The sequence below is a fragment of the Coturnix japonica genome, chromosome 12 (genome assembly GCF_001577835.2).
Source record: "Coturnix japonica isolate 7356 chromosome 12, Coturnix japonica 2.1, whole genome shotgun sequence".
NCBI classification, from domain to species: Eukaryota; Metazoa; Chordata; class Aves; order Galliformes; family Phasianidae; genus Coturnix; species Coturnix japonica.
Window position 1 is genome coordinate 7,701,808 of NC_029527.1, and position 134,206 is coordinate 7,836,013.

The 134,206-nt window shown below is 43.8% G+C and overlaps 1 protein-coding gene and 3 long non-coding RNA genes across 6 annotated transcripts; 3 read left to right on the forward strand and 1 right to left on the reverse strand.

Annotated features, from left to right (window-relative positions):
• The first annotated feature begins 3,655 nt into the window (after positions 1-3,655).
• LOC116654028 lies at positions 3,656-8,309 on the forward strand. The gene is made up of 2 exons (XR_004308842.1): positions 3,656-5,638; positions 7,900-8,309. It is a non-coding gene; the product is annotated as an uncharacterized LOC116654028 (long non-coding RNA).
• A 91-nt stretch (positions 8,310-8,400) lies between these two features.
• LOC116654013 lies at positions 8,401-17,492 on the forward strand. Its single transcript, XR_004308783.1, has 3 exons — positions 8,401-13,646; positions 16,439-16,600; positions 16,822-17,492. It is a non-coding gene; the product is annotated as an uncharacterized LOC116654013 (long non-coding RNA).
• Positions 17,493-20,500: 3,008 nt separating this feature from the next.
• LOC107320007 lies at positions 20,501-43,915 on the forward strand. Of its 3 annotated transcripts, XR_001558080.2 has the most exons (6): positions 20,501-20,651; positions 21,406-21,573; positions 26,796-27,025; positions 32,978-33,122; positions 33,238-33,449; positions 36,396-43,915. It is a non-coding gene; the product is annotated as an uncharacterized LOC107320007 (long non-coding RNA). The 3 variants fall into 3 exon arrangements; XR_001558079.2 differs by lacking the exon at positions 32,978-33,122 and having other exon boundaries at positions 20,504-20,651; XR_001558081.2 differs by lacking the exon at positions 32,978-33,122 and having other exon boundaries at positions 20,504-20,651; positions 40,084-43,913.
• Positions 43,916-52,970: 9,055 nt separating this feature from the next.
• LOC107320009 lies at positions 52,971-77,098 on the reverse strand. Its single transcript, XM_032447273.1, has 4 exons — positions 76,751-77,098; positions 76,267-76,385; positions 53,669-53,809; positions 52,971-53,554 (listed from the first exon to the last, which is right to left on the reverse strand). The coding sequence occupies exons 1-4, from the start codon at positions 76,996-76,998 to the stop codon at positions 53,367-53,369; spliced, it is 696 nt and encodes a 231-aa protein (XP_032303164.1). The 5' UTR covers positions 76,999-77,098; the 3' UTR covers positions 52,971-53,366.
• Between the last annotated feature and the right edge of the window lie 57,108 nt (positions 77,099-134,206).

Below are 134,206 nucleotides of genomic sequence, written 5' to 3' on the forward strand. Positions count from 1 at the left end.
TGGCTATGCCCAAGCCCCCAGGTGATGACCCTGTAGCTCTGGCCCCAAGTTCACCTGCAGGGATGGGACCACAAGCCTCACATCACTTGTGGTATTTAGAGGGAGTTGTTTATTCCTTGCGTAGTTTTGCATGGAATCATAGGAACAGTAAGATTGGAAAAGACCATAAGGACAATCTAGTCCAACTATCAACCCATCCCTGCCTTACCACTAAACCATGAACTAGGAACCATAGTATCAGGAGAGGACACAGAATTTATCTCTTTCTCCCTACCAATTCCCAACAAAAATGGGCCACCTAATGTAGTTAGCTCTCAGCCAGGTTAGACACCATCACCTAGAAGCAGAAGATGGCTTCCCTTAATGGTATGGTTCCCTCCAGCCTGCCTGAGTCTACAAAGGCTGGGATGGTGCAGCACAGTCATGCTTTCCTTATGTGCCCTTATTGCTGGATGTGGTTGAGGTACAGTTTTCCTGGATCTTGATTTCTGATTGCTGAGACTCCTGATGCTCTCAGCAGTGCAGTTTATTTGCCTTGGGGTGGATGGGGAAGGCTCCTTCTGAGCTGTGAAATCTATCTTCTGTTGTCCCTGGTGAGGTCAGACCTTGAAATACACATGGGGAAGGCAAGGAAATGGTGGTGTGGAAACTGAATGTAAATTTACTGAATCAGTAAATGTTGGGACAGGAACCAAGAGGGGTCACATTCTGCTACCCTACATGCTTGTAGTACTAAGCACTAATTTTATAATGAGCAGAAAGAAGAGAGTGTGGGGGGGAACTACAACTAGCAAGTGACCTAATCAGCTATTAAAATATTTCCAAGCAGTGAAATTAATACAATTCCCAACTCATAACTTATTTGTCTCTGTACAAAATTAACATAGATAAATAAATTAAAAAAAAATAACCTCACCCAAACTGCTTCATAATAAAATGTGATCATAGCAATAATAAGATGCTTCAGTGCATGAATTTAGTTGCATTAATTCACCCCTGGTGTAATTGACAGCTCTCAGCCTTCAGCTTTCTGCTGAACAGCCTACTGCGGCTGAATTATTATACCTGGCACTTCAGACTCTTCCACATCTCATTGCCTAATTGTCTTCTCTTCTAGTCGGTGAGTGTTAAACTCAGACATTAAAGGATCTCTGCCAATTACCTGAAGCTCAACATTTGATCTGCCTGAAAATCTCAGCAATCCAGGGGGGACTGCTGCTCCGCCTGCATCCTGAACACTGCTCTGTCCTTGCTTGGGGTGGTGTAAAGCAAGAGTAACCCTACTCCCTGTTGTAAGGGCATAAACAGGGGGGAAAATTGAAGGAATTTGGGGAATAAATTTGTTCCCCCTATCCTTTCAACGTTAGTGCTAGCACTAACATAGGATTATAGTTTATAGGATTTATAGAAAAATGTATTGCTCTCTTTGTTTTCTCTCTGCTGGTTTTACAAATGCCATTTGACCGTCACTTCTGTGCAATACCTTGTAAAAGCAGCAGCTTTTCTGGGATTACCTCCCCATTGCGTTGCTTTGCGTGCCTGCAGCTCACTGATGTGTTGCAGTCTGCGGTCACTGCAAAGCCCGCCTAGTGCAGTGGTGCTTTGGAGACTCTTGTTTGCAAACCAATCAGTTAAATTAAGAAGCTTGATTCTCAGTGCTGTGTGATGACATCTCCAATTTAGCTGGTGCCCCAGTGAGGAAGTAAACAAACAATAAAAGTGTCACTATTCCTTCTAGTTCCATTAGACAAACAAGAAGTTTATTCAGCGTTTTGGCAAATGAAAATTTAAGCAAACTGTCAAGGGAGACATTTTCCACATCAAATGTTTTCTGAGAGGGGATTATAACAAGAAAGAGCTATCACCCACCATGTCATTATAAACAAAGGCTCCCGTGAACCCCTTTTATTAAAGATTAGTGGCACTGATTACAGACTTGCCAGGCTGAGCCAAAGGCAAATTAGAATATCTTTTGCCATGGGATAACTTATGCTACCTTCTTGGGTACTGAGATGATTGTAAACTCCTGAGAACAGAAAAGCTTCACCTATGGCCATTCATTCTCTGCTGTTTAGAAGCAGCCTGGTGATCTGTCTATACCTATTTGCTGCCGGAGACCAACACTTCATTCCGCCTCCTGCTGTACAGTTCCAGGTGAGATCAGTCAGTCATGCAATTGGGAATCCCAGATTTTGGGCATTTCTCATGGATAGCCCTTAAGGCTACTTCAGAAAGCTTTTCCAAGCCAAGCGTTAATGAGCTCTGTTCCAGCAGGGACAGAATGGGAAGCTAATATGATGCTTAGCAAGCCACATAAATTCAGCCTTTAGTTCCATGTGGTATCCATGGGTTTGATGCAGACTTGGAGACCCAAGAGGCTGTTTGCAAAGGCTGGTAATCATCCAATTCCTACTCTCACCTGTAATTCCTATGACTCCCTTGCAGTCCTGCTGGACTACTTTCCAACCCCTGCCCATCTCATCTGCTGACTCTTCCAGCCTCAGAGCCCATCGGACCTCCAGCTTCAGACCTATGTGCATTCCTACAAGCAGGCAGACACTGCCAAGTTGGACTCCAGTTCCTTGGACACATCCTGATCCCAGGACACTGCACTAACAGGCCAGTACTTCTGTCCCACCTTGGCACGCAGGAAGCCATTCTCCCAGACATTGTGTTTGGAGTGAGCTTTTCTTTTTTTAGCTAAAAAAAAGCTCACCAGGGAATGAGCCCTGCCACTTGCACAGTCACAGCATCAGTCTTTGTTTATGTACTGAACTGATGAGCAATTAACTTGGAGAAGATACATTATATGCGGAGCACAAGCCTCTTAATGTGCTTTCTATTAAGGCTGCCTAACACTTCCTATTATTAGACCCCACTTTCTGTCACTTACAACTTTTCCAAATTCTAACCAGTTACGCTGAAATCTTCCCTCCTGAGTGTTGCCTCAGGCTGGCCTGATCATATTTAGTGAGGAAAGTTTATATGTGCCTTAGGGAAATCCCTAGGATGGCTGTGCAATCTGTGCTAATGGCTCTGAATGACACTCAGTGAGAAGGGACATAGGAGAGCCCATAGACAAAACTAATGCAAACAAGGCCATGTAATTAGGCTGAGATGGAGCTAAGCTGAAGGCAGAGAGGTCTTGTAGAGAGGCTTCTATGATTTCCCACTGCATGCTCTTTGTTCGTAATAACTGGAAGAGTGATCCTTCATTGCCTGGTCATGCCTAGTTACATTTTCCTGGACGCAAATTACAATACAGCTTGTCTGACCTCGGTGTCATCATCCCCAGCAAATTGCAGCTGGTTCTCACGTTGTTATTATGGAACACACAGCCATCCAGGGAAGTTATTCTCCCTCCACTTTCCATCACGTGCACTTTCTCCTGCTCCTGAAATGGCCAAATGCTTTCATAATTGTGTGACTGGGAAAGTGCCATGGGTTAAAGCAACAAAAGGTGTGAGCCTTGTAGGAAAAGGGCAAAGGATGGGCCTCTGAGTCTCAGACTTAAGGGCCATGGATAATGCTGAGCAGCAGAAAAATTTGGTAGTGATTTTGTTCATACTTAGTGAGAGCAGAAGTGAGGTAAGAGGTTATAGTGAGCTCCCAGCCACCACAGCTTGAATACTTGCTGCAAAATGTAGAGCAAAATGATCCCCACTGAGCTGCTTTGTCTCCATGTCTTGCCCTTCTGGAGATATCTGGAGGAAGGGACTTCTTCCTTCAGACAGCAGACCTCTGGACAGCAGTCTCTGTATTGTCTCTGGTGGCTTAGTTTCATCAGGTTTCCATTGTGCTCCAGCACAGATGCTCTCACAAGCTGTGACCCCATTCCTGTTGGTCTCCCCACAGTCTTACTATCTGAGGTCCCAGTACTGAAAATGGACAAGCTTATAAAGGAGCAAATCCCAGGGCCTCCCCTGTCACTGTGGGAAGAGCTCCCTGCAGGGAGGGTGAGGATAGGGAAAACCATGTTGTTGCTCTGAACAAATAAGAAGTCAGATGGGGGGGTGGGAGGGGGGCGCTAAGAAAAAAGCTAAACTATGCCTGCAGAGAATTTGTACAGCAGCATCTCTGTTCCCTATGTATGGCACAGCTTGTTAATGCCTCCCATATTGGTCTTATCCCTCCCCCAAACTAGACTAGAAGCAAACCCATTATCTGAAGGGCATTTGTCTAAAACTCTCCTTTTGTGCCTTGGCTATCTAGGGCCTGCAGCTGTCACTTCCCATTCTTCCTGTAATTGCTCCCACTACAGCTAATAATGCATTTATCAAGAGGGCTTTATTTATTTATTTATTTTTCTATCTCCCTTTATTATTATTATTATTATATGTAGGTATAAAATAGGTCTTTCCCCCCTGCTCCTGCAGAAAAATAGTATAATGAAAAGCAGTGGCTGCCCTGTTCTCCTGCCTCAGAGTATTGGTTTCTCAATATATTGATCCCCCAGGGTAGCCTCTGCGATGTCAGGTTTTCACCTAACTGTTTCACCCCTTTCCATGATAGCTCCTAAAATGATGCTCTCACAATTGGACAAAAAGCAATCCAAAAAGAAATTTGCTTTGCCAATAATTTGGTTTCTCCAAAGACATGTGGTAGAAGGCATTTGTGCATTGCAAGGAGTCAGCCTTCCCCAGGGGTTTTTTGCAGTGGAGCTGGGATCAAAGAGATTTGACCCCAGCCCAGGGCTATCATGGCAGCTGTAGGTTCATGGTGTGGCTTTCCAGGGCAAAAGGAACTTGGACATGTTAAAGAGAGCAGCTGTTGAGATGTGGCTCTGCAGGCTCAACTTGGCCAACATTCATCATTTCTACCTGTCTTTCCCCTTCTATCTACCAGGCCTTTCTGGATGACAAGCTTTGGAAATACTTCTTCCTGATGGTACACCAAGTCCATGTGCACCTTATGGAAGAGCTGTTGAGATTTTCACTTCATCAATCAAGCATGCTGTTGTATTTAATTGGCTTCTTTCCTAGTCAATTTGTGGCTATCTTTTACTGCTTGTTGAAGGAGTGATGGGAAAGGGGTTAAGTCACTCACTGAACCTACACTTTCTCTATTGCTCTGTTTATCTCCCTCATTTAAATCAACAGAACCTGTTCCTCAAAAGAAGAAACTTAGCTGTCTCCCATTTCTGTCTGTGGTTGGACTCCTTGAAAACCATGGCGGTATTTCTTATATTCCTCAGCTTTTGCCTGCTACTTGTGAATTAATGGGGTGAAGTCGTTTCCCTGAACGTATCAGAAAATCTTTGTAAGACAGCAAAGAAGAACAGGACCTGGTCCATCGGGTTTACAGATATGGGGCTTGCTGGGACACTTTCTGATCTCATGGCTGCCCAGGGAGTTGGGGGAGTTACCATCCCTGGAGTTGCTCAAGAAATGTGGGGAGTGGTATGTAAGGGCATGGTTTAGTAGGAAATACTGGTAGTCAGTGTATGGTTAGATGGGATGATCTTAGAGGTCTTTTCCAACCTTAACGGTTCTCTTATTCTATGAATTCAGGTGCTGACGGGATCAAGCAAGTAGTCCAGACCCTGAACGCTTTAAAATCCATCTCTTAAGAAAGAGATCTTCTCCCCATCCTCCCATAAGGCACTGATCATTGCTCAAAAATTCAGCCTTTCATCCTGGTGAGTTCCATCCATGTTGTTCAGCAGAGATGCCGCTTGCTTGTCCTATGTTTGTGTAATGCAGCGTCTCATCTGTCCTAGGGGAAAACAAAAAGCAGAGACACAAGCTAAAGTTCTGTATTTGCTGTATGGCTAAATGGCTGTGGAGTGTACAAGCTGTAATGGCTGGAAAGCATGTTCTTACTGATGTAACAGCGAGCACCTGGCTCACTAAAAGGGAAAGATGATGGTTTCCCTGTGCACTGTGTTGTTTGATTATATCTTCCCCAAGCGTAGACAATGTTGTTGTATTTGTTGGTGTTGATTTGAGCCAGTTTAATTCGTCTGCTCTCCCTGCAGCTGCCACAATCTTGTAAGGCTGACTCTTGGATAATTTTTAAAGAAAAATAATTTTGGGGGGACTATTCTAAGTTTTGTAAAATCACAATGGAAAGAGAAATTTAATGTGAAACTTATTTCCCTTTCATAGTAAAAATCAAGGGTTTCACTGTAAGTATTTTCTGTTGAATTGCAGGAATGGATATAAATAATTTTACAGCTTTGTGCACGTTGGTGAATGGGTTCAACTCTAAGATACTTGAAGAGTTTCCCTTAAAGTAGAAAAAAATTACCTAAGTTTAGAAATACATCCAGGTGCTTTAGAGGGGAGTAATAAGCTCCTCAAAATGTTTTGCTTCTGATTGAGCAGAATGTTACATTTAAACCAGAATGAATTGTGGATAGAATTCCAATAAATTCAAAGCAATAATTTGCCCTGACAGTCCTTGTTTTATGAAAACAATGGGTGATATCTTTAATTTAGAGTCTGTGACTGAGAGTCTTAAGAGGCAAAAAGTTTACACAGGTGAAGTGTTAAGCAAAGACTTTTGCCACACACACCCAGCATTTCATATCATCATCATAGTATCATAGTCTCGTGCGGGTTGGAAGGGACCTTAGAGATTTCTGGTGCATGGTGATGCTTTATGTACCATAGACTGTGTGTTTAAAAAAAGGAGCTAAATCCAGGCTCTCTCTGGGTGAATATTGCTGTCCCGGGATGGTCCGTAAGCAGAAACCATAGTTTAAGCAGACAAAAGGGGGGAAATATTTATGCCCTGTTTTGCCCTGATGCTTCTCACTCTGTGTTGGAAAGGGAACCTGTCTAAGAAGGATGAGCTCTTGAGGCTTCCATGGATGCACAACGGAGGCAGGATTTTATGAGTCCCAGTATTCAGATAGTGAGTGGAGAACAGTGAGAGAGGATGTGTTCAGAGTGGTTTGTGGAATGCTGAAGTTGACAGAACCATTGTGGACCTGATGCTGAAGAACCTCCTGCATGAGGAGTTTGCAATCAGACAGCTCTCCTTCTCATCTTTATTCAGTTACTTTATTTTCAGGAGCACCAGTTTCACTCTGAAGTGTAACAAAGCAAAAGAAGTGCTTAATCAGAAGCCTTTTGTCACAGGCCATTTAGGTCCTAAAAGACAGATTACAGGGAGAGCAATCCTTAAAACCAGAACAGAGCAGAGATCTCTAATTGCCCACGATCCATTTGTGCAGTTGGTGATGTGCTGCTGAGCTGCCTTTCTCAATCAGGATGGGTCTATTGCCTTCCTTTTGCCTCATTTTCTACAGCTGTAAAGCAGATAATCTCTCACTTGCCTTTGCATCTCCCCTAACTCTGGGCTGTGTCTCTTTCACACACTGGGTGAAGTGTGATCACAGCTAAGCGAAGGCCATTAAACCCTATAAAATTAGGATTAGCAAGGATGACTTCCCACATTAGATCAATTTAAGTTATTGGCTGGTAGAAGGAAAGTGTGATTCTTTCCTCTGTTAGCTGGAGCGTGGCTTTCTTGTGACAGCATGGGGTATGATTGTAGTTCTCCCCTTAAAGTCATCAATTCTGCTTTCTACCTCTATTGCACCCGCTGCCTTCAAGACTGAGCTTTTCCTTTCAGCCTAGGCTGGGATCATCTGGCTGAGTTAACTCACGGAGGGGCAGCAGAGATGTCTTGGAGAAGGCAGTTCTTCGACAAAAAGTTGTACAAATAACAGAGCAGACTCGGGTAGGGTTTGTTGTGAAGTGTTATGGCAGCAGCCCAAAGGTTTTCTGCATTTATGTTTAGAGAAAACTGAGCACTGATAAGTCCCAGTGGTGTGTGGCTGAGCACAAAGAAAAGAATCACATCTCTTTTACATGCTGTTGCCCCTTTGGTCCTGGGATAGCCTTCTCCTGCCCAAAACCAAATTCACTCCTATTTTTCTTGGATTCACAGGATCCTCAAAGATAACCACCACCCTACGTGTGACCCTCTTCTGGTCCAAAGGAAATCATGTCCCCACCAAAGCTGGTGCAGACATCACATTCCAGGTTAGGCATTTAAACACCTTGTCTTCTGCAATCTATTATTCTATGAAAAGTTGAAAAAAAAGTATGAAAAACCGTGCAACCTGGATTTGATCCTCCCAGGTCTCCAGTCCTTCACATCAACTTCAGTTTAGAACATTTAATAGGCTGTGGAAGGGGCAGCAGCACTGGATTTAACTCCAAATGGCACTACTGGTAACTGTTTGGGGAGAAGGGTAGCATACAGCATCCAGTACTGGAGAATGAGGTGTATTTTCCCATCCATGGCTGCTACTTAATACAAATCTAATTAAATAGTAATTGCATGCTGAGCAAAAAGAATGGCGCTCTTTTTTCTTTTTCCCCCTCAGATTTAAAAAAAAAAAAAAAAAAAAAAAAGAAAAAAAACCCCAAACCAAAATACCTGTATAAGATTAAGGAGATATTCACTGAACTTTCCTAGCCAGGCCACAGCTTCTACATACCTATTACAAGGCTGTTAAACCTCACTAAATGTGTTTGCAATAACTACTCGCTATTTCATTATGGAGCAATAACTCTCCTTATTGAGTCTAAATTAAATCCTTATTTGAGACACTTCATTTAAGGTGTTATTGGGAAACCCACCTTGGAAGAAGCAGAACCAACCTTTGCTTTATAGCTTACAAGATTATATTATACACATATGTATAAATGTCTAATTTCAGGGCATTACACCTCAATGGCTGCAGCTCACAGCTGTAGTCTCCAGAGTCAGACTTAAGACATAGACTGGAGCTTTGCATCACACCAAGACCTCCAGAATGTCTGTGGCTCTCTCCTTTCCCAGTGATACCTCTTTTCTTTGCAGCTGTTGCTGTGTGGGGAACCAGCATCCCTCTTAAACTTCCTTTTACAAAGGCTTCCTGCCCTGAACTATGGAGGCCTCCCCAGGTGTGTTCGGTTGCCATGTTTAGCCTGAGATGAGTTAATAACTTTCTGAAAGCTGGCATGAAATTGGTCCAAGCACCTTGTTCCATTGTGAATGGGTAGAGGGAAAGCATAAGAGTTAATTTGCAGATTTGAATGTGATCATGCAGGACCCTTCTGGTAGCCCATGATGATGTGACTGGTTCAGCTATGATGCAAAAGACCAGCTTTGTACTTCATGACCAATAGAAGTAATGGCAAAGGTCTTTGCTCAGGGAGCTGTAGTGCTGCCTCACATATGTCATGCCCCTATAAAAGTCAAGACTGTGATTCAGGATTTAAAAAATATCAATAATATTGATCAGCACTGACTGGGAGCATTTACTGGTAGAACTCAGAGAGCTTTCTAGAATGGTAGCTCTCTCCTACTTTACAGCTGAGGCAATTGAAATGCCATTTCTAAGCTGCAATAGAGTGAGCGGTGAAGGGGTGATGATAGCCTACCTCTGCTAAATCCTAGCTCAGTCCTCTTTGCTTGTTAAAGAAAAAGAGGCACCTTGTAGTGAATGTTTTCAACAACAATCCTTCAAAAACTCAGCATCCAGCAATGAGACTGTGTATATAGAAATCACAATGGAAAGGGATGGGCTGGCTCAAAAAATAACAGAATATTTTTAGATCCTCCTGCTTTTAGATCACTGATCAAGGCTGGTGATGGCCTGTTCAGCTGCCCCTTGAAACAACACTGGTTTGTTTCATCTGTCATCATTGCCAAGGGCACTACTTTCTCCCATGGTTTAACTCTCTGGTTCTTTGAGGCAAAACAACTCAGGAGTTGAGGAACAACAGAAACCAGTCTCTGTTCTTCCCTAGAAATGCTCTGGTGGAGAAACACATGGGAAACTCAGCAGGTCTGGGGCTTCAGCAAGCTCATAATGCAGGGTGCATGCCTTTTGATAAGGAAATTGTATTTCTAAAACAAAGTGTTTCAAGAAGGAAGGGGTGAAATCTCTTCCATTCTCTGCTCCTTCCTCCCACTGAGGTGATCTATACTGCTAAGAGACCACCCTAATAAACACAACCCATCTGGATCATTTAGAGCTGGAGACATTCACATCCTTGCCAGGCTCTAGACTCAGCATCTTGGGTCTATTTCTAACACAAAGTGGAGAATTTTGCCTAAAAGCTATTGCTGGTTCTTGGAGAGGAAACACATTTTGAATCTTGACAGTCCTGGGGCTGGGCTAACATCATTATACCAGTGTTTTCTCCTCCCAGAGTCCTTTTAAACTCAAGAGTCTGTGTTTATACAGTTCTTAGCCCAAAGGGGGGCTCATTCTGTGTTAGCCCTTTGGCACTGCAGCAATAAACAGGATTAATAACTGGAGTCAGCAGGGCTCAGTACCCGTTAGAATTTCCCATGGACTATCCAGAAGGTGCTGTTCCTACAAGCATCTTGGCAGTGAATTATTTATGGGCAGCATAAGGATCGTGGTGCTTGCCAGTTTATTAGATTTATAACTAGCTGTGTTAGGTCCATTGTGTGTGTGTCAGTGCATGTACGAGCATGTACTTGTTCAGCTGTTTCTCTCCAGTCCTCTGCTAGTTAGGGAAGATCTGCTCACACACATTTGCAATATAAACACATCACTTTGTGACTCAGATGTGAGAAAATCCAGGAGAGGAATATGATTGTTACACAGGAGGGAAAAGTTTGTTTAGGTGCCTTAACTACAGATGCAAACGTTCATCCAAGCACAGGTTGAAAAACTGAGATGTGAGATTATTTGAAGGGTGAGAAAGTTTGCTTTTCTTCTGAGTTTTACAGCTTCTTAGAGCTCTGCTTATGTGGGTTTTATAGGGAGACATGAACTTGAACCTCCTTTTATGACAGATGTGTTGTTTCGATGCCCAAGGAACTCCAGATGGGCAGTCTTCTGGTTGGGTATCATGAAGGAATTTAAACACAATTCTCTCTTCAAACTCATGGAGAGGAGCACTTGCCTTCCAGCTAGTATCTGCTATTCCAGTTCCAACAGAACTCAGAGTAGATGTTATTAACGGCTCATCTTTTCCTGTTCTCTCTGATACATCTGTGCTATGATGTTGCCAATAGAGTCATCACTGTGTCTGAAGGTGCTGGCCTAGAGCCATGAAACTCTACAACACCTCCTTCTGAAGAGGCACAGGTGACTGTATTGCTATCAAGAGAGGTGACAGGAGCAAAGACCTTTCTTCATGCAAATGATCCAAGCAAGGAAGCAAAACCTCTTACAGCCAGAGAAGAACTGGCTGAAAGCAGAATGTTTTGCAAAGTTTTCTGTGAGTCCTCATAAACTCTGCTGTAGAGAGAACCCCTTTGAGCTGTTCAGTAAATTGGATGGTTTAAATAATATATGGACTGTCTTTCTGGATTCATGAGTACTGCTGTGAGAAGCATTGACTTGTTCAGCCTGCAACAGTCTGCTTTCTTTTGCTTTAAAAAGTTAACTTCACTAGGCATCAAAATCTCACATCTGACTTTGGAATCTGCTTCTGGTGAGACCTGAGCTGGCTGGTGTGCATTGCACAGCTCTGTTTTTGTGCTGTCTTGCTTGAGTTCCCAGGTGCACTTTTTCTAAAGGTTATTTAAAAAGTCTGACAGCAGAAAAAGGAAAAAGGCATTTTCCCTGCGAAAATGACCTGGTCCACCAATTTCTTATTCCTGACCAAGTTCAGATACCTACCTCCAGCCTCCGGACTCCTATGTTTATTGCTATTTGGACTAAGGTTGCATATAAAGTCTGAAGATCAACAGCTCACTGGATCATATTCTTATGGCTTCGTTCCATGACTCCATCCATCTCCAACTGTCAAAAGACGCTTTCAGATGATTGATCCAAAGTACCATCCTAAAGTCTAGTGGGATGCATCCAAAATCAGGTTAAAAATGTTATTAGGGGTGCTGTCTTCTTCATTTTTTACTCCCCAAGATTACCTGAGTGAGATCTATGCCTTTAAGCCCTATCTCCATAGTTGAACCAGGGGCAAATAACGACAGTGAAACTACAGAGTAAGAGACATCATTGAAGAAGAGCTGCCCATGCAAGGATTCAAAGGTAGGGGCCTTGAGCCAGTCAGCGTTGCTTTCAGTATCTAAAAACAGTTTAGTCATGCTAGGATCCTTCTGCAATCAATGGGGAGAAATATGCTCTTGGGTTGTGATTCGTGTGATCTGCTTTAGGCATCTACTTCGAAATTGGCTGAATTGCACCTCTGGTACCATTGACTGTATATTGATATCTGTCTACTGTAAGAAAGGAGCTTTGGGTGACTAGCTTTGACTTAGAGGTTGGAATTTAATCAGATTAATCCACCTTGTAACTCTATATGTACACCAGTTCTCTCTTGTTGCCATATAGACGTGGCAGACATTACAAGCAGTGCCATTTTTTCTTTTCTTTGGGACACTGCAAATAAATCAGAATCAGAAAGTATTCAAAAAGAGCAGCAATATTAGGTAGGGATAACTTGTACCTGAAGCTGGGTAGAGAATAGTATTTGATTCTCCTCAGCACATTTGCAGGAATCAAGGGCACCAAGGGTGATTTTGTGCCTAAAAATAAATATATATTGGTGAAGTGAGCTTTCCTGGAGTCTTCTGGCAATTTGTCACAGAAAGGAAAAAGGTCCTCCCTCCCCTACTGAGATATTCTTCCTTGAAAGCTTTGGACAATTACTACATTTTACCTTTTCCACCGCAGCATGGATGCTTTCTTCTTTTTAACAGTTTGTCTATGAGCATTTTAGCTTCAGCTTAATAAGAGAGGATTGATGCTTGCACTCTATAGAGAGGTTGTACAGGGCAACGTTTCTGCTTGTCGCAGTAAGAATGTTATTGAAAAAGACACCTCAGGCATGTGGATGGGGGAATAATAATAACAAGCAACATGTTTTGTTTCTCTACTATGAAACAAAACTAAAAAAGAAACAATGATTCCCCATTCGCCCCCCCAAAAACAAACAAACAAAAAGGCAGTCCATGTTCCAAAACCAAAAGCAGGTGCAAAGAGAGGTTAACAGATCTCGATGATGTAAAATGATTGTCACTATGAAAATAGAAATCCTACCAAAACAAAATGATAACACATTATGTTCAACCCTCCCACTGGGAATAAAAAGAAAATCTCACCTATTTGCCTCATGGCTCTGGCAAAAGTGACTTGGCTTCAACCAAGATCTACAAAGAAGTGCCTTCATTCTCTTACTTATTTCAATTACCCACCTTCCCAGAAGATGCTTTGAGAAAGGCTGTACAGTAATCAAGAAATAATGAAGTAAATTTCAAAGAATGCCGACACAGAACTATTTCTAATTAGAACTATAGTTTTATATAGTTCTATATATAGTTCTTTTTCTGTATAGAACTATCATAGCATGGCTGCATTGCAACTGCACACCAAAGACCACTTTGGGAGCCTAACATCAAGACAGTATTCCCTTACTGAACCATGTTTATGCCTCCCATATTCGGTGGTTTTTCTTCCCCACAGTTTGAACTTGCACTGATGCTTCTTTGGACCCATAGTCCCATTTCCTTCCTTTCAAATAGAACCTCTAATAATGTCTTTCTTATTGTTCTCTATAGATGTCTTTATGTAGTGAAAACTGTTATCAACAACCTGTCCATTGTTTCACTACATATCAGTGGTGGGAAATCCAGGACAGAACATGAGAGCTTATCTCCATGGAGTGGATGGACTTGGGCCTGGCTTTGCTTCCTCAGAGGTCAGTAGCAGTTATCATGCTATGGATGGAAAGAGCAATAGCTTCAGGCCATGTCAACACAGATAGTCTTTCTGGAGCTCTGAACAGCATCCCAAGCCTCTGTGTGTCAACATAGAAGAGCCTCAAAGCTGAAGATTGTTGATTGTGTCCCTGGAAATTGGGATTCTGTACTCAGTTGTTTCTCTCTCTGGTACTTTTGAGACAGAATAAGTAGTCAGGTTCCATATCAGGAACATAAGAGTCCCTCTATCATCCTTCTCTCAGAAACAAGTCACTTCTGGATGAAATCCACCTGTTTTTCTTCTCCCTGTTGCTATATTCACCTGGCTCTCCTCAAGTTGGCCTCAGTGGGCAAGGCCATGAAAGGCAGGGAGTCAAAATGTGCTCAACAGCAGTTTTATACCAGAAGAATCCCGTGTTGTGCCACAGAAGTGTAGGACCTGCTTTTTAGTGACTTGCTTCTTTGCATCTATTTTTTGCATTTGATCTCTTCTACTTTGAAAAATGCCAGCAGCAAAATACACCAGGTCCGTCTGCATAGTGAAATGAGTGGATGGCTGCAGATGTGGTTTGCTAGTGCTAGAAAATTGCCTGATAACATGGGTAACTACCAGATAAGATGGAAGGCTTGGACACAGATCTGTGGATCTCAGATGCAGAAGTTCAGCTCTTTCATTTCAAGGCATGCCTGTGTAGATGAACCCAGTCAAAAAGAGGTTGTATTTCCAAGAGGACCTTTGCGAGTATGACGACTTCTGCCTACACGAATTACTTTGCATCAGTCAGCTTTGATCTTCTAAACCACTCCTCAAGGCAATGGACAACTCCCTTTAAGGTTTTTCTGCGGATTATTAAATGTAATGTACCTATAATTTCAATATCACATCCTGCTCAGAACTCATTAGAGCTCAAAACTGGCATAAGTAGCAGTGAAATCCTTGTTCTCATCTTAAAACAGCCAGAAGAATTAAATGATGTAGATGTAAGCTTAGCTTCTAGCAAAGCAAAAGTAAACTGGAGAACAGGTTTCTGGAAGGGGAAAAGGGACCACAGAGATGTGGAAAGGCACTCATCCATATTTTCTGAAGGACGAGTTGATGTCCAAGGACAGCCTCCCAAGCTTGTTATTCCATTGCCAATCCTCAATGGCTCCATTGTCTTCATGGCATTTTTCCTGATTGATACCTCTTGTCATTGTCATGAGAATCTGCTCCCTTTACACTTTATGAGAAGCCAGGTAAAATAATTCCACCATGCCTTCCTTTTTATGAAAATGGAGCAAAGCATGGCACACAGACATTCAATCTCCCACCGGAGATAAAGCGCCTTCATTTACTAGCTCAGAAAATCAATACCTGTGATTTGATATGAGCATTTATTTTCACTTAACTCCTTTCTATCACTGAGCCATTGGGGGAGGGCAGGAGAGCTTCATTTATTGCAGCGGGATTTGCAGTGAATGCTACCCAGTCAATTGCATTTCACTGCGTGCACACTTTCATCTGTCTTGCTGATATCCGTCTTATGTTTCTTGGCCTTTCCCAGTGCGATCAAGGAAGGGTTGTGTCCAGAGACATTGCAAACTATGGTCCAGGGTCTAATAACTTGGATGGTAGCATTGGTGCCCTGCGGCTTTTTTATTATAAGCCTATGTGCGTGACTAGAAGGCAGCTCTCTAAGCTGGTGGAGGGCAGGATAGCTCTTGGGAGCTAGAGGGTTGATTCTGGAGCTGTTGAGTGTGGTGTCCAGATGAGACTCAAACATTTAATTTAAGGGGAAAGACAGGAAATTCTACATGGGTTCTTCACTGGAGAAAGGGAATAGAGAGAAGAGATTCTGAATGAAACTACTTCCTTGCAATGACAGGTTTGACTGTCAATAAAATGCTGGGTGCAGAAGCACTTGGCCCCATGGAGACAGCCCTCTTCAAAATATTCATGGGACTCCAAGAGGTTTTACAAGCTGTCTGGGGTCAACTTAGGTATTAAGAAAAATTTCTTCTCAGAAAGAGCAGTGATGCATTGGCACAGGCTGCGTGGGTAAGTTGCAGAGTCACGGTCCCTGGAGGTGTTTAAGAAGATGTCACACTGAATGACATGGTCTGTAGAAGTCACAGGCATGGAATGATGGTTTGACTCAATGATCTTATTTGTCTTTCCAGCCTTAATAATTCTATGATTCTATGTTCAAATACTGGAAGAGTTCTCCCAGGGGTGTAGTCACATTGCTATGGAGGGATGATAACTAATGTTGGCTGCTGCTCCCAGTGATGGTGTGGAGGCCTGTGGGTGGGTGAAGAAATAAATAATAAACAAAAAGTCAGCTTGTCAGTGAGTGAGGATGGAAATGAAGAGCACTGACCAGTGATGACCTTTTGTTTACATTTCCCTCCGAAAGGGAGAAATAATTGCAGTTTCTATGTGATGTTGCCTTCAAATTACACCCTCTCTCCCTGCTCTATTCAAGACTAGCCAGTGATGACATTAGAGTCTTGAATCAAACTAAATGGTTACTATGGTGTCAGGCTGAAATTATGAATCTCAGAGCCCGCCAGCTTGGAGAGGGAGCAGTGGCGGACACATAATTAAAACTGGAGGAGAGAATAGAAGCCACACTGTATCTGAATAGCAGCAAGATTGCACTTCCGAGGAGCAGTTACCAATAAAAAAAAATAAAAAAAAAATAGTGCTTAGCAATGCAGCTAAATGCATAATCAAGGACCAGGAACAATACACTCTGCTGGTATTTCACTGCTGGCTCTAGCTCTGACGGTTTTCCTTTGGTATCTTCAGATCAGAGCCCCCTCCGGCTTCACCTTCACAGCGAAAAAGACATAAACCCTACAGCTCCACACTTGCAAGGCAGAGCAATGCTGCAGCCTCGTGTGCCCTTCGACTCACTCCTTTTCCCTTGGCCAGGGCCTCAAGCAGAGCAGTGACTGAAGAGAGGTGGAGGTAAGAGCGGGGTGCTGGGAAGCAGGACAGATCTGGTAATTTCAGCGGTCATTAGTGGAGCTCATTGTGAGTTTGATAGATCTGTGCTGCTTTGTTACAGTTAAGTGGACTGATTGTGGAACACAGAAACGTTTTTAGTGACATGACAGCTAATTTAGTAAGGGGGGAGTGGTGGGAAAAGAACAAGCATTATTCCATAATTATATCTTGCTCTGTTCCAGCCCCATGACTGACTCCCCTGAGAACATAACTCTGGTTTCTCTGACACCCCAAGCAAGAGCGAGATGTCAGGATCCTTCCTTTGGGTTGCTGCATGGTGAATCCCAGCCTGCCTATGGTCTTTTATGTGTCTACCCCACTCCTGTACCCGCTGAATGCCAGTGCCAGTGATGTTCTGCCAGCCATCTCACAGCCTAGGCAGCAGGAAGAAGAATCCTTAACACAGTGCAGTACATTTTGTTCTCATGTCTGTTTCATGGACACTGGTAATTCCTCCACCCTTTTGGGGGAGATGGATTGCCCAAAGTGGGTTAGAGGAAGATTTGGGAAGGGAGAGAAATGAGCTGTGTCATTTATACCTGGAGCATTCTTGCCAGAGTCCTTCACCTCCAAGGAATACTTCGAGTTGTTACCAAGGGGCAGAAGTACAATAAATATGTGACAAAAAGTCAGACTGGGAGGCGTCATTAACTATAGTCCAAAGTACCCCAGCACAAGTTGGTACTGAAGGTTATCATCCATGTAATTTACAGATGATGTGGATATTTACAATCTCACCTCTTAGATAGGATGTTGGCCAAGCTGGGAGCCTTGTTTAGCAAAATATTTACATATATTTTTGGTATTTAGGTCCAGTGGAAGTCAAGACATCAGAACCTTAATGATGTTACAATAGAGAAAAAACACGCAGAAATTGGTTATTTCTCTTTTATTTTTTTATCACGAGGCTCAAAATGCCTGAGCTGATTGCTGTCAGGGACAGATCAGCTGAAAGAACAGACAGTGTTCCACCCTCTCCCAGTCCTGGCTCCACCTATGCAGATAATTAAATGCTTGCAGAGCTGGATCCCAATACTGTAGAAGAAAAATATCACATCTTTTTAATTGACCGCCTGTAATATAAAGAGATCTAGGCATGGTTGGTGGGCAGTACAAGAGTTGCCTTCCATCTTTCTTCTTTCAGATCTTTCAGTCTGCATTTCAGGAGAGAGAAGGAAAAATAATTGAAATGCAAAGCAGAGGGGTTGGGAGCTGGCAGGAAAGCCAGAGAGGCGGTCCTGTGAGCTCTGCATTGGGAAAAGTCCTCTAATGCAGCTGCTATAGTGGGCTATTTTTAATGTGCTCTGGCTGTATTTGCACTTTCAATTGCTGTCATTAGGAAAGCAATACCAACTCTTGTAATTATTACGTCAACATGGTTCATTGGAGGTAGCCACCTCCCTGTTTTGAACACCTGCTAGATGCCTTGCCATGTTGTGGAGGTCAGGTGGATCTGCTCCGATGACTAGTCTGGTAGTGCCACTGGGGCGTGCACATCCCTCATGTAACTCCAACTTTGGATGGAGATGTTTATGGCCCAAGGACCACAGCAATTGAACAAGCCAGACTGAAAGCCTCTCCAGGTAAGAGCTGAGGGATGTTTCTTGATCACATGGAACTTCTTTTTGCAAATCTGACATTCATGTCAACCTGTACCTGGCACAGATAATCTCTCCCAAGAGGAATGCTGAACTGAAGGAGATGGGCCTCAGTGTCCTGTGGGAGTCTCCATAAAGAGGAAACTAAGAGAGCTCTGTCTCTGGAAACATGCGGGGATCTGTGGTAAGAGTCCCCACTTTTGTGGACCCTTGGATAGAAGCAGACCATGGAATGCTGTTTCACCTTCCTTTTTTGATGGATGCAAATCTTCAGAAAGGAAGCATCAAACTAGGGGTCGTCAAGGGTTAACAGCCAACATGAAGACTCCTCGGCAGACTTAGGAGGTACAATTTCTTGCAGTTATGGATTTCATGAGAATTTTAGATTTTTAAAGAAAGAACACCTCTCTAGGAAGACATAGGTGAATCCCAACTTGAAGTGGAGGAGATTTAAACTAGTTCTTACCTATTTCTTCTTCAGATTAGAAAAAAAAAATTAATGAATTCACTTCTTCTCAATGGTAGCCTATCTAGTTCTTTTCCATCTTCATGGTCAGATAAAAAGGTTTCAGGCCTCAGTTGCTTCCTTATACAGCAGAGTATGAATTATATTATTAAGAAAAATACTCAGAAAATAGAAATATTTGGCCAACTCTGTTAAACTTTAATTAAAATTAATATTATACCCTACTGGAGCAGGAAATCTGAAGCATCACATGTAACTGAATATATTTAACCAATTAACTAAGTCAAACAAGGCTGTCTAAACTTAATCACAGATCTCTCCATTCCCCTATTACGTCAAGTGCTGCTAATGCTGTTATACTTTTGACAAGTGGCCCCTGGTCACTGAGCAAATCAATAATGTATTTGAGCTAGAGAAGAAAGGAGGAAGGAGCTGAGCACATTTGCATTCCTGTAGTGCCTTTAGTTGATGATCTCAAAGAGCTATGTGAACTTCCAATCTGTTAAACTTCCAGCAGTGTGGAAGGACAGAACCAGGTATTTGAATTCTTCACCTCTTCAGCTGGACCCATCAGGATGTAAGGAATAAGTAAGTTCTAGAATGGGGCTTCAGGTACAGGTCACCAGGCCCTCCTATGCAAGAGCACTGGCTTATGGCAGACCTATTGCTGCCTGTGCTCTCCTTAAGACGTGCCTCTCCTAGTTCCTACCTTACTGGTGACTCCCATGGGACACTGAGCTCCATTTCCTTCCATGGAGTTATGTTTTCCAATGTGAGGTGCTGAAGTCTGTCTCCAAGGTAGCCTGGACCAAACTTTGTCTGCTTTGGACTCATCTACATGATCATCCTGTTATTGTCTATGATTCCACAGTCTTCTTGTACTTGTGACCCTCTCCTGAACACTTTCACAGAATTACTTTCCAGAACACAGAACACTTTCCAACTTCTCTGTTGTGCAGGATGTGTTATGGTCCACTCAGACTGATATGAAGATGCACTACAACTCAGTTGTATTGGTCTCTCTTGGAAGAGAATAAAGCCTTCCAAAATTTTGGGATTAGTGAAGTTTCAAATCTTTGAAAGAATTAACATTTAATTTTAGAGTGTTTTGCAGTAACAGTTAATCTCTTTGGTGGTTGCCTACTATTGATATTCATCCTGAATTTTCTGATTATTAGAACAGAAGTGTAGGGATATATTTATAATATCCCTTGTACAATAAATAGAATAAGTATTTATACAGTGACAAGACTTGACTGTTTATCCTGAAATTTGAAAGACCTTTCCAAACACTAAAGCAATAACTCAGGTGTGCAGAGCAAACATTTTAGACCCACTGTAAAGAAGGAAATTGAGACCATGAGAAATCCATGCGTGATTTGCCTGATGTGACATATTGGATTTGGGGCTGAACTGAGCAAAGAGCTTGTAGGATTCTTTCCCTAAGTCCTAGATATTTTTCCTGTATATTTAAAAAATTTTTACTCCTCCTCCTCATGGGAGAAATACATCTACAATAATGGGCTGCTTGGTTTCATCACACCCTGACTAACAGATCTTTACTTCTCCAGAGAGGAATGGACCAGTGACACTGATGCTACGTCACCTCTTCTGAACACAGGAGCTCAGTTCCACATTTGGCAGCTCTAGGATGAACCAGATGAGTTTCCTTCACTCCAGCAGAGTTTGATTCCATTTGGAGCCTGTAGCAACTGATGTCCAGGGGAGTCCAAGTCCCACCCATCACATGGCAACAGGAAGGTAAAGAGTGATGACTGTGCTCAAAGTGAACAGATACTTAGAGGAATGAAAAGCAAAGATGACTCATTTCCCAGAAAGCAGTATAGTCAAAGGAAGAAAGTTACTATAATGGCAGATGAAACCGTTATACATGAAAGGAAACTTCTGACTACGCTGACACTGTGAAGTTGTGTTTAGCGGCTTGAAGGTATGGGAAGGGGGGTAGAAATTACTAATAAGAAAAGAAAGATGAGGGGATTTCTTTTATTAAAAAGGAAAGAGGCTCTGAGCGGAGATGGAAAGACTGGCAAAGGGAAACACTCCATGAGTTCCTGAATTTTTGGGGTAGGGAGTTGGAATAACTTTGTCACAGCACCGAAAATCCCAGAGTCCCTTGGGCAACACCTTTTGTGCTCTGCCTCTGCAGGGAGATGGGTTTATGAGATAACGATGTTATTTCAGCACAAACTCTTTCATTCTTGCAGAGAATTAAAAGAAGAAAAAGAAAAAAGGGGAGGGGACAGGCTGTGGGAGAGAAACCAATGTTATTTACTCCTCTGCAGCTGACATTAAAGGCTCCTTTAAGGGCCAGTGGGTTATTAACTTCCTGTCGCCTGCCACAATGATATGCTGTGACATATTGTCACCGCATTCCAGCGAAGCCTTAAACATTAATTGGGAAGTAAGATGAGTGAAGCGGCTTTAATGAGATACCTTGTTGTAACTTCTAACTTTACACATTATTTACAGTGATTCTGCTAATGGTTCCATCCATCAGAGAGAAGGAGAGGGATTGGGGAGGAGAGCCAGGGAAGCAGGGGGTGAAAAAAAAAAGATAGGTATCAGAAGTGGAATGAGAAAGGCAGAGAGCAAGGTGGGAGGTGTGGAACAGGGGGAGAAGCACCATCCCTGGGGTTTTTATCCTCCAGCTTTACATTCCTTCTGTCATTTTTCATCTACAGCCATTTCTGCAGCAAGAAGACAGGGAGGTTATTCCCGAGCACAGTCCCACCAATCAGCCTGGTTTTGAGCCCTCAGCATTGCTCGCTAAGCCTATTACTAGTGCTGAAGCAACCTGTCACAACCTGTTGAGCTGCCCCAGGTTCCATCCCATGACATGGACGTACCAGGTGAGTCCGGACCAATGGGACATCCCTCCTCCCCCTCACAGAAGAAAAGAGGCACAAGAGGTGTGCAAAGCAGATACACTGTCCACCTGCCCAGGTGGCAGGTAAAACTACCACACAGTAGAGACTGTGGCAGATACCGATTTAGAAGGGAAGATGTGGGTATTCTATCTGCAGGTTCTGCCTCGTATGATACCTAAATTTGCAGTTGGTAGAACAGAAGTTATATGGCAGCACAGCCCACCCCATCAGCTCTGCCCACCTCCATTAAGACCAGCATGGTCCTGAGACCAATAGGGCAGCAGTGATTGCCACGGTCTGTGCTCTAAATTGTAGCCCTAAGCCTACAGCAGGAAGGATGCTGGGCTTGCAGCCCCAGAGCTGAAGTCCTCTGGGAAAGGCAGTGAAGCTAGGTTAGATCCTATTACTGTGATGTTTGCCCTCCTCTCAGCGCCGGGGTCAAAGCCGATCATATGAACCCAATTTCCATGTTCCCTTTATCCCTTAAAAGAGCCATCTGGGCTTGTGAGTTGGATGGGGCTGTGCAGAAGGGAGGAGGATTTGGCCCTGTTTGAATTAGGAGCAAAATAAAAAATCCTGGAGCAAGAGAAGATCATGATTATAATAATATGGCCTGGCAGGAAAGTGCCCAGAGCACCAGGCATGTCATTCCTAGCTGGAAGGCATTTGCCCTGGATTACAGTCTACATGGCTTCAGGATGCTCCGTGTGCTGGCAGGTTTATGCTCCCTGTTCTGTTTTCCATTAAATCATTTCTATCCTTGTTAACAGCAAAGCCCTACAGAAGCACATGCAATCACAGCTAATGGATTCCAGTTTTATTTCTAGATTTAAAGTATATTCCTTTTTTGCAGCACTGGGCTGAAATGGAGCTGGCGAAGAGACAATTAATTGCAAGTATGGGTGTATAAAAAGCACCTGGGGATAGATCAGCTGGGGGAAACACACGGAGCTCAACTGCACATGCGTGTGATGACAGCCCCCTTTCCTATGAAAATTTGAAATTCTGAACTCCACTCCTCGCTACCTGTCAGGGTTGGCGTGCCTTTAATTATAATGTCTGCATGCTTCTTTAGGCACCATTTAATTCTCTCTGACAGCCACCCATTTAAAAAGAAAGGCAAACACTCAGAACTTAGTGGCAGATCGGAGCCAGGCGAGGGATGTGCTAATTGCCAGATGTTGTTCATTTGACTCTGATCCATTACCAAAATTAAAGAAGAAAGAAATGGAAGTAGGAAAAAGAAAAAGAAAAAGAAATCCTACCCCGCCTCTTTACATAGCTGTCTGTAGGTTGGAGTCACTGCTGTTAGCTGACTTCCCCCAGCAGAGCACATCGGGGTGTTTCTGCGTTATCAGCCTCACAGGCCAACTCACTTTATGCAATGGACTGTGGAGCATCTCTCCTGGGGTCTGGTGTTCAGCAGCTTCCAGGCTAGCAAGGAAATATTTCCCCACAGTGCAGCCATCTGTAGCCTCTCTCTGACATTTCCAGTAGCTAATCTGCTTTATCAGAGATGAAAAATTTCCATAGCTGGTGGCTCAGGAGAGCAGAAGTTGGAAACTCAGCTGAGATTTAAAGTAACTCTTGTCTTGGACTGTTGCTAGTACCCAGGGCTGGCGTCTCTTGTGCTACTTACTTGGGGAAAGAGGATTGCTTTGTGCCAAGGGAAGGGAAACAAGGTCAAGAATGAAGATTAGAAAGGTTGTGGATGCCCATCCCTGGCAGGTTGGATGGGCCCCTTGGTAACCTATTTGGTGCCTGATTTAGTAATTGACAATGCTACTCAAAGCTGGGGGGTGAAAATTGGCGATCTTTGAGGTCCTTTCCAACCCAAGCCATTATATGCTTTTAAGACTGCTCCTAATGCCCATCTGATATGGATTTAGGCATAGCCTAGTAAGTTCCCCAAGATTTTGCCTCTGCTAATACCAACGGGAGTTTCATTTATTCACCAGTGATTCCTAGCAACCCAGAAACAAACCAGAAAGGGGTCCCTGCGGGATAGACTGTGGCCTAATGCAGGAAAGAGTGTATGACTTTATTTCGAGCCACCTCTGAGGCAAGGTTTTCCTGATACATTTGAAGAATTACATATGTGCCTAAAATATGCAATTAAGCTCATGGCTCACATATATTCATTGAGCCCAAAAGAGACCAGAGCATCTATAAATACTGAAGCTTTCTTTTTTTTTTCTTTTCTTTTTTTTTTTTTTTTCTGGAATTACTCATTCCTTTATAAGTAAAAAGTAGGACAGATGAACTGTGAAGGAGGTAACAAGGCAAAATTAGTATTCTGTCATTTGTGGCTGCTATAATCCACGTGAAAAAAGTTCTGAAGAGTGGTGTTTGGGTCCTCCTCCCTCAGTGGGGTAAATGCTGGGAACTCATTAAACAGGCAACCTGGCTGTGCCTAAATCCTTCATCTGTCACAGGGATTTGTTTTAGAAAGCTCTTCTCTTGCATGAGATATATTTGGATTTGGAACACAAAGAGTATCTTCATTTAATAGCTCTCCATTCTTATCAGGTTGGCCTTCCTTGGGGCTGTACTTTTAGTTCTCTGGGAGTTTATTCTCATAACAGGCTCATCTACCCCTTTGTCAGATATTCTTTTAAAATTGCCCCTGTGTAATAAATTGGCTTAGTTCAGGAAAATTCCTTCCCTTAACTGGTCCGTGTGGACAAGCAAAACCCACTATTAACTGCATAGCAATAATGTTTTACAAGGACATTTCTGGCTTTCTACCCGCTAAACATACAGTTTAATTTTGACAATATTTTTAAACAGGCTGTAGGGTGTCTTGTCCACACTTTGCTGAAGAGGTCAGCTACCTTGTACATGGCTCCATTTGCAGCCCTCTCATATTTTTGATCTCCAAATGTGATGATTGAACAATCTGGAGGAGGAAGGAGGAGTTCTCCATAGTGGGCAGTACCTTGATGACAAGAAATCATGCTGCCAAGCTGCAGTGCCTACATGGGGTAGAGCTCACCATCATGGCACCACTCTGTTTTGGGGCCCAGCAATTTGGGAATGTTTGGTTAGAGGACTTCCCAAAGGGAAACTGTAGTGCCGTGTTGCAAATACTGCCTGGAGAGGCAGTGCTTATACATGAGACAGCTGATAAATTGCTGCTTGCATGGTGCAGAATCGACTCCAGCAGAGTTGTTTCTTTAACATCAATGCATCAGTGGCAGGTCTTTCCACCATCTTGCTCTGCAGATGTGATACCACTTGTTTCCCTTTTCACCAAAAGTCCAGAGTTAACTTAAGGGCTTTGGGATGTGCATCATTTGGCAAGCAGGCTGCAGTAGTCAGCTGAAATGTTCCCTACATGAGCTGTAGATGAAATGCAGGGTGAGCAGAGGGGAGAGGGGGAACTGTATTATCTTTTCTCCCTAATAAGGAGTGATACAGGCAAAGAATACAGTATACAGTTCACTTAACTAATTTTCTAACCAGCAGTCACTGCAATGTTCTCTCTAGGATTAGAGAAGACAAGGGAAGAAGCAGAATAATAAATCCAGACTGGCTTTTTGCAAGCTGCAATCATATCATTATAGGACGGAGTTTAAGGACATCCACCATGGGGAGAAAAAATTAAGAACAGAGGCCATTTCAGCTCACCCTTGGCAGCACAATTAATTAAAATTAAATTCAAGGAAAAATAAGTTTAGTATGCCATCTGAATAAAATCTCCTATCTAAACTGTTCTCATGCTATCTGCACCAGTTAGGTGATTTGGATGGGAAGACTCCTCATCTTGGGTTGTAATGGATCCATCTCCCAGCTGCTACTGCTGCCCAGCACATCAGCCCACTTCTGCAGCCAGTACTCTTCTCCTATCTTAATAGGTGGGCTCTGAGGAAATGTAATTGAAGGTGAAGAGCAGTGGTGGGGAGGAGGCTGGCACTGCTGCACCCAACATGGCTATTGAGACAGCTGTTGGATTTGACCAGCTCTGCCTGTTGCTGCCCACAAAGGGGCATGAGCCCTTCTGAGGTGGGTCTGTGGTCACCAGGCATCACCCACTCCTTGGGAAGCTGTGAATCCCTGTTCAAATGAAGGGAGTTTCAATTCTTTTCTGCACTCCTTATTCCAGTAAGGCTCCCAAAGGATAGAGGAGAGCTCAAATGAATCAGCTTGCAACGTATCCTTATTAAATTAGATGGCACTTACTGCCCAGGCCACAGCCTTAAGGACAGAGAATTACATGAGTTTTCCATCTCTCCCATCTCATTATAATCGATGGACAAAAAATAAAATGCCAATAGGGGAAGAAGGTTAAGTCCCTTGAGGCAAATCCCCATCCTGCAGCGCTGGGTTGCCATTGGTTGCTTAGAGCAGCTCCAGCTTTTATCTCTGTTCCAGTCCCTGGCAGACAAGTGGTGTCAACTCTTTGAAAATAAACCCAAGTAAGTAAGTCTCTATCTCCCACAAATCAGCATTACTGTCCATATCAGGTCCATATCAGGTCCAGTTTCTCCTTGCTTCAGCTTTTAGGCATCTGAGAGAGGTTTGCTGCCGCTGCTCACAATAGGCAGGACTGCTGTTTTTAATCACCAGCACAGAACTGTGCCACTTGCATATCTCCCACCACCAGTTTACTCTGTAATTGCATAATTATTTAGCAGTGTCAAAAGTGCATCTAGATTGCAGGAGACGAAGCTGTAAGTGTCTTTGAAGAGATGCTTACGAAGGGCTTGCTATGATACAGATACACCTGCAGGCATGGAGAAGAGGAGATGGGAAAGCTTTTCTTTCAGTCTGGGTCTCCAGAGCTCTTTATAGCCAAGAAAATGCAGTGGCATTATTAAAAATGATAATTGTGTCATGCAGAATGAAATGGCAGGTGGCAAGCAGGGTTTGGGGTGGGACAGAAGAGATATGGATTGTTTTACTGCAGCTTATGGATATTACAGCAGCACCTGCAGAGACTGATCCCAAAATTAGTTGGCATCTTCTCACTGATTCAGAAGAAGCTCGATCAGGCCTCTTAAAGTCAGGAAGATGCTGAGTTCACCGCATTGGGGCTGAACCCAATTTACAGTAATGTGCAGGAGGTCAGACTGAGATCTGCCACCTGGGAGTGCCCAGGCATTTCTGTCTGTATGATCCTTCCAGACACAGAAAACAAAACCTTGACATTAATGTTGCTCTATCTGTATTTGAGGTGATCAGATGTATTTCTCGGTTTTCAGCTTTGCACAATGCCTGGTGGCACATCCCTCCAAAAGGAAGTGGGAAGATTAAAGAAAGATACTGAGGACCTGGAATGTGCCCAGAGGGGGGCAATGAAGCTGTGAATGGTTTGGAGCACAAGTCTTGTGGAGAGCGGCAGAGGGAACTGGTGTTGAACACTCTGGAAAAGAGGAGGCTCAAGGGAGACCTTATTGCTCTCTACAGTGCCCTGAAAGGAGGCTGTGGTGAGGTGAGTGTCAGCCTTTTCTCCTGAGAAACAGTGGAAGGATGAGAGGTGATGGTCTCAGCTTGCAGCAGAGGTTCAGGTTGGGTACTAGGAAAAAGTTCTTCTCAGAAAGAGTTGTGAAGCTCTGGTACTGCTGCACAGAGAGTGGTGGAGTCACCATCCCTGGAGGTGTTCAGGAGCTGTGGTGATGTGGCACTGAGGGATGTGGTTATGGGCACGGTGGGGGTGGGCTGGGGCTGGACTAGATGATCCTAGAGGTCTTTTCCAGCCTTTATGATTCTATGACTCTACAATCCCCCGTGCCTTCCAGCTCCCCTCAAGCACTCTGGGCTTGGTGTTGTTCCTGAGGTATAAGGCAGGGCAGTGGTGCTGCGAGCCAGAGCAGCTCAACTGCTTTTAAAGCCACTTAATAAAGCTAAGCAGAAAATCTAAAAGGAGTTAGAGGAAACTAATGTGAATCTCAATTTTTAAAATTCATAACATTTATCAGTGTCTGCGTGAGGCAGCACAACAGAAGTAAACATCGAATCCCATTGACTCTGCTGGCACTGCTGACAGCAGAATCAGTCCCTCTCCCTGTCACTGCACTGCTGTCTCCGGGCATGTTAGATGGATGTCTGTGCTACCTCAGCCAGGAGCTTTTCTCTTGTAAGGGGCAAAGATCCCCAGTAGTCTGAATGAGCAGGACAGAGGCACGTCCTGGCGCTCTATGAGGGAGCATTTGCTGGAGCTCTTTTACATGCTGTTCATCTCTGACATTCCCTGCTAGCTGTTTGAGTCCTGAACCTGCCAGAAGGGGAGGGATAATCACCTCTGTGCTGAGTCCTTCCTCCAAAGCAAAATGTTTCTAAAATCAGCAGCGCTAAGGTGCCATTTCTATCTGAGATGTGTTTTGGAATGGTGGTAAGGGTCAAAGAAATGGTGCTAGAAATGACACCTTATTATTGTACTAGTTGGGTATGCAGGCAAATTTCCTTTTGATTTGTATCTGGTGGGGTGTCTGACAAAAATACAGCAGCCCTAAGCATCCAGTGGGCAAGGGCCTGCCAGGAGCTCACACTGGTGGGGTGCCTTGTTGCTCGGTCCTGGACACCCTTCTGGGGTTCTTAGGTATCTGATCCCATGGGAGGGCCACCAGAGGATGAAGGTGGGTTGGGAGATGACCCAGCACAGGGATGGAGGACCTGATAAAAGGATCCCCCTTCCAACCTGCTGGCTTATTCCCAGGGGTGTGAAACACAGTGACCTCTCAGTCTTGAGAAAAGACCTTGTGCTTTGCCTCCGATCACCCCCTAAAAATACTCAGCTGAATATTTGTTTTCTGAGCCCTTTTCCTCTGTAACATCCATCAGACCGCTGTCTTTTCATTCCTTCCTTCTCTTTTACAAAGTCTTCACTCCAATTCGCTCCTCCAGATGAGACCAAAAGCTGCTAGCATTTATCACTGTCACCACAGTATCCCTTTCTTCTGTTTGCTGACACTTCACCCACCGATCCCAATTACTGTCTGTCTTTCCTTCCATTCATACAAATCCCCCATGTAACTTTGGATCATCAATTTCCAGCAAATGGGCTGTTTGCAAGTGCCGTCCCTGCCTCACCCCTGGCTGAATGGTTGCCTCTGACACACAGCACCCCGACTGCTCCCAGGGCAGATGAATGAAACTTTGTCAGAGAGCACTGAATGAAGAAGAAAGAGCTCATTTCCCTTCCCAGATTCCTCCTGAATTCACGGGAGCTGAACGAATAGTATCAGAAAGTGTATCAGATGAGTCACAGATCTAGCACAAATTAAGCACTGTCTATAAGTGTAGACCACTCCTAGCAAAGCCCAGATTGCCAGAGGAAATGTGATCCTTGAGAAAGGATGCATGACACACAGTTATGTGACTATGTTTATCAGGATATCCACAGGCTGAAGAGAGTCTCCAGTGCAATCACCAAATCATAGAATCATAGACCAGTAAGATCACCAAGTCCAGTCATCAGCCCATGCCCACTAGCCATGTCCTTCACATCCTTCTTGTGCTTAAAGTTGTGCTCTTATTTTACTACTTGGAACCCCAGGGTGGTCCTTCCCCCACCAGCTCTGCACCCCTAGCTTATGGGACTGATGAAAAGTGAGGAGGTAGAAATTTGGCCAGGATCCCTTCCTTACAACCCTGACAGTAGGCACATTAGGATGCTACTAATAATCTGTCAGCTTCTTAGCATATGATAACTGCCTCCTAAAATATTAATCAAATCATAACATGTGATCCTAAAAATAGGCTTTCCGATTCCACTCTACTCTCTCCTTAAGGTTCCTTGGGTGGTTTAAAGTTGTTGTGCTTTAACCTTTTCTGGCATTTCACTGATTGTAACAACTACTTTTCCAGAGAACTGCAAAACCCAATGCCCTTTGCCAGTACACACACACACACACACGTGTACACCTACACACAGCACTTTGCTTTCTCATTGCTTTGGTACAGGGATCTCTTTGCCAGTATGCAGATACATTAATCCACCCCAGGAGATCAGAGGAATTTATTCTCAAATACAGTGCTGCATAATGCCAGCACCCTTTTAGCTCTTCCTACTGCCTTGCCTTCCCCTATGCCCACCAGGACAAGAGAGAAGACAGAAGCACATGGGCAGATTTGGGGGAAGCTGATGAGCACCTTGCTCCCATCACAGGTCTGTGAACACCCTGACTTCATTGCCTCCTTCTGCTGCTGCAATGCTAATGGATGAAGTTCTATAAATATTTGATTGACCTGTCACTGCCATGCTGCTCTCATTTATCACTTGCTCAAGTCGGATTTGAATTACTTTGGAATATTTTGTGCTGTCTTTACAGACTGTTCAATTCTTTCCCTGTCTCCCCCACCAGCCCCAGCCCAGGAGTGAGCAACTCCTGAAAATGCTGAGGAAATGGAGCTGAAAGCCTGGGGCAATGGGGCAGAGAAGGTGAATCTAAAGGGATACAGAAATGAACCAGACAGGGCAGGGAAATGTATGGAGAACCCACCCTAGCCGGTATGTGAGGGAGTGCATACCACAGCGTATGAGATCAACAGCCCCTTTCTGCGATTTCCATAGTGCTGAGTCCCAGAAGAGGGTTACAGATTTACAAGGAATTCAGGTAATTTTCTCGTCATGTTACCCATAGGAAGTGAGTAATTGTCCCGCACTCACTGCTCTAATCAGAGCCTGGGTATTTTAGTAGCGAGGGCTCTGGAATATATTAGGAGGTACAGTCCATACAATCAAATTCTATTGTGTTCATTTTCACTCCTGTCTTCTCTAGATTTTTACATTCAGGATGAAATCAGCAGATTTTAGAGCTTGCCGAGATTGAAACGACTGTGTTTAGCGATGCAGCCCCGAGCATGCGGAGCCCAGCACTGCTTTGCTCCCAGTAATGAGTCCCCCCGGGGGGCCACAGCCCCCACTGCATGGGGCTGCCCAAACCCCTTTGCCCTGTGTTAAGTCTGCTAACTCTGCTCTGATTCCTGCTGAAAACCACCTCCAGCTGCCTCCATGGATACTTGCACAGCCAGTCCAGCCCCATCATCTTCCCCATGAATGCTGCATGGCCTTTCACTGTACACCTATCCTGCAAAACCCCAGGCTGAACCAGCTCTTGTGGTGTCCTTTGCATCCAAATCCCATGGGATGGGCTGCCTTCTGCACAGATAAATCCTTTTCTCAGTCCTCAAAAAACAAAAGCCTGACACATCCAGCAACTTCTATCATTCCAATGACCCCTCTCATTAGCTCTCCCCTCCTGCTTCCACCCTTCCTCGCGTCAGCAATATGCCGATCCATCCTGCTTATACCAGCTCTTACCTATACTCCAATTACTTTTTCATCTCCCCCACCGGCTGTTTTCAATACTATTATCTGCTGCACTTGCTGGATCTGGCTTTCAAGCATTTGACTGATGCCTGATTCCTGTAACCAGAACATGTCTGTTGATTGGACTGTCAATGGATTTCTTGGCAGAAAGGGCACTGGGCCTTGCAAATGTGAAACTGTATTTCAATCTCATTTAGAAGGAAAGAGAAAGAAGAAAGAAAAATATCCTAAAGCCACATTTTCCCCTTGCTCTCTTTGAGCAAGTGCTTTAAGTAAACAAGTGTTTTTACCTTTTTTAATAAGGTCATCCGTGACATCACTTTCTTATCAGAAAAGGAACATTTTGTTTTGTGTATTTCCAGCACTGGAATACCCATCTGGACTTTACAGCAAACAGTTTCTACTGATTCATCTCTGGGGAGGAAAAGGAAGCAGGAGGGAGACTCACATCCATCCCTGTCTCCTGGCTGCCTGCAGTGACACCTTGCTGTAACAGAGAGCGCCAAGCCACCTCCTGGCCAGCCCTCTCCATGCCTGCTAGCAGCCAGAGCCTCTCTGCAAGAATGCACCTTTGACTTTCCTAAATAACAATGCAATTACCTTCAAAAGCTGGCAGCCAAAGTACGTGCTGAGAAATGGCTACCATTAAGAAGAAATTATCCGCTCTCAGGGAACGGCCGATTTGTTAACTCGTAAAGGAGGAGAAAGAGCCCAGCTCCAGACTACGTAGGCGTTGAGGTTGAGAATGAGGTGGGAGAGCTGCTGTTTTCAACCAGTCTGGGCACAAGGCTGGAGAAAGCCCATGGGGTTTGAAGGAAGAGCCCTGGATAAATCGGATCAAATGCATTTTGCCACTGTCTTGTACGGGTGCAGATCAACAGGTACATGCTGGGCAATCCTTCTTCATGCATGGGGCAGGTGTCTCAGGATCATGCCCTATATGTTTCTTCAGGAGTTGGACTCAATGACCCTTATGGCTCCCTTCCAACTCAAGACATTCTATGATTCTACATGAGGGCATTTCATGGGGAACCTCCAAACTAGTTCCATTATTGTACTTGCCTGTGATTAAAAGAAGGTGCCAGAATTATTTTTATCAGCTGATCTTGCAAAAGCCCCTGATGTCTGGGGCTGAGTTTGCAAAGCAAAGTAAAAGCAGGAGAAGGCAATTTTTGTAACAGGAAGAACTGAGGCATAAATAGATTTTTTGAGGTTAGCTTCCATCAGTCTGTACCCTTAGGGCTGGACAGGTGACTTCTCACACACTATATGTATATTCCTACTCAATTCTCAAGGGCTTTTCAGTGCAGAAAGACAAGATAACTGTGATATATGCAGAAAGATTTAGATTCTCTTTAACATCAGAGGCAATCTTTGATATTGCACCAAGCTACAGAGCAAACTATTCCTATCTGAATGCAACCCCCAGAAGCCCACCAGGGAGTTATCTGGGAACACAGCTGAAATCACTGGTGCTGACTTGACTATGTCTGAAAATATTAGCATGTTCAAACTCGGAGGCTTGCTTGAGACATTTCTGGAAGACAAAAACAACCCTCAACGACTTGGAAACAGATCTGGTGGGCTTGCAGTGCTAAATAAATAGCAACAGAACTGGGAAACTTTGAAGATGACAAGATTTTCTAGGTCACGTTGTCTATTTTCCCCCTTGGCCAATGCAGGGTGTTTTGTAGAGTGTAGCCTTGAGACCTCCTTCCAAACCAGCCTTTAATGTTACAAGCAATGCATTCTGACAACTGCTCAGCTGATATGCACAGGCATTGTCTTTGTAGGTGCTGAAGCTGTTAGTGCATAGCTGTTAATCTAAGCAAGTACATTTTGAATATTTATTACCTTTTAAAGAGGAATGAGCTTGGGAAAAAAAGAGTCTGGAAGCAGACTGGGCAGAAAACCCTACGTGAAAAGGGACAGACAATTACTTTCTTCCCCCTGAACAGCCCTGACTACACATTGCCACTGTCCTTCCTCTCATGTCCCCCTGGTTATGGTGAGACAGTCCAGATGTGTGATGTGGCACTGAGTGACGTAGGTTAATGTGCATGTTGGTGATGGGTTAACAGTCAGACTTGATGACCTTATGGTCTTTTCCAGCCTTTATGATTCTATGTGGAAGATGGCATGGAAATAGTGCCTCATCAATGTTTCCTGGGGGAAAAACTGGAATAGCACTGGAAAAATGGGCTATGCTGGGCTTTGCTGCCTAAAAACCAGAGCAGAGACAGGCCTTCTGAGAGAGGTAGGGGAAGGAAAGTATTGAGAATGGGGTTCAGAACATGGTGGTGGAATCTATGGACAGTCGTGTTCTTTTGTCCTTGTGGGGAGAATAAAGCTTGTTTCCTATCTCTCCCCAGATTATTCCAGCAAAAATACTGCATGATCAGAGGCAGTTCCACTGAGTAAAATATAAATGCAATAGAAAATACAGACTTCGAGGAGCATCCATTGTCCCCTCCAGGTCAAGCAGTGATCTTGAAAGATGAACCAGCATGGAGAGAGCTCAGAAGGAGCGATGTGAGCACATCTACTGGTGGAATATCTGCTCCTGCAGTGGCACACAAGTCAGGTGAGATGGTCTTTCAGCTCAAAATCATACTCTGGGCTCTTGCATTTTACAGATGTTTACATCCAAAGCCAAAACTGTATTTCCTATGGTCCCATCCAAAAAGCTCCAGCTGCAGACAAATCCAGGAGAGCATCAGGTCCTTCTGCAGCAGTAACTGTTGGTACCACCTCACTGTGCTGCCGATGTCCACCATGCAATGTGCCCACCCACTGCATGGTGACAGAGATAAGCATGATTAAGGGAAGGCTGGCAGAAAGGGGAGAGAATGTATAGCATAGAAGCCTGGAAAACAGCAGCATCAGCAGGCCAAGAGGAGGTTATTCCCGTGATACATCTCTGTTCCACCCTCCCCATCATGTCAGCAGCCTCTTTAGCTTCACACAGAGGTTGTGAGGATTCATTAGTTAATGTTTGTAAAGCACTATATAGATGGAGAGAGCTATGTAAGTGCTAAGTATTATTATTATTACAGAGAGTCGCTGTTAAGGCAATGGATATGCTCTTAAGTGTCATTTCATATTTAATTAACGTGCAATAATTGTCTTCCAAAACCTGGAGGTAAATCTTTATTCTTGACACTTCCTTTAAAGAGACATTGCAGCAGAGCTACTGCTAATGGGCCTCCTATCTGGCGTAGGAGGAACAGGATGAGCTGGGAGCTGGAAGGAAAGGGAGGTCAATGAGGGACTTTTTTCTTCTTCACAATTCCACAAACATGCCACGGATCCATGGTGAGTTTGGGTTTTGATCACTGAGCTGCCCCAAAAGATGCTGACCTGGTGAGGGGTCTGCAGCCTTCCCCTTGGACTTTCCCTGTGCCAGGCATCGACTGAGCACTGTCTGTGGCTTCTGAGTAACTGAACCCAGCCATAGCTGTGAACCTTGCCTCTGTGAGCAGAATAAAAGAACGAAAAAAGGAGGATGGAGAAGCATGAAATCACAGTACTGGGAATTTCCCTGCTATTTTTCAGGAACATCTTTGCCAAGAAGTGGTATTCTCAGAGCTAGGTTACGTATCTTTTACTGACAGAGGGAAGCAAGGAGAAATCAGCTGTGGGGCCATCTGCTCCTTGAGCAAATGGGAAGGGGAAGCCACCTCTCCCACCTCCCCACGATGTTTGCATTTCCGAGAGAGACCAGAGAAGTAAAAAAAGAAGCAGTCCATCATTAACTCAGAAATAACCCGCCTACAGGAGCTGCAGGAGGATGCTGGGCCCTTCGTGCCTGCCTTTTTTTACCCAAATGTGTAATTTCTCACTGCTTTGTTGACAAATCAGTGCCCTCTATGGGCCCTTGGCTGGCATCTCTGAGGAGCCCAAAGGGTGGGGTTGGGAGGAGCAGGATGGTCCAAGTGACCTGTGGTGGTGCCAGTCCCCTTCTACTCACCATCTTAAAGATGCAGCCCCCCTACCCACATTACTCCTACACACTTGTCTGCCCTTCCTGCCCCCCTCTGATCACTGAGATGCTCCTCATCAGTGCTAAGTGCTCTGAAGGTCACAGGGTACACAGCTCTTGACATCACTGAGGATCAGGCTTTGGCCTTGCTGCCACCCCCCTGCTCCCCCTGGGACCCCTGAAAGTTACAGAACCTGGCAGTTCTCTCCTCGCCTCCCCCTCCTGCTTCCCCCTTCCTTCTCTCACTCTCATTTATTTCAATTTGCTATGCTTTCTTTCCTGGCTCTCAGCATTAACTGGGGAGGGGGAGAGGAGGGTGGAGGGATGGTTTCATGGTGGAGAGGTGGGGAAAACCTTGTATGATGGTGGGTCAGGGTCTGCAGATCAGATTGGAGATTATGGGGAGAGGTGTAACCTCACATGTTTCAAAACATAATAGAGGTCAGTGCATTGGCGAAGTGCTGTCAGGAACTCAGGATGCCCTCATAGCAACTTGGGCTGCTCTATTTCAGTGCCAGTTCAAGGGAGCCAGGGTAGTGTGTGCTCAGGTAGAGGTGGCAGTGAGACATGGGCTGCACTGCTGGGTGAAAGGTATCTGTGAAATTCATCCTCAGTGCAGACAGCATATTTCTGTGATTTGTGGCTAAAGGGGATGTGTGTCTGCTCCAGCACTGCTCAGCCTCTCTGCTCCTTTTGCCCTTATCCTTGGGGCCCCAAAAGGCTCCATTTGCCAGGAATGCCCTCCACTCACTGCAGCCACCTGAGCAAACATGGGGTCTGCACTCATCACCTCCTGCTCTCCTCCTTTTGACTGTGCTGTCACACATTGCCACACAGCAGCTTTTTTTTGTTCCAGGCACTACGGTGCTGCACATAATCCAGGTGACTTCCAGAGCGATTCAGCTCTCTAGTCTTTCACAAACCCAAATCAGTGTACAAGCCCTACCCATTAAGACTGAAATTCCCACACAGCTCATGGCATATATAGCACTCCCTTCTCTGAACCAGACTGATGTGCCATGTTACTGCCATGTTAAGCAAAAGCCCATTTCAGTGACTTCTTGTCCTGTAAGTGTTCTCTGCAGATCCTCAGGGAGATGGTTTGCAGGGTCTGTTCTCTTTTATTCCCTACAAATCCCTCTACAATGGCTGTAAGAAATTCCCAGGTTAGCCAGCTCCTTGTGGGTTTTGTTTGTTCTTTGTACTTATTCAAGCTGAAGTCTAGAGAGGAGAAGCAGGGCAGATGCACTTGAAGGGCAGAGCTAAAAAGAGGACACTTCATGTTAGCATACAAAATCAAATTGTGAAACCATTAAAAAACATGGCAAACGGGTGACAAAAAATGTATATACTTACTGCCAACATGAGCTCCTATCTGACATGCTGAATTATAGCATGCATTTTTAATCCATCTTTGGAGCAGAGATTCTACCAACCTCTCTCTCTAGAAATACATCACATGCTTTTTTGATATTGCTGCTGGTTGATATTATCAATACCCTCTTTTCCCCAAGAGCTTTCTTCAACAGCCATCACCCTGCATTGCAGGTTGTCCGACAGAAAATTGGAATGGTAATGAGGAATAAGAGAAGAGAGAAAGCAAAAAGGAATACTTCGTACTCACATCATAACAAGTCTTAAGAGAAGGGGATGGGAGATAATGTCACTGCCAGTTCAAAAGGTGGATACAAAAATATAATGAAGGTGCCTGTATTTCAACACGTTGTCCAGAAAGTGCACTAGCATCTGAAAGTACAAAAATACTCAGAACAATCTAGCATTTTCAGGATGTAAGTGTGTTTCTACCTGTTAAAAGGAAAGGCGAGAGAGAGAATCCAGTTGCTATGGAAATCAGGCCATCTCCATGGGAATTCAGAAAGTAGAGTATCCTCTTGGCCAGTAAATCAGACACTGAGCAGCCATTTCTGGACCATGGCACTGAGCAAATCTAAGCTGCTCACAGGACAGTTTGTTTCCTCAGCACTGCTGCCCTATCTCAGTATCAATGAAATGGGTGGAAAAAAAAAAGGGTTATTGGTGAAATTAAGAATTTGCTTTGTAGAATGTAAGGAAGGTTCAGGGGAGAACTGCTAGCAGCCTTTCAGTATCTAAAGGGGGAGTCAATAAGAAAGGGACAGATTCTTTAGCAGGGTCTGCTGTGACAGGACAAGGGGATATGGGATGTGGTTTTATTTCCCCTAAACTGAAAGAGGGGAGATTTACACTGGATATAAGGAAAAAGTTTTGTACATTAAGACCAGTGAGGCTCTGGCACGGGCTGCCCTGGGAGGTGGTGGGTGCCCCATCCCTGGAGACAGCTGAGGTCAGCCTGGATGGGCTCTGAGCACCTGACGGAGCTGTGGGTGTCCATGTTCAGTGCAAGGGCAGTTGGACCAGATGGCTTTTAAAGGATCCTTCCAACTCAAACAATTCCATGATTCTCTGATTCTCCTGCATGTTTCTGTGGAGATGTGTTTTGTGCCTTTGCTTTAGCTACAGTTATTGGGATTTACGTGGCTGGAAAAATAATAATGGACCTCTTGATTTTGCTTCTCAGCAAATATTTTTTTATTCACATTAGTTGCTGTGGAAAAACAAAGGATCAGATAGGTGTATATGCAGGAAATAAAAGGAAACAAAGGCCACATTAAAGAATATAAAAGGAGGAGCTGATGTACAAACCCACACCTCGTCCAGGACTCCCCTCTTCGCGTTAATGGACAAATATTCGTGGTGCCACTGGAGGATCCAATTCCCTTGCCATAGGCAGCAGCCTCCAGCTCTGCTGCTCCTGATTGCTTAGAGGTTGGGGCCCCACAGAGGCCCCCAAGCACAGCTCTTCCAGTCAGCGCCCCACAGCAAGGTTCACTCTGCTGTCACCTGATGTATGAGATTGAGAAGCTTTGAGACTTTTGAGATTTTGATGCTTTGCTACAGAGCTTTCTTCTGTTTCATCATTGCATTTAATCACTGGTGGGCAGCTGGTCCCTAGAGCCCGGGAGGTTGGGTACTGCTGGAGTTGAAAGCTTTGGCATGAGCGCCAGTGTGCAGACGATGGAAAGCAGGTGATGGATTTACAGTGCTGAAATCCTTGCTATGACTGCTATGCAAACACCATATATTATAGCTGTAAGTCCTGCATAAGCCAAGAAGATTAAAAAACACCTTGTAGAAAAGAGCTCCGGTCGGATATGCCTTTGTTCACGAGGACAACTATGCAGTGGTACTAATGCATGGATGTCATTTAGTGCTGGGGGAGTTAATGGGGCTTTATTTGAATATATTTCAGCTGCATGAGTAAGGCTCACAGGCAGAAGTGTCTGTCTGGTGAACGTGTGTTGGAGGACACTGTCTGACATTGATGGAAAGCTGCTTGATAGAGTTTCATCTTTCAATTCATTTAGATTTTTAAAGCTCAGGTTAAGTTGCCCAACTTAATTTGCAATCATTTAAAGTAGGAGTTAAGTGAAGGTCACAGGCTGCTCTAAATTAGAGGGAAACCACTGTAGCACTTGCATGCTTTGACCTTTTCAGTGTTTTCTGACTCTGCTGACCAGCTGAGCTCTTTATAGCACTGTTAACCTGTGAGAAATGTGTGAAGTGGTCATTTCCCACAGTAAAGCAGGAAATTTTGAAAGGTTAAAGTAGCAGTGAATATTCCTGGCAAGAGCGAGTACGGAATCCCTTGGAACTGATGATTTGTGTGTACGTGCATCTTCCTGCTTTGCAGTGTTTGTGTTAGAAGGAAAGAGAAGAGGATGCAAAGCAGGGCTGTAGGCAGCCCACCCGAGCTCTCTCTGCAGGTTATCCCAGAAATCAGCTTGGTGCATAGGGTGCTCTAATACCCACAGGAATCCACGCTGTCTCAGAGCTCTAAAAAATGATACTACAAAAATCCCAGAAGTAACATCAAACTCAGGACATGGGTCTTTCCTAGATTCCATATGCAGAACTTGGGGAAAAGACAGATCTCCGTGTTCCCCCATCCCTGGTGATGGTCAAGGCCAGGTTGGATTTGGCTCTGGGCAGCCTCATCTGGTGGGTGGCAGCCAGCCCACAGCACGGATTGGTCCTTTCCAATCTAAGCCATTCTATGAATCTGTGATGTACCTGATGTTAACAGCAGTGAGCCCAGGCAGTGCAGTAGATGGGATGTGCTATTGCAGTGCTCAAAGAGTAAAATCCCTATGCTCCGTGCCTCATCTTTTTTATGTACTTGTTTTCTTCCTTCCTGGTGTTTACGATCCAGCTGCACGTTCTGCAGCTCTCTTCTACCTTTAATGAGGCAAAATGGAAAAGCTGTAAAACAGGGCCACCATCAGTGTAGCGTCCTGGGGCTGCCATAATGAGAAGTTTCTGGTCCTCATGATACAATATCTTGGTGGCAGTGTCTAGTCCCACTTTCTTTGTGCATAGGGCCAACATAGGACAGCCCCTTTCTTCCATTTCCTCCTGATCACGGGGGTACAAGGCAGCTGTCAGATGCTCATTTGGATTTTGTGGATGTCACAGATACCCAGAGAGTGGAAAGAAAAAGGCAGTTTGCTCTGAGAAACAAGAAGGGCTTTATTTTGTTGCAATACATTCTAAATATACAGTAAGGGTCAAAAGTCTCTTCTGTTGCCCTAGGACTCCTGATTGCTGCAGGCTAAGCCACCAACTCTGAGGGTCTGTGTAAGAGGGCAGAAATGAGTAGCTCATCGTTAAGCATCCTGTTTGTCCAATGCATTGGTCAGGGGCTGACAGTTTCCATTCTGGAGCTCTCAGACAATAAAGCAGCTCCTGAGCATCCCTGCAAGGTGGTGCGGGTCACACCAGCCTCCTCCATCCCCATGAAGCTTAGAAAAGCACAGAAATGCCAGTTGCCTTTCCAGACCACCTTCCAGCATGGCAGGGAAAGGGCTGGCGTTACACATGCTGATAGCGATAGTACATGATATGCAGTCAGCAGTTTGTTGCAATCAGAGCTTCTGCTGAGCACGTCGAAAGCCTGCCCCTTTCCTGTTAATTGAATGTAAGCCCTTCGGTACTTCTCTCCCTTTGATCTCTCTCGGAATGAGACTTAAGGCTATTAAGGCAGAGGAACCAGCGAGCACAATGCTGGCAGTAATCTGTGTCAGGATGAAGGGATGTTACGCAAGAGACCAGGAATGAGATGCAGTGTGATTTTTTTCTCTCTCTCTCCCCTCCCCACCCCACCAATACACACACACACATTTTCTCATCTAATCCCAAGGGGTTCTTTGTAATATTTGCTGGATGGCAACTACAAACACCGGTGGACGCAAGGAGAAAAAACGTCATGCAACAAACATGTAGAAAAGCTCGTTTGCCCTGAAACACTGCATCTCTCCAGCAAAACCTGCCTGCTTACAGGGGATACAAATGACTCTTTGAAGCAAATGCACGTTACTGTGTTCAGCGTGCAGCATTACTGCAGGATTTAAACATAGCAAAGCAGAGGGAATTGCTGATCACATTGGAACCAAAATGAGAATAAATGCATGATAAGAAAAAATAGATTAGAAGATAATTACTTCAATTCATTTTGTACCTGGAGCAATTACTGTTTGGATTAGAGATGACTTGTAGGTGAAATAGTTAGGTCTGCAATAGAAACTGTAGACACAATGTTAATAGTTAAAATGTCAGTGCAAAGCTTCATTAAAGGAGAAACCCAGCTCCAAACTTGGTTTGGTATTTTCTTCCATGATTACCACAGTGAGCACTTATGTAACACGCTGCATATTTCAAAGCAAGTTATAAAATTAGCTAGGAAGAGCACGTAATGCCTCTTTGCAGAGCTGGAGGTGAGCATGCAGCACCTTTCAGATGGTGCTCAGAATACCGTAACATCCCTAGCTTCTAATTTAGGGATCTAAAATTACGAAGCCAAGGAATCTGATTCTGGGACCTATAAAAATGCCTATTTTTAATCTGTCAGGACACACATAGGAGAGAGAGACGCAAAGAGAGGACATAGTTATTATTTCATTGCTGAAGTTCGTTGGGATTTTTCTGAACACTGTTCCTATGAACCTGGAAGGAGAAAGGCTGAAGGAGAAGAAAACCTGAAACATTTCAGCCTGCTTTTATTTTCTGGTTAAAAATTAAAGAAGAAAGAAGTTATGTAGAGCAGGCGAAATAAACACCTGAATCTTAAAAGACTGAAAAGGCATTTTGTAGCCACTGACCAGAGCTGAAGACATACAGAATAAAGCTGGCAATTGATATGTGTTGCAAAACCTCATGCCAAGTAAAAACCTGACCTGTATTTCAGCAGCTGCAGGCACCTTTCTGGTATCTTCCCAGCAGTGCTGGGAGGTGTTCAGCCGAACAGCAAAGCCATGTGTGCTGCAAGTCCCCAGCCTCCCTTTAGGGGACAGAGCTTCCCGATGGCTGCTTTGATTGTCTGTTTTCAAAATACAATCACATGTGGATATTAAAAATAGCATCATGCTGAGTTGCTTCCTGTGAAAACAGGTTCCAGTGCTAGGAAACTAAACACAATTTTAAACGTTATCATCCAACTAATCGTGTTGTTATTCCATTTCAGTCCATATAATTTCTCTGGTATGAACCTGGGTCACTTTTGCATATGTCCAATCTATTTTATATATATATGTTGACTCTATTTGCACACTCAGATGGGAGACATATGCCTCTTCTCATTTGGGCAGGCCATAGCGTTATTAAAATGGAAATGTGCAGGCTTTGGGATCCAACTGCAACATATGTTTAAAAATGAAAGATAATTCTTTAGTTGTAACTACCAGAAGAACTTGGAGCTTTTGACTCCGTGTATAATTACCACAAGACCTTAGCAGCTTAATTCACCAGGTAATTACATGGTTATTTTTTGTTCTATAAAAGGTAAAGAGGTAACATTTAATTTACAGGGTGCTGCATAATCCTGTAATTACTTGGTAATTTCCGTGTCGTCACACAATAAAAGCAGGGGCCTTCCCATGGCCCAGATATGACATGATGGAAACTCAAATTCTGCTCAGCACCATCAGGAAAACAGAGGGATTTCTTTGCCTCCTTGAGATGTGAAGCTCAGGGAACGAGAAGTTGAGAAACTGAAGGATGTGGACCAGTTTGCAAACAAGAGATTCTCCGCCCCCTCCCCGTCATGGCACCATTCACCTCCAGCTCTTCAGAACAGCAGCCCCTGGGATCAGACCACAGTGCCTCTTCCTTGCTCCTTGCCATTGCAGCTCATGTGTTAGCAGTATTCTCCCCTCCCAACAGAAGGAAAAACACCTGTGATGTGGTTTTGGGTTCTGCTATTGGATGATTATGGCTTTTATTGCCCAACATTTTGATTACACAGATAATTCCTCCAGGTCTCATCATAGAGGAGCAGTAGCAACTATAAAAGGATGGCAACTCTTGCCGGAAGCAAACCCCTTTACATTCATTGCATAACTGCAGCTGAGCTGCCCATCACTCAATACGCCAATGTCCTGTCCTGGATGCAAATGTCAGCCTGGACATTTCTGACCACACTTGTGTGTTCTCTCCTCTGTCCTTCTGCTGCTCCTTTCACAGAGCCTTAGCACATTATACTTCTTCACCTGCAGCTTTCAACACCATATTCTGTCAAATAAGGCTTTGCAAATATATGTCGATTGCTCCAAAAGTACTGCCTCCTGTTTATTTCCATTAAAAATCACAGCAGATAGAGCACAATAACATTATTACTTTTGGAACAGTTCTCATACATGCTCTATGTACCAAGAAAAGACCATCCAGAGAGTGTGGTTGCAACCTCTTACACCCAGGCATCACTCTCCTCTGCAAATCATGCTGTGTTCAAAAAGACCCTTTAAAATAGCAGGTTCCATCCCTTGAGCACCTGCAATTTCCATCATATTCAAAAGGACTCGCATTCAAACGCAGTGTGACATTGGCTTTGGGCAGGAACGGTGTGAGAAAGTTCCTCTCCCCAAAGTCCTATGGGAGGGCTCGTTCTGGGCTGAGCCCGCAGCCAAGTGAGCAGAGCACATTTATATAAATAAAAGCAGCACCTGCACTTCCTAACAATAAAATAAAGAGCCTATTAGTCTTCATGCTGCAGGGTATCAGGAAATAATCTCCCCCAGCCTGGGACAGCAATGCACAACCACCTCATTACAGTGTGAGCTCTCTTCCTTTCCCGGGAGTGCTTTTTCAGCCCCTTTTCCTCATTGGTGTCACTGTTTCCATGCTGGGAGCAGGTACAGCACAGAAGCAAATGGGACTTCTAAGGTTTAGCACACAGCTGTGCTATGTACACAGCTCTGATTAAGAAATATCTTTATTCTGCCCATATACTGCAGGCATCCACTCCTACCACTCTTGACACGATAACCCATAAAAGCTATGGACTAATGCATTAATAATCCACGAGTAAAGGTCCCAAAGTGCCCATTGACATTATAGCCATTAAGGTGCAGTGTGTCAATAACAATACATAGCACGAGAGCAGACATGCTGCCTGCATGAACGCGAGTGCGCATACCCACTGCTGTTTAATCCTACGCAGTCACATCAGCTCCTCTCTGATCTTAGGGGACTAACGTGACAAAAATCCCTTACGACTGCTACCGTGTGCGTTTAACGAGGAAGAACGAGCTGCTTCAGCCTGGGAAGGACAGAGAGGCTCTCAGCCTGATGCCTCTCACACGTGTGACCATTTATTGGGATGACACTGCCTGGCCACACTGTTAATTTCAATGGCATGTTCTGTTAACAGTGCCCTGCTCTGGGATGCCAGCTATGCACAGTCCTAGACATCTTCCTTGGAGGTGGAGATATTCCACGTAGGCCTATAAAAAAGGAAAATTAATTGTGTCTACACACCCACACATTTTCTTAAAATACCACTAATATTTTACATTCCTCCAATGGCTTTTAACTGAGAAGTTTATAAAGCAGTTTGAAACCCCAACATCGACCCTGCTCCCTAGAAGAGAGCCCTTCCTGCACTGCAGTGTCCAGCAGCGTGTCAGAACAGGGGACTTGGTACAAGGATGAGTCTGGCCATCTCTTCACCAACAGCTGATGAGCAGCAGGTGGTTTAAAAGAGCTGATGTGAAGGACCAGCTTCTATCACGTGGCCTTTAAAACTAATGTCATTTTGGAGAGGAGTAGCTCTCTGCAGCATTTTCTGTGCTCTGAAGGGAGGCGTTGCCCCATTGTGTGCAAACACCATGGGGCAGCTGGGCTCCACACTGTGCCAGCAGCTCGGCAGCACATGCAGGGGCTTTGTCATGAGCCCTGTAGGCCATTACAGCATCGGGATGCCAAAATTCAGCAGCGCTGTTATTCCTCCTCCTGTTTTTTCTTCCCTCTAACATACTCCCTGCTTAAAACTGTGTTCACTCATTCTCCCAGTGGAGCACACTGGCTCACATATAGCTTTAAGACATGGCAGGGGATCCTCCCTTCCTGCATGGAGCATCCTCCCCAAGGCTGGGTGAAGGCACGGGCAGGGTGAACAGGAATGAGGGGAAGCAGAAGTCAGAACAGTTCAGGTATAAGGAAAAACTGGGAAGGCAGTAATGGGATTTTAAAGGGTAGTTGAGCAATAGGGGATGCTCCATCAGATTTAGTCTTTAACTGGATTTTTCAGGGTACATTACTGGGCCAGAAGCACTAGGAAATCTCTGGCTACAGTTTCCTACTTCAGTGATCACTTCAATGATTTTAAACTAAAAGAGTGGATATTCAGACTGGATATAAGGAAATTTTTATATGAAGGGCAGTGAGGCTCTGGCACAGGTCAGTGTAAGGTAACTGTTGAGTCATGGCCTGAACCACTGATTGAGCACCTGGGGAAAGGACCAGGTCAGCCCTGGGAGCACAGGTGAAGGCAATTCATCTGTGTACTGGAAGGGTGGAGCCTGGCTGCACCTCTCCTAGACCTCATTTAAGGGCTGACTGCCACTGAGGGAGGTTGTCTGGTTGGAGATCCCTCCCTTGTGGAGTTTCTCTTATGAGTGGAGCTGACAAGCTACAGTGAGTGCAGAGTGTTCTGAATCTTGCTGATTGGCCTCCCCTGACTCACCACTGGAGCAGAAGGAAAGTTGAGCCAACTTTCTGAAAAGGTAAGAGTGAAATGCATGTCTACTGTGGCCTGAAGTTGCAAGGAAGGAGAAGCATATCTTGTGATAGAGAGATCTGTTTGGCTGCCCTGTGACAATAAATTTTAATAAGAAAGATTGCTTGGTCCAACCAAGTGAGAAATCTTCTGCATTTTCCCAGAATTTTTTTTTTTTTTTTTCATGACTTGGTTAGCCCTACAATTAACCCTAGGCCAAGCATCACAAGCTCTGCTCACCAGTGGAGGAGCAATGTGGGTTACTGCTTATTTGATTCTCAGAGAGAGAAAAGGCTGAGTGGCAGATGTGCTGAAATGAGCATCCTGCTTTTAGTTTTAAGGGGATGATGGTGCAATGGGGTAGGCCTGAACCAGACCATCAGAAGTTGCAGGGACACCACAATGAAAAGAAGTTAGCAGAAAATATATTGTTTTCATTCACAGAGGATGTCAGGAAGAGAAGAGGAAGACAAAGGGTAAGTTTTGATGCTGAAGTAGTTCTGTGTTGGAAGCAGGAACTACCAGGCGCAGCTTGCAGCATCTGGTCCGTGTCTGTACTTTAATTGCAGCCAATGGTATTTTAAGCAGGTTGATATAGATATAATCAAGACTGTGATCTGGCAGTGTGCATGTTTGCTGTATGGAAAGCAATCCAACTCTTGTGCTGCGTCTCAGGGGAATAACTGGCTCCAACAAGTAGAACATCCTCCAAGAATCATTGCTGCTTCGACCTTCATGGGTCGTTGCTCATCACTTACGACTTAGCAAGGTTTAAAGAATGAAAGAATTCTTAAAGTATCCTGCTCCTAAAAAGGCAGTAGCAACAAAAAAGCTGAAGATGTGCGATTCTCTCTACAGAGCTGGAAACACAGATTTCGGCTGGGTCAGCCTCTGGCATGAGATACGCTAAACAGGGCCAAGATGAAGAATGAGGAACTGGTCATGCTGTGTGGAAGGAAACACACACAGTAGAAGCAATGTACACTGCATTTGCTTTTGAGTATTTCTAGGCCAGAAAGCTAAGGGATGAGTAGCAATCCAATGCAGGCCTAAAATGGTGCTTTATGGCTGTGGCAATCTTTCCAACACCAAGCAAGCTCATTGTGATGCTTGCTGAAACTCATTGCTGAGAGCTGGTATCCCTCTGTGGGGCTTCTTGTTTACTCCTCACACAGATGCTGAAGTCAGTACAATGCTTACTTCAAGGTCGCACCAAGGGTAAATCTCTCAAGCTTTCTGATATTATGCATAGGGTTCTTTGGGGAGACATTGGTCAAAATCCTTCAGAGCAGCACAGATTGAGGGGAAAAAAAAAGGTGAAAACCTCAATTGACTCATGCCTTCCACCCTGTTTCTGTGAATCAACCTCATCTGAGCACTGAGTTAATTAAGCAGACACAGCTGGTCTGGCTTATAGTGCCACTGGTGGGTACTTCAAATGGCAGTAATTTCTATAGGGGAAAAAAGGATACTGAATTTTGCTGAACACACACCATTTCTGCCAGCCCACCTGATCTCAACATCATCATCTATCTCTAAGAAGTTTGGCTAGAGGCTGTTGCAAATGGATACTCAGTTGTATGCTGTGCTAAAGTATCTTGGACCTGTGGTCATTGAAATCCTCTTTAGGGACAATTTCTCACTGCTCCAAGGTCTGTGGCTGTTCACCCACAGAGAGGATGCAATGGCTTCAGTTGCACTTGATTACTGACACACAAGGGGCGCTACTGTGGTTTGCTCCACGTATTTCAAAGTCTGGTAAATGTTTCTCCTTTACCTGCTTTATAGATCCTAGAAAGAACAAGGAGATCTAAGCTAGGATGCATCTATTCTGTCTTAGGAAACCCAGTGGGTGTGCTTTGGTCTGAGATCTGAATGTCTGTTCACATGTAGTTTGAGCTGAATGCTCTCCTTGATGTCCACACTGCAGATGGCAAAGGTTATGTGTGCAACCCTGTCATCAGAAATGCACAGAGCAACATTGGAGGCAGAACCTTTGGATGCCTTAATCATCACCTTTATGCTCCGTCTACTGCTATGTGTGTCCTTGATGTGAAGAGATTCTTCGTTGTCTTCGCTTCATCTCTCTACCTCCAGACATTCAGTTCTGGGTGCAAATTGTGAATCAAAATCATAGACTCCTTAAGGTTGGAAAAGGCTTTTAAGATCATCTAGTCTTTTCCTATCTCACTTAAATGCTTTCTTATTATTTACTTTCATGTCAACTTTGCTGCCTAATTACGAATGATGCAATAAAGGCTGCTTGCACTTATGTGTATTTTAATAACAGAGGTTGCAGGTCAGATCCCTTGGGGACCCTGACCTCTGATCACCCATCCTAATCTCTGTGACCTGAGCTGATGCACTGCAATCATGCCTCTCTGCAGATCCAGCCAAGAGATGCAGCTCTGCTACCTCTCCCTGGAGAAATGCTTTGGGGAGGCACAAAGGACAGCAGAAGGAGCTGAGATGGGAGCATACCAAACAGGATTTCCCAAGCTGACAGTCCAGAAGAGGGAAGCCATTCATTGGAAAGTGTTCCCAGCCCCCAGGGATGCTATTCACAAAGTCAGGCTCAAATGGCTAACTTCCTTTCAAAGGAGAGCTAGCAAGCTGCTTACTGCTATGATTTGCTATTCTTTCTGGATGGCACAGGGCTGGTCACGTGGAACCCTTTACCTCTGTGGCCACCTGACAGAACAGCAGAGTAAACTGAACAATCACCCAACCAACAAAGCAAGAAAGAAAATACTTCCCCGAATGAATAGGAAAAACTCTGTGGGTATTTTTTTGTGAATGCCAACAGGCCCCTTGATGTTCAGCAAACCAAATTGGGGCTGTTGGATGGCATTTGTGCTGCTACAGGGACCTGGGTTCCATGTGTGAAAAGGCTGAGTAGTGCTGGATGCATCCCCAGCTGCCTGGCCTGGTTGTGCAAGATATATCAGTTGCTAACACATTTTGGTTAGATGCATTGATGTGGAGACACTAAGTTGCTTGGGTATGCTGCAAGACAGGAAGGGGAATGCTGGTATAGAGGGTGACCTTGAGAAAGATGCTCAAGTAGGTGTTTAGAAGCACATGGAAAATGAAGGAGGATGGCACACTGTGATGTAGAAGGTGATACAGAATCCCACCTGCAGCTGGGTGGCTGGGCCACAGAGCTCAAAATGCCAGCAAACAAATTAGTGTTGTAATAGGAAGGGAATTTTATAGAAATCTGATTGGATCCAAACAGAGATTTATCTGTGAAGATCTGGAATTCAAAACAAAATGCAACAGCTTTTTCATTACCCATCTAGCTCCCAGCAGTGACTCATAGCCCTGCAGCTTGGAACTCTTTCATCAACCCCTGCGAATTAATGCAAGCTGACAAAGGTCAGTGGCACACAAGCCAGATGGCTTAATGCAGACAGAGAGAGCAGGAGACCTTAAACCTGAGCAGGACTTAATCCTCTGACTGTGGAAAGAATGCTTTTGGTAAAGTAGTGGTAGGGATCCAGACAACTGCCCTCCAGTCCAAAGAATGGTCATATCCAGAGACCAGGTCAGGCAGTCTCTGGGGTATTGGGGTTTGGTCCTGTGATTCCTTGGGATTTTACTGGGCTTAGGCATTATATTTTTGAGGTGCCCTGGCAAAGGAGTTGGAAAGCATATACAAGTAGAGGGCAACCTATTCTCTCAGGTATACTCCCATACTCACCTAAAAAACAGCCAGCCCCCGAGCAAACAACTTGACACTGCTGAATGTTCAGTCTTGAGCCCAAAGTCAGGGCCCTGGTATAACATCATTACAAGTGTTGAGCTCAGCAGGCAGTGAAGGGTTTCACTTGAGCACTCAAGCCCTGTCAGAACTCCTGCAGCAACTCCAGACCAGCTGCCTCCCTGCCTGGATCCACACTCATCCTCCAACAGGGTAACAGTGGGCACCTTTGGCTGCTGCAGCAAGTTTGCTCAGTAAATAGGAGGCTGAGAAATCTTGTGTTTTCCAACACAAGTCTCCACCTGAGCAATCAACCCTTAGAGGGAGTCACATGGGGCTACACACTTTGTTTAAAAGCAAAAACAACCAAACAACCAACAACCAGACAACCAAACAACTGTGATTTGCTCTGAAGGGAATGGCTGATAACTCCTTGCAAAGCAGAAGCATTAACTCTCCCCTTGCTCTATCTTTACACCTGCTCATGTATTTTACAAGCTGGCACCTTGCCTCTCCCAGCAGCCTACAGACCTGTACAATTGCATCAAAGTACAAACTAATGAAGTGAGCATGCACCCATGTCCCTGTTAAAATGCATTAGCATTGCCCAAGGAAGCAAGAGGACTACAGGCTTCGAGGAGGAGTCCTGATGGAGAAGGAAGATTGCATCTTATTTGGAACTGAGTAGGTGTGGCCAGTCAATGAAAAGAGCTTAATTTCAGGCAAGCATTATCATCACTACCAACACCAAACATCAGGATTTTCTGAGCAAAGAAATGACAGAGCTCATTTGGTATCAATAAATCCAGCTTCTGAGTGGGGAAAAAAAAAAAACAAAAACCAAAACAACAAACCCAAACCAACCAAAAAAACAAAAACCAAGCTTAAATATTTCAGCACTTTGGAACTGACTCATGCTGAGCTTGAAATCCTGAGGTTTGCAGCAAAAACTCCAGCTATGCTTGAGCTTAATGAAAAAGTACACAGACTGTATTTAAGAGCTAAATTGGCTTCTGCTGTCACTGGATTGGACTTACAGCTTTGCCCTAAAGTTTTCTTTCTCTGTTACAAAGGAAAATACTCCTCCTGATCTCTTCATGGAGGCACAAACTTGTGACAACACAACATACCCTCAGAGAATAGCACACCCTAAAATAAAGGGGATGCCGTGTAGGAAACACCTCTTCTCAAGAAACTCAGTAGTTTTCTTCACCAAAAAAGTGGCGTGGTCAAGAGAATACCCAGCTCTGCCTTAATGACATCCAACTGTTCCCATAGGCTCAGCTGTGTCTTGGTAAAGCAAAGTTCTTTAAGTCAGAACTTTTAAGATGAGAGGAAGGCAGGTACAGAAGGAGGGCATGTTACACCAGCCCAGGTGGGAAAAGGGGAGCAGGAGTCTGGATAGGGCACTGAGATAATATAATATATGAATATAATATATAGTGATATGAATAATGATGGGGTTTGTAGAACAAGGCATTGTCACAGGCTGCCCAGGGCAGTGGTGACGTCCCCTGCCTGCAGACAGCCAAGGTCAGGCTGGACAGGCTCTGAGCACCTGATGGAGCTGTGGGTGTCCCCATTCATTGCCTTTAAAGGTCCTTTCCAGCTCAAATTATTCTATGAAACTGCATTTCCTCCTCATTTTTCCTCTTCCTCATTGAGGGATGGAAAAAGAATAAAAGATACAGGAGAGGAAAAAAAAAAAAAAGAGAAAAAAAGTTTGGCCTTTGCAACAAGAATACAAAAAAAGAGAGCAAGAAAGGGAGCTTGTTGGAAAGCATCTCTTTCCTTTGGGCACTGAAGTGTTCCAACATCAAACCTTCTGTCCTCATTAAGAAGCCCCAAGTCTAGCATTGTGACATCTTTATTCACACACCCCAAGACTTCAAAGCCTTGAGGAGATTTCCTTGGTGGATTTAACATAAAAAAAAATATTCCAGCAGATGAAACAGAGTAAAAGGCAGCCCAGTGCATTCTTGTTTTAATTAGACCTTGTGTGGAGGAAGGAAGCAGGGGGGTGAGGAGGGAACAGAACCATTGCATTGCACATTAAGGTGTGAATGTGAACATGCACACAGTCCTGATAATCAGGACTCAACTTTTCTTCTTTCATAAGCTTATGGAATAGCAGAGAGACCCCAAATCTCACAGTAATAGTGTTTGGGTTTCTTTTTCCAGCCTCAAAACAGATCCACATTCACCTCTGGAATAATAAATACTGCAGGTGAAATACATATTTCAGCTGCCTAAACAAAAAACTTGAAGTAACTAAAAAATAAAATAATAAAAAGGCAAAATAAAAAGGTAGAAGCAACAGAGAAAAGCTCAGCATTCACCTGCAGAATCCAGGAAGAACTGCTGCTCTTGTGCTGCTCATTTTCCCATTTTTTGGTTAAACTCTTCCAGTGAATTTCCATGCCAGTTGTTAAGACTTCAGAGTTACTTCTGCTGCTTGAAATGTGCAGTGTGACCCACTTGGATATGCAGGTGATGCAGCATATTGGCTGGTCCCAGTGGGGTGACAGCAGTTCTTCCTTCTCTGATCTGAATCTGCTTGTGATTTCAAAGTGAATAACTTGTCTTTTTATTATTTTGGCAAATACTGCTATACTTTTTTCTAATTGGCTTTACTGTTTACCATCCCCTTATACCAAAACGCATTCACTCGAATGCTTGTGAGAAGCAAAACCACAAAGAAGTGCAGTGGAATTAATTTACAACAGTTTCAAATGAATATTTATGAGCCTTTTCCTCAGCATCTAGCCAGGCCGATGACAAAGTTAACTTCTTCGTGCAGAGAGCAAATATCAAATAATAATTAAAAATTCAATTAAAGAAAACAGAACTCACACTCTCTTCCTTTTAGGTGCTCTTAGGCCATCTCTGGTGATTTCCAAGGGAACTCCAAGCTGCTATCAGGTTTCCAAGTCTTAAAGCTCAAGTTTTACATGGCAACTTCAGCAGATTAAAAGCAACACTGCTTCCAGCCCCCAGGAACAGGAGCGATGCTGGGGCTGTGTGGATGAGAACCACAGAACTATAAAGATGAGGAAAGATCACCAGGACCATCACATCCCAACCCCTACCCACCACCCCACCATACCCATAGCTACATCCCTCAGTGCCACATCTCCACAGTACCTGAACACCCTCCAGGGATGTTGACTCCACCAGCACTCTCTGGGCTGCAGTGCCAATGCATTACCACACTGAGAAGTTTTTCCCTAAGATCCAACCTGAGTTCAACATCCCCACAGAGGGCACACAATTTCAGCGTACAAGCAACATAACTGTCACCTGCAAAATCTAAGAAACACATTTAAACTGTCAACAACAAAAACACAGAAATAAAAGCACTCCCCATTCCTGCCCATGTCAAGACATACTAATCTAGTCTCAATTAGAGCATTATTAACTAAACCTTACACCTGGCCCTACTCATTTACAGCTATTCCTGTTGACAATTGCACTGATTACTAACTACAGCAATGGACTAGGTTTTTCTCTCCAGCATCCACCACACTCCTTCAATTTACGCACTTTGCAACAGTCTCTGTATTGGGTAGGAGAGAAAGAAATATCTATGTAGAAGTAAGAAGAGGAATACCAGCAGCACAGATGAGCTGCCGCCCTTACAGAGGCGGATCTACCCAGGGACAGGGCAATAAACCCCCCCAGCAGGCTCAAATTCCACTTAATTACAGAACCAGCTGTAGAATAGAAATATAATAGAAATGAAGTGGATCCACATGCCTGCTCTCACTTTGTAGCCTGTGGCTGTGAGCCAGTCAGAAAAGTGGGGGTATTGATTTGATTATCTTGTTTGTCCACCTAGACTTGCTAGTTGCATCTGCTTTTCCCAGTTCAAATGAAGTGTTTTCTACTGATTAATTAATTTTAATTTGTTTTCTCTTCAAGTGCAAGATTTGGTTTTTATTGACAAGCAAGCATCCATGTTTGTAAGCGCCTACAATTAAGCAGTGTCCCTGTGCTGCTAAAAGCTAACACTCTTCCTGTTTTGCTAGAAGTACTTTATGTATCGACTGAAACCTCCTCTTTTGCCTACATAGCTTCCAGAAAATACCAACCTGCATCATGTAATTACTAGTCTCCTCATGGAGACATGCAGCCTACAAGCTAGGAAGAGCCTGACCTCCCTCCAGCCACACACTCCCAGATTCACCTCCCAAGCACACCTCAACCCTGCCACCTGAGGGCTGTGCTGTACCCATCAAGCTGCTTTTATAGGCAAGGCAAGGAGCACCAACACCCCACTCCTTGAGCCCCTGATTCCTGTAGGCATAGGCTGCTGTGTTCTGTTACACCCAGATGCAGCTGTAGTGAAGGACAGCAGGAAGGGGTTAAAGGAAAAAAGGCTCTTTTGAGAGTGCTGGAGATTTCACTCCTTTTTGAAAGCCAGACCTTGGGTGTATTTCAATTAGCGCCACAAATGCATTCATTTCAGCCTAGTTCATTAGCAAGTTGTGCTCCACTCAGTCATTAATAGCAGAGAAATATGAGTAATAAAATGCCAGGCTATCTGTATTTTGCTTAATGCTCCTCAAACACATCAACAAGCCATAAATGCCAACAGGGCAAGAAAGCGCATAGTGGGAAGGGATTTATGCACTCACAAAACCCTCAGCTTCAAATTGCACCTCACCAGGGAAACACAAGGCTGCTCGTCCTGCCGCTGGTGCCAGCAGGTTGACAGTGTTCACTCCTCTCAGGCTTCCTCTGAGAAATGGAGGCAGGAAGCAACTGAATAAAAACACAACATCTTGTTGGGGAGATGGCTTTCATCATGGATCTGTCTGAGAAAAGCTTGAGGGATAAGGTAGGATGTGGAGTCTGCCTCTCGCCCCATGACATCACTCCCCCTGGTTGCAGATGGGTTCAGCATAGCCAGGGTGCCTGTAATCCCAAAGAGATGCCACTTAAGGTGTGACCCACAGCTCTCTGGGACTGATGGCAAAAGAGGTGGTTCCATCAGTGAATAACCAGTGCTCCCCCAATAGCTTGGCTTACCCAGATATCTACAGAGATGTGCATATCCCATCACCTTCTCCCCAGTGCTACTTCTGCATCCAGCCTCCTCGGACAGCAGAACAGGAAACAGAACCATTACGATTGGAAAAGTCCTCCAGATCACCAAATCCAATTGTCTACCTGTAACAGAACCAATGCAATAAGATGTTACAAAAAGAAGAATGCTCACCTGCCTCCAAAGATATAGACTCACAGAAAAACTCTGCAAAGGAGGGATCTCCAACAAGAGATCCTTCTTTAGTGGCTGTCAGCCCTTAAATGAGGTCTAAGAGGGGTAGGCTGAATTACCTTCACCTGTGCTCTCTGGGCTTTTCTTCTGGTGCTCAATGAGTATTTCAGGCCATGACCCATCAGTTCCCACATGCTGCCCATCTCCACTGTGCCCATAACCACATCCCTCAGTGCCACAACTCCACCGTTCTTGAATACCTCCAGGGACAGTGACTCCACCACTCCCTGCCATTGCCTTTTTATTTTTAGAGAGGAAACTTTTTCCTAATATCCAATCTGAACCTCCTCTGGCACAGCAACAGCAGCAGCACACACCATTGTATTCCTGGCCAAGGGCACTGTGCTGCCCAAAACTTTTCAGAGCCATGCAAGTGATGGATTAGCAGCTTGCTGGAAGGGAACAGAGCCAGAAATAGCTCTCAGCTGGCCATGGATATCATCAGCTCCCATCACAGTCAGGCAGGGATTGCTGGCCAGGTTTATCTCAGGATTATCACTTTACCTGGGATTTTTAAATTGCCTCCAAACAGATACATAAGCATATACGAGGTGCTCATCTCAGCTAGATGCCTTGTTGAAGGGATGGAGCTGGCTGCAGTGCTGCCAGGTCTCAGATGGTGTCTCATGTAGTGGAGCCCCAGCCTCAGCCTGATCCCCCCCAGCAAAAGGGCTAACTTTGGTGGTGGGGGGAGATGGGCCAGCAAAAGGGAAAGGTAGAAGATGAGGTTGAACAGCAGGGCACACGAAAAGACAGAAAGATTAATGGCAGGGACACAATCAAAAACAAAAGTTAAAATGGAAATGTTAATCATTAAAAGAGGGTCTCAGTGGAATTACTTGCTTTATGGCTCAGAATAAAAAATAGAAGGAGGAAAGAAGGAGAAGTCCCAGGAAGAATAATTTAGTGCTTTGTGTAATGAGCTGCCTTTCTTTCCAGTGGTTCACTCTGGTGTCTTATCACTTACCCCGTGATTGACTGAGTCTTCTTTTTGCCTGCTCCTGCTAAATGGTGATTTGCCATCTGGTAGTCATAATTTCTTTTCTTTTCTTTCTTTCTTTTTTTTTTTCTTTTTTTTTTTCCTTTCTTTTTTTTCACCCCTATATTCTTTTGTAATTAGAAAATAAATTACTTTTTTTTTTTAAACTAAAAAAAGAAACACATCTAGCCTATTACTTACAGATGACAGCTGGTGTGCAGAAAGCCGCCGGGTAGATGGAAGGGACTTGACTCCTACTCATTTGGACAGACCCACTGAGAGGGGTGGACGCTGGGGAAAGCTCCGGGTCAGGCACACAGCAGACAATGAGTTCAGTGAGATGTGTCAGTCTGTAGCTGAACAGTGGCAAAGACGAGGGTCTGGTGGAGCATGATAGGAATGTGTGTCTGTGCATGTAGGATATTGGATGGAAACAATGTGTATCAGAGGTATGAAGGCTACTGGCTTGCATTGAGCTTGGGGTGGTGTACTGTGTTCAGTTTTGGGCCCCTCACTACAAGGAAGAAATTGAAGCCCTACACCATGTCCAGAGAAGGGCAACAGAGCTGTGAGGGATATGGAGTCTTATGAGGAGTGGCTGAGAGAACTGAAATGATTCTGTCTGGAGGAAGCTCAAAGGAAATCTTATAGCTCTCTACAGATCCCTGTAAGGAGGTGGTGATGAGGTGGGAGGTTGGCCTCTTCTCCAAAGTGACAGTGATAGGATGAGAGGTAATGTCCTCAAGTTGTGCCAGGAGAGGTTCAGGTTGGATATGAGGAAAAAACTAATCCTCAGAAAGAGTAATGATAGGTTAGAACAGGCTGCCCAGGGAGGTGGTGGAGGTGTTCAGGAACCATGGAGATGGCACTGAGGGCCATGGTTGGTGGGCTTGGTGGGGACGGGTTGACAGTTTCCAAATGTTAAGATTCTATGAGTCTTTGTTTGTTGTCTGGCCTCGCAGGAGAATAATGTCTCCATGCTTCTCACCAGCAAGGAACACTCAGCTCCACAGAGGACCTGTATTGGACTCCAGCTCTGTGTTATATTTTTATCTCTATCAGCTATGGAGGGAGACCAGAGCTTGCTGGATACTGAGTAGTACTCAAAACCTGCTGAGGCTCATGACCAATTGCAGCCCTACCTCTCTTCTGCTGGTTGCTGGCCCCATCTCTGCAGCCTGTGTACTTGCCTGGGCTGCCGTGCTCTCATTATATCTTTGTACAGCACCAGCCCTCTCCACTCTCATTTCAGTTGCCTCCTCAAGGTGCTCCAATAATTCAAGTGATAAATAATAACAATAATAATGCAGAAGTCGTTTGAATTGAGCTTGATTGCTCTGTGGCTGAATTTGGTCTTGATTGACTGAAAGCAGCACATGCCCCTTGCTTGTTATGTTGAGAGCCTCATTTTCTCAGTGCGTTGTTGCTTCTCATAGCCTCAAACTGATCTGGCCTTAAGGCTGCTGCCAAAATGCAACCCTGTCACTCCCAGAAAAACCCCACTCTGCAGTGTGATGTGAATTTACACATATAATGGAGGAAAATGACAGAAAATATCCTATTTCTTTATGGTGCCAAAAGAACTGTGTGTTCCCCTGTTTTCTGGTCAGACTCACTGCTTTTGAGGGGGAAGATGCTTGGTGGAGTCTTTGAGAAAGGATTGATTGTTGCTGGCTACACTGACTGCACCATACATTTCTAAATATTTGAAATGAGCACTGCCTGTAACACTTGCTTGATGGGTTATATTGGAAAGACAGACAAGCAGCCTCTAAATGAGCAAAAGATCTAGTGAATACCCATTGAAGTGCTGGACATCAGCCTCTCCCCAGCTCTTCTCCTAGGCATTTGTGGGTGTTCCTACTGTTGGTCCACACTGTGCTTCCAAGGGAGATGCCTAATTCAGCCATGATTGAGGGCAATCGTTGACACCTTAGAATTATAGAATCATTAAGGTTGGAAAGGACCACTAAGCTTATCCAGTTCAACCATCCACCCATCACCACCATGGCCATCAAAGCTTCTTTTGAGCCCAAGGAAGAAAAGGAGCAAACGATCTGTGAGAGGCAGAGGCTATGTTTCTCCTGGCTTAATGTGGATGAATGAAGAAAAAGGAGGGAAAGCAAACAACTCATTTTCACTCCTTCCCTAAGCAGCAGCCACTGTAGTGCTATAGCCAGGAGCATCCGAGAGAGACAGAAGGAATTCGAGTAACAAGAAAATGCTGCTGTACAGATCTAATTATAGCGATCACACCTGTTAGAGAAAACAATAAGCAGCAAAGTGAATAAACCTTCCTGGGACTCATTTTATCAATGAAGCGTGACCACGTGGAAACTCCACAGAGAAAATCTACAAGGAAGGCTTCATTGTACTCAGACCTTTTCAGCCTCCCATCCTATAATCAGCAAAGTAACCAAAATAAACGGTGTGTTTAGCCCTGGTTGTATGTGGCTGTATGATGATGCAAATGGTCTGTTAACAGGATGTCTTCTCAATTTTGGTATTATTTCCCTGCTAGGCATATATATGTAGCTGAAAACTTCTGCTACTTAGGAGAGAGCTGCACACAAGTCTTCAGAACCAAGCAAAATATCCATGATCCTGTAGACCTCAAGGCATTCCACACTTGGGATGGGCATTCTGATCCATGAGATTCCACCTCATCTATCCTCCTACCAGAGCTATTTCCTGCTGCTGACTGTCTTTGCTTCTGCTCCCCTGTACCTTTCTGAGCTCCCAATTATAGTTCTTCTGCACTGCAGAAGCACATCTAACACCAGGCTTCGCATGCTTCTTTGGTTAGAGCAGACAAAGAGGATTAGCCTTGTTAAAGAGTTAATGCTGTGGGTTTTTTTTTTCCTTTTCTTCTATTTTTTTTTTTTTTTTCACATATGCAGCTCCCTTCATCCAAAGATCTTAGAGCAAGGGAAGTATCATTAGCAGTGTCTTGTGGATGGGAAAATTGAAGCATGAGGAGATGAAATGAATTTGCTTATTGGATGATTATTCCTTTACTGGATTTGCCTCACATCTCACAGCCCACGTCCTGGGCCAAAGCCCTTTTATACAACATACTGCCCAGATAGAGGCAAAGCCAAAGAAACAAGGAACCCTATGATACTTAATCTCGTTTTGTGTTTCCTTTTTCCAAGACCACTAGCATGTACAAAAGCACAAAGAAACATCTCAAGCTTTGCAACAAGTCTGACTGACAGCCCTAGAGGCTGCAGTCCCTGGGGCACTCAGTGAATGCACTGAACAATAACGACTCCAAAATATTGACCCAACAGCATCTCGGTCCTGACTTGGGAAGAGAAAGATGAATGCACTGTTTGATGACAGTCACCATTGAAAATCATGCTGTGTTGGTGACAGCTGGAACAAGAGAGCTTGTAAGAGTCACTTGGTGATGCAAGCTTTGAGTTACCAGCTCCCAGGAGCTGCCATTAAATCACTGCTTGAGATAATGGTTTTCCACCACTTCCCAACCAAGTCTGACCTAGTAAGTAAAGGGCCCCGTAACTAATTAGTAATAACTGAAACCAAATCTAAAGGAAACTGGACAAATAATTCATAATGAATAATTTATTGGATGAATTTTGCCTCTTTTAATGTTTGTGAATTTTTTATGCTGGCAGTGTTGATTTCTCCAGCTAATTGGTTGTTTGAAATTCTTTGCTGATGCAAATAATCCTTGGTCTGCTCTTTTCTTCAGCAGAACTTCATTAATAGTATTGCCAATTCAAAGGAGGCTGACTAGTTTTAATTGGTCACAAAGGCCACATGGCATAAATGGATTACATGGGATAAATATACAGTGCTTTCAGTATTTGAAAATATCCTTTCAAAGTGTTCTGTACGTTCAAATAAGATGTTTCTGTAAGCATTATTTCCACCAAATGTTCCTATTGGCTATTCCTGCAGAGGAAACTCAGATTCCTGAAGTTGATTGAACTTGTTTGTGTGGGGGAATGTATGTATTTGTGTATAAAAAATGTTTAACTCTTTCTCTGTTCTTCCATGGTTTTGGAAAACACAGGGTGTGGCATATGCTCCAGCCAATATAATATTGCTTTATGGCCCAAGCATTTCAAAAAAGCTCTCCTGAAGAAGAGGTGAACTCAAGGCCTCTTCCAGTAGCAAGGGCATGAAACTCTATGCTCCCTCTATCTCAGCATCTGTAACATACAGCAAGCAGCAAGGAGGTCCAGACATGGAGTATGGAAAGTGAAAACAAGCCACCCAACCTGATAATGAAAAGCAGGCACTTGGCCTTGGTGTGGAGCATCTCAGATAAGTAGTTTAATTGCCAAGCTCTGATGCTGGAGGGAGGGAAATCTAAGCTAAATTAAAAGATTAAAAAGATATTTTTTCATCAAGTGGCAAAATGGAAGATGTGGACTAGTCTGCTCAGGAGAAAATGAGCAGAAAGGAACTGTGAATGTTGTGAAAATATATCCATTAGACCTGCCTTATCGAAACGTGCTTTTGCCAAGCATCCAGCCCTGCATCGCCATGGCAACATGGCCTCATCAACAGAGAAGAAAGTGTTTTTGTCAGGATGGGCCCAAACACGTAAAAGCCATTTCGATTTGGGGGCAACACGATCTTCTTCAATCAATACAGCACACATAATAATGATTCCTGCCACTTTTTTCATAAATCTCCACTTTCTGCTTTCATTTCCTGTGGTTTGACATCACTGTGAACTGGAACCAGGTTTAAATTTCCTATAATTTTCAGCCCCCTCTGCCCTCATCTACAACACACCATGCCTCACGCAGCAGCTTTCTTCTTTGCGCAGCACTCAACACACAATGCGCTTACAGGTGGGATTAGCCTGACCTGAACTGTGAGATGAGCTTTTGGGAATCCCCAGTGGCACCACTTAGAGATGTGAAGGCTGAAATTGTGGTCATGGCTGAGATGTGGGCTGGCCAAACATGCGATGGTGTATCCTTCTCTCAAGGAGTTAACCGAGGGTGAGTCCAAACAACCCCAAAATCCTAACTCTCAAAGAAACTGTGGTGCCTTTTTAGGGCATGGGTGTTCTCCTTTTTTTTTTTTCCCCCTGCATTTCCAGTTAGAGAAGCCATGCATCCTGACTGCCAGTTGGCAACAATGCTTTGATCTTTCCAAGAAAACCAGCTCAGCAGTTCCACTGCAGAAACCACCATGCAGCCAAAGGGATTTCTGTGTCCATGTGAGAGTCTGCGCCTCTCTGTGCTGGGGAGAGGTGGAGTGCATAGGAGATTTAAATGCCTATCTCTATTTTTCATTTAAATTAGTGGGTATTAGGCATATAATCCAACATATTGCTTTTAAAATCCCAGCAGTAGCCTGCTGAATGCTTTGCTGTAAAGAAACATAAAATATCTTTTTTTTGTAATAACTGCAGTCTAGCTACATTTAAAGCAGTGTCCTCTTTGTTGTTCCATGTTCTATTTTGCCATTTGTTGAGAAAGTATTTAATCTCCAAAACACCGTTGAGAAGTGCGATTTGGTGCACAGAAACATAAGAATTCCACAGTTGTGTTTTCAATGGATGTAGGAAAAGGAAAGCTATTTCTTCAGATGGACTGTTGCAGCTTTGGAACTTACATGAAGGTCAGCAATTTGGATCCTGCTTGTCCCCTTTGGGTTGAGAATGGGAGAAGATGGCATTTGGACACCGGTGTGTTCAATTCCCAGATGAGTTTTGCAGCCTTATAAACACACTGTGCACGTTAGTGTGGCAACATTCAACTTTGGCCAGAGCCTGGAGGAAGATAGGGAGGAGGGCTTAAATGATACTGATGCTAATAAATTAATGACTTGAATTTTGAAAGAGGCTTTCATTGAGAAACCACATAGTGTTTGCAAATGAATTTACAAATCCTGGGCTTGAGTCATACCCAACAAGACAGGATAATCTTGTACAAGGGGTTTGTCATCGCTGTAACTATACACAATCTCTATCAGTGTATAACACAGTGAGACCTTGAGTGAACTATAGTTGCTTCATCTACCTGGCACAGAGCAGAAATCCCTTAGAAATGAATGATGATACCACACTGCAGGCAATGATACAGAGGATGGGATGTTAATAAGGCTCTGCATATTCTCATCTACCTGTCTGTATGCCTAACCTTCTCCTGGATTGTCTGTCTAATCAATCCTCATAGGTGCTTTGATATAGGCTGAGTGGTGGTGTCACCTGGAAGATATCAGAGCCGGGAGAGTTGTGTTCGAGCAAGGAGACACTCAGAAAATGCAAAGATGGCTTGCTATTTTGGTCCCTTTATCACTTACCAGAAACATTCAACATTTCATAATCTGGATGACCTTCATTACTGTTGACTACAGAAATTGGTAAGAGGCCTGGGCAGTACTCAGGCAAAGACACAGCACTCCCGAGAAGCCATTGTGGATGCACACATGTGCTTTCTAACCACTGAAAAAACAGTTTAGGGAATGGACTGAAAATCTTGAGCTCATTGTATTTCTACAGTGGATTTCTCAGGATTTCTTAGGACCGACTGTCTTGCAATGTAAAGCTGTTCCTGCTCATCTGTAATACCTAACCAACAGTGATAGCAGGCAAAAAACCATCACTTTTTCTTCTTACCATCTCTTTAAATGGGAAAGGGAGGTGGATTGCTTTTCCCACAGTTTATTTTCTACTCTTTCATCTTCTGGAGCAACATTTTTCTTGTCCTTGAGTATGCCTGGGGGTTGAATGTGGGGATACTTGTACTTAGTCTAGTGAGAGTTCTTATTACAATAATCACACAAGGAGAATTAAAATGAGGATGAAAACATTCAATTACATTCCCTAGTTTAACTGACTTCCTTCAATCAGCCTGGCTTTAGGATCTTTTTGAGACTGGAGAGGCTGAATGAGACCAGGACTATCACATTACTACAGTTCAGATTTAGTTCCTCAATCAAATTAAACTCTTAAAGGCTTGGTTTGGTACATTGATCCATTGCCTCATTGAATAGAGCTGAATATATACATTGCTCCCCATCCCTAACTTCTTCACATGCTCTAGACAGGGTTAGCCCCTTTCCACTGAGGGATGGAACTGGATTTTGACTATCAAAATGTTTTATTACTTAGCACTGTGTGTTGATTGCCCAGCTCTCTCAGATAAAGACACATATTGTCCTCTAAGGAAGGATGATCGTATTTATCCTATGAGTTGGAATTCAATAGAACACAGACACTCTGATGCAAGTGTGGTGTGGTGACTCTTGCATGAGCCATTGCTTGCAATGAGCAAAGATGATTGTGTCTGTTAGAGGTAGAAATCTTGGGAAAATTTGATATTACAGAGAAAATAAATGTCTTAAAGGTCTTAGATCAAAGAAAAGACTCTGAGTTGCTCCAGTCTTCCATGACTATAAAACAGGTAACACCTGCAAATGGTCCCATATTTGCCCATGTCCTGAGTTTCCCCGTAAAAGAGTAAACTCTGTGCTATGTTATTCCTAAGCTAACTTTTACCTCAACGTTCATCTTCATTCATCCTATCAGTGCCTCCATCTCCAAAATGAGATCTGCTCCAGAATAGTAATGTGGTGTTGTTTTTCTTTATTTTCTTTTCTTTTTTTTTATTTTTTCTTTTAAATGAGTATTAATTAATGTTTAAAAAGCACTTTGGGATCACAGAATGAATGGAGAAAAACAAATGCAAAGCATTGTTTTATTATCACCCCCATAGACTGGAACGAAGGCACCTTGCCTCTCACATAATTACTTCCCTGCAGCTGCAGCCTCTTAAGAAGTGAATATATTCCACATCACCACATCTAGGTATGGAGAAAGACCCAGGCCTTCCCACCCATCACATCTCCCATCCCCCTCCCACCCTTCCCTTTCCTTGCTCTCTGTTGCATTAATAGCAGAGATGGCATTAAAGTAACTTTATCTCTTTGGTGCACACATACACAAACTCAATGGCGGGTAGTGTTATGAGGCTTATTGCCGAGTGCGTAATGACTGCTTCTTTTTTGGATGAATGAATTCAGTGGGTGACAGGTATGTAATTCATGGCTTTGTAAAAAGCTTTGAGAGGAAGTGTATGAAATGTACTATATAAATGTCAATACAATGCACACTTTAAAGGCTGTGGGTTGAGTCATAGGGAGGGTAGATTTAAGGGGGGGATCATAAATAGCAGAAGAACAGCTGGTTTCTCTGGGTAATGATGACTGAAGATCTGAGCTGTGGCTGCTTAAACATACCCACTCTGCGGAGGTACTTACATGGTCCTCTCTGCCAGAGTGTCTGAGCACCTCATGGCCTGTGTCGCATTTATCTCTAAGGAGGGAGAAGAAATCTCAGCATTGCAATAGGAGAGTGGGTACCCTCTGGTCTGTGTGGGAAGGAAAGCCTAAGGACAGAGGGACTCCATTCTCCTGGGCATCCCAAGCCCATCACCCACACACACTGGTGGAATCCTGCATCCCACATTGGCATAACCAACCCCATGCGGACCCCTTCTCCCCAGCACAATGAGCCTGAGCTCTAATACAGAAAGAGCTCAGGGATGGGAACAGTGGCCTCTGTTACAGAGACAGCAAGTGGGGATTGGCCTCCATACAACAAGCTGTGCTCATTTTTCAGCGGGTGCAATGGACACCTTGGAACATCAGGGCTGACCTGGGCAGCCTTTGGTGAACACGTAGGATTTCCTTTAATCGCTAAGGTCTAAGAAAAGGTTCAAGCTGTGGAGGCTGTGAGCTTTCTGCAGCGGCCAGCTCTGCCATTAATTGTTTCCTGGTGGTGTTTTTGTTATGTATATGGAGCTAGATGTAAGGGAATTAGTTACAAGAGCCTTTGGGGCTCTCGGTTCCCATGTCTGCCATGGAAAACCCCAGCCCCAGTATTTAACACCAATTAATATTTTCGCAAGGCTAGTACTTGCAAAGCATTTTTCTTTTTTAAGGAGACACGTGGTGAACAAGCAGAGTTTCATGCAGAAGGAGGATTGAAGTATATAAAAAGGATACAAGGAAAGGTAACAAGTTACCGTACATCAGCCAATTCTGCATAAAAAATACAAAGTATTTCACATTAGCATATTCCTTTTATTACCTCTCTCCCTGCAGGCTAATTACACCGGAACTGTGGGATAGCACACAAAAGAGAGACTGCAAGTGCCTTTCTCTGTATGCTGTGTGAGTAAAGCCATGCAAAACCCTCAGCTTTGCTCAACAAGGTGTGCCTGTCCAGTTCAGTTTAATCAGGGAGAGGATCCCTCATCATGCAGGTTTAATGGGCTAATCTGCACCTCCGCACTGTGCCTTGTGTCCTCCCCCAGCCGCTGGGTTACTGTGTCCCTATGGCTTCCTTCAGGGGCATTGTGGTCTGCTGCGATTAAATCCGGAGAAACAGTGCCCTGGCTTTTGGGAATAGCTCCACTGGCAGCAAAGTGGAAGAGGGAAGAGAGTCTTATTTGGTTTCTCGAGAAAGTGGGTGTGTTAAATGTGACTTTTTAAAGGCTCGCTGCAACTGTGGGGATAAACAATGTATAGTCATAGAAACTAACTAAACAGAAGTCTTTAAATCCCAGAAAGAGAGTGAGAGTTCAGGACTGATTATTGGCAAGTGCTTCTCCTTTGTTGCAAGGCAAATGATGAAAAACTCGACTTGTTCTGCTGAAAACTCAGTTTTTCTTGCAAGACTTGCCTCAGTTGTGTGTGAGATGTAGCAGGATGCAACCACAGAGCTGTGATGTGTATGAACTGTGCTGCATGGGGTTTGGTGCAGCACGCAGCTCAAGCAACCAGTGCATGAGCTCGGTGACCACCCTGAGGACATCTCAGCTCATAGGCACTGATAGCTCGAGGAGGAAGATGGAGCCACCAATGTGACCACGGCCCTGAGTACTTCCAGGCAAGATGGATTCCATCATACTGCACTGAGGTGCCGGGATGATGGAGCTCAGGGATCACACTGCGAACAGCTGCCAGCAGTTGGGTTAAAGGCAGCGTGTGTGTGCCACCTCCCTGTGGTCCTTACCCAGGCAGACTGAGCGGCTTATTACTGCTATCCATCTCTATCATTAGCCCAAGTGACAGAGGTCAATGTGTTGGATTGAAAGGCTTTTGGCATGCCAGTGACCAAAGGCTGAGATGGGGAGGCAAAATGGTGTTAAATGATGGAAGTTCTGGGGTTTATTATTTATTTTATTTTATTTTATTTTATTTTATTTATTTATTTTATTTTATTTTATTTTATTTTATTTTATTTTATTTTATTTTATTTTACTTTTTAATGATGGGACTGCTATGTTCACAACTATTTTAGAAGCACCATTACCATGGCAAGAGCTGCTCCTCATGCCCAGAGATGTCTGTGCACTGTAGCCACCTCCAATGCTGTGCCCACCCACAGCACTGCATTGCCTGGCCTCTTCTCCAAGGAGAACCATTCCAGTGTTTTGTTTCCTCTTGTGCTCAGTTTGTGGCCCAGTGCCTTATTTACTGCTCTCTCAATCCTACGCTTAATACCAGTTATAAATTTCCTCATGGGCTTTTTCCCTACAGTGCTCCTCACCTTAGTGTCTGAGTGCCTCTCAGGGATAAAATGATCCCCCTACACTTGTGTGTGCATCTTTAGTGGGGCTGCAGGGAGAGCCTTCGGCATAGGATCCATCCAGGGAGGGGCTGAGCACCATTTTCTTCCCCTGCTCTTGAGATGCTGAGTAATGCAGAGAATCAGATTTTGAGAGGCATTGTGTTTGCTGCTTCCCCTGTGTTCAGCATCCTTCTTGGTTATGAATGAATATATAATTTGGGGGGAACAAATGAGTGCAATCTTGTTCCATGGATCTTTATTCTGCCCCAATCTTTGTGAATCTTCATTCTTCTCTGCTTTCATTGCCTTTTTTTTTTTCCTTTAATACAGATTTCTTTCTTTTCCTCCTGTCTTCTTTCTTCTATTTTTTTTGTCTTTATCTTTCTTTTCTTCTGCTGCCCTCCCAGCTTTTCATTACTGTCATCTTTTTTCCCAGCCACTGAACCCTTGATGTTGTTCTAATTGACAGACGGGGTTTAAAAGCACATACGAAAGCGCCTGTCTTTTTAAATAGACTCCTGTCTCATCAAAAGATGTACAGCAACATTCCATTAGAGCACATCATTTGAAAATAGATTGGGCTTTTAGCAACCGCACTTATATTTTTATCGTTAGGCTGTTCTTCTGGGATCTTCCCTCCTCCTTGTTCCTGTTTTGGGGAGGGTATGGGGGAAAAGATACCTTAAAGAGAGATTAATGACTGTTTTGTTGTGTTTGGGTTTTCTGCAGTTCTCATGTGCTTGTTCAGTCTGTTCGCTTCTCGCAGCCATGGTTCTGGAGAAAGATTTGGAGTTAAAATGAGGACAGAAGATGCATGTGTGCTGACAGGAGTCTGTACAGGGCAGAAAGGCAGCAAGGTAGCAGCTCCTGTTGCACCGTATTGTCAGTGTTTGATGAAAGGAGATCCAGCCATGACTTTCCCTACATAATCTGTGTAAAGAGCAGTTAGGTCCTGCTCGGCACCAAAGCAGACCAAAAAGACAGGAGATGGATCTGCCCCAAGCGTGTATAGGTGAGCTTCTAAAGCATCTCTCTTCTCCTTCCCTACCAGCAAGATTAGGGTTAGGGTCAGTCTTCCATATATTGTTGTCCTCTATATGCAGCTGCCCATTCTGATGGAGCAAGCTGAAGAGAATATGAGGGCTCAACAGGACAATGCAGCCTTTATTTCTCCAAGCTGCGGGTACTGCTGTTATAAAGTGGAACACTGATGATGAGGGAATCTTAACTTGTTCCTAGCACTTGGTGCAAAGGATGCTGATCACTGAAATTCTAGATTGGTTGGGTCAAGGTAATCCAAAGATGTTTTGCTGTTGTGAGGCCAGTGTCCAACTGGGCCAGGCAAATCCCCCACAGAATGGGACAGAAACTCAGTGGGTGTCTCTCTTTGGAAAAAGTGCATTTGTAGCAAATATCTTGAAGCTCCAGACTCTCAAAATCCCACTGAGGGAAAGAAAAATGGCCAATTCTCTCTTGCAGCTCAGATATCCATCTGGTATACATAAGGTATTTATTTACTCTTCCTTCCATGCCCCAAATATCTGCACTCATACACTGTCCTTCCAGCCAGAAGCCAACCTGCTCACAGCTCCTCCATATTTCACCCAGGTCTATCAATGGAAAACATCACTCACCTTAAGGGCTGCGCTGTCTTCTCCTTCCTAAGCTTAGGGAAGCAAATTCATTCCTGTTCTAAACTCGGCATTGATGAGTAGTTGGGACTGAATCATCCCCAATCTCCCCTGCTTGATTTATTGTCTCTTGCTATGCTACTATTAAGTCTAAGAGAGAAACAACAGGTACGCTTCCCAGCCCCCTCAAAGCAAGAGCTCAGTGCTCCTTTTTGTTTCCCATGTTCCAGTTTCATGTGTAATAGTGATAATATCTGTCACTTTGTTGGATCCTCACAATAAATGGCTTCTCAGATTGATTAAAACCTCTCCGCTCAGCCTGGGCTGTGCATTGATTTTAGCGGCTGCTCCTTGCTTTGTGTACGGCACATCACAGAAATCAGAGATGGAAAAAAAAACTATTAGGGATCAACTTGTTTCCCACCTCCCCTTGGTTCCCTGGGGGCTGGTAGGAGATTGTTCATTACAAAGTATTTATGGTAACTTTTCCCAGTCCCTGGTGCCATTCAAGACCAACTACGCCTAATTGCAATGCTGGTGTTAGCAACCAGTTGCTGGTTCCTGGCCCGTTGCTCCTCTCCACTCAGCACAGAATGTCTCTCTGGTGTACTCTAAATAAAGATGCTTCCTTGGGGCTCTCTCTTCTCAAAGGAAGATGGCTTTGAAGTGAATGGGTGTTTCTCTCACACTCAGGAGGGATGCCTGGATTCACATATAGAGCATCCCCACCCTCCCTTTCCTTTCACACTAACTCTTGGAGGACCAGTTTTCCTGCAGAGGAGAATGAACGGTTTCAGAAGGATTCTCTTGTTGATGATAGGATTGTTGACACCAGTCCATATTCTGAGCCTTGATTTCTCTTGAGCAGTTCCTCTCTGGAGCTGTCTGATTGCAGGTATTTCCATTATCCTAATTCTCAGAAGCTCAAACCTTTTGACTCTCAGAGGTGTCAAAAGGAAAACAGAAATCAAAGAGAAAATGGGTGCTGCCTGTGCCTACGCTGGGGTGGGAACACTAAGATCCTGCAGTAAGACCTATGTCCTAGGCTGTCCACTATGGAAACCTAATAGAAGGAAGGATGGCCCTGTGCTGCCTGGGACCCAGGTTCCTTCTTTAGGTCTGGCTCAGGATGTGGATTAGGCAGTGGCCCTGGATTCTGGGCCCAAGGAGAAGGGAAATAATTTTAGTGGAGTAACTGATTTGTACGTGGAGCAGCAATTCCCCAGAGAGGCAAGGAGCTGTGGCTGGAGAGATAGCAGGCGAGCATTCTCCCAAGGCTATTTATTCATCTTATTTCCAGATTAATACTCAGACCTTCATTCTTGCTATGCTTGCTGCCTTTCTAAGTCGGCTCTGTTAAAACTGGTGTTTCTGTGTATAGAAATAGGAAAGGGGGGAGAACAGGGGAGGAGGACAGTCATATTTCTGGGCTTGTTTAAGGAGGATGCTTTGTGTTTCACCTGACACCACTGCCCTTCCTGCTGCAAAGCTGCTCTCCAAAATCCTGCTGTGCTGAGCTGCTCAAAGCCTTAAGCAGCGTAACCAACTCCTTCACCTGAAAACTACGCTGTAAGAACCTGCTTCAGCAACGGTGGTAGATCTGAATGAACGGATGAATGTAGACCATCAGAATGAATCTATTAGGGAATGTACACAGAATGAATCTATTAGGGACAGCTGCTGAACAAGGTCCAACCATTTTGGAGGCCTCTCTCTCCAGGTGACAAGAAGGGAATGTTTGGTGCTTTTCCCTCCTTACATGGATGAGCTGCACATGAAAGCAGAGTGGGCGCAAGAGGAGTGTGGTCTTGGTAGAGACTTAGGCAGTATTGCTCTACTATACCAACATGAGAGTAAAACTTTATCTCATTGTGCATAGGTTAACATATGTGAAACCACTGTGTTTAGGTGCGGACCATTATCTCTTAAAATATTTGAAGAAATGTGGTAAAATTCCCTCAAGCCTTCTTTCAGGCTACGTCTGCATGGCTTATTTAGGTCTCATGCTCTTGGCTGGTAGCCTGTTTACCAATGATAGCTTCAAAATAAAACCTGCAGATTTTACAATTATTCTTATCATTTCAGAAACACCCACCTCATTCCACATTAAATACTTCCACCTCTGGCTATGCAAAGTGTTGCTACAATGCTCAGCGCAATGGAAGGCAGTTAAATCAGCAGTGAGCAGAGAGGATTGAGCCCACCAGGATACACAGAGTGGAAATGAGAGAGACTTCGGGGCAGATGACCACTGACAAAATGGGGAGGTCACTCCTGGAAGGTGGTGGGAGCTGGGAATTCATTTTTCTTCAGTTCTCATTCGATATAGGCTACACTTATATGAGAAAATTAATAACTTAGACTGCATCTGGGAGGTAGGACACTTGGTAGCTCTGTCAGGCACTGGTTGTATGACTCAAGGCACAAATTTCTCTTCTACTTTCCTACAAGAAAGGCAGCAGTGGGAGGCTATAAAGCACATTGGGATTTTCAGATGAAAAACACTAGCAAATCAGAGCTGGACTTGGTCTCTCTGATAATAGATCAAGAATAATTACATTTACATCAAAGGTTTTCAGCTGGTTTGCAGGCAATCAATTTTTGTTTTCCTCATTTATTTATTTTTTTGGCATTTCTCCAAAATAAAATCCTTTTTGATAGAGATGTTTCCTTCCAATTAATTTTTCTAGCTTTTATATTGTGTTTTCTTCAAAAAGTTAAAAAGAAAAAAAAAAAAAAAAAAAAGTAATGCCATCAATATCTACCTGGATTGGAAAACTGGAAATTTTAGAATTCACTGTCATAACCCCTGCCCCAAAGCTACCATAGTTATTGATAGCTGTATGGCTACTCTCCTTACTGGAAGCCTCTGATTTTACTTCTGCTTCAACTAAAGTTTCCTCAGGAAGCCTTTGGTTTCCCTTCTCATTCCAGCTTCTCAAGGGCTCTGGTCTCCATTTCCCATTTTTTTCATTTCTTGTCCTTCTTGCTCTTACTGTCTTTGGACCAAGAGATGAAGCCATGCTCAGACCCATTTTTTAGATATTTTAATGACTGAGCTACAAGACATTCACACCCAAGACTGGTACATAGATAGACTTAGATTTTTCCCAGTTATGTGTGGATTTATATCCACGTGTCCTTCCATCATCCTCCTGTCAAGTTTTGAAACCTACCCACCGACATTTTGAGGAATGAGAACTTCGGTTTGACCTTAGTTTTAGGTTTGCAACAAAATCCACCTCAGGCCCTGGTTCTCTCTGTGTTAACAGCATTTATCATGCTGTGATGGACACCAAGCAGATAAATCAGCAAGACCCCTTCCTAGGACTGAAAAGCATTAAACCTTTATGTCACCACGCGATCCTTGGATGGATGGTGAAATATGTGAAGTGAGAAGTCTTGCTCCAACAGAGCAAAGTCAAAGGTCTGTGTTTGATCTTCAGTAATAATTACAGAGGAGGACTTTGCTCCTAGCTGGACCTAGAGCTACTTTCATGAAATTCAGTTCATCACAATTTCTACATGAAGACCTATTGTAAGATCAGATTTTGCATGTAATGTCCTAGTCTGTCAGTAATGTATTTGCCATAAAGTTAAACAAAAAGGTTAAGAAAAAGCTCCTATTTCTAGGTAACTACACAGGCATAAAAAATAATAATTTAGTGGATTTGGACAGGATATTTTTTCCTTTTCACTCACTTGGCTCTAAAGCAGCCTCAGCCTAAGAAATTAAATTTGACAGGCGATTAGCCCATAATGTGGTGCAATCTCTTCTGGTATTTGAAGGAAAAATTGAAAACAGACTAGGTGTTTAACTTTGAAATGTCTGCCTCAGATGTGATGGGCAGGAACTTTAGTTTTTTGGCACCAAGAGCTAGGTGACTAGTGGAACAAACTGATCTCATGCCCACAGGCAAGATAGGGTAGGTGAGGCCAGCTGTGAATATACAGCAGTAACCAGCATGGGCTTGCTTTTACCTACTGGGAAGTTTATTGCTATTCCACTGTTTGGTAAGGAAACTCAATTTTTTCAGTGAGAGAAAGTATAAGTAAGTCTGTTCCTTTCTTTATTCTCAAGTAACTTCTTCTGCCCCAAATGCTTCTTTTCCAGCAGAGAGTCTGAGATGGGCAAAGGTGGAAATGTAGATGCTAAATTGTGGCTCATATATGTATGTTCCCACACTGTTCCAGTACAGCTTTGGTGTTTCCACATAAACTCCTATGCCTGTGAATTAAAAAGGAAAGGCATGAAGGTAGCTATGAAATGATGTCAGACTCCCTTGCCAGGTCTCCCATGCAAAGGGATATGTCAGCTATGCCTTGGGGAAGGACAGCTCTGCTGGCTGTGCAGTGCCCTTCCTCTGATGCACAACAGGCATTGGAGAGTCATCTCCAGCACATCCTGGTCTCTCTTTTTCCATCTGCTCCTCTTTCTCACAAGGAAATTACCTCTAATGGCCATAACTGACATAAGCTTCAACACTTGCAAGCATTTGTGAATATTTTCGTGGAGCATGAGTTGGCCTGTTGAGAAATCCATCCAGTGCTCTCTGCAACAGAGTCTTCCTATGAAGAAATATGAGGCTGTTTTCAGTGTAAAGTCATTCCTCAGCAGCACTCCTGGGGCAATCTGGGCTAGGGAAAAACTAAATGATATGCAGCACATGTGATACCCTTTGTCACATAGATGAAATCCACGAACTTGGAGAGAGCTCAACAGTAACAACACCCTTTATCTATTAACAGAGAAGAGATGAGGTCTCTTATCTCTTCAGGCATTCAGGCCAAGTAAAAGTTGGAATGGATCTTCACCTCTTACACTTTTCAGTTTCTTGTCTTTTGGCTCGAAAACACCAAAGAAGGGAGAGAAGAGCTTTTCAATGTGCTGGGACCAACTCCAGGTGGGAGCAGTAGGGACTATTTTATTGTTTTCAGTTGATAGCCCTCCCTCCCTGCTCTCCTCCAAGTGCCCTGCAGCCTCTATCGCCCTCCTGGAGCACTGCACTGCATTGCAAGGAATACTCTCCATTTCTAGCATTAATTCCTGACTGCCAGCATTTGGTTTAAACTGCTTGTGGCCAGGGAGAACCAAGCTGCTGCCAGAAGACTTTGCATTGCTTGAGAAGAGGGAAGGAGGAACCCACAGAACACCTGAGTCCTAACCACCTCAATGAGAAAGCATCAATTAACCTCGTTTGCCAGCTGGACCTGTCCTAGGGTGCCCTTGCAGGGACACTGTGCCTTGAGCAGATTGATGCTCCTATTAGGCAGATGGGAAGTGAGGGGACAGTCTGATGAGCTCTTTAACTTTTACTGACTTCCCTATACCAACCTCTTAGCTATTTTAATTCCCTTTTGAAGGCAATAAAGGGAGGGCTTTTAGCTCACTAGGCTCATCTGAAATGTCTCAGTGATGTGACTGAAACTCTATCTTAATATTCCCTGTGACTGCTGGTTCCAGTGGCTAGTTTCTGACTTTCATGGCTCTTGAGTTTCTTTCTATATAGTAAATGTGAGTGTGCATTTCTTGGTTACTTCTTGCGTGCTTGTCTCTTCTCTAGCACAACAGACAGACAGATGGCTGTGACTGTTCTGCTGGGCCAAAGGATTCCTGGCTGGATTTCTCAGATGAATAATATGGTGATAACTTAGTGGTGTTTCCTCGCTGCTCCAGTGCTGAGCAGGGAGACAAAATTAGAGGGATATATCAAGGAGCAGAGGAAGGGGAAATTCAGATAATGACAGGGCTGGCGAAATATTAGCAGCAAGGAAGACTTTTGGCAGGGTTTTGCTTTGAGTAACCTCGGCTGGGCTCAAGTCTGGCTTCTTGAAAGTTTTAAAACAACAGCAAGAAAAAAATGCAACTCAGCACACAAACGTGTCCGGACATCTTTCTTTTTTAAAATGCCATTACAAATGGGGAGTGCAAAAGCAGCTTAGAGCTGGCATTTCAAAGGGGGCTGGGGGTGGAGAGAAATTGCAAGGTAAACAGGACAGCATCTATCTTCCCCCTACCTCCAGCCTGTGTGCAAGGAAAGATAACAGCAGCAGGAGAAAGCAAATTCTGCCATGGAATTTAGCTCTTCTTTTTTTTTCTTTCTTTCCTTGTAGCAGGGAGAGAGGGAGAGGCTGCATGTGCTTCTGAGGCGTCTCTGTCTGCTTTGAACCTTATCAACAGGGACTGTGCAATGCAGTTTCTCTTTCTCGCTCTCTTCTTCTAACTTTTGAAGCAAAACACTTACGTGCAAGGAATGTTGGAGCATCTGACAGCTGGGAAGACAGAGAAGAAAACCAAGGAATAAGGAGGAGGGCACTATTGGTTTCCCCCCACCCCCCACCTCCTCCTCCTCCTTTTTTTTTTTTTTTCTTTCCCTGTTTTCTTTCTTTGATTAAAGAAAGGAGGAAAGAAGAGAACAATGTAGAAATGTCTTCCCCAACCCTCCCTTAACAAGTCTCAAGAGCATGGCCTGTGTTGAGTCAAGCAGATTGTTAAGGGAGAATGGATGTCAATGGGATCTCAAAGATGCATTTCTTTTTTTTCATAAGGAAAGGAAAGAGAAAAGGCCTCTTGTCAAGGCTGCTCAGTGTTTATGAAATGTTTTGCCTGTGTGAGACCTATGGGGAATCTGGGAGTCTGCAGAATCTACCACATTCCCTTGGGAAGGGATCACTTGCAACATACCTTTGCAAGTGGAGGTGGTCGATATATACATTAACAGGCACTGCATGCCAGATTTATATTTTCTATTAATAGGCATATGGATGGGTTCCATAACATGGCAGATGGGTGTGAAATAGGAAGGAAGGAGAGGCCAGGGTTTGTAGGAGAGGTGTAGGATGTTGGCCATGTCTGAAGGCAGTCCAGAAATTGGAGTTCAGAGTAGGATCTGAGCTTTGCTGAAAATCTGGTCCAGCACTTCTACTAACTAAAGGATTCTTGGTATCTTGCACCACGCTTTCATTGTGTCCTGGCAGAGGTTGAATAAGTTAGGCAGAGGTTCAAGTCAAAATCCCAGACTCGGACTTGGAAGAAGCTTCAGCCAGATCTGAGCTTTGGCAGATGGTCCCTCTATGTATAATGAGGTCAGGCAAAACATCTGATCTCAATACCCTTGAACTTCTGGAGAGGGGGCATGTATTTGAGCCCAGGAAAATGGGATCATCTGGATGGTGCAGTGGGCTCTGCCAATTGCTTTTTCTTTCCTGGCAGGCTTGATGGGTCCCAGCTGCACAGCTGAGGTTCCTTTAGAAGATTCTGTACGTATAAACCTAAAGGAAAGGAGCCTATCTGGACACTTCAAGGTACTTTGTAATGCGTGCATCCTTAGTGAAGTAGAGAAAGGAAATAAGGAGCGGATGACTTGTTCAGGATCTCTTATCTTAACGATAAAGTGAAGTGAGATGCCTTGATAGGACTTCATTTCTAGAAGCCTGCATGGAAGGTGAGCAGCGGAGAATCACCAAAAATCCCATATACACAGTGTTATTGCCCATTGCACGTGATATCTTATCTACAGCTCTCTACTACTGGGCCTGTACTGCAGTTATTAGAGAGCAGCGTGTATACAGAAAAGATAACAAGGTAGGAGGAGTCTGGAAAAGATGAGGAATATTACTTCCACTAAAACAACAGAGTCTTGGAAGACTACAGCCCCTTCCAGTGACATGGCAGAGAAGAGGTGACATTGAAGATGGTAAGGGAGATGCACGCCATCAGCACCTAGAGATGGACACATCATGGGTCTAACAGTTTTGAAGACAGATAGATCAGAAGCTTTGCAGCAAGGCAGGTTGCTGAGCATAGCCCTATCAGACAGTGCTTGCTGCGACTGTACAAAAACAGGTGGCTTCTTTTTCCTTGAAAAAAAAAAGTGAGAAAAGTGTTTCCAGCCCTTCAGTAGGTACCAGGCTTCTGATGGGTCATTCAGAATCTATTTCTGGTATCACAGCTTTCAGTCAATCTGCATCCCCAAATGCTGCTCACAGAAAAAGGAATTCAAGATCAGAGGGTGCTTGGTGTGATGAAGGGGGGCAATGGCTGTGTGTCATGTTTGGCTGCAAGGCAGAGATGGAGGGGCAGCAATCAGGGAGGGGGAGATCTGATCAGATGAAGGTGTGTGGAGGAGACAGCTGCTAGTCCATGATGGACAGGCTTGGACAGTGCCAGCCTAAGCCCCAGACAGAGCTCGTCTCAGCCCAGGATTCCAGAGCAGCCTCTTTCCAGATGCAAAAAGCAGGATGAAGTTCTCTCCCCACAGATCCCAGATTTCCTATCAGATCCCTGCCTGCTGTTTTGCAATTGGCATTGATTTGTCTTTGATTCCATCATGGATTACTACTTCGTTTTCTGGGCTATTCTTTTCTTACAGGAGGTGCCATCTAAGAGATGCACATCACAAAGGGGAATCAACTGGCTCAAGTAAAGGCAAAAAACCATCAATCAGCTAAAAAGGTCCAAGGATATCTAACTGGGAGTGCCGCTAGATCCCACGATATCCAGAAGTTTTTGGGATCCACTGCACCTCGAAGAGCTTTACAGAGGAAGCCTCCATGGACATCACCTGGCTGAGTGCTACAGTTCAACATTGCATTGCTTGGATGAGCGAATGTGGACCTGGCTGTCTCATACCTGGCCAGTGTCTGGTTGCACAACAGACCACATCCCTTATGGTGCAGTGGATATGTTTGTGAGCATAGCAACTGTGTCCTGCAGTCAGCACACCTAAAATAATAAAAGACTATTTTAAGCCAGATATACTTTGTATTGTAAATTCAGCAGCACTCCAGGTGCATCTAAGCAGGATGCATCTGCTAAGCCTGGTGCAAGGATTTATGAAAATCACTAGACTTTGCTTCTGCTGAAACCCGTGTGTTCTTTTGCTTTTGCTTTTGCCAGTTAGGCAAGTATAAACAGAAATAATACCCGGGATCTTTTAATTGTTGTAATGTAATCTGTGTGCTAAAGTAGCATCTGTGGCAGATATTCTCAGGAAATGAAAGGGAAAAGATAAAGTCTCCCCTGAAATGAATTGGCTCAAGGTGAGGAATCAAAAAGCTGTGGATGTAGAAAAAATAAATAGGGTAAAATTCATGCACAACCAATAGAGACCAAACATACCAGATCCAGTATTACCCAATACTTTGCATAACCTTGTGAATATTTACCTTGCTTGCAGCCATGTGTGAAAACAGGTACTTTCACAAGTACTTCAGAATTTGATCCCAGCTGATACCTTGGCATTTGTGGTGAAAATGGTTGTTTGCAAAGAAAAATGTCCCCAGATCTGCAAAGAGGAGACAAGTTTTCTGCTTGCGGAAGTGTTGAAATAACATACAGAAGTAAACACCAGGGACACCATTCACTGCACAAACAAACTCCCCTTCCAACACCTTCGTGAAGATGTGGGAGAAGTAACACATGGCATCACGATTCATTATAATACTGCTTACTACAGTGCTTTTCCTTGGGAAAAATAAAAGCAACAAACAAAACTGAAACAAACCAGAAAACCTCCAGGTGATGCACACTTATTCTGATGTATCAAATTACCTGTTGCTGCTTGACTGCTCTGAGCTGAACCAAAGACCAGAGACTTCTTCACACAGTGCAAACAATGAAACACCACGCCACAAACAAATGGTCTCTTACCTGCCTGCTAAGTTGGGAGTCGGAGTCAAATGGGACCATGAGAAGAGGTTGCCAGTCGAGGGAACTGGGGCATAGACACTATGATGGGGACATGAAAAGGTTGGAGAGGGTGAGTGCTGAGCAATGCTGTGAAGCATCCTTCCTCTTTCTCCTCCCATGCCCCCTCCAAAATAGATGACAAGAAGCAGAGTAGCCCTAATTAATGGGTCAAATGAGGTTTTTGAGTTCTCCCTTTCTCCCGAATCCATGAATCTGCCGTGAGGATAATTAGTCTGCCAGTCTCATTCCGGTAGTGCTGCTTTGGAGCACGACATATTCAAAGGGGTCAAAAGCTCATTTTTCCCCCATTCTCCCTTTACCCTTTTTTTTTTTTTGTCCCTATTCTTCTGTGTTTTTTTTAATGATGCCCTCCTCCAGCACAAATTGACTCTGGTGGTAATTTGTCATGTCACCTTCAGTAAAATTTTGAACAAAAATGCGGAAGATTCATGGGGGAGTGAAAGTGCCTCATCTTTTATGCATTTTGGATGGCAAAGTATAAATCAAATAGCCCAGGGACCTGCTTGCAGGGAGACAACATGAAAAAAAAGCTATAAACCACAGTGTGTAAAGTTAGACAGTGTTTCTGTCTGATCCTGTACTGACAAGCCTAAGATTTAATTTTTAATTGTTCACAGCCTTATCATTTTTGTGTCAGAGGTGAATGCAGTTGATAAAAGAGATTTGAGAGAGGCCCAGCCCACAGGTTCCTCCTGCCACAGTCCTCCTCCTCACTTGGAAGTCGGGGTGAAAATTAAACTCTGAGGGACCTGGATGAAAGGCTTTGTGCTGAGACAGAGGGACCAGGGGTTAGAATCCAGTGTTCTAAGCGTTTAAAAGGTTGGTCACCCCTGATCCTGGAGGAAATGATGCCTCTTGGATGATTGTGACCTTGTGGTTTGGAGTCTGGAGTAAATTGGGGTAAACTTAGGTTCATTTCTTAACTTTTCTGCAAAACTACTTCATGGAAATGATTGACCTGCCCATGCCATGCCATGCCATTCCAATCTATAATTCTCTCTTCATACCTCAGCTGATGTTCACCTTCCCACCATCACTTGCCCTGTTGGATTTGATAGCAAAACCCTGGGGGAGGGGAGCACATCCCTCTCTGCTCAAATGCAGCCTTCAGTCTTTATGGCTTTGATGTGCTGTTATGATCCAAGCTATGTAAGTGCAATGCAAAGGTTCTGGAAGGGCCAGCTGCACATGTCTTGTAGGACACTCAGCATGCAGGTTCACATGTATCCACAGCTGTATTGCACCTATTGCCTGCAACCAGAGAGCTTAAGGATTCTGTAGGCCAGCTGAGTGCTTCTGACCTCCTCCTCCACTCCAGCTGATTTCATGTTACAGACAAAATCATAATAACCTTTTGTACTTTGTGTTGTTGATTTGGTCCATTTTGGTTTGTTTTTAATGCACGATCGATCTGTTTTAAAAGAGCACACAGCTGTATGGTAGGAGGGATTAAACAGCAATATAGGAAAAGATTTCCTGTGGGGAAGTCTGATTATACCCTTTTAGGTGGGTTTTCTTGTTGAGAGTCAGCCTGCATATTCCCACCCTGTATTTGAAGGTCAGCCATTGTCTTATGCCGCTTCCTACAACAAAATTGAGAGGAGTATGATGAGATCTCTTAGTCACAGGAGAGCTCATTTGTTCAGCAAATCCAGCCGTGACCCCCTCTTATGTTTTCTTTCCTGTCTTCTGCTGGCTTGTTTTTAGCTGAATGCTCTCACTAAAACCTCCCTATCAATATTCAGGGATGATTTCTGAAGTTTGGATAACATCTACCAAATCCAACAGAGACCAAAGTGCTGGGCTTGTTTGTAGAGTTTGAACAGTTATCACAATCCACAGGATCAGACACTTTGGGTTGCGTCTGCTGCTGCTTTGGTGAGAAGGGCACTAACATGAATTCTTTATGTCATGGAAATGGTAATGCGACAGTGAATGAACACGATGGTGAGCTCACGTGCTAGCTTCAAGCTTTGATTCATCTCTGTGAATACTGGCACTGTGATGTGTTCTTAGCAGTTGGGAGCAGCCCACAGGGAAAATGAGCGTGCTGTGCTGCTGCCAGGGTTTGGTTCTTACATTGTCTTCATTGTAGTAGCTCCAGATGCTGATGGAAAACAGAGAGTGAGGATGATTGAGAGTGCTCTGGTTGCAGATTTCCTTTTTATAGACTCATAGAATCATTGGAGTTGAAAAGACCAAAAAGATCATCTAGTCCAACCATGAAGCCTGTGGCCACTGTAGACTGTGTCTCTCAGTGCCACACCTTCCCTTTCCTCGAACACCTCCAGGAATGGTGACTCCACCACCTCCCTGGACAGTCTGTTCTAAGAGCCTGACCACTCTTTTGGAGAAATACTGTCTCAATATTTAACCTGAACTTTCCCTAGCGTAACCTGAGGCCAATATTTCATGTCCTATGAGTCACTTCCTTGTGTGAAAGGTAGAGCAAAAGCTTTTAAAGGTAATTTATATAGGTATGTATGTGAGCACAGAGTCTGCCTGGACATACACAGCCTATGAGAACTACAAAATTACTAGAAGTTTGGAGCAGAAACCCTTTAAATTCACAGGTTTGTAATCTTTCATAGTTGTTCTCCAAGCAATATTTCTGTCTGCCTTCTGCTTAATGAATTAGCAAAGCTAAGAGAGTAGCGTGAACTTTGAGAAGATATACATCAGTGCCCCTCATGGCCAAGCTGGAAATGATGCTCATTACCAGTGCTATAAGAACAGGATAGGTAACCCAGAGATGTCAGAAAGGGCTGCAGGCTAAAATAGCCAACCAAAGGTTCCCTACAGACCTTTTATTCATCCCACGGATGGCATTAATATCGCCATGAATTGTGTGGTTTGATTTAATATCCAGGGACTATGCTGAATGTACCCAATGCAAACAGCATTGGCACACACTGTGATCACACTGATGGGCAGCAAAGGCTGCTTTAGGGGCTTCCCTGTCCCCTCTTGATCCTGCCTATATCCCAGGGTATGGGGAGCATTGGAGGGAGGGCAAACAAATCTTTAGTGCTCCTAAAGGTCACCTGTGCTCATGAGATGGACATAGATAGTCAAAGCAGGGAGTGCTGCAACATGGAAACTCTTGAGGTTAGGCTGCTCGGTGAGAATACATGCAGAGGGTCTAATTATTAGCAAATGCATTTAGTGGAGATGAAGGTGCCAGGAAGGGGGAATGGGTGGGAAAAAATTGTTGTAGTAATTATAGTGAAGCAATCAAAAAAATATCCCAGAAACACGAACCCTGCCCCTCACTACCTCTCTCCTTCTCCTCCCCCCCAGGTTTCATTAGTTTTTACAGAGGTGCACTGGGGAGATTATTCATCTTTGATCATACCGGGATCAATCAGCAAAAGCACAAACACACTTAAAATCAGCGTTTGCCAACTTCTCAGCTCCACACTACACCCCATTCCAGAGATGCAAAGTGGAGAAAAAGAGGAGATGGATGACTTAAGCAAAGAAATGGATTGAAGAAAGAAGCTGCCCCCACTCTGATTAGCAGCACAGCTCTCCATCAGCTTGCTTTTAAAGCAGGTAAAGGCACAAGGAAAGGAGAAAAGGATGGCAGAAGAGAGACGGACAGACAGTGAGCAGCAGAAATACTGATTTCCCTCACCCTGTTTATTCAGATGGCTTGGCTGGGATGGCTTAATTCCTGGTACTGCTTCACACTCTATTTGTTTACTTTTCCATATTTTTGCACCTTCACTCCGCAGGTTCAAGATGGTTGTGTTCAGCAGCCAGCTAATGCCTTCTGAGCGGATAATCTGGGGATTCTCTGTGTTTGATATACTTACCACACTGCTGCTCAGCTCCCGCAGTGAGCCTCAAATATTTATTTTAAAAAGAAAAAAAGAAAAACCAAAAACCACAAACCCTCCCCAAACTATTTCCTCTACAGCCCTCATTGCTGAAGCTTCTCACATCACTTTCCACGGGGAACTTGTGGGATGCTGTTCTGTTTGTTTATGTATTTCTTTCTGGCTGCATCCAAAGAAGGGGGCAAAGACATTTGAGGAAATAACTCATAAATGCCTGCCATGTGTGCCCAAACACGGTGCTTTGGCCTTGTGCAGGTGGCTGATGGACAGCCACATCCATGCCATTGCTGGCTGCACTCCGGCCATCCCATTGATACCTGCATTTTGCTTGCCTGGGGCTGTTCACGTAGAGGACAGGGCAAGGCAAGGATTCACCTTTAACAAAGGCTTTTTGAAGTGAGAGGCACAGAAAGCATACCGGGAGCTTTGTTTCTGTAGCTTCAAGCAGAGGAGGAAAATACTGGGAGAACAACTTCATATTTGAATTGCTGCTTCTTAGCAAAATATTAAAAGTTGACTATCAACACCTGACAGCTCAAACAGGATTTGGGTTTTTAGGGGCACTTAAAAGTCTCACAAGCTGCCATGTATCTTCAGGTGGGTATTTTTGGAGAACAGACCTTTTCGCAGTTTTGGAATGAACTCTCCTGGATACTTTGCCATCCCAGACTTCAGAAATGGCCCAAAGAGACAATCCGTGTGCCTCATATCTGGGACACCAGCATTCTCCTGTCCCATCCCTCTAAGATACAGCTCATGGCAGCATGGTTGCTCCAGAACAAGAGCAGAATGATAATATATAAGGATATTCAGTATATATGTTGTATGATTATATATATATATATATATATGGATAGATAGAAAGATAATATATATCTCATATAGAAAAGGAAATTAATTTGCTGTGGGGCTGGAAATTGTGTGAGCTTGGGGTCACCATAGGACCAGCTGTTCCTTCTAGCAATGACACACTGTCTTGCTAAAGGTGTACTCGCACCAAATCCCAGCAAGAGAAAAATATCTACCTCTGAGGAGATGGGTAAATTTTATCTCTTTACTCCATAAGACCATCAGGACTTCTGCCAGAGATCTTCAGCAGATCTCTGTATTCTTGTTTCAGTGTTATTACATTTTTTCCCCTTTTTTTAACCTTACCCCAACTCATTTGGCTGGCATTTTGAACAGCATTTCCTACGTTTTTCAAGATGTGATAGTCTGGTTTTCTGATGGCCTATCACAAGACAAAGTTGGGCTGCTTATCAGTGAAAGGTACCTTGTCAACCGACTCAGGAGCAGTGTTATATTTAAAAGGAAGCAGGAGAAAAGCCATGGGGAATAGAAACCACCGCTGTAATGGTATTAAAGAAGAAGCTGTTGTATCAACAGGGTATGGGGGAGGTGAGGTTGGAGGCTCTGGAGTTAGCTGTGGGTTTAACATATAACTTATTCTATCTAACACTTGCTATGAAACATCGTGACAACACTCAGGCATTAGTGGTAGCAGAGATATTATCACTTGGGGAGACAACAGAAATGGCCTTATCATTTTGACAATAGCTTTTTTCCCTTATTATCACTAAGTAACAACATCTCTATTTCACCGCCACTACTGAGCCATTGTTTCTTTTTGATAAATAGGGTCCTTTTCATGATTTCTTTTTTCTCCACTTGTATTTTTATCTTTTGTGTGCGCATGTGAGCAGATAAAAAAAAAAAAAGTCTCCACCAAATGGTGCAATATTAAATACTACATCCCTTAAGAGCCAAAGAAGCTGCCAGAAGGGACATCTGCATGAACACACTGGTATAAGGGACTTGTGGTGCACCCAGGCACAAAGAAAGTTGATTTCACCTCTAAGGTCACTACAGCTCCAAGGATATAAAAGCTGGAGTACATAGGAGATATTTGTTGGTAGGAAGGTGCCTGTGCAAAGAACGGCACCATCTCCTGTCTGTCTGTACCTTGGAACCATTCAGGTCTCTTGGGAACACCAAGGATTTCATTCATTGCATTCCCAAGATACCTTAAAAGATGGAACCAGGGCTTGTCATTGCCCCAACCTCACTGCTGAGCTGAAGGACCTACACATACTGAGCAAGAGTTAGGACTGTGTGCATATAGCTCTATTAGCTATAGCGCACAGTGACAGCTGGACATATTCACATTTGAGCTAGCTGAACATTTCCCCTTATTTCTCCTCACTTTCCTTTCTGTCCCTTCCTTATGCCCATCCCCATGGTGTCTGAGCACTGCTGTCTACCCGACTAACCACGATTGTTTCAGATTATCATCTGCCTCAGCTATGAGTGTGCTCTTCCATTATCTACTCATCATCCACAGTGGCTCTGTCTGGATACTTCTTTCTGCTGATACCATCAGCTGCCACTGTCTATTCTATGCACAATAGAGAACCTTCCTATCTGAGCCCATTGCTATGGTTACAGGCAACCTGAGGGTGGTGGGATCAACAGGAGCCATAAATGAAAGTACCACTGTGGCATTTGCATAAAGACTCCCTACCTGCTGAGGAACGTCCACATTCTCCAAAATGACTCCCACGAGTTTCTGTCACCGCTGCTGCAAATTTACATGGATGGGCTGGGACATCAGGGCTTAGTTTATGCTTTCTTGGCTTGAATTCACAGTGAGAACACTTTTTACAGGGGAGAAGAGAGACAATTTACCTTAGAAGATAACAGCACTCACCTCCTTCGGTATAAAATAATGAGGAGGAAGGCCAGCTTTCACTCTCTATCTTTGCATGCTCTGCTTTGCAGAGAGCTTCCAAGCACTCGAACCAACAACGCACTGAGCTACCTGTTAGCCCCAAGCCTGAGCACCAGCAAAGGGAACCATCCATCATGTGCCTGCTCCATCACTCTCGCTGCAGAACTAAATGATGTGCTCAAATCCCACCACTAAATGGAGAGGAAATGTAACCAGACTAACTGCTATCAGAAAGTTAAATGCTTAAAATAATGCCATGGGAGGATCGAAGAGGAAAGAACAGGAGGTAAAGTAGGCTATTTTCCTCATCTGTGTTAATTTTTTCCCCAAACAGAGGAGGCGCATACTGAAATTAACCACTTCCCCTTTGATTTTTCACCCCCTCTCTCTCATGCATGCACACACTCTCTCTCTCTATTAAAGCTTATACATTATGATTTGATGCAGGAGGATTTTTCATTAGTAGATGCGAAAGAGGCTTTAATACAAATCAGTCCGGAGAGCCTTTTGACAGGATTTTTAAATAGTGCCCCTTGTCTCCCAGATACAGCTGCATGCTATCTTGTTCCCATGCTGACCTCTCTGTCTACCCTCATTAAAGAACACGTCCGGGCTGCCGGGCCCTCTCTCTTTTTGGAGATCTTCACCGCTTTGTCTCACATGCAGTCACTCCCGCTGCTGACCGACAGCTCCTCACCCCCAGTAATTTCTGCACTGCATTAATTTCTCATTAATCTGCATTGTGATTTATGAGTCTGAAATGATGGAAGATGTCTAGAGAAGCGTTTCTCATTTGGCCTGCTGCCTTCCCTCCCCTGCCCCTTCACTTGCCTTCTTCATGAGCGAATGGGTCTCTGCTCCCACTCCGCCCTTCTGCAGAGCATCATCTCTCTGGATCATCCCGGTGGGGAAAAGGAGGTTAAGCATGGTGCTTCCTGGCTGCTTTCCTCATTAACGATTTCAGAAGCAGATAAATGCTCGGGAGAAACAGGGCTGCATTCCAAAGACCTCTGGTAGCTCCTCCACAAGGTCTGTGGCTGCGCTCTGGCTCCAGTTGCTGCTGGATTCAGGCCAAGGAGATGGGGCCTCAAGCCCATGGATAGATGACGTTTTGGGATGTGTTGCTGTAAGGATACTTCAGTCCAGCTCAAAGGAAAGGGGAAAAGAGCAGATCTGCAGGCTCCTGTAGTTATTTCATGAGACTCTGATAACCCTACATCAAAAATATTTTTTCCCTTTGAGTATCAGGATTATGTTAAAAGAGATTCAGTACCTAAAGGGGCCTATAAGAAGAGAGGAGACAGGCTCTTTGTAGGGTCTGCTGGGATAGGACAAGTAGAAGTGGTTTTAAACTAAAAGAGGGAGATTTAGACTGGATATAAAAAAGAAATTATTTACAATAAGGTGGTGAGGCACTGGCACAGACTGCCCAGAGAAAGGTGGTGGTGCCCCATCCCTGCAGACAGCCAAGGTCAGGCTAGATGGGCTCTGAGCACCTGATGGAGCTGTGGTGCCCCTGTTCATTGCAGGGCTGTTGAACCAGATGGCCTTTAAGGGTCTCTTCCAACTCAAACAATTCTGCAAACAGAGAACTATTTGGCTTTAATGTCATCAGGACTTCAGGTGTTTCTCCAAAGCTCCTAAATTTCTAGGATTTGCAGCTATAAGAAATAGGATTTGCTGTGCTCTTTAGGTCCTCAGTGCACCGTTCCAGTCCTTGGGTGGGCCAGAAAACACAGAGGTGTGAGTACTTTGTTTAGAAGATGAAAGGAAACTGGCAAATGCTTTGGGTAGGACTAAATAAATGCAGGGTATAGCTAAGGGAGCAGTGGGGAAAAATGAATAAAAAAGTCAGAAGGGACAGAATAAGCAACAGGTAGAGGCTGATTACAAAATCTTCTGTGCTTTGCCTCAGCTCCCCTGGTCTGCTGCTCATTGATGCCAATAGATGCACTGCTACTGATTCCTAGCAGAACATGCATATTTCAGACAATTAAGCCATAATAAATTTCAGTCAAAGACACTCCTCACCACACAATAGCTTGGGAATCACAAGCCTGATGGTCCCAGTGAAAAAAGAAAAACTACCTGAACTTCTCCATTGCAGGAAGTGCTTTAATTTCAGGTGAGCTTCAGAAAAGAGGATTTGTATTGAATCTTTACTTTCCTGGTCTCTTCCCAAATCACAGTATTCACAGACTGATGCAGTTCTTCTTGCATACAGTGTATGAAGGTGGTTCTGATTCTCAGTCTGTTAGAAATGATTTACAAAAGCAGCAGTGACCAGGACTAGCAATAAAGATTAGTTGCTACTGCATGAATATGTAGATGAATATGCAGTTGCTCTGACAGCAAGAGGGGAAAGCTGTTTCTTTAGGGACTGGAAATAAAAGGGGGAAATAGACTGGCTTTTTAGCTGTTGTCTTAAATTGATATTTAGGAGCACAATCTCTGTGCTGTTAGAAAAGAAGGAGAGTGACAAAGAACCTTCTTGTAAAAATCTTCCTTATTCTACTTTGTTAATCTTTTGAATTTGGGTAGCGTGGCTGGAAAAGGGGGAAAAAAAAATCCCAAATTGTTTCTATGTAAATAGGGCTTTTACACAGAGCACAAAAGCTTGGGGTGGGAAGGGTATAAAAATATTTTAATAGGTAACCTTTTATTTGGCAAAATATGTATTACTTCCTATTATGAAAAACAGTTGGCATATTTGAGATGAAAATGGTTATACATATACATTACAATTACATATTCATTTGACTTTATATTACATACACAACTCAATTTGGATAAACGTCTGAAGCCAAAGGAATAAATTAGGATTGGTGCCGAGTGCTTTCTTTGCCCTTCCTCATTGTGTTTGCTAGATTTGCATTTTATAGTTGCACATTAACAAATATGCATATTTCATTATGGTTTTGGATTAAAAGGTTATCATCTCCGTTACCCATTAGTAATAAACAAACACAGGCTTTCCATGTGAATTTATCCCAGGCTCAGCTGTTTGCTGATTAGGTTGTTGTTGCTGGGTTTCCTTGTTTTCTCCTTGCGGAGAATCCCTAAATCCATTTCTAAAGTGCTGTTGTCCTCCAGGGAGTGATGAATGAGAAAAGGAGTGAACAAGAGCTGGAAGCACCCTTAAGTGAGGCAAGGAGTAGAAGGTAGGGTCAGGACCACCATGCAGCCATTTCAAGAGCTTAGTTTGGACAAGGGTCCCCAAAGCCCGTGCCCTGAGGCAAAAAAATTCCATGGAAAAATCTTGTTGAAGACTGCAGACATCCTTAAAGACAGTGCATTGGGCAGGAGGCAGTGAGATGAGCTCTTAGTTTAATCTCTTTAACCAAAAAGCTCCTTACTGATCATTTCTGTATTTCCAGCACTTCTAGGATGGAGGTAGGAAGGGACCAGGGCTTAAAGAGGCACTGGCTGACCAGGAAAGAGGTAGAGACATTGTCCCTGGAGTTGTTCAAGAAATGTAAAGACGTGGCACTGAAGGGCATGATTGGATGGGTTGGACTTGGTGATCTTAGTAGCATTTTATAGCCTTAATGATTCCATGTATGTCAACCCCTCACCACTACAGGAACGTGCTCCATCTCCTATGGTGCTCTCAAGGAATGGCCTTCAGAAGGTTCTCTGCTGAGGGGGCCTGTCTCGCAAAAAGTATAATAGAAAAACCCTATTCCACATCTTTAAAGGAAAAAGGCAAAATGGCAGAGTTTCAGTACAAGAAAAAGGAGCCATCATTTTTCCACACCGCTGGAGGTCATTTTCCCTAAAACCTGCTCTTATGCAGTGAAGAAGAGGTGAAGAGGGGGCTGTGCTGCTTCGAGACACAGACATTTTGTTTAGCAGTGAAAGAAGGCCTTCAGTAAGCAAGGGTCAGCAATTAGCCTCTTTCTTGCCACAAGACCAGTTCTAAAATGTCTGCTGACACCTCATCACTGTCAGAGCAGACAGCCGAAGACAACCTAAATAGACCTCCCAAGGCCTGAAACAGGCAAGAGGTGTTTTAGAGCATCACAGTTCAAAAGTATCTTGGACTCTGCTCTGGCTAAAGCACCTGGAGCTACAAATATTAAGTAGCTCAGTCCTGACCCTTGTTGAGTCCTTCCTGAATTGTTTCTATGGAGTAAATGGGGATTTAAATATCAGTAAGCAAATCATCCAGAGGTCTTCTGGAGAGGAAGAATCTCTCCAGCCCTATGCTGGCACAGCTACTGAATGGACGTGCCCAAGACCACAACTGTCTGAGCAGGGACTACGCAGCATGGATGCTGAGGAAGATACTATAGACCAGGCAAATTTCATGAACACTTTGCATTCAGCACTTGACCAACAACAAGGGCCAGTTTCTAAGGGCAGCAGGTTGAAAAGGCTGCTCTGGAAAGACACTGTTGGAGGAAGGCTGCCCCATCCAAAGAGGGAGTTCTGATGCCTCTCATCATAGAGCTACACATGCCATAGGATAACAGTCTTTGGCTCTGACTGTTCACCTCCTGCACATAAGTGCTATGTACAAAAGCAAATGTGATTTTAATGTATTTTTATTTTTCACTTTATCAGTTTTTCCTTGCCTTTTTAGTATCACTTCACTAGAGTCAGTGGGTGTGAATGTCGTAAAAGAAGCATTTTGGTTTTATTTTCCTTCTCTGCAGCCACAAAGAAACAAACAAAAAAAAATTAAAAAAAAAAAAAAGAAAAAGAAAAGGTTTAGCAGCTTTCCAACAGAAGCAGCCCCAGTGGGGCTGCCCACACAGCTCCTAGCACCTGTCTCTGGAATCATTTGTTATTCCCAGCTTTTGCAGACTTGATGCTTTTTGTCTATTCTGCAGCCCTCTCTGCAGGTCCTTTGCTGTCCCAGACCTATTTTCCAATGACATGCTGAGCTTCATTATCTAAAGTTGTCCCCCTACTTAGACCTGATCTGGGCATGCTATATCAATGCTCTTAAAGGCCATCCAGTCCAGCCCCTTAGCAATGAACAGAGACACCTATATCCCCATCAGGTGCTCAGAGCCCATCCAGTCTGACCTCAGGTATCTCCAGGGACATGGGATCTGCAGCAGCATGTCCTTCCATGACAACCTTTTTCAAAGGTTGTGCTTCAATGGGCAAAATAGAAAGAGCAGAACACTTAGAAGGTGTTGTATGGGGATAGTCAATCAAGCAAAGGAGTACTGAAAAGGTCAAGGTAGTAGTAAAGCATATTAATAAAATTGGCCTACTGTAATAGGGTGTTATAATAATTCTAGTGCTGCAAACAAAGATTGCAAAGAGGGTTGGTGTAATGCAGCATCAGAGTAACAAAGTACCAAACTGCAGCAAGTGAGGATATATCCTAATACAGCAGCCGTAGACAGAGAAACAAAGGGAAAATCTACTTACCCAAAAAAGATCTTAGATACACAAGAATCTCCAACAAGATATCTATGCCTCCACTGCCAAGCCTTAAATGAGGTCTGGGATGGGGTGGATCCTGGCTGCACCCCTTCCAGTCACTCAGGTGCACTGCATTGCATTGCACTACATTCTATGCACCTGAGTTTCCCTGGGTTGGCCCTGCCTTCCCATCAGGTGCTCAATCACTGTTTCAAGCTGTGACTTAGCGTTTACACTACAGTTGGAAATAGCAGAGTAATAGACCAGGGGGTCCTCATCCTGGGGCCCCACCGTAAAAACCTCCTCATGCACACATGCTTTTGCATGTGCAGTCTTAGCAGAGAGATGAATGCTCAAGTAGTCAGTACTTGGGATCCAGGTATATTTTTACCAACTGTTAGACTGCCAAACCATTCATGATGGGGATATGGTGCCTGTGATAAGTACACAGCAGTCTCTTACAAAATGGGCTGAAGGTGGTAATTCAGTTCACCTAGGCCACCAAACAACCATCAGATAATTGTAAATTTGGAGTGGAACTAAATAAGCTATGCATAGCTGCAAGGCTTCATTTCCTGCTACTAATCCTCTTAAATTATTAAGTCACCCTGTAAACTATTAGCTAAGTACTTTGAAGAAGAGGCTCTGCTGGGTGTAGCCTCGTATAACTCTACAGACTTCAAGCAGAATATAACTCAGTACAGAAATAAATGGAAGTGATTGCACAACCCACCTGAACTACAAGTGTGTGCCTGAAACTTGGAGACCTTGTATAAAACCTTGATGCAGCACTGCAAAGCCAGTCATCCTCATGGAACAGAGGAAGCTCAGTGGTCTGTGCAGACAGGTACTTTCTTTCTGATCAATGGCAATGAGAAATCTTCTGTAGTCATTTTTTTTTTTTCTGGCCATTCATGAAGGATTTTCCAGAGCTTTTTTTTGCATATGAATACTGTCTTGCTGGAGTTGGTCAAATCATCCTCTGAAAGTGATTCCTGCAAATGATTTAGCTCCGTTAACAGTTCTCTCTTTGCCAGACTATCTGCAAACAGATCATGAGTTTTATTAAAGTGTTGATTACTTGCAGTTTCACAACTGTTCAAACTACAGTTGGTGCAGCCAAATTTAAATGCCGCTGCAATTAAAAATGGCTTGCCATGAGTAAGAGCTATTTCTGGTTTACTACTCATGCTGTACATGTGGTCATCCATGTCGCACAGTCTTGTTTCTACTCCTGGGCTGTATGGGAGGGACATGCTAAAGGGAAAGAATTGCTTTTAAAAAAAATAAAAGAATGGCTGGAGGAATGTGGAACTGCTCAGCTAATCCATTGTGTGAGTAATAAATAGGAGCTGTTCAAAAAGTCTTCAAGTACACTTCCAGGACGAATACTCACAGCTACTTAACAGCATCAGTATCTCTGAAGCTCATTTATCCCCACTAATATTCTTGAAATAAACACTCGAGTGTTCATGAATAAATGTACCCTCTCTGACTGATGTGAATTTGTTCATGGCTATACATTATTCCGAATGAATAGTGTAATTCACTCTAATTTATACAAGGAAGAGGAAATTGATGGAGGAAATAATGAGATTTGGGGTAATATAAGCACTGTCAGCAGTCTTATGAAAGGGTATTGTAACATCTTCAGGTTGGAAACCATTTTCTGATGCTGAGATTCTCATGGCTGACATAAGGTAAAAGATATGCTGCTGGTTGTGCATGTAGCCTAGAAGCATAAATTCATTAAGGTTGGAAAAGATTTCTAAGATCATCTAGTCCAACTATCCACCTACCTCCAATAGGGCATGTGGGGATCAATAGTACTTTAAGCTTATAGACATAAATGTTGATGATGATCTGATTTGCTGGCAACTGAGTTGGGTACCAGGAGGTGGCATCTCGTGGCATGCATCCCTGGGGACACCTTCTCCAGTACCTGTGAGCACCATTGGGTGGGACAACACAGCTTGTCTTTGCGATGATTAGCACGTCTGACTGCTTTCTGCTCCCTTCTTGTTCCAGACTTGGGGAAGGGTACGGCAGAGTGAAATCACCCAGTTTTTTTTCACAGAGACTGCCATACTTTCTTCTGCCTCACCATAAGATACTTAAAATAAATCAGATTTTCAGGAGTGCTCAGTGCTTTGAATTAGGGATTATGACAGCAAGGAGATAGAAAGAAGTGCTTGGTGCTGAACAGCCTAAAATTGACCCTTGCTCTTTAGCCCACAGCAAAGCTTGCCTTTTTCCTGTCTTAGCCTTCCACATGTGTCAAGTAACAGAAAAAAAAACACTTTCTGTCCAACAGAACCAGCAAATGAAAAGTGCAAAACATGATAGGCAGAAAGAACTCTTCATGCCAGCAAACATTCTCCTGCATGGTAGGAAATGCAGTCAGACTAGGTAAGATAAAAAAAGGAAGGCAAAGAGCGGATAAGCATCAGTCTAATGGTTACAATACAATGTTCTCAGATGATAGAAAGATACGACAGCAAACAGTGAAAGGACAAACAAGAAGGTGAAGTAATACATGGAGGATGATATGTCAGGAAAACATCTACAAAGACGGGAGCTATTTCTGGGCCACAAAAAGTCAACGGACTGCTCTGTGACCAGGTCCTTCTTCAGGGACTTAAAACATTCTGCACTTATTTGCAGTAATTCTGAATGTTTTTCTCCTTGGCTCAGTCACAGTAAATCAAGTTTAAAACCAAAAAGACACACAATTCCCCAGCTTCTCTTCCACAGCATCCCTTCCATATTAACCCTTTCACCACTGGAATGACGTCAGCCATGGCTCTATGAGTACATTTCAGCAGTGTTCAAATGGCAGTTTCTTGGCAGTGCCATCCAAACACAATGCCTATCCATGGCTAAAGCAACAGTAGAAGATGTGAGCTCTACTCAAAGCCTGCACAAAGGTCTATGGGATGTGACAGTAATAGACAGGAGAAGATACAGAAGTAAAAAGTGTTTCCATAAGAGTGAAGCAAGTGATCATTTCCAGCACCCACTTTGCCAAACTGATCCTTTTCCGGGTTTCTCATGTTTTCTACCATGGCTGTTTCTGAGCACTGGTGAAGTGAAACTTCAGAACAAAAGCTCAGAGCCCTACAGACAGCTTGGACTTTTTGTATTTTTGAGGGGCACACATTTCTGTCAAGGGTAAGGTCTACTAACAATTGTTTTTTTTTTTCTCTCTCTCTCTTTTTCTGTTTCTTCTTTTTTTCTTGTAGGTATCCAGGCCTTTGGAATAACGTACACTGTTGGAAGTACATTGTTGTACTGGGAAGACATTATTCTGCCCTTCCACATAAATAAATAAATATAAGTTTTAATTTGTAATATGAACTAGTATAAGCTGTGAAGGAGCAATGCTAATTTCCCAATTTCCACACATTAAAATGATAAGGCATAGGCCTGGCAGCTAGATCCGAAAACCACATGGCACTGAGGCAGTGGAAAAAAAATCAGCAGCTGATGACAGGCACATGTCCTGCTTTCTCTGCTTTTTATTTTTGGAGTATGTTGGGATAGTCTTCGATGTTTGCTCTGCTGACACATGTTGGCTGCCCAGGGTAGCTGTAATAGGCCCCTGTGGGAGGTGTATAATTGAGATATACAAGCATTCTGCATATTAACAATATGTGCTTGTCCTGCTTTGAAAAAAGGCTGAAATAATCTCTCTCCCATTGCCCTTCCTTCCTTGCTTCCCTCTTGCCTTTGGGCACTCACATAAATTGCTTTGCTGGAAGGAGGGAGAGGGTCTGGGCAGGTGGTGTGATGCTGCTGGAGGGAGGCAGGCAGACCTCTAAAAGGACAGTGTGCTACCAGAGGGGTTAAAAGAGTGCCAAAGGTGTCTATATGCTGGGAGGACAGTTTAGTATCATACGCCATACTTCCAGGAATTCCAGTTCGGTGGAAGAAGACCCCAAAACATAATGCTGTTTTCCTTGCTTCTTACTAATCTGATGTACCATCATAGAATCATAGAGTCATTAAGGTTGGAAAAGATCACTACATCACCAAGTCCAACCATCAGCCCATCGCTGCACATCCTTCAGTGCCACATCTCCATGGTTCTTGAACACCCCCAGGGATGATGACTCCACCACTCTCTGGGCAGCAGCTGCTGTGCATCACCACTATTTCTGAGAAGAAATTTCATCTAATATCCAGCCTGAAATTATCTTTCCCCATCAGTCTGTGATCTATCTCCTTTTTTATAAACTCACTTCTTAACCTGTCATGCCTTCCCATTCCCATCTCATCCTCCACTTCCCAGTCTTTATACGTAAGTGGTTCATATTTTTCCCAAGTTGAAGCTTGACATTTGGGTGGAGGTTTGGGAAATTCTACCCAGCATCAGCTTATCCATGGTTTTGTCCTGGCTGCTTTGCCAGGACCTGTGTTATATCTAGTCCTGTTTTAGTGATCTTTTGATCATGCAGTGTGCTTTAGGGCATCACAGTTTGTCTGGGCATAGGTCTTTTTTCTTTCTTTTCTTTTTCTTTGCTGAGGACTGGTGTTCTCATACTGGGATTAGTTAACATGGGGGACCCAAGAATTGCTGAGTTCCCTAAAAAGATCAGATTGAATGGCCTATGAGGTTTTGTGTTCCTGATGAGTGGGAAACAAGGACTGCTAAGGCATGGACTCTGGTGTTCCTACTCAGTAAAATGAACACAACTACTGATTTTGTGAAAAGATGCAAATACTCAAGCCTCAGCCCTCCAAATCCTCTTTATCTTCTTGGAGAACTGGTTTGTAGCTCCTAATTATTTTTGACATCTCCTTCACATTTTTCATTGCCTCTTTAACCCAAACTATGGTTGCTTTAAACCCCATTTTCAAAGTCTTGGGGACAAGGATCTATTTTAATCTGTAGCCACATTTTTTTTCTGATGGATTTGCCTTATTGCCGTCCTCCATGCTTCCCTGCATGTTGGCAATAAACCAAATCTCCCTTCTAAAACCCCGTACTCGGAACTGAGTATTTAGGTCAAAATCTGGATCTAGCTTCCAACAACTGCAGCATTTCCAGAAGAGATTGTCCAAAATTTCAAGCTTGCTAAAATCCAGATTCTAGCATTGCATCTGGATTCCAAATCAAGGGAAAAAGAAACCAAAGCAAAGCAACATTTTCTTTCTTGTAAAAATCCCCTTGGAGGAATGAAACCAGCTACGGAACCAGGTACTCCAAGACTATTTCTGCTGGGCAATGCTTCTCTCTGCAGCCTTTCATTTAACATCACAGCCTCTGCCTTCTTTCATTCACCAGCCTGATTCATAACTAATCATCTGCGAAAATATGGTGCAGGCTTTTATGACCACCTTGCATTTTCTAAGATCTGCCCAGGGTGCTTAATAATAGCCCTGACTCCTCTGTTCAGCCTCATCTCCTGGTTATAATGAGCACACGAGGAGCAGCTGTGAGAGTGTAGTGATGGTGGGTTCCTCCTGTGGGCTGGATGTTATCGTTTGGCCTTTTCAGTGAACACTCTGGCTTGGCAGGGCTTCTGCCAGGGATGAAAATGAATGAGGAAGAAGAGCAGCTTGGTGAGGTCATTTCTGGTTAGGCTCTGCCTGCTGGTACAGCGGCTGCTACTGCTTTCAACTCAGCCTGACAAAATCCTTTGGCTCCTGTAATCACTCCTGCTCCTATAATCTGCAAATTAAAACAGGAAGGGAGTGGGAGAGGGGAGGAAGGACCTTCAGAGTAATCAGAGGGAGTTTGGGACATGCTTCCCCATCCCAGGCATTGAGGTGTGTCCCTTTGCTGTTGGCACCTTATGAATGTCATAATGTTTGATATTCCTCAGAAACCTACAGATGTTCCAAGCAGATATTTGCATGGTGTTCCTGGGCACATGACTTAATAGTGACACAGCAGAGCTGTTTTAAATGTAGACCTGTGAGAGGGGCTTTTCCCAGGCACCCAGCGTGCTGTCTTTGCCTGAGGTGGAGCTAAACCATCCTTCACATTCACCCCTCTGATATCAAGAGATGTGTTTTCTCACACTCTTTGCAAGACCTCTCTTCTCATTTGAATTCTTGCTTCCACTTTCCAGACCTCTGAGCAGAGCATTACCTCCCTGTGATGCTGCAGCCCCTGCCCTTGAGCAGATGTCCATGAAGCTCGTGGCAGTGCCTGGGCATTCACTCAGCTTGCCAGAATTGCAAAGCAAAGGCCTCAGATATCTCATTCCAGAGCAATCCCTTTTGGGAGAAAAAGGATCATGGTGTACTCCTACTCCCCAGGTCTCCAGTTTGTGAGAGATTAGCTCAGCTACCAGTTTTTTTAGCCACAGAGACCGTGCTGCCAGCCTGGGTACTGTGAATGAATACATCACATCACAGTACTGCAACACGCTCACTGAAGAGCTCTGCATCTGCAGTTGCCTGGATCTGCCTCCCAACCTGCACCAGCTCTCAGAGAGCAGCTGGCTCTCCCTGCTCTCTGGGGTGAAAGCAACTCCTTGACCATAAAGTGGAAAGAACACAAAATTTATTGAGAGGCTGAGGCTTCCTTCCAAACTCTTTGCCTTTGCTGCTTTCCAGTGTCCCTTCCCCCTCAAGTGCTCTCTGTGCTCATTGATAGCTACTTACCAACTTCCTTGGCCTCCAACTGCTCCCAGCACAGCCCTAGATAAGAAGCAGCTCTTCTGGATTTTGGCTGTGGTTTATGAATTGCCAGAGCAGGTATCCCTTCAGGGTCTCCTCACCTTCCCATCTAAATTAAGCTTAACTTCACATTAAGCCTCTGGGCTTAAGACCCTGGGATTCTGTTCTACTTCACCCTTAGTCTTTGCCTCTTTACAATGCCTGCCAATGTCTTCAGGCATATCCTCATGTTTTGAGCAGCCCTGGCTCTGGGCCACACTGCTGGCTGGCCAGGCAAACCTTGCAGCAAAGTGGCTACTTATCCATGTGGGTCATAACGAGGAGCCCTGTCTTACCCAGACCCATTCCCTGCCTTTTTTTGACTCCCTGTCAGCCACCTCATCACTGGGACAGGGCAGAGCGTGCCAAAAGGCTATAGGGAGCTGAGACCAGCTCAGGTACCTGCATTTGGGCTGCTTATCTCATTGCTTCAGTTTGCCTTCCCTTGTCCTCCCCCCTCTCCTCCATGTCCTTTGGTTCTGCAGAAACCAATGGGCAATAAATGACGAAGGGCTGCCAGTGGCTTGAGCAGGATGGCACTGATCAGTCATCCCCAATAACACTAGGTGCCCCAGAAGTCCATGTTATGAAGCTAACAGGAGTCAAGCACACAGCAAACATAAAGAGGGGTACTTGTCATGCAACAGGTTGTTCAGCAATGAGGGCCCATTATAAAGGATTTTGTGAGTGTCATCAAACAGAAGGACTTCAGGGGAAACTGGAAAGGGGTATGACAGAGAGAGGACATCCATCTTAAGATAACCCTTGGGTGAAAATGGTGTGGGAACAATTAAGGGGAAACATCTCATCCATGTTTTGCTCCTAAGCATTTGCTTCTTCTCACTGTTAGAGAGTAGATGTTCTGTTGGGGTGAATTGCATAGCTGCTCAGGTGTTACCCCAACCTCCTGCAATGCTAAGGGTACTGTTGCTGCACAGCGCACCGTTATCAAGTGGCAACTCTGAAAAAGAAATCTGCTTGGCATAATAGTCTTTCTATCTACCCTGGAACAGACCAAAATCAGCCTGTACTTCCAGACTGTCCCAGTCAAGTTCCATCACGCAGCTATCAGCAGTGGCATGTGCTCAGGGAGCTCTGAGCAGCCAGGGGAGCACTGGGCTCTCAGCAGTCAAACAGCGATGAGGAGACGATAACAGCAATGCAGCATTTCTTCTAAGACCAAAAACACGTTTGTGCGCTAAAGGAAGAAAAACCTTGTAAGTCTAAATGTAGCAGTGCCATCTGCTGACCTATGCAACAAAAGGAACGTAAGCCTCAGAGTCAGGACCTACAGACTGAGTGTATCTGCTCTTCCCTGCATGGCTAGCATGCAGACCCTAATCCCTGCAAAACACACAGGGATTTGGGGTAGGGACTCTCACCAGGGCATCACCCAGGAAGCAGCCTGAAGCATTGCTCTGCTCATCTTCAAAGGAAGTAAAGAGCTCCCCCTGAGATGGAGAAGAAATCTTCCAGCTGGTATCTCCTGTCCTACCGATGGCTGGAGGTGATCCCCCATTGTTCAAGACCTTGGAAATTCTTTAACTGGTGCAGAAACAAAGTATTTTCTCTCTTCTCCAATTCCATCATTTCCATGGCACCAGATCTTTCAACAGTGATCTTCCATCTGCTTGGAAGTTCAACTCTGTATTAGTGGTTGGGAACCCTGCAGATAGCAGGGGGTTGGAGCACTCTGACCTTTAAGGTCCCTTCCAACCTAAGCCATTCTATGATTACATGGTATAATTGTGCTATGTCTTTCAGAGGAAAAAAAAAAAAAATCCATTTTGTGGATGATACCTCTAAGGAAGAGAGCAGGATCTGCCATCCCTTTCTCAAGTCTGAGTGTTCTCTTGCTTTGAATTGCTGTCATGGATAACAGGAGTGGAAGACAACAGGCTTACCTGCATTTCTCATCGTTTTAGGTCTATCAAAAAGAGGAGAGTCAGATTCAGATTGAACTGGCCCCTGTCAATCATTTACTTTCCCTTTAATGCACAGGCTGCCACTGAGTTCTTTTTCTCTGCTTCATGGGATCTTTGCTTCAGAAAGCTCTGGTTTTGCAGGAATCCTTCTGTAACATGGAAGAAAGGACAACTAGATGTCTGACAGAGAAAAGGAAGCATGGAACATGTCTGAAAGAGGCTCTTTTTAGTATGTTTCTCCCTGCAAACATGTAGTATATAAACCTGGTCATGCACTGGCACTGCTGCCAAGGGAGTGGTGGAGTCACTGTTCCTGGAGGTGCTCAAGAACTGTGAAGATGTGGCACTGAGGGACATGGTTAGTGGGCATAATGGTGATAGGCTTATGCTTGGACTTGATTTTCTTATTCAACCTTAGTGATTCTATGATTCTATGAAACCTTTTGCACTCTTAGGTTTGTGTTGACCTCCAAGCTGCACAGGGTCCCCATCCTTTCCTCCACTCCCAGGCACTGTGCCATTTGCTTGTGATGGGACAGTTTCCTAGGATGCTGGCTTTGTCCCACTGCCCTTTCTGCCAAAAACAGTGCCTGACAGACCTTTCACAGCTTTTCATAACAAGCCCATCATAAATTATTCCAAAGGCACCCACAACAGATTTAACAAATCATGACCCTTCCCTACAGTAACCATAAAAAAATGTCTCTGAGGGCTCAAAGTCTACACTAGAGGTGATAAAGGCATGTTCAACCACTCACTCTTACAAAAGAGACCCACAAGCTCTTTGTTAGTCATAGAAAAGGCTAACTGAGGACTTCAGAGATAGCAGGAAACAGGCTCCCCTTGCGCCTTCCCATAGAGCCAAATGCCGTGCACTGCATGGCTGCTTTGATGGAGGATGTTGATGTTTCTCTGCTGGAACGGTGGCCCTTCTTCCCAGGAAACGCAAGCAGCGCTGTTGGAGCAGCAGCTTTGATTTTCATTGCCTGTCTGGTTCATTACCGATCGGGTAATGACTGACAATAGGCCAATCAGATCTCCAATATCACCGTGTCAGCTTCATAATTAATACTACTGCAAACTAAGCTTATTGTGATTTAATTAGTAATGCTGTAATAATGCTACCGCCTGGGCTTAAGGTTACTAATTTATATAAATAGCTATGTTAATGTCTTGAAGCACCAAGTATTAATTGCATCAGTTTCGGTGTTAGACTCTGGCTGGCTCATGGTAGCTGAAAAACTCAACAACTTTTAGCATTGTGGGGGAAAACATGTTTTTTGATCTTCTGCCTGTTGTTTTTAACTAGGCAAGAAGCAGTCACAGACAAGGCTGGAGGGATTTGGATAATATGGTCCAGGGAGCAGTATTTGAGATTCAAATCCCTTTTTGCTTGGATCTGTTTTCTTTATCTTTCTCCTTTCCACTACTAGCATTTCTCTCCCCACCCCCCCAACCCTTTCCTCTCCTCCCTCCTTCCTCTTAAATATATAAATAAATCTGAGCTGCTTGCATCGACAGTTCCAATTTGCCACAATTGGAAGTTGCACACATGAGAGATCTCTGTGCAGCCAGCTCGCATTTTATTTTCAAATCTAGAATTAAAAGGAAAGAAGAGGGGGGGAAAAAAAAGAGGGCCATGGGAGCACAAGGAGGATTTGCATACATCAGAGCTCTACATGAGCTTGGGCCTAAGCTCTTTCTATGGGCTTGAATAAACTACTAGAGGGAAAAGGGAACAAGAAAAAAGGAAAATTGAGTGGCAAAAATTCCTGACCCTTTCTATGGGATTGATGGATGCTCATCTCCCTATGATGGGGATGGGGCTGATGGAAGATCCCTGTGTTGAACTAGCAAGGAGTGTCTGAGACAAAGGGAAGAATTATGTAAACCAATGCTGGAGTAGAATTGAGTCCCATGCTGGCATCCACTGGATTTACATTACACTCATATACACTAAAGGTGGAGGAAGATGTGGCACCAGGGGAGACGGATCTAAGTAGGTATTTAAATTGTTGTTCCTACCCCAGTTCTCAGTCCTTTTCCCCAAACTGCTGCTTAGATTCATACACTCATTTTCCCAATACACAACAGATATGCCGACAAGCAAGGGCAGCTTCTGCTCAGGTTCACAAGAGTCTACAGATATTTGATATCAGCCTTTCTCATGAACTAAACAACTGTCTTCATACTGGATCAGGGCTGGATGCTCCAAGAAGGGCTTCTGCTGCTACTCTGTGCACGAGTTGGGGTGGACTAGAGACAGCCAGATGTCTCTGCCAACTGTCAAAAGACAGATGAGATAAATACCGCTCTGATACTGACTGCCATGGCAGGTGGAATAGGTGTACAACAAGTTCTTTCAGACAGTACTGAGAAGCTGCAGACTCATGATCTCACAGGTGCAGTCCTACGGTGCTTTAGGGCACATAAATGTAGGTCCTCTCTTTGAAATGACCTGAGTTCAGCACATCTTTTCTCCCCAGGTTTTTCCCCACACTGTCACTGATGAGTGATGATCACCATCAGCAATGACCAAATGATTCTCTGCAAGATGTGGGTGTTTTTAGTCCCAGGCTTTCAGGCTGGCACAGTTATCTCCAAAGATGGTTACCCGTTTGTCTTTTTTGCAAAAGTGACGGAGATGCTGAAAAATCCAGGAACTGGCAGACAAGCATAAATATATGGCAAATCCAGCTGCTAAGTAGTCTGAGGTAACTGGAATGAACTGCTCTTCCAATCATGCTCCAGCTATGACTGTACTTTAAGAAGCAGAGTCTGTGATAAATATAACTTGGCTGAATGCAAGAATTTAGATCGTGCATTAGATACTGAATTCATTACCTCTACATGTGTCTATATCCAGAGGCTGTATGCGCCCTTATCTCATCTATATCCAAAACGCTCTTAATTTCACTGATTCTGACACTTAACTCTTGAAATACTTCTCCTCTTTTTTGAAGAAGCTCCAGTAGCAAGCCAAGCCATCCAGGAGCATCGCAAAGATGTGACAGTGTTAGGAATAGGATCCCCTTTGAGGAAAAACAGTTTGCATAAAGTCATAAAATATAGATTTATTCATTTTTAATGGTTGGGTTTTGGGGTTTTTTTGTTGGTGTTGCTGCTGTTTTTTCCTTTTTGTTTCTTTCCCCTTGCAAAATTCAGGCCAGCTGTTGGGATTGACAGTAATGACTCCCAGTGAGCTGGACTGTAATCAGCTCAGCTGGAATACAGTGAAGGACTTTTGGAAATCTAAGCTACTCCAGCAAAATGGATTTATCTTCTCAATTAGTCACAGATGCTAGTGGGATCCACCAGGTGTGCTACCAAACAGCCCCATGTGGCATAGACTGTAGAATTCCTCCATTGCTGCAGCCCATTCATGACTTCTCTCTTTGAATCCTGAAATATGTAGTCAGAAATGAGGAAAAATCCACCTATTTCAAAGTTGTCAGTGAAGTGAGTGATTAGATTTCTTTTTCCTAGTTCATGCTGGCCAGGACTTGAAATCCCCATCTGTGTGAGCAGGTCATCAAACGTCTTGGCCAACAAGACCAACTCAGCACTTTGTACTGACCTTCATTATCCAGATTAGAAAGGGAACTAGCACACCATATGCCAGACATAAAAGTCTCCAGCAATTCTCTTTTCAGCACTGCACTCCTGGGTTTGGATCCCAGCCAGTTTGTGCTCTTTGAAACTTATAAATTGCTTTCATCTCCCAGACAAGGTAAAATCAAATTGGTGTAAGGGATGTCACACTGCTGATGAAGATGCAGAAGCAAAGTTAACTCTAACATGGGCTTAGCACACTGTATGAAAAATATCTTAATAGGCGAGGCTGCTTCTTTTGGTTGGCCTTGGAAAAAGAAAAAAAAAAAAATACAGTGTTTCTGAAAGCTGCTGTAATATTAAATGAAACAGTTTCTTTCTTCATTCAGATTCAGAGTCTGAGTTCTGCAGCTTTTCCTACCATGCCCATGAATGGTGAGGTATGAATTAGGACACATAGAAGTTTATAAATGGTAGTGTTTTGCTGAGCTATGCATGTGTCTTAGAGTCTTTTCCTTTTTATGTATTTACGATCACTAATCTCTCCCTGGCTACAATCCCTACCCAAGCTCTGTTTCAATCCTCTGTCCATACAGGATTCATTTTATCAGGTTTTTCCATCTGTAGCTGTAACGATAATTGACTGTTAACAAGTCTGTTGGCTCTGGAATTCAGCCCTTGAAAGGAGTGTTCCTCACCCAGAGAGCAGGAGGAGATAGCTGAAAGCAGTTGGATTTGCTTTTCTCATTATACTCTCAGCAGACTGAACAAGAATGTTTTCTCCATCCCTAATTTTTGTGACACAGTAGCGTTCACCATGTTTCTCTCCTGCTTTTTCCACGCCTTCCTCAAGATCCTACAGTGCTCCTTCAAGCTACTCCACTTGCACTACAATCTAAGTTTCCCAAAGGACATCTCACCAACCTCATCTCTGAGGTTATATATATATATATATATATATATATATATATATATATATCTCTGAGGTTATATAGCTCATAGCTCATCCCCTTCTCTGTCCTACTCCGTTTGATGCCGTACCCATGTACCTGGATATCATACAGGGTGGTACCATGCACAGAGCTTTTTTGAGCCCATGGTGTTCATCCCTATTGTTTTGTGAAAGCTGAACACTTCCTTCAATAGGGGACATTTCTGTCCTTGATGTAAACACTGACACTTGTAAATCCTGCAGGAACTTTGTACCATTCAGACTCTCAGCTGTCTGTCAAACTTGATTCAAATTGGCCAACTGGTTCCAAAGTTATAAGAGAGGAACTGATGGACAGTATGATTGGAGAGGAAATCAGGCTAAAAATATTAACATCTCGAGAAAGCAACTTAGCACAAGTTTCTTCCTACCTTTCCACTGCTGCTTTTCTTTCCCTTGTACTGCTCTATGTCTACAAGCTTGGAGATATGAACCCAGACTTCTTCCTTTGCCTAGCTTTAGAAATTCAATAGGTTACACAGAGCAGAAGGAGGGAACTGTATTTTCTGTTTCAGAAAGAATGGGAAATGACTGGGTTGTCCTAGTGCTTATATCATGGGCATTTTCTTGCATGTTCCCTGTGGGGAGTGGCAATTCACATTGCCCAGTGAAACAGAAGAACAATGCTCTCCCCACACCCACTCCAACTTGCACTGAGTTTTTTTTTTCCATGAGACTGGAAGAGATCCAAACCAGTCCCCACTATTGGGGCAACAAATCTGGACTAGCAACTAACTGGAGAGGTCCAAGGGTGGACTGATATATAAGGGTGACAAGCCAAGTGGGTAGGACTCTGTGTTCTCCTGTGTCCCTGATCACATCATTTGTGGTGCACAGGATAGCAGGAGAGGTGGGGACAGGACATGCATGGCTCCCTTCCCTCCATCAGGGAGGATACTGGGGTAGGAGAGAATTGGGAGGGCAGCAGAGACAGCAAGAAGAGGAAAGGTGGGGGAAACAGAGCACATATAGGGGAAGAATTGCTGTAAAAGCAGAAAGTTCCTCTTCATATTGGCACAGCAGTGTTTGCAGCATGGCTTAGCATGCCTCTTCCTGTTAAATAAATATTGTGACAGTTCTAATCCTAGTGAGCAGGGACGTAACCAGAACTTGTATTTTCACTGAGGGCAAACAGTAATGGGTACACTTAAAGTATTTCAAATAAGGCTCTAATTTAGATCCATGAAGACAGTGCTGTTTGTTAAATAAATATCAAGCTTATCTGGTACCAGGCCAGTTGTTGTGGCTAAGGAAGATATATCAGATATATCTAGCTAGTGGTTATTTAAGCTGGGTGATGAGTGAACAAAGCCATGCAGACTGCAAAGTGCAACACTGAAAAACTGGCAGAAAGACAGAAAGAGTGGGAGAGAAAGAAAACAAGTAAGAAAAATAAAAGAGAAAGGAGGGGGTTGGGGAGTGGGGGGTGGGGAAGAGAGAGAAAGAAGGGAAAGAAAGAAAAAGAGAGAACAAGAAACCACTTTACCTTTTTTGTATCTCTAGGAACTTTGAAAACTATCAAAGGAGACAGCTCCATCCTGACAAGGGAATTAGATATCATTTAATTGCTAAAAAGAAAATGACAAATGCTGGTTCATAACTAACATGCTACAACAATTTTATGAAATGTTAATTGGAATACCTTACACTTCCCATATACCTTTAATGAATTAATGGGGGTGCCACTCTCTATTTATAGACCAGTTAAGCTCCTCAGCAACTCCATTTATTTCTTGTATATGTTATTAAACCTCAGGAGACAGTTACATAATCAATATGCTGTCCTTTAATAAAACTAAATGAAGAAAATCCTGGGAGTCCTTTGAAAAATCATAGAGTTTGTTACTTTTCACTGTGAGACTCTTCAGCCTTTCCCTGTGTGCAATCTCAGTACTTTAGGTGTTAAGGTTTGGTATTTTGCTTTGCTCTGCTTTTTGCTTGTTTGTTTTCTAACACGAAAAGCTTGGAAGTAATAAGATCTATTATAGGGAAACGTCTTAAAAGATCCAGATGGCATGACTTCATAAAAACATGTATTTGTATCGCATGCCACAGTGTATTGCTTCCAGACTGCAACTGGTTCCATGGGATATTCATACTGGTGACAGAGTTGGGCAAGTTTGTTTCTAATCAGGCTTTGTTTTTCTGGGGAGACACGACTTAGGAGCCCAGTGGAAGGTAACTAAGCCATATATTGCCTCACAAATAACATGTTGACTTGAATGTCAAGAAAACGATAGGAGATTTGATTCATATATGCTACAGGATTAAATATCCTTGGCTACCTATATGGAGAAATGGGAGAACTGGGCCTGCAAGAAGTGGCAAAATTTAACAGTATAAGAATTTGGTTTGACTGTAGAGCTTTTACACCCTAGGTATCTTATTACATCCATCAGCAGTTGATATTGCTTAAGGGCCAAGCAAAACTCTAGCATATGTCCCTTTACAGATGCTCTTTGGCCTGTGTCTAATGAACTGCTGGCCTTTGTCTAGCTTCCAGCACAAAGCTGCACATTTTGTCAAAGCCAACAACATTCACACTGCCTGGCAGCATAGCTGAAAGTCTGCAGAGGCCAAGGGCTGAATGGCATACAAAGGGTGAAATATTCTTACAGCTGAAATTCACTATTGAGGAGTAAGTCAGGAACCTCTTCTTATTCCAGCACCTTCTCTTCAGAAGTGGCTCTCCTAGACATCCAATGTAGTATCTTCAGTGTTTGAAGGCAACCTAATTGTAGGTTCACCCAGTATTCCCCAGGCTTCTGGCCGTGTAGAATTTGACATCAAGTTCCTGCCCTGCAATCTAATTCTTGCCACTGGCAGACTGGCCAAGTGGTCTACCATACAGACAGGACATTCATGTCTCGATCATGCTTCTTACGACATCCTCATCCCAATACTCCATCCTTGTAAGTAGCAGAGTATCCCATCAGCTAGTGAGGATACTGAGGATAAATTTCTTCATTCATATCTCATTTTCTTTACAATTTGCTGCCCCTGTACCTATTTTCTGTGACTCCTGTCTTTTAGCGGAAGACTGGTTTCTAGCTTGAAAGCTTCTGCATCTTGCTGTCATAGACTATAAACAAAGTAGCACCTGTGCTGCAGATGATCTTCAGCTTGCTTTCAACCTTTCTGAGCCTTCTTATAAATGAGGGCAAAGCCCTTCTGTATTCTCTCTTCCCCTCTTCCACAAAGGATGAGAATTAAACCTGCATCTGCTAAATTGACCAGCAGCAAGTGCTGAAAAAATAAATGCCCTGATCCTTGGCAGGTAATGAAGAAATAGATAATGATGCAAATAATTCTCCCATGGTTATTGCTGGGAGTTTGTTTGCTTCCATCTGTCTCCAGCTTGTCATGTTGCCATTAGTGCTTCTCATAATACAGATGTTAACAAGGGCTAAAGGTCAATCTGTGGGTCTGCAACAGTTACCTGTGATGCTGTCAAACTGCAAGCAAGCTGTCAGCTGGAGTTTACTCCAGGGATAGTGACCAGTTTGACATACAGACAGAAGGAGGAGTGAAGAGGACAAGTGTGAGGATGCAAGCTCAAGGAAGCAAGTGAGAATTTTGCCTGCCTGTACCAAGGTATTTTCCCATTGCAGACCCGATTTAGCTTCTTTAGGACACACAAGGTATATAGCACTAATGCAAAGGTTGTCCCAAAACACCCAGTGCAGTTCGTAATTGCAAGTATAAAGGCAGAACACTAAGTACTTGCTGACAGTCTCAGTGAACCTTCCATGAGAAAGGGAACCAGCACAATCTGATGACACCAGTGTCACCAGGCTGCTTAGATGGTTTTCCAAAATGCTTCTTGCTTAGATCCCCCATCACAGTTGGAAGCATTATGAATGTATTGCCATCTCCTGAATGTGAAACACACCTCTTCTCTTCTCTTCTCTTCTCTTCTCTTCTCTTCTCTTCTCTTCTCTTCTCTTCTCTTCTCTTCTCTTCTCTTTCCTCTCTTCTCTCTCTTCTCTACTTCTTCCTCTTCTCTTCTTCTCTTTCTCTCTCTCTTCCTTCTCTTCTCTTCTCCTTCTCTTCTCTTCTCTTCTCTTCTCTTCTCTTCTCTTCTCTTCTCTTCTCTTTCTCTTCTTTTCTTCTCTCTTTCTCTCCTCTTCTCTTCTCTTCTCTTCTCTTCTCTTCCTCTTACTCTTCTCTCTATCTCTTTTACCTCTTCCTCTTTTCCTTGGCTCTCCAATGTGTTCAGTACCTGTCTAGCAGCCTTGGACTATGCAGACACCTAGGGCAGAAGAATTTATACTTCTTTATCTCAAAATACCCATCATGAAGTCTCTCACTTGGAGCTGGAACTGAAAAAAAAGATGATTGAAGCAGACTAAAATATCCCAAAAGAACTTGCATCCTGCCTTTTTGTTCTACAAGCTGAAAAGGAAGCCCACATTTTCTGCTTTGAATGCATTATGATGTAGTTAATTTTATTTTTGTCTTACCTCTGTCAGCAAAGCTTAGCACAAGTGATCCCCATCCCCTGCTGGAAATGGCAGGAAGGGAAACGGGTGTGAGAACACACAGCAATATGGACATAATGGAACAGAGAACGATGCTGAGAAAAACTTCACTTTTCGCAATGGGGAAAGGGGAGGAGAGGAATGCAGCTCTACAAGCAGAGGATGTGTCTGTTTTTACCATATGCAAATGCATGACGTGCTTTTGGCGAGAGGAAAATGAAAAATTTTCCCCAAGTTTGGATGACATTAGAAGTACGCATCACACTTTTCCAAAAACTTGTGCACTCATGTGGCTCCACACAATGCAGATACTCCTTTGGTAATCATAGTGTGTGAGACCTTCCTGTATTAAAATCCTGGCAGAAGTCACAGGCAAAAATGAATTTGCTTGGTTTGCCATAGCCATTAGTCTGTATCAATTCTGGCTGAGAGTACAAGTGAAAACGAATCTACAGTTCTTCTGCTTATCGTTTCTCCATACCAGCAAACTGTGGTGCCATTTGGAGCAATTTCTTGTGATTGGTACCCATTGCTTCAAAACTGCTCAGGAGAGAAACAGTGAGGGGTTTTGACCATGGTGATACTGGATGTGCTGATGTGTGTTCTTGAAGTGGGACACAACCACGAGTGGTTCCAAAGAAAAGAAGTATCCAGAACAGAGTGGAAGTTCAGCTGCAGTGGCATGAGAAGGACAAAATAGAGTTGCATAATGTGCTAAATGCACCTTGAGAGATCTGTGCACTGGTCAGCATGTTGGGGGAAAAAAGCATGCACAGCATTTAGTTTTACTATGTGTGCTTTAGGGCTGTGTGTGCTTTTGGGCAGCACATTCTTTGATTTTAATGAGCCTCTTACCCACCTGCTGAACAGTCACCTTATGTCACCTGAAACTGATGTGTGCTGCTGTTTTCATACATGCAGAGCACTGGAAACAGCACATCCGTGGTGAGGCAGAGTCCTGAATCATATGACCTGGCTGCAGGATGCCCTCTTGCAAATGGCAGAGGAAATCAGCCCTCCAAAAAAAAAAAACCCTTCCAAGCCTGCTGTTCACTTGGCTACCATGGTTGCTATTGCTTGGCTGTAGATTAAAGGTTCAGCAGCATGCTAAACAGCCAACATTATGTTCCTGCCAAAGAACAAGGCTCCTGACTACTGAAAACTCCCAGGGGCCCACTGGAGCTGTTGCTAAGCACAAGGGAAACCTGGTTAGCAAAGTCAACTCCATTCTTTTCCAAGTGTGCCTCAAATTTTCTGCTCCACCAGTCCTTTGGCTTTTGGACACCATCCTCATGATGCAGAAGGCACTTTCTAACAGGCGCAGGGATGCCAGGCCAAGTCTATCTCAGAAAACAATAGTCTTTATCAAGTGCTGCTGCCTTCAGATGCTGCTGGAGCACATCTCTGTGATAATTTTAAGAAACTGGGTCAAAGTTCCTCTTCCTCTCGCCATCAGCTACTGGAGATCTGGTGGATACTTGAATCACATCAGATGCATAGGCAGATGTATAGCAGGCCCTGAAGACTTAGAAACCAAGCTTTCTTGTTTATCATAACTCAATTTTTGCCAAACGAAACCAGAACATTTTGGGGAAAGGCTGAGATCTGTACTGACACTCTGCATGACTTTTGCAATATCACACAGAACAAAAGGGGCAACAAAAGCAGCCTCCAAAGGGAGAGCTGGGCATAAACCTGTCAGGAAAATTAAAGAACTGTAGACCCCTTCACCAATACATAATCCATGCTAGTTGCATTATGGAAGGCTCTAAATAATGGCATCCGTTCTTTTTCTGGACTGCATCTGGCCTTGCTTTATTTAAACTATTATATATGGATGTGTTGTTTAAGGAACAGGATTTATGGAAGGAAACTGGCAGTGTTTTGAGCCTTGCTTTCCAGGCACTGTTCTGGGCTTCCTTAATCTCCGAGTGCTGATATGGCTGTCCATAAAAGACAGGGGTTGTTTCTGTTTTAGCTTTGTTGCTAAAAGCTAACAAAAAAATGTGTTCAGGCTGCAGTCCAAGGCCATTTCAGACAGAAATACGCTGTGAGTTACACCATCCCCTGAGCATCTTTGGTGACATCTCCGGAAGATAAGAAATCCTCAGAGAGTAGCAGAGTCATGATCATTGTTAATTAAAGCTCATTGGAAGAAAGTCTTGATTTTCTAGAGGAGAGTCTTGACTATTTTCCAGGTGAATGTGACCAGGAGCAGTTTCAACTTGATTTTCATGCAAACTCAACTGGAAATGATTACAGCCAAATAATAGCATTAAAGTGGAAGGAAATTACTGCATTGATTGCTTGACCTGAAGAACAATAATGGTCCTCGTCTATTATAACTGATTTTCCATAACATTAGTGTTACACAGAAAAGTTCAGATTAAACCCAGGATGCTTAAAGCAGGGCTGAGAATTAGCACACAGCCACAGTGAGGGCTCATGTCCCCCTTGAACAAGAAGAATCTATATGAGCAAGAGTAATCGTGTCTTTGCACGAGGCAGCAATGTCACCTACATCACCAAAACAGATGTGTTAGATGGAGAGACTTTCAGGCCAGTTCTTGGGACAGGAGTGAGGAATGGGTGTTCCACGTGGAAGCCAATATCCAGCTGTGAAAGATGCTGCAGAAAACAACTAAAATCATCTCTGCTTCCCTCCAGAAAAAGAGCAGTAGTCACCTTCAGTTTGTTCCTAGAAAGAAGGTGATTCAGAGTGAATGGCATTGTGCAGGTATTGGCCTGTGCAAGCTGTTGATTCTTGGCTCAGATGTAATCCCTTCTAACCTGTCCCATGGTGTTATTCCTAGATTTCTCCACATCTATGCTCAGGGAAATGTGCCCCAGCTGGAATTAACCTTGATGAGGCATTGGCACAGCTTCCCAGGGAAGTGGTGGAGTCGCCATCCTTGGAGGTGTTCAAAAACCATGGAGCTGTGGCACTCAGGGACATGGGTTAGTGGACATGGTTGGGGAGGATGGACTAGTTGATCTTAAGAGGTTTTTTTCAACCTAAAGGGAAGTGGGAGAGAAAAAAGTCAGATCCCAACAGAAAAGTGATTATTACCATCTCCTGACTTCCTTAATGCTGGTCCTGTTTTTCTCTTCTGTCTCCTGTACTCTTAGAGAAAATGGTTTAAATGACCAGTTTTAACTTGTAGCTGCTTAGAAATCACAACTAAGCAACAGCGCTGCTCATTTGTATGAATGAAGACTAGGGAAGTGTTGGTCACATCCCAAAGTCTAAGCAGGACTGCTCGATGCCCTGAAGGGAAACAAATTGTTGATTAAAATCCAGTTCCTGTTTGGCAGGCTGGAACTATAAACATGATGATAAGGACAACTCCTGGGTGGCAGTCTCAGCCAAAAGAATACTGCTCCAAAAGAGAAGATTTTTTTATCCCTAGAAAAGATACCTGCAGACCACTGGCAGGATAGCTTTGTAGAGTGCAATGAGTGTAAAATCTTTACCCTGGGGAGACCTGTACCATGGTCAAGGTGAGATTCAGCCTAGCACCCATGTCAGACAAGCAGCTGGACTGGGCTCCTTGGAATGCACAGAATCACAGAATCATAGGGATTGGAAGGGACCTCCAGAGATCATTGAGTCCAGCTCCCTGTCTCAGAATTCCAGAGTACAGCCCTGCTAAGAAGTGTCCAATTCATCACCTATCACGCTCCTTATCTAATGTGGAGTTAGAGGATAAATAGATCAAAGGAGTCCATCAATGCTGGTTTATCTGAATGTGTTTGCTGTAGAAGCCTGATGGAGAATTTCCTGGGAATTAGCATCTTGCTTGCCCACTTTAGTACCTACCATATGAGTTGACCATAACTATCATCTATGGACTCTATGGGTTTTTTGTCCATCAGCTGGGAATCTGGGGCAGATGCCATATATCAGAAGAGCATGAAGAAGCACTTAAGGACACAGGTTTCCAGTCCTCCATGCATCCTGTCCACATCCCTGCTGGAAGGGCTGGAAGTGGGACACACTGCTGGGGTTCAGACGCTGCTCATGATGTGATGCTTTGCTGTATATTCACTGCAAAGAAAGATCAGGCACTCCTGACAGTGCTGGCATGAAGATCTTGGAGAAATCATTTATAACAGGTGCCTGAACTTTAGGTAAATATTTTTTTACTGCTACTCTGTTTTCTTTCCTCCCTTTGTAAAGCCCTTGGCTGCAGTGCTGTGCACATCAGCAGATTGTGGGGGTGGGCCCTGACAGCTGGCATGCTTCAGATCTCATGTGGCAACCGCACGCCTCGATTCCCTGTGTGCCACACAGCCACCCTCCTCTCCATCTCCCTGCTTCTGAGCTGTTATTTGTGTCTTCAGCACACAGCTGGTCGAGTTTGAACAGAGGGGTGGGAGGGGAGGATGGCAGGGGCAGCATATCCACGGAGCCGGCAGTCCATCACTCCTCCAGAATGCACAGCCCAAGTGAAAATACGGACATTAATAATGTGTGAAGTGTTGAGAGCTGATCCGTTTTATCTGGGTGCTGTTCATCACAGGAAGCATCTTCTCCTCTGCCTCTCACAGGGAGCTAATCACACAAAGCTTACAGTCGAGGGATTTTGTTCTCCTGCCATGCTGGCAAGACAAGGCCGCGTGCACCGGGATGCAAGCAACCGGTTTGTGAATCCCTAAGGAGAACACGTGGGATTTCAGGAACTGACTGGTGCTTTGTCAGACAAACACAACACATGGTAGGCGGAGATGTCTTGAAGCTGCAACAGTGGATTGACTGACCCGTGTCTGTGCATCTTTCATCCAGCTCCTCAAAAACAGCAACATGAAGAGTGCAGTGAGGAGCTACTTGCATCCAAATGTGGATGCCCAGCATCCTCTTCTTGTGCCTGAATCAGTTCAGCTTTCAGAAAAGGATGTTTTGGTTCTACAAATAAAATAAGAATCATAAGACTTCCTTGAACAGTAGCACATTGTGGACAACAGGACAGCTGTACCCTCAGGATGGCCTAGAAGCTGAAATGTGTTTCACTAAAATGCTCATTCTTCACAATTAAAGCACAAAATGGTACAAGCCAGATGACTGTTCACAAACAGTTTGTGAATACATACAGACAATTGCTTAAAAATTTGATACTAAAGCCATTGAAAAACAGAAGAAACAAGAACTTATCTCAGAAAAGAACAGTTGAAATCAATGCCTTTTGTTCTCTTTCAAGTTTCCTTGACACCATGATTTCCCCCTTATAGTACCCACACTGTGTTGTGCTGAGTTTCCTAGAACCCTGGGTGATCCTTCTGATCCATCACCCCATCCCATGCTGAGAAGATGTTGCATCTGTGCCGGGCCAGAGCTACCGCCCACCTGAAAAACGCAGGGAGAAACCTGTTGCTGGGGACACACACTGCGCAGCTGCTGGAGGGACAGCTGGATTCCAGGCCAAAGCAGTAAACAGCAATTCATGAATCAACAAGGGTGTTCTCCTAGCCCATAAAAGCCTCAAGTGCTCTCAGTATCATCCCCATGCAGCTGGAGAGGCTCTTGACCTGGGCGAGACCTTTGATGTAGAATGGAGCCAAAAGGCAGAAATTTCAGCCCTTGTCTGCAGTGATAGCTTGGGAACAAAGAAACCACTGGGAGAGAAAGGAAGAAGCAAGGGAGAAAGAAAAAGACAAAAGAGTACAAATGAAAGGGAAGTAGCCCCAAACAACTTATTTCATGGTACCAAACACTGTCCTGCCCTAAGAGGCTGCCAGTTAACAACCACATAGAGGTGTGAATTTGAAATCAGATGATAATCTCTGCCTATAAACCACTAGGCAAAAACACCCACCAGTCCTAGTGCTTCAAGACCAAGGTGTAATGGAGAGAGCCTGAATAGCTCTCTTTTTTATGCATTTTCTGCCCAGGAAAGCACTACCCCACCTCTCTACTGAATCATAAAATCATTAAGGTTGGAAAAGAACATTAAGATCATCAAGTACAACCATTAATCCATCCCTAGCATGCCCAGGAAGCCATGTCATTCGTGCTCCTGCACTACTCTTGATACCATGTTAGCATCAGCAGATCTTAACCACTTCAAGCTATTTTTTTCCAGCAGAAAACCTTGAGAAAACATAAAGGAAAAGAAATAAATGCAAGAGTCGGTGGGGGGGAGGGAGAGGATGGGGGGAGGTGGTTGAAATAGTCTATCATCTGTATTCTTATGTAATTAGCTGCTTGCAAAAACAGGTAACTGAGATCTGTCCTTCACACCCCAATTGGGCAGCAGGAGATTGATGGCTGTGTTTTAGTTTGCTGTTCTTTCTACACTCCCACACACACTTCGGTAACTCTCCATATTTTTATACTAAAACGCTGGCGAACACATAAATATCTCCTGTCACCAGGAAGCTCTGTCCATTCAGCTCTGCCTGCAAACACTACTCTCCCCTCCTTGTCCTCTGTATTGCTTTCATGGGCCCTGGGGGAGGAGCTGGGAGTCACGCTCATAAATTTCCATCATGTCAGGCAAATGCTTTCACATCATTCAAAAGAAAAGGCCTCCTTCCAGAAATAAATAACAAGATGTAAAGAGAGTCCACAGGCTAAGCAATGGGGAGACTTCTGAATCACACTACACGCTAAAAATCAGGCTGGTGGATTTGGGGACCCTGGAGCAGATCCTAAGGGAGGTAACTTGGGTTCATGTATATGACAAGAACGTCACCCCAGGTGTCTTTTCTACTCCCACCAGACAAAATCTTAACTGAAAACTTGTGGGCAGTGGAAAGGGTGGTGGTAGAAACTACAGGATTCAGTGCAAAGTGGGGAATTGCAAGTGGAGCAATATTTCTTTGGAGAGACATGGAGCATCTTGAAGGAAGGCTAGAATGAATGGCTGCTTCCTATAGGACCAAGCCGGGAACACAGGATGGTGAATGGACGTTTCACCTGACACAGTGACATGCATGTGAGGCTGATAGTAGAAAATCCAGTTTCTGAAAGAGAGAGAAGGGAAAAGAGGCGGCCAGTAGACTCGAGTGAGCTGGGCTGGCCATCTGGGGCTGACAGCTTGTAGCAATAAGAATGGGGAGCTCTATAAGCCTCAGCCATATCTAGTTATTTTTTTTACAGGACTAGATAAAAGTGTTATAATGTGGGATGGGCATTTCTCTGTGAAGAGGCCTTGAATCCACTTCAATTCTTTCTTTCCTCCCTCCTCTTCTATTGCAGCAGTTGAAAGAAGGCCTTGCATAGAAAGCCATGCGTTACAAAGCAACCTCTGTGTATTGCCTAAAGCAATCAGCCAGCAGCTTCCCTTTGTAAGGAGGAAAGTGGTTTTTTTTCTTTTATCCCCACATATATTCATCCCTTTCAATCTTTTCCTTTCCATTTTGAGCTGTCCCCTTCTTGCCTCCCAATGCAACAGAAGCCATAGGAAATAGAGAAGGAATGGCAAAAGCCCTTGGGTTCCCATTGAGGGCTAAGGGAGGGGTATGGCAGGGCCAGCACGCTCCATTTCATGCTGTTTTACACTGAGCTGGTTAAGGCTCAACCTCAGCTGTCCCTTTTGCTTTAGAAGGAAAAATGTTCTTGGGAAAAAAACCATCATTTTTAACTACTTGTTCTCAGTGTTTTTTCCTTCTCACAGTCTGTTGGTACTGCAGTCTGCTTTGCTACTTGCACTACTGCTTCTCTCTGTCCTGTGGGTGTACTCAGAGGCTGCAATCAAGATTTAAGGCCTTTGTAGCTTTAGATACAGATAAACTAGAACAAAAAGACCGCCTCTGCCCCAGAGGTTTAGCACTGGAAGTTGAGTTATAGCTGGCAGTTTTGAAATCAAGTTGTCCTATTGGGATCACCTCATAGACAACACATTCCTCATCACTTAGATGCTGGAAGGTGATGTCTTGGATGACTGAAAAATTGAGAGTAATATCGCTTTTCTCCCAAGATCTTCTTATCTTTGTCAACCTTTCTGCAAAGCTGGACGTGACAAACTCACCCCTCCCTGTCCCTCACGATCTGCCCTGCAGCTTACGCTGATGCTTTTTCCAGTTGGGTTGGCTCTGATGATTGCATGGTGTCATTCCTGGGACAAACACAGTGTCCTGCTGATACAAAGTAAAGGCACCCCCACATCAGTCTTTGGGGTCTCCAGACCTTGCTCAGCCCACATGCTGAGGCCATAAGCAATCCCAGGGATCTTTCATCATGTGATCTTTTCACCATGTATCCTTGGGGATGGGCATAAGTGACCTTTCCTTGCATGTGTGATCTGTCACATAGGCACTAACAAAGTAGATTTTTCTGAGACTTCACAAAAATAAACTCAGATGGCATGAAACAAAAACTGTATTGGCGGGAGCTTAAGCATGGCATATCCATACTCTCCACAGTGAGCTGATGGAAGGGCCAGAAACAGAACTCAGGAGTCTTGCTCTCTCTGATCTTGCTAGCAGCACTCAGTGCATTGTTTGGGGATGTCCTTGTTCAGCCCCACCATGGGACAGTCAAGAGGAAGTGCATTTGTTATATCCAGAGACTCTTTGTCTTGAGAAGGGAATTAGGGAGAGGTGCAACCACTGGACAGTGTTTCTGCCAGGGAGAGCCGTAAATGTGCTATTTCTCTCTTTGCTTTTGTGTTGGGATTTGGGAGGTGGAGAATTGTGCAGAAGGATTGGAAAATGTTCTATTTTTCAAGTAAGCTTGGGGACTGCTGTGGAAAAAGGATCATCCTTTCTTTCAGTGAGAAGTTTGGTCATGGAGGGCTGGATGCCTTTGTTTCCTAAATGCATATGATGCCCTCAGGGAATGTCTGGTTTTGATTAGATAGTGTCTAGTGGGGAGCTCTTGATTCTGGGCTATCCACTGTGAAAGTAGAGTCTGTGACTCCTTCCCTCCCCCGTGAACCGTGAATCAATATCACCTCTGCCCAGGCACAAGAGAGGGACCCTCAGGCCAGCTGGGTATGTGCATTTATTATAAAGCAATGAAGTAGCAAAGATAGCAGGAGACAGGAAAGATTTCTCAGTTTTGCTTTGCTCTTTTAATTTTTCCACTGGTCCACCTTAAAATGGATGAATATGACATGGGGAGGTTCCTAAAGAAGCATGCTCTCTGAGAGGCACTCCGGAGACACACTGTACATTAGTCTGGGATTCCAGGAACCTTATGAAGCCTCAGAGAGGGATCTCCACATATCCCACTCCCATGCATGGCCCCTACTCATGTGCAAAGGGATCTGTTGCTCTGAGGCCGGGGATTCTGCAACAGCAGTAAAGAAAATTCACTAGGAGGGATGTGATCTTGAGCTTCATTCTGGCCATTCTCAGTGCCAGAAAAGCCAAGTCCCTAGGCTGGCAGTGGATAGCCTCAAAAGTAGTCGTTGGAAACCCTGTTTTTGGACTGGGGAAAATCAAGCTCTACTTTTTCCCTGGCCAATGCCATCATTAGTGATTGTGCAGACTGGGAGGTAACAGGTTCCCTTGTCTTTGCATTCTGAGGAGATGATGGGATGAATAAACTTTTGATGAGTAAGTACTATGCCCTATCTCTGTAGGTGTTCAAGGCCAAGTTGGATGGGGCCCTGGACATCCTGAACTATAGCCTGATTTACTGATTGGCAGCCTTGCCCATGGTAGGATGTTGGAACTGTATCTTTGGATCTTTGAGGCCCTTTCCAATCCAAGCCATTCTATGATTCTGTGATTTTACTGGAGGTAGGGAGCAAAAAAAGACTTGGTTAAAAAATGACGGCTAACTGTATGTCCGAATGGCTGCTTACTTCTAAGTGTTGTTTTTTAATTAAAATGGTGTTTCAATAGTTCTTTAGCTTTGTGTTGCTAAGAAAGTCTGCATTTGTAGATCTAGAAACATAGTTTCAACCCTATCCTTTTTCTTCAGGGCCCTTTTCCATACATGTACACCCCTTTATTTTCTTCTGAGGGAAGCAAAAATTTCCCCTGTAAGGCTCAGTATCTGTGTGTGTTCCCATCAGACACATTCACCTTGAGGAGTTTTTGCCATAGCAATGACATTCATTAGCCAAGCCCGAGTCAAGTTCTCTCTCCAGGGACACCCCGAGGGAGGACAGACTCTCTCTTAAGTGAAGTTCCCCTCTTTCTGAGTATTTCTGTGAGTGCTAGTTAAACACCTGAAGGCCTGCCTGACTCTCCTGGATAGAAACTGAAAAGCAGATACTACAGCTGAAGCGCTGTTAATTAGGGAAAATGTAATTGTTTGTTGCTCTGATGAATGTCATGATGACTATGCAAATACATTTTCCCTCTCCCCAAGTTCTGTGCCCTTTGATAGTCCCAAGAGATTTTTCTTACTTGAGTTCAGATGCTCTTCATTTGCATGAGTCATAGCACTGGATGACAAGGTGAGAGAAAAACAGTGTGAGAGCCCAACCTTGCAGGCGAAAAAGCCTCAGTCCTCCCAAAGATGTTTGTTTCTGAACCACTCACCAAGATCCTTCTTAAGAGATATGGCACAGATGAGTTGTTGCCCAGTAATTTTGCTTGACATGTCTCTGAAGCTGCTGTAAGATGCAGGAGAGCTCAGTGAGTTTCCCACAGAGGTGCTGCCAGACTTAAATCTTTTCCCTGTGATCTCTGTAGGCTCTGGGGATGGAGTGCTCCCAGTCTTTCCCAAGACAGCAACATGGGGCCAATAAATGAGGTGAGTGCTCAGCAGGCACAGAGTGAACACAGGGGTGGTGTTCTCATCCCATTGTGTGGGTAGGTTGTGGGAGTACTGCCCATAGGGAATAGTGGATGTGCTGGTTCAGGGAAATGACCATGCTCATAGCAGGAATCCCCCTTGGTTATTAAGTAGGAAGATGACACATACCAATTTTAATACATACCTCAATCGTGAACAGTTGGAAGAATTACTTTTGTAAATTGTGAAGGAATGTTTGTGTTCTTATATATTTTTATGCGTCACTGGTTTTGGCTTCTCTTTGAGAGCAAACAGCACTTGTGTCATTCAAAGCAGCTTTGGTTGACTGTGTGCAAGACACAACTAGCAAGGAAAGAAAGGGCATGTTGTCCTCGGTGATGATGGCATCTTGGCATAGATCATAATCCAGACTCTGCAGACCCATCAGGCTTTAATTTAACAGATGTCCAACTCTGTTTTTGGTTATGAAGGGCTGAGTCTTGCTATGTATCAAGTGCTCTCCATTCTCCTTGAAGGCTGGGAATAGTGAACAATGATTGCTCAGCACTTATAGGGAAGAACTTGGAGCTGAAAAGGCCTCAAGACTGTGCAAGGTACCCCTGAGAATCTTCTGCCTGCTGCAGGACATCTGAATCTTTAGCCTTGTGCATGGACAGAAGTGCTCACAAATAGCCAGAGCCTTTACGTGATAAATATTACCTTAAATTAGTTGGCCAGATTAAAGAAGACGTAGACAGATAGCTGATATTACCTCTAAATGTAGCAGGCAGAGCTGGAATCATTAAAATAAATGTCCTCCCAAGATTCCAGCTTTATTTATTATTATCGTTATCAGTATTATTACAGTGTCTAAATGTATCCCAGGCTCCAGGGTACCACAGAGAATGATAACCCTGCCAAAATGGCCATCCATACTACTGGCTAGAAACAGATAGGGCAGAGAGGAGTTGCAGCAAGGAGAAAGAGCAGGCTAAAATAAGCACTGCTGAACCCAGGTGGAAGTGAGTCACAGGTTGTACCTGCCAGCAGTCAGGGCACACTTCCACGGGAGCTGCAGTGTCCTCTTCTTTAGGAGGATGTCCTGGTGCCCACTGATTTCCATCAATATGTGCAGGGAAAAGGTAGAAGCTCTGCAGCTCAGTATGATTTGGTGCAGAGATAACATGGGCACAAAGACATCTAAAAGCAAACTCCAAGTTAAGATTTGTTCTCTCTTGCTCTCTATAGGGGCTTGACTCCTGTAAGAGCATTAACACAAAATAAAAGGGGGAGGGATACTGTGGGGAGAATCACATATTACACTCTTCTTCTCAACAGCAAATAGCAAGGCAGGTGCTACAGAAGAAGATGCTTTCTAATTTAGTTATAATAATGTTGTGTCAATCACCAAAGTGCTAAGCTGTATGTAATGATTGCTGTATGAAAAACATGTATCCTTTTTAATGTGTACTTGTGTACCTACGTGATAATATGCATTTCTGTTGATCCATATACATAATTATGTTAGTATAAAACCCTTAAACATATGCCTGCAATCTTATTAAAACAAAGAAACTGACTTGAAAACCAAGCTAATTCAACGTGGAACCCCTGAGGAGGAGAAGAACAGAGTCCTCCCCCTCCCAGTCCCTTTAACTGTGCTTGATAGATTAAAAAAATCACCAAAAGACTGAGAGCTAAGCAGAAAAATACGACAGAATGGGAAGAACTGTTTTACACCAGATTATTTGTTCACTCTTTTCCAGGAAGTTTTGGCCAACATTAAAGTGCATCTGATGGTGTTTGGAAAAATCTGAAAAGCTTCCTCTTTAATCCCAGAGCATCTTCTGGATCATCTGTCTTTATAGTATTCTTGCTTTATAAATAAGACTGTCACAATTACAGGGCTGGCTGCACACTTTCCCGGGGTCTTTCCAAGCAGATCCTTGCCAGCGTGCCCTGGATGTATTTCTCCCTCATACTCAGGTGGCTCTACACGGTTGTGTCTCTTGTTTCTACACTGCTCTCTAAATTGCCATACATGCCCATCCAGAGCATTCATTTTTGCAAGGAATAAGGCATCAAGAAAAAGGAGGCTGAATGAATAAGAAGGCCTAGATTCTGGCCACATCCCCATCAATGTGTTATCTTGAAGTCTTACACAGGCTTGGTTTTGGTCTGTCTTTCTTAATCATCTTTTTCCCACCCCCTCAATCCAATGCTCTTTAAAGACAACCACCATCTCTGCCCTAGCTGCCACTAGGTTCAAGCATCTGGTAAGCTGAGCAGGGCTGAGCGTAGCTCTTGGACACCTGCAGAGAAAAGCCTTCGGGAGCTCACATCTTGTTTCTTATGTGCAATTCCAGAAGCCCTTACTGAGCAACTGTAGTGTGTGCACATAGCTAATATGCAAGCATCTTGAATTCCTCCTCATCCAACTTGGAGTTTTGAAGAGAGAAAAGTTTCAGTGAACTCCAGGAGGGATTTGGACTGAATTCAGTGTTTCTCTAACAGGTATTTCAAGGGAAATTGATGTGAGTTTTTTTCTTTCTAGCCACTGGTCTTGTTTGCAGGTGTCAGTGAGTTCATTATTAATTTAAATGTTGTTCACCCAGCTTGCAAGAGAGTTAAATATTGAACGCTTCTCCCATGCTTTCCAGTGCTGAATTACATTTCTTGCTTCTCTACCTATGGCTTCAGGCTGCCCAGGAAGTACATTCATAAAAGATTGTTAATTATCCATTTTTGTCTGGTATTTATAACAGGTTTTAAATGATCTCGAGCTTGATCCAAGATAGCCATGAACACAATGGACTTTGAATTAATGCCCTTCTGATGAAGGCTCAGCTATTGGCTGTGCTTTATCCTTTGTAACCAGAGGAGCAATTAGGAAACCTTTGCATTGCACTATATCTTCCTTTACTGCCAGTTGCCTGCTCATAGTCATTACCTAGAGAAAACCAAAGGGAAAAGCAGCTAAATAAGAACCTTACTTAACTGCATTTTTTATCCTGATTCATCTTAGTATTTATAAATTGCAGAACTGCTTTTTATTAAAATAAGAAAGCTAATGAAAGATATCTGAGTGGATCAATTAACCCGAGTCTGAGCAGGTCATTAGAAACAATTGAGGACTGTGCAGGCAGTCACACCTGACAAGTATGGAAATCAGCCAAATGACTCAGATGAAGAGATTGATCATTTTAAAACAAATATAATTTGCTTGATTTGTTTTCTTCTCTCTCTCTAATACCAAAATTACTTTGAAGACAAATAGTAGACCCTGTTCATGATCTTACATTTACAATAGTCATTGTCTTGTAATCCTTAGACTGGAGTGTGTGATTGCAGTGTATGTGCAAATAAGAAGAGACAATTTCATTATCCAGTGGACTGATATTTTGGGGAAAACACTGCTCATGTCCAGCACAGTTAGAAAGACCTCTGTTGTGAACAGCATCCTGGTAGGAGGCAAAATGCATACTGCTTTCAGCCTTAGTAAAGACTCCTCTTTCACAGAGATATAGACAGACCGCAGGAATCCTTGGAGAACAGAATGGAATAGATATGACAAGGGGAAAATGTGGGGAGGCAAGTCTGAGACAACAGTTTTCCTTTTTTATCTACCTCTCGTAGCTTACCCGGGTAAGCAAAGAGCCTATCAAGGACACACAGCCAGCCTCTCTCTCTCTTTCACTGTCAAATTTGTTGCCTCATTTGGGGTTTAGAAACAAATGATTTTTTTTTTCCTTCTAAATGAATTATGCTATCTGGGGATAGATGATGGATTCGGGAGATAGAGGGTATGTTACGAGCATGCTCTGTTTCTTCCCTATGGGACTACCTGTACTCATGAATCTGCAGACATTGACCCAATTACTAAGCCAGCACCTGGATGCAAACTCCCCGTGACCACATCTCCAACTTGCTGTATACACTGTATTTTGTGCAGGGACTTCTGCATTTTAGTGCCTTTTCATGCTAAGCAGGTATATGTAAGCAAACTCCATTTTCTGAGTGATTCACTTCACCCTTAGAGATGCCCTTGTTTTTCTTTCAGTCATTTGAAGCAGGTCCCCTCCTATCCCTACTCCTCCTCCCTGCATCTCCTAGGATGACCTGCTAATTTAAATGAAGAGAGATTGCTGCAACATTCTCTTTGTCACAGTAAGCTCAGGAAGGCATTCCCCTTCCTCTGAGGACAAAAATCCAGGACAAAAAGCCTTATTTACTCATCTCGTCCTCCCCCATCACCACAGGCTTCTCCCTCAATACTATGATGTTTTCTCCAATCTAGTTTTAATTCTCCTTTTTCCTTCTTTCTGAGAAGTTACACATCCACAGCTTCACAGATTTCTTATATAGTGTTTTCAGATATCCAAGCTAAATTTTCCTTTGAATTTCTGTCTGTGGTCTTAAATCAGGCTTCTCATGAATTTTCACTGTAAAATTATACTCACTGCCTGAATTCAATGAAGTTCTCTCACATTAGCTACAGTTGTGAAGATAAACGTGGAGCACAGGGTAGCATTCACTTATGGTGGGAGAGAAGGAATTTAGCCCAAGGTCTACAAAGGTATTTATGGTTCTATCTCCTATTTACATGGCTAATTTGCTATAGATTTTTACACATTAATTAGGAATTGAGAGCACTAATGCCCTTCCTAGCTGTAAGGTACTTTATCAAGAAAACAAGCTCATAGTGAGAAAGGACAACATGTTGTCAGGAACCCTTATTCAGTAAAGCCCAGTTACTGGGTAAATTCCAGATAAAATGTATATAATGAGGTATTTTCAAGTAGATCTAAGTTTGCAAAGAATTGGGAGTGCCATATGAGAGCTACCTTAGTCCAAAATGTCACCAGCTCCATTGAAAAGTGAGGTCTTCAGAAATCAATGTCTTCTCTTGGACCTTGTTGATCCACACGCGGCCCTGCTAGGTTTGATGAAGATCAAGTATCTACAGCTGTATGGCTGAAAAAAGGTTGTATTTATCTACAGCCTTGAATGAAAGACAGTTATACACAAACTGCGGACTCCGTTTCTCCTTTTCTATATGAGAGATCCCCAGATTAGTAATTGCATTAGGAAGGACAAAAAAATCCTCCAGGAACTGAAACATTTTTAGTATAGGACACAAGGGCAAAAGGCCTTCATTGGAGAAGAAAATACCTCATGGATTTGGGCTGCAGGTTTTGTGTGATGTCTAGAAAAATGACAGTAAAATTGTCACCTTCTTTCTCAAGAGGTCCCCAGTGAACATTCAAGACATATCTTGTTTGCAAACACAAATGGATTTTTACTCCTGTTTTCCCCGAGGAGATCACAGAGCTATGGCAGAATGAGCTTTATTCTCTTCTGGCTCGTGCATCATCATCAAATCTGTCGGCTAATTTCCATTTGAAGAATTGTCATTGCCAGTGGAGAAGCAAGAGCCAGACAGAATTCTCCTCTGATCAGGAGTAGAGTTGGATGAGTTGGCATTTAGAGAGATCGTCTTTCTGAGTGGTAAGCAGAGAGCCATGGAAGGGGAATAAATATTGGATTTGTTGGAGGTCATCACTAGAAAGTCACCTCCCTGACTACCTCTGCACTTTAATATTGTGGAGAGGGACAGACTCATAATTTTTCTGGTTTTGTGCTGGTTTGCTTCCACCTTACTGTCTGAAAACATGGAAGACCCCATTAGAAGGATAAGAAATCAGAAGCTATTTGGAATATCTCATCGTCCAGTGAGAAAAGACCTGAAACTTTCCTTCAGATCCAAACGAGAGCATCCCACTAAACCATTCTTACTTAGAATGTTATATTGGTAGTATGCAGTTTGTAGTCTTTTCTTTCCTTACTGTGCAATACAGGATTCCTCGTTATCTTCCTTGTTACCTTCCTGGAAAAATCCATGGACGCTGGACCTGTTCTGTTCTCTGCATGGGAGATGCATCATGCAGACAAATGCTGGCTGGGTAGAAGCTCTGCTTTTCACTGTCATAGCTCTCCCTTGGCTCTAATATGAGGCTGAGCAACAGCCAGGTCATGGCTGAAACCACTCCTTTGGCTACGGATTAGACCCAGGTGCAAGATGAGCTCTACCCCCTGACAAAACAAGCAGAATAGCAGCATGCCCATATGAAAAGGCCCTCCTAAAATGTTTCCTCTAAGATCAAGCACAGTCTACCAGTTCAGGATTGGAATCATCCTCTCTCAGGAGAGCTGAGCCCTTTCTCAGTACAGAAAGGGCAACCCCCTATCATCTAATAGGCTATTTTCATCCGTGTGTGTGTGTTTGACAGATCCGGTCAAATTATGAAGCCCTTTCTTTGTGAGAAAGAGTACAGCAATCACAGATAATGGGAATCGTGCACACTTAAATCCCTGCTTATGCTAAAGGATTGCCCCGGGAAGGGAAAGTGTCTGACCCACTTTCATTACGGCCTTTTGAGAGGCAATGCTGTGCCTCCCGCAGCTGCTGGTACTTCTGCAATGCCAATAATGGGCAGTTTGTGCACAGTACGTGTAAGCAAACAGAGTGACATCTCATCTGCTGTGTGTGTGCCTCACCAAGTGCTTGATGCATTTGGCCAGTGGTACTGCTACCTAGAAACAGCACTGAGATGCTGAACACGGAGCTGCATGCATGGCAATCTCCTGAGCTACAGCCTTGCTCTGTAATGAAGGAACTGTGAGCATGTCCTGACTCCTGTGCACCTTGTGTCTGAAGTGTCATCTCAGAATCAGATGGTTTTCTTTAGCAACATCTACGGTTTCACTCTAGGAAGGGAATTGAGTGGAAATACCAAAGATCCCCAGGAATAGTCCCTTGCAAGCACTGAGAGAGCTACTTAGCAGCTTGCAGAAGGGATGCATCTCCTCTAGCAGCACTCAGGTTAAGATAACTGCCATCACTTATGAATCTGGTCCTCTTTTTCTGGTTATTTCTAGTAGTTGCATGCAGGTAGCCAAGTCTACATGGAGGTTATTTATCTACAGGAAGAGAGGAAATACCACAGTGCTCTTGGAAAATGGGCCAATTCCGTGGTATTTTGTCTCTGAGCAGAGCAAGATGGCTCAGGGGAAGGTGTTAGTCAATTAAAGATGATCTAATTAAAAACATAAAATAAAATCTAACTCAGCATTTGTTCCTGCCTGCCCTCCCACAAGAGAGGAAACACAGTGAAAGAGACAGGGAAGGTTTTTCTGTTGTCACAGAGGGTAGAGGCAGAGGAGGCATTTAAACAGGTCATTTCTTCAGTCCTTAAAGAATCTTTTCAGTTGGAAGAAACCATTAAAGGTCATCTGGTCCAGCTCCCCAGCAATGAACATCTACAGCTCAGTCAGATACTCAGAGCATGACCAGATTCTTCCAGGTTCATTTTTGAAGATGCAAAGCCCAGGTTAAAAGAAATCTGCAACCTGATCACAACTGGCAGTACAACCCCAAGTTCCCCCTGCTCCTCACTGAGGCTTTCAGTACCTCTTGCTACCAGATGGCAGCAGGCTGGCATTTGTCTAGTTAAAATGGATGCTGAAAACAACATTGAAAAGCACATTGTTTGGGACTGTCATTATTTGCATTTCTGGCTTGGCGGATGCCCAGCTGGGACTGCTCCCACATAGGCACCTTGCAGCGAGACACTCATGCCGACGGACTAATCTTTGGGATGAGACAAAGAAAACATGGATGCTATTTCTTTTCCCTGAGAACCCTTCTAAATCATGGCAAAATCTGCCCCACTTCCCTCTCCCAGGCTGACCTAGTTGCCCCAAACCCCTGAAATCAGGGAATATTGACCAAAGGGAATGGATCATGGGCAGCATGTTCACTGAGAGCCCGTACAAGGTTTTGGGGTGTGGGTTGAGGTGTCAGGCTGCAGACCATCACCCTACACAGGGGGTAGATACAAACCTAAAGCTGGGGTGGGGAATAAATGATAACTTAATATCTGAGAGGTAAGTGTTGGTAATTAGTCTGCAACACTTTGATCATTAATGCATGCAATCAAATTATCATCAGGAATGCTTTCTCACCAGCCCCCTCCTCTTCCCCCGCTTCTCTCTCTTTATTTTAAGGGCTGGCACACGGCAAAAGCTGACAGTAACAGCCCCACTGTGCAGCCAGGAGGCTTTCAAAGGAAGCTGCTGCTCCCTAGTGTTTGCAGGATTCAGAGCTGGAGCCAAAAATACAGGCAAGAAAGAGAGCGAGTCCCCAAAGAAAGGCCGAGCAATAAACTAATGGGCCCAGGCAGTTTTCTATCCTGAGCACCAGTTCTTTGTTATCTGCTTGGCTATTGATTGCAGTCCCCATGGATACAGCTCAGGTTTTCCTGCTTTGAGTTCTTAAGTGAAATTAAAAGCATGCGGTTCATTACTCAGTGCTCTCCCCTCTTCTTCTGATCTTTTGCCTATGATCCAGGTACCATTGACCAATTACACCCTTGGGAAGAACCTTTTTGTTTTGTTTTGTTTTTTCCCTTCACATTTCTACATACTCTGCATCTTCAGGAAGATGGAGGAAGAGGCCACACGAGGCACTCTGCAAGCTCCATCTTTCAACAGCGCATTAAATAAGAATTGATTCGTGTTCCAAGTTTCCAGCCATTGCTGGAGATGAGTAGTGATGTTTTGCAAAACCTGCATGGATATACACATATGCACTGCACCACAGGACATGTGAACATGCATTTGTCAGGGTAATAGCTCTTCAGGGGTAACTGGTAAGGGTTAAGTAAGACTTTTAAATGGAATTCTGTCCTGTGCCCAAGACAAGTCCTTTTATCTAAAGTAGAAAGTACAAATGCCCAATCCACTATAAACTGAGAAGCAGATGTTACCCTTAAACCTTTCCATGCAAAGCTATGGGGAAGGGTGAGATGTATGCGAGGCAAAGGCTCAAAGTGCTCTCCCAAAATTAGAGAAAATATTCAATTGGACCCCATCACCTGGAACAGCCCAGGTCATCCCTAATCTCACCATCACTGCTGCCGATACAACTGCCCTTGAAAGCCATATCTTTAAGGAAGGGCAAATTAATGCATTAAGAACACTCTGGATATTTTATCCAGCCATCCATCGGGTTCTTCCAAATAGTATTTTGCCTGCAGATCTTAACATCAAAGACAAGGAAAGTCAATGGGTTGACTTCCTTTTTACTCCGAGAACAAGAGGTCAAATAATGCTTGATTATGCAGTATAAATCAATGCAAACACTGTTGATAGGTGTAATAATGGGCATATGACAGGAAATGCTTGTACAGGTGTGCTGAAATTCAGGCCACTTATCTAGGCTTTCAGCACGGCCTGAAGCGGGACCTACATTTAAGATTTTTGGCAAGCCTGAAATGCTTCTTTTCATTACATAATTGGCCTGTAACTCTAATGATGATAGTGGAGCTGCTCCAGATTTATACTAATGTAACTGACAGCAGATTTTTGGCTCTGAGTCTGTAAGAAAAAGCTCGCCATAAATTCAGTATTCAGACTGTCCTTTGTAGTCTCTCTTCTTCTCAGAGAGGAAGCAAGTGCTTCTCTCTTTTCAGATTAATTCCTTTCTGTAATATTTTCTTATGGTTACTGAGATTTTGCTTCCGTTCAGCTGACCTATTTAACTTAGGTGAGCGTGAGCAGAGAGCACATTCATCCCATATATAATAATGGAGCTGTTCCCAGAATAGCTCCCCCCAAAAATTACTACTCGGCTTGTTTTATGGGCTTTCACTAGAGAGCCTAAAATTGACTCAAGTTTGAAGAACGTCTATTTAAGTATCTTTTAAATTGTGAATGCTTAAAAGAGGGGATTTTTGAGCGTGAGCCTGGGGATTTTTTATTTTAATATTGCATTTAATGGTGTCTTTGGCATTTAGCGTGAGGGGGTGTATGTGGTATATCTGCGTGTGTATGTTTATATCTAGAGAGAGATAACTCATGTGGAATGAAAATCCATTTAGCAGAAAAATGAGATCTCTTGAGTGTTTGTATTTTCTCCCGGAACTAGAAAACACTAGTACTATAAAAAAAAAAAAAGACACAGAATGATCTAAACCAATAAGATATGATTTTATGCCAAGATGTGAGAATAGATCTATATCTTTATCAGGTTTCTTTCAGCTGAGAGATGAAAATCACATGGAAGCTTGTTAGAAATCCGCTGTTATAGCATATATCTTTCACAAATACATTGTAAAGATGTCTGACGGTTTCCAAAGTGAATTATGAGCTCAGGGGTACTTTCTGCCCCTCCCACACACAAACTCACAGTAAGCAGGTAGCACAATGACACTGCAAAGGGTCCAAGCACAGAGCAGACCTGCTACTACCCAAATGGCACACTGTGTTCATCCTGGGCTGGCTCATAGCTGTGTGTTTCCCCAAGCAGTGACCAAGCCCTCTTTCACTGCCCCTCCTCTGGAGCAGGGATCCCCTGTGCTCTTCAGGGAGCAAAAATCCCAGAGTATTCTTTGCTGGGTGATGTTATATTTCTGTTATACTCAATACTGGGGAAGCTGCACCCTCTGTCTCGCGATCTTCCTCCCCCTTTTTTCCCCTCTCACTTACTCTGTCTTGGGCGGATGTGTTTGCTATTATGAAATCTATTGAAACATAAACATATACTTTTAAAATAGCATTTCACTCTGACAATACTCCTGGAGAGAGCTGAGAATATTATGGTGGAGATAATGTACTCCAGACAATAAGAAAAGACAGGAGCGGGAAGCTTATCTGCTAGAACCCCTATTGCCTATTTAAACAATAATCCCCTTCAAAATGATGTTTTTCTGTGTACGCTTAAAATGCATGATATTCAGCATGTTCATGTGGCTTTTAATAGCCTGGATAATTTTCCATACAGTTAATTCCTTGGATATATTCTGTTTTGCTTCTGCAGTGTGTAACGTGGGTTGCTCCTGTATGGACCCAGCTAACTTCTCCCACAGCAGCTGCCTCCCCTGCTTGTCTCTGCACCACTGCTGGGGATGGTGTTTGAGGTGAGTGGGCGGCTCTGCAAAGCCTTGTGCAGCTCCTGTGTCTTTTCTGAGGGCAGATTGTAAGGTTTTTTTTTTATTTTCTTACCACCTGCCATTTCTGGGAGAGCAGAGAGATGAGGATTTTGCCTCTGAAAGTAACACTAAGCCCAGATGTGGAAAGAAAAGGCTAAGTGACAAGTGATTGGCAGGCAGAGGGAGATGTCCTGCATTGCAGAGACATACCACAATGCTGTGGCAGCTCTGCAAAGCTGGAGTTGATGTTATGAGCCTAAGGGAGAGGAGTGTGATAACTGGACCTACTCCATCCCCTGAACAACTCATAGAATCCTTAAGGTTAGAGAAAAGACCACCAAGATCATCCAGTCCAACCACCAACCCATTCCCACCATGCCCACTAAGCAAGTCCCTCACTGCTACATCTCCATGTTCCTTGAACATCTCCAGGGATGGTGACTCCACCTCCTCTCTGAGCACCCTGTACCAGTGTCTCATCACTGTTTCTCAGAAGGCATGTTTCCTAACATCCAACCTGAACTTCAGGAGCTCCAGGGCAGGGGGTTTGCCAGGGCTGCCATAGACTGATGTATTTCCACTGCTAAGCTTCAGTGTTTCCATGCTACGCTTATTCTCACCGATAGGGGCAAAGAAGGAAGCTCATTCCCTATTTAATCCAGTGACATGGCCACCCACAATCACAGAAAACTACTTTTTCCCTCTTCCATATGGGTTGTGGGGCCATAGAGAGAGTGGGAGCAAAGGGCTGCACAGAATGGCAGATCTTCGGCTGGGTATAAAGAAGTATTATCTCTTCCAGGGAGAACAATGCCAGCTCCATTTATACCCGCTGAGGACCTAATTGGCATTTGGCTCTGGCTGCAAAAACTGGGATTGCTTCATCATTGTGCTTCTGATCTCCTATCATAGGAATCAACCAAGAATTTGATTACAGGTTCCTATTGGGATCCTCAGCCCTGCCTGGGGATGTTAATCATCAAAGATGTAACTGAGGGGACAGAGAGTTGGCTGGGAAATTTAGACCACTTCTGAAGAGAAAAATGAGAACCAAGCATATGTGGTCTGGGAGAGTGAAATTACTGCTGAAATTTAACTTGGAAAAGAAAACAGCCGTGAGAGAGAGCTGTTTTGCCATTGTCTTCTGCTCAAGCTCACTTTTTCCTTTTCTTAGCTATGGTGCAGATATGACAGACATAGCTGCACCCTGGAAGAGAAGAAAGATGCTGCTGCAGTTATTCCTCTTCTGTCATAATGTGGTTGTTACAATAGCATGGCAGAATTCTATCTGCCCCTGTCAGGCCTATGTGATCCTATTTTATCACCTGTCTTTTCTCCCAGCCAGACCTGGCCATCCATCCCTCTCCAAAGGTACATGAACTGTATGAACCACTAAGTCCAGGCAGGCCTGAGTCAGCAAGTTGACTTCCCTTCCCATTCATAACAGTTGATACTGACCTGCTGTCTCTGTAAGCACTGAAACATCACATCATCTGCATGGAGCAGGTAGTCTGAAGGAAAAATTGCACCCCACAGCCCCCTTCCAGCTGATATCCATGCTTGAACCCACCCATTAGGCTTAACTGAATCCCTAAAAGCTCACTTTGCATTACAAGACCATGACGCAGATGAACAATGATTTGGGGTCATAGCCTTCTGATAATAGAAGTGAATCAACGCACCAGAGATGAACAAAAGAGAGATTATTAACTCTGTGGTTAATGCACAGTGCCAAAAAATCAGGATTTCCCACTGGATCTGTACTGATTACTGTGTGACCTCAGGAAAACCCCATGGCATCTCAGACCCTCAGTTTCCTCACCTGCAACAGAGTGATAAAGCTCACTGCAGCCATTCATTACAGATGAGAACCGATTACACACTTGGAACATATAAGCAAAGAAAAACCCAACCCAGTAAGTTAAAAGATCTTCTGTTAGTTGCTCTCCCTTAGACCCATTGGAGCTAAGAAGGGTTGTATGTTCCCTTCATGGAAGTGGTTTTATTTGTTTCCTTCCTTCTAATGAAATATTTTCCATCCTCTTTCCAAACCCACGAGACACCTTCTGCAGCAAGTAAAATAATCAAACAAAAAAAACCCATGCATTTCTCTGTGGCAGTAGCAGACTCATAAGCACATCAGCAAATAAGGTATGTGCTTAAGGATTGTCTCATGGATATACACGAGTTATGTCCTTTCCCATCATGTTGTTGATTAATAGCCATAATATCATGTCTGATCACTGCAGTAAGTATACTGTGAAAGATAACCACTGAAGACATCTAATTGTTTTCCCTTTGGGTTTTTTTAGGGGGTGTAATGCTTTAAAATAATGGCCCTAATCATTATTAATTCCTTTGGTGTTCACTGGAATAGAATCAATCACAACTAACTCATTTGGTATTAATGCGGATGTCATAGATACTTCTTTCTGCTAGAATTCAGTGTTCATTAGCTGGAGCGGGATTTTTTTCCCATTGTTCCTGGAGGGCTTTGAGAATTCTCTTGTTGGGGGGTGGAGGCAATAGGATGCATGCTCAGCTCTACTGGAGTGCAAAAGGAGAGGTCTTCTTTTTAGAAGTAGTGACCCTCAGTTTCCCTCTGACACAGAGCTGACCCTTCTCAGTCTTCCACTCTGCCTACGCTGCTCCAGCCATCAAAGATTAAAGCCAGATTCCCATACCCTCTGAAACTGTCAGGAGACCCCAGATTTCCCTCACAAATTCTCCAGCCCAATACACAGGAATGAAAAAAAAAAATAAAAAACAAACATCAAGTTTTAATTTGCCATGCTGACAAACCCAGGATTTTAAGATTAAGCTGTGTGTCTAATGATGCTAATTAAGGAAATCTCTGAAGATATAGCTGTGATCATAATAAATAAGGTCCCCAGTTTCCCTCTGAAAAAGGCACTGTGAAAGGGACAGAATAAATTTCTGGGCCAGCTGCAGCCACTGCAAGATTCTGACAATGGAGATGCTCTGCTGGTCCTCCAGCTCTCAGTGCTCACCCACTGGTTATGGATTTGCTTTTCCTATGCTTTTTTTCTTCCTAGCTAGTACCATCTCTAGGCTTGAATTTGGCCTGACTTCACTTGGACCTCCTCTTGCTGAGGGGTCAAGGAAAAATCACATCCTTGCAAGCATCTTCCAGCAACCTAAAGCACTGCATGTTGCAGGAACAGAGATGTCTGTGGTATGTTCAAGCTACCCAGGGAACAATGCAGGCTATGAAACACAATGACATTTCAAAGACCTTTGGGTATCCCACCTTGCCTCTAACTTCTACAGAAGTAACACAGTCCCTGTATTTCTATATCAGGTCTACCTGCTGCAGATAGGCATCTCTGAGCCCATATAATATCTATGATGCCTGTCTTGCATAGTTACCTGAATAGTTCCCCTGCTGTTTGGCATGATTTTACACCTAGCAGTGCCCTAGTCAGGCCTCTTCTAAAGGCTTATTGGAGTAAGTTACTGTGTTAACTGCCCCAAAGTAGTTCTGGGGTGGACCACCTCCAGTGAAGCATGGCATTTCAAGGAAATACTAGAGACTTTGGGAAAGCGCTGAAGAAGCTGTAGCATTTCAGCTAACTGCAACACTTTCTCCTTTAACCAGAGCAGCAGTTTCAAATCTAAGAAACTCCAGATGTAATCACTGCTTTGGACACGTACGTGTTTTCTCATTAGAGAGCTGATTTGCTACAAAATGCTGAGGATTTCATGTGCTCATTGATATTCCTTGATGAATTCAAGAAAATGTAACTGAAGCCACTTGTCCTTTCTTTCATTTCAAATCAATAAATTATTCTGTATTCCCCACTAAAATAAAGCATCTCCAAAGGCCCATATCCTTCTCTGCAACCCTACGGACATAAAAAATATGCGTGTGTTTGCGTGTGCATGTGCATGCAATCCAAACTTGTGTTTCATGCCTGAAAGCAACATCTAATGGGTGGTACAAAACTAAAGGCAGGAAGGGACTAGCTTAAAATTCCGTGTGCATCCTTTCTAAATTCATTGCATTTAGTTTTCCAGTGTTGTTGTAAAACTCAATGAGTTTGTCATAGCTCACAGTAACATCTCCTTTCAGCAGCAAAGATAACCCTGCTGTTGTAATAGATGCTGAGAGAGACTTCCAGCTGAGATATGCTTCCGCTCGGCTCCTCCTGGCTCATCTGGAGTAAGCTGCTTTGTGGCTCATCCTGAAGAAGATCTACATTTCAGTGCTGCCTCGGGACATGAGCTCTCCCGGCCCTCCTGCAATTGGAGTGCTCCCAGGAGTGAAACACACACAGTGATGGCTCCTAAAGCTGAGGAATATAGCAGGCACCAGCCTGATAGGAAGTTTCTTGTTTATCTTATGGGCAAGAGGCAAAATCAAAGTCGTTGAAATGGAGAACATAAACTGGGAGATATATTTCTCCTGATCCTTCCTTTGGTTTTGCAACCCACAAACACAGACATCTTTAGCAACTCTGTCCATTTCCCATTTGCACTGGGAATCATAACCCAGTGTTTTATCCTGTAGTGGATGAGTGAGGGGCTACTTCTTGACCCTCCAGGTGACTCGCCATGAACAAACACTATTTGGGTATCAGCCCTTGCTCAGATGCTATGATTTAGCCATAGGAACAGGGCAATTTTATCATATCACAGAAGTCGTGGTGTAAGGCTGTCTGCAATAAGATCGCTTGTTCATGCTTATCCTGTTGGAAGGGCTGTTATGCTCTTTGTACAGCCTGTTTCCCATAGACTCAATAGCTGAGTATCGAATCCTGATAGTGCATTGGCACTGATGATCTGGCCCTCCTAAAACCCCAACCCTTCTCTTGGTCCAGCTGTGCTCCTGAGAGGTAAACAATGTCACATCAGGCTCTGTCATACCTTTTCCAACGCTTCCGGGAAAGCATGAAGAGCATCTCTATTCCTTTCTCAGTTTTTTGGGTTTTTTTTTTGCAAAATCTTTTGTACTAAAAGTCACAGCTGTTGAATGAGGAGTTTCTGATGCATGTGATACTAGAAATGCAGACATTTTATGGACAACTCAGGGGAGAGAGAGGGAGAAAGAGAGAGATAAAAAGAGAAACCCCTTATTTAAACTTCTTGAAAGTTCATGTCTTTATTTTGGCCACTGTAGACTAATTATGTGCTACAAATGCTGATTTGGGATTGGAACTGCTTCAAAACATCAGTACTGTGGGGTTTTTACTTTGTTTTTTTTTCCACTAAAAAAAAAAAGCCCTCAGTCACTCCTGTTATCAGATATCAGAGCTGCATTGTGGAAACGCTCTGCCACTGTTTTGGTTTTGTTTTTGCATATGGATAAATTCCTAATTTAAATAAACCCGACAGGTCGTTCTGTTTGGTGGGCATCTAGCAAATCAGTTTTCCTGTTCTGATTTGAATTGAGTTTCCTAGCATTTTCTTGTCCACTGCAATGAGAATTTTCTATCTACAGCATTTCCTAATCACTGCAGCAGGGATCTATGGGAATTCATAGACTATTTCTAATGGATTTGCAAGATGCCACTGAGAAAAACAGGTTTGTTGTGAAGACAGTTAAATGTGCTATTCAGGGCTTCCTTCCTCTACTAGAAAACATTTGAGAATTGCAGATGGAGAATCTTTTAGAATTGCTCTTTAACACACTACTGGAAAAAAACCTGCCCTAACACCTACAGTAATTACGATTTGCAAATTCCCATAAGCACGCTGATAAAATGGTTCTTGTTCCATTTATACATGTTTTCCTCTGCCCTGGGCGAGTCATTTACATTTCACTATGCCTCAGTTTCCTTTTTGGGAAAATATAATTTTCCAATCACTTACAGGAAGATTTTGGAAGAGGCAGTTCACATTAACAAAGTGCACTGAACAGGAAAATAACTTGCTAGGGGAAAAATCTCATTGGAATAATTAATCTGATTCATCCAGGGCTAATAAGGGTGCCACTGTAAAGCATTTCCTTCAGCAGCAGCCTACTGATAGAGCTTAAAGAGAAGTATGTGAAAGAGTGACCAGAAACACACTGAGTTCCACCAGACACTGTGACTCTTAGAGCAGGGGTTTATGGAGTTAACAGCCATGGAGCATTTACTAATGAGGTCTGATTCCAAACTCAGGGTGCTGAAAGGTATTGTGGGTGTTAAAGCTGGGAAGAGATTAGCCACAGTGCTTAAAGCCTCCCTGCGTTGCGCTT

Coding starts and splice junctions, on each gene's coding strand:
- LOC107320009 (XM_032447273.1), bottom strand. CDS start 76,998: ATGGATTCGGGAGAAAGGGAGAACTCAAAAACCTCATTTGACCCATTA. Junction 76,386..76,750: donor ACTCCCAACTTAGCAGGCAG/GTAAGAGACCAT, acceptor TCCTCTTTGCAG/ATCTGGGGACATTTTTCTTT. Junction 53,810..76,266: donor CACACATGGCTGCAAGCAAG/GTAAATATTCAC, acceptor GTTCTGTTACAG/GTAGACAATTGGATTTGGTG.